The sequence below is a fragment of the Eleutherodactylus coqui genome, chromosome 4, assembly GCF_035609145.1.
Source record: "Eleutherodactylus coqui strain aEleCoq1 chromosome 4, aEleCoq1.hap1, whole genome shotgun sequence".
Lineage (NCBI taxonomy): Eukaryota > Metazoa > Chordata > Amphibia > Anura > Eleutherodactylidae > Eleutherodactylus > Eleutherodactylus coqui.
In genome coordinates, this window is record NC_089840.1 from 189,396,131 (window position 1) to 189,540,309 (window position 144,179).

The 144,179-nt window shown below is 44.2% G+C and overlaps 3 protein-coding genes across 4 annotated transcripts; 1 reads left to right on the top strand and 2 right to left on the bottom strand.

The window, feature by feature from the left end:
• Positions 1 to 9,509: 9,509 nt before the first annotated feature.
• LOC136624822 (protransforming growth factor alpha-like) lies at positions 9,510 to 25,860 on the bottom strand. Its single transcript, XM_066598748.1, has 5 exons — positions 25,808 to 25,860; positions 20,082 to 20,202; positions 13,704 to 13,841; positions 11,471 to 11,529; positions 9,510 to 9,568 (listed from the first exon to the last, which is right to left on the bottom strand). The coding sequence occupies exons 1-5, from the start codon at positions 25,845 to 25,847 to the stop codon at positions 9,561 to 9,563; spliced, it is 366 nt and encodes a 121-aa protein (XP_066454845.1). The 5' UTR covers positions 25,848 to 25,860; the 3' UTR covers positions 9,510 to 9,560.
• An 11,031-nt stretch (positions 25,861 to 36,891) lies between these two features.
• Positions 36,892 to 74,909, top strand: SGPL1 (sphingosine-1-phosphate lyase 1). Its single transcript, XM_066600474.1, has 14 exons — positions 36,892 to 37,031; positions 41,665 to 41,830; positions 46,435 to 46,502; positions 50,493 to 50,643; positions 53,222 to 53,301; positions 53,838 to 53,966; positions 57,510 to 57,598; positions 58,608 to 58,716; positions 61,964 to 62,062; positions 62,911 to 63,057; positions 63,545 to 63,783; positions 65,373 to 65,519; positions 68,698 to 68,818; positions 69,686 to 74,909. Exons 1-14 carry the CDS (start codon positions 37,020 to 37,022, stop codon positions 69,824 to 69,826), a joined length of 1,698 nt encoding a protein of 565 aa, XP_066456571.1. The 5' UTR covers positions 36,892 to 37,019; the 3' UTR covers positions 69,827 to 74,909.
• An 8,432-nt stretch (positions 74,910 to 83,341) lies between these two features.
• On the bottom strand, positions 83,342 to 101,873 carry PCBD1 (pterin-4 alpha-carbinolamine dehydratase 1). 2 transcript variants are annotated; one of them, XM_066600476.1, is made up of 5 exons: positions 101,724 to 101,807; positions 100,348 to 100,410; positions 87,242 to 87,373; positions 86,924 to 87,004; positions 83,342 to 83,767 (listed from the first exon to the last, which is right to left on the bottom strand). In XM_066600476.1, the coding sequence occupies exons 1-5, from the start codon at positions 101,724 to 101,726 to the stop codon at positions 83,669 to 83,671; spliced, it is 378 nt and encodes a 125-aa protein (XP_066456573.1). In that variant the 5' UTR covers positions 101,727 to 101,807; the 3' UTR covers positions 83,342 to 83,668. The 2 variants fall into 2 exon arrangements, with proteins under 2 accessions (XP_066456573.1, XP_066456574.1); XM_066600477.1 differs by lacking the exon at positions 100,348 to 100,410 and having other exon boundaries at positions 101,724 to 101,873.
• Between the last annotated feature and the right edge of the window lie 42,306 nt (positions 101,874 to 144,179).

The window sequence follows — 144,179 nt, forward strand, 5'->3', positions numbered from 1 at the left end:
TCAGACATATTTGTGTTGCATTTGTTTTATAAAGTGGTGTGACATCTACATTGTATAGTGTTGTGTCAATTGTTTTCCATCTATTTATTGGCAGTCCCCATTTCCCCCTAGGGACAGTGTAAGTGGACCGGGTTCAGGACATGGGACCATCCATACTGGGACAATTGCACCACTTTAGTTTTTCCCATCTTAGTATTGTAGGGTTAGATCTCCCTTTCTCCCTTGTTGTGTTTGCTTGGTGATTATTGTGTTCTACCCGTTAGTTATTGGTGTATTTTCATCCCGTGTGGACACAGCTTTATGTCTGATTTGAGAAGGATGCTTGGTCGCTCGGATTGGACATAACAGGACATATGGAAATGCTGTTTCGGTAGACCAATGACTGGTTAAATAAGTCAACACAGGAATGCATGGAGATAAGGAGGATACCCAGGAAGGTATCTATCATGAGACAAGGGTTTCTGACAGCACCCTAAAGCTTCACAGAGGGGGCAGCAATATATCTAAGAGCTACTGGCTGAAGGAATCTAGTACCTATTGTGCAAGACAAGCTTCTACCTTCACAACAAACATGTGCTTCTCTAACTCCTTAAAGCGTACCTCAGTTTTCAAAAAATTTCAAAAGTAGTCCAGGTAGTATTTGGCTTCTGCTTTGTTGCAGTTTACAACCAGTTTAAGTTCCATCCATGTAGATTTTCCTATTTTTCTACTGCTCTGCTCTTTGGAATCCACTTACAAGTGGAGGAGGTTCCTAAGCCAGCCGTTCTGCCAGTACGTCCTCTCCCACACTTCCCATGCTGCCTTGCATAGCAGTGCTGCAATCAGCTGCACAATAACATCTGAATGTCCGCCCTTTTGTTGCATGCAGTAACTAGCAGTGTCCTCATGATCCTATTACTAAAGAAGCCAAATACGTAATGACAGACAGTGAATTGCACAGGTGCTGGGAGACCCCTGATGGCAGATATTTCAAGCTTATTTTTCAGTGGTAAAACAAAAATATTTTTAATGCAAGTATATTACAAGATTGATGATACATACATAGGCTGTTGGATGGGCATAGCTTGCCTGAAAAGTTATTGTTTTTTTAAATACTAGACAATTTTCAGCTTTCCTTTTTTTATCCTTGCCTTTCAAGAGCTCCAACATTTTTATTTTTCCAGTGACACAGATGAATAAGGGCTTGTTTCTTTATGTGACGTGTTGATTTTTTAATGATATCATCTAATGTAGTATATTATGTATTGGAAAACCTTTAAACATTTTAACCCCCTGAGTGGCATGCCCGGAAATTTACCGTGACGAGCTCCACTGCCCATAGCGATATAGCCCGGAAGATTTCCGGGCTATGTTTCACTATGGGACCTGCAGAGCACAATGCCATAAGCTGTGGCAGTGTGCTCTGCCTGCACAGACCCACACAGAGCAGTGCAGGAGTTTGAAAAAAGAAGCAGGAATATGTTACTGATCTGCCAACAACTTCCCGCTTCTATTATCAAACTCCTGCACTGTTTACAGGTTGCTATGGAGACCATCAGCTTGATGGTCTCTGTAGCAGGGAGAGCTGGTGCTTGGCTGTCAGAGCATAGCCAGGCACCACCTCTTACACAGTAGAGAATGGAGAAAACCTCTGATCTCTGCTGTGTTAACCCTTTACATGCCGCGGTCTATGCGACCACAGTATGTAAAGGGCTGAAAGAGGGAGGGGGTTCCCTCTGTCAGAGGATAGCTGGGCACCAGGTCTTACACAGCAGAGAATGAAGAAAACCTCAGATCTCTGCTGTGTTAACCCTTTACATGCCGCGGTCTATGCGACTGCAGCATGTAAAGGGCTGTCACCATCGGACCCCCGGAATGTGATCAGGGGATCCTGATGTGTCTCTGTGTAAGTCCCCTAAAGGGACAAAAAAATTTAAAACGTTTTTTAAAAAAAGTAAAAAAAAATTCTAAAAAAAATAAAACTAAAAACCATTTTTTCCCTTTACTCCGTAAAAAATTAAAAACAAAATTACACATGAGGTATCTCTGCGTCGCAATGACCCAGAGAAGGAAGATAGTACATTATCTAACCCCTTAATGACGCAGTCCCTTTTTTTCTTTTTTCCCTTTTTCTTTTTTTCCTCCCCTCGTTTAAAAAATCATAACTCCTTTATTTATTCATCGACGTCGCTGTACGAGGGCTTGTTTTTTGCGGAACGAATTGTATTTTTCAATTGCGCTATTTAAAGTATCATATAATGTACTAAAAAACTTTACAAAATTCTAAGTGGAGTGAAATGAAAAAAAAAATGACATTCCGTCAGCTTTCAGTGCGTTTGGTTTCTACAGCACACAAACTGCACCAAAAATGACATGATAACTTTATTCTATGAGTCAGTACGATTACTACGATAACAAACGTAGTTTTTTTTTTTTGCACTTTTAAAAATTATTTTCTTCTGCATCTTCTGCGCGCAATAACTTTTTTATTTTTCCATTGACATAGCTGTGGGAGGGCTCATTATGTGCGGAATGTCCTGTAGTTTACGTTAGTACCAGTTCGCAATACATCTGACTTTTTGATTGCTTTTTATTGCATTTTTTCTGGGAGACAGGGTGACTGAAAAAGTGCATTTCTGGCGTTCTTAATTTTTCTTTCTGACTACGTTCCCCGTGTTAGGTAAATTATGCACTACTTTGATGGATCAGACTTTTTACAGACGTGGTGATACCAAATATGTATTTTTCTTTTATGATTTAGATTTTTTTATTATAGATATGGCAAAAGAAGGGTGATTTAAACTTGTATTCTTTTTTTAAACTGTGAAAAAGTTGCGAAAAAGAAAAAACTATTACAATTTGGTTTTGGCATAATCATACTGGCCTGTAGAATTACGTTTATACATTATTTATACTCCTCAGAGAATCCAGTGATTCATGCCAGAATTTTCTTAATCTTGCCACTAGAAAAAATGGAATAAAAAGCGATCAAAATTTTACGAGTTCCAAAAAATTAGATAAATGAAGACTGGAGTTCATCCCGCAAATAAAAAGGCCTTCTAGAGCGCCAGCAATGGAAAAAGAAATTAATACGGCTCTTGGAATGTGGCGACACAAAAGCACACCTATAAGAAAAAAAAATGTTTTAAATGTACAAAAATAGCAAAACATTAAAAAAACTGTATAAACTTGGTATCTCTGGAATCGTGACTTCTCTTGACTCAGAGAATAATGATATCACATTCATTATTCTGCATGCTGAACGCGTAAAAATTAAATTGAAAAAACAAATCGCAGAATTTTTTTTTTTTCCCCCCAATCTCCCTACAAATTTTTTTACAAAAGTTATGCAATATATTATATATACTGTAGCGGTGCATTACACAGAATGACCTGCAGAGTGTGCTAGTGAGGCATTCTAATACCTGCAAGAGGGAAAGAAAGGGCTAATACCCTAGTTGTAGCAAGAGTTAGCTACAAAAGAGGCAGCTGTGCTGGAAGCAGGAGAGAGAGGACCAGTGCAGCAGAGCTGAGGTGCTGCAGGCTGCAGGCCAGAGTCCGACAGGGACGACAACCCTGGACTCACACCCAAGGTGGAGTGCATATGAACTGTGTTTTTATTGCATGCTGTGTGCTGTGAAAATAAAGTCTGGCAGGAGCCAGAGATAAAGAAATCCACGTCTCTGGAGTTTCTACATGTGTGGTGTGCCATTTCCATATAAGAGAGGTCAGCGATCCCGAGGCGAGTGCACCCTGCTTGCTACAATACCCAAAAATACAATCAAAAAGTACAACTTGTCCTGCAAAAAACAAGCCCTCATATGGCTGTGTCAATGGAAATATGAAAGAGTTATGGCTCTTGGAATGCGACTGGAAAATTAGTTGAAATTAAATGATTGGCCCATTTAAAAAACCTGCCCTGGTGGGTACGACAGGGTGGTAAGAAACCCACCACTCAAGGGGTTAAGTGGGATGACATAGGAAATAAAAACCACAAGTCTGTCTTTTTTTGGGAGGGATTTCCTTTTAGGCCTTAGTCAGACGGGCATTTTTAGCCGCAATTTGCGCATGCGCATGCGTCTGGCGATTTTATAAAACCATTGCTTTGCAATGGTATCGGACACATGAGCGCTTTTTATGCGCTCGTCCGATAAATTATAGAACAGAAATTACAGATCGCACCTATGTGCGATCTGCGATTCCTGTTCTCTTTTCTATATGCGCTCAATGGGGCCGGCGGCAGCAGCGCCGACCCCATTGAGAACATAAAGAAGACAAATCATTCTTCTCTGCCACAGCTGTAACAGCTGTGACAGAGAAGAACGATGTTTGCCCATTGAATTCAATGGAGCCGGCAATACAGCAGGTTTCACTGAAAGCAATCGGCTGCCGGCGTGCGCGGGATGAATTGTCGGGAAGGGCTTAAATATATAAGCCCTTCCCTGCAATTCATCCTAAAATGTGTTAAAATAAAAAAAAATTGTATACTCACCTTTCCGCTGCAGCCGGAGTCCAGCCGCGGCCGCTGTCAGTTCTCCTGAACTGCTTCTCGGCACTATTCAGCCGGCGGGGGTTTAAAATCCCCGCCTGCTGAATGATCTGCCTCTGATTGGTCACAGCCCTGACCAATCAGAGGCAGGTTTCACTCACACACCCATTCATGAATTCATGAATGGGTGAGTGACTGCTGCCTCTCAGCGCTGAGCCAATCAGGGGCAGGTCTGACTCACATCCATTCATGAATTCAGCGCCGACCCCATTGAGAACATAAAGAAGACAAATCATTCTTCTCTGCCACAGCTGTAACAGCTGTGACAGAGAAGAACGATGTTTGCCCATTGAATTCAATGGAGCCGGCAATACAGCAGATTTCACTGAAAGCAATCGGCTGCCGGCGTGCGCGGGATGAATTGTCGGGAAGGGCTTAAATATATAAGCCCTTCCCTGCAATTCATCCTAAAATGTGTTAAAATAAAAAAAAATTGTATACTCACCTTTCCGCTGCAGCCGGAGTCCAGCCGCGGCCGCTGTCAGTTCTCCTGAACTGCTTCTCGGCACTATTCAGCCGGCGGGGGTTTAAAATCCCCGCCTGCTGAATGATCTGCCTCTGATTGGTCACAGCCCTGACCAATCAGAGGCAGGTTTCACTCACACACCCATTCATGAATTCATGAATGGGTGAGTGACTGCTGCCTCTCAGCGCTGAGCCAATCAGGGGCAGGTCTGACTCACATCCATTCATGAATTCATGAATGGGTGTGAGTGAGACATGCCTCTGATTGGCTCAGCGCTGAGCCAATCAGGGGGCAGGTCTGACTCACACCCCCTTCACACCCACTGCAGGACGGCCGCGCGGAGCTCCGGCTGCCGGGAGAAGGTAAGTATATATATATTTTTTATTTTTACACATTTTAGGATGAATTGCAGGGAAGGGCTTATATATTTAAGCCCTTCCCGACAATTCATCCCGGGCTCGCCCGCAGCGCATTGCTTTAAATGGAGCCGGCTCTATTGCCGTCTCCATTGAATGCAATGCGCTGGACAGCTCCGGCCCGTTTCTAATGAAACGCGGCTAGGAGCAGATTTTCGGGCGATTTGCGGGCGACTTGCGCGCATCGGTCACGCGATTTGCGGATGCGCATCCGTCATGCGATCCGCAAATCGCGTGAAAAAACGCCTGTGTGACTAAGGCCTTACAGTGCAGTAGATAAGACACATTACTTTTATTCTATGAGTCAATACGATAATTTTTTAAATACATTTAACTTTTTGTCTTTTAACCAAAACCCTTTTATTAAAAAAATACATAAATGTTGCTTTCTATCGCCAGATTATGACCCCCCATAACTTTTTATTTTTTCATTGATGTTTTAGATCGGACTCCCTTGGATGTAGCAATGCCAATTATGTACCGTATATACCGGCGTATAAGACGACCCCCCAACTTTCACCTTATACGCCAGGAAAACAGCGGAGCAAAAAAAAAAATCAGTACTCACCTCCCCCGGCGTTCTGCGGCGCTGCTGCAGGATGTCGCTCCCTCCTGGTCCCCGGCAGAGCATTGCTTTCTGGACGCAGGGCTTGAAATCCCCGCCTCCAGAAAACACACGTGCCTTCAGCCAATCACAGCCATTCAATGATGTCATTGAATGGCTGTGATTGGCTGACGGCATGTGTTAGCTAATCACAGTATTAGCTTTCTGGAGGCGGGGATTTCAAGCCCTGCGTCCAGAAAGCAATGCTCTGCCGGGGACCAGGAGGGAGCGACAGCCTGCAGCAGCGCTGCAGAACGCCGGGGAAGGTGAGCAATGATTTTTTTTTTGACACTTTCTTTTTTTGTATTACTGGCGTATAAGACGACCCCCGACGTCAGAGCAGATTTTTCGGGGTTCAAAAGTCGTCTTATACGCCAGTATATACGGTACATTTTTTATTGTTTAGATTTTGTGATTGAAAAATTGGAAAAGAGGGGTTGAATTTGTAATATTTTTCTTAGATTTAAACATTTAACTTAATTTTACAGTTTTTAAAGTCCCCCTAGGGACTCGCTTGGTTACTTCTATAATATGCTACAATAATTATTTTCTTCCCACAAGGTGGCGCTGCCTGAAGTGAGTGACTCAACCCGCCTCATGGCAGATGTGCCCCTGGATGGAGATAGGACGCCTTTCAACAGTTTGCCTCAGGCAGCAGAGAGGCTAGGGCCACCCCTGAAGAGTCCATGTATGAATTGTTCTGTGGTCACTTTAACAACTAAGGAAAAAGAGAACACTAGATAAGAAATCCCTCTACTAATCATAGCAGTATTTCTTGCTTCATGGATCACCTGGATGAGTTTACTAGCTGGTGAATACGATGCTCTTTGTAACACATAGAGCATACAGTTATAACATTAAAACCAATGACAGATGAAGCAAATAGAATCATAGAATGGTAGAGTTGGAAGGGACCTCCAGGGTCTTTGGGTCCAACCCCCTGCTGGATTTACTAAATCATCCCAGATAGATATTTGTCCAGCCTTTATTTGAACACTTCCATTGAAGGAGAACTCACCACCTCCTGTGGTAACCTGTTAAATATCATTGATTAATAACTTATATAATGGCACATGTCAAGGGATGGGATATATTAGGCACCAGTGAACAGTAAGTTGTAGGAATGCATGTACTAGTTGTAGAAAAATGGTAAAGCATAAGGATATGAATGACAAGGGTCAAATTGGGATGGCTAGACGGTGGGGTCAGAGCATCTCCGAAATGTCAAGTCTTGTGGGGTGTTTCTGGTATTTAGTGGGTAGTATCTGTCAAAAGTGGTCCAGGGAAGAACAGGACAATTAATGAAATAATGCTTGAGTCATCAGCATCAAAGGTTCATCGGTGTACTTGGGGAGCAAAGCCTAACCTGTCTGATCCAATTGTACAAACATGTTCCGCAGCACAAATTGCTAATAAAAACTAAGGCTGGCAATAAAAAGGTGTAAAAACACACAGTGCATCACAGATGTTATATATGGGATTTTATAACTGTAGAACAATTAGAATGCCAATGCTGACCCTTGTCCACTGCCGAAAGTACCTACAATTAGCATCAGAACTGGACCATGGAGCAAGAAGATAGACTGGCCTTATGAATCATGTTCTCTTTTATATCATGTGGACACCCGGGTGCGTGTACGCCTCAGCACCAGAAAGCACCATGGGAAGAAGGCAAGCATGTAGAGGCAATGTTCTCATGAGAAAACCTTGAGTCCTGGCATTCATGTGGATGCTACTTTGATACATACTATACCTCCTATTAAAATATTTTTGCAGACCAAGTACATTCCTTCATGGCAGCAGTATTTCCTAATAGCAGTGGCCTCTTTATGCAGGATAATTCACTCTGCTACATTGCAAAAATTCTACCACAATTGTTTGAGGAACATGACAAAGAGTTTAAAGTGTTGATTTGGCATCAGAATTCCTCACATTTCACTCTGATCGAGCATCTCTGGGATGTGGAAGAAAATCAAGTTTGATCCACAGAGACCCCAACTCACGACTTTCAGTACTTAAAGGCTATGCTGCTAACATTTTACGCTACATACCACAAGACACCTTTAGAGGAGTCTATACCTCAAGAGCCTAGAGCTGTTTTGGCAGCACCAGAAGATATACACAATATAATATGGTTTTTTCTGTTATGGCTAAAAAAAAAAAACATTTGTGGCATACTACATTGGACTCCATATTAAAAAGACATTCTCCCCTAAAGCATTGTGGTAAAGTATTTTCACTAACTATTATTATAAAATGTACATTAATTTTAAGGCTAGTCATGGTAGGAGGTTTAAAAAAGCACTGATTTGTTTTTTTTTCTAAATTGAATTAATCTTATATTTTTACTAATATTTTACTGATTTCAGATTGAAGGGTTTTTCCTTTGAGGTCAAGTTATCACTTATCCACAGGATGTTGATCGGTGTGGGTCAGACTGCTGGGACGCCCATGTCATGGAATATAAAGTGTTAAGTTTCAGAATGCAATAAGTGTATGTTTCTTACCTTGTATTGGACGATTGACCCTTAAATAGAAGACTAAAACCTATGCTTTGTAGTGCCGGTAACTGGGATTTTAAGATAAGAAGTCAACAGACAAATTAAATAAGGCTAAGCTACGTTAACAGAGAAGACACACAACTATTGCAGAACTATTGTCTAATGCAACAGCAATATCCTGACTTAGGTAATTTCTATGTCCGAGACGGGCCTTAAGAGCTTTGAGACTATTTGGTAGATGTCAATAAGTCTTGTGATCAATAAGTATTTTCACCTTTGTAACAGTAAACTATGTAACACTAATCTTTGTACCAAGCAACATTTGGATACGCCCTCATCTTTCTGTATAAGAGTTGGCAATGTTCATAATAAAGTAGAATTTCCCTGAAATTCTTACTGGAGAAGTGTCTTGACATAACATGGAGTGATTTCATGCTATTGATAGATAATTGCTAGCAAATCTCCTCATCACGGGCTTCCATATCTACCAAATTGGCAGCTGGCAACGAGGTCATCAGATCGGTACCGGTGTGGTCCGATAACAGCCATGAATCCAGAGATCAGGGTTCTGGAGTGTCCCACAATGGATTTCGCACAAGCATATTGCAGCTCTATTCATTTCAGTGGGACCACCAGGGATAGCTAAGTTCAAGTGCTTCCCATCTCCTGTCTATGGGACCATACTGAGGCATAAAAGTTGCATCATGTTTTATCGGATACCATACTATAGACGTCTTCTCTGTAATATGGTGCTGTACAATGATACTACTCCATGAACGAGGCTCATGCAGAAGGCTACAGCTCTACAATCTCAATGAATCTGAAGTTACTACAAGCATGATGTTGGCCTTCCAAGACTTTTAATACATACTATCTGTGTCTTGGTGACACAGTAATGACGTACAATGCTTTACTTTATCAGCGCTGTTTTATATATGCATGTGAATATAAAATGTTAAGTATACACATCAAATGTAACAAAACTATATTCTTCTGCCTCCAATTTGTACATTCTCATATTTAGCGGAGATCTTCTCTCTCACAGTTAGACATCTAAAAAAAAAAACTATATTAAACAGAGCTTCCCATGCGATAAGTGCACATTCTTATATCATCTTTAAAGAGTTTTGTCATTAGAAACAATTCCAGTCCCCGAGCTGGGCCCTGCCTAAAATAACGAACAAGGGTATACCATGTCACCATCGGCACTCCTGGCTCATATGATGCCAGGAGTTTGGGGCCATGATGCTGCATCGTCTGATTGGCCACAGCGGTCATATGCTTCTACCTGGCCCATCTACCTGGAAGTCCCTGCCGATGCCAGCGTCGGCTGTCAATTGCGTCCTGAGGCCCCATGAGAGGTGAGTATGTTCTTGTTTATTATTTTAGGCAGGGGACGGGGTTTTGTTTTATTGAAGAAACGCCTTTAAACCGCATGAGGATAGTTTTACACAGCAGTCCTTATTTTAACCCCTTAAGGACCAAGCTGTTTTGGTAATAAAGGACCAATCAGTTTTTAGGGATCTTACCCATGTGTTTTTTTTTTCATGGAATATATTTTTCTTTATAATTTTTTTACAGTTTTTTAGTGGAGTAAAAAGCTAAAAAAATTTTTTTTTTTAAATGTATTTATTTTTTAAATTAGTATATTTACCCTAAAATATAGCATGGGAATAGGCTCCTCATTTTGTTTCTGTCATTTGATATATAATATGTATAGTTTAGGATTATAGACCACATATGACGACGGTTTTGGTTGACGTCGCGGTCAATTATTTTCTTTTTTATGTATATATTTTTATTTTATTCTGTAATTTTTTTAAAATTATTTTTGTCATCATTTTTTTACCATCTCTGTCCCCATGACATCATATAAGACCTCTGGGGGTCATTCATATATATTTTTTTTATTTGACACTTTTCTCCTGTAGCTGGGGCATCCATAACAGCAGTATCCATAGGAGCCTCAATTACAGGGAAAAACATCCCCCTGTAGTGACAATAGTCACTAACAGAGCTGATCAGGATCTGCTGGGACCCAGCAGCTCTGCTGTAACAGGGGGGACCTGGCAGTGATGTGATCGCCAGGTTACATATTGGAAGTAAGACTTTCCCTTTTTAGTACATGGTGCTTATTTAGCGCTATGTAGCTTAGAAAGGAGAAGGTAGAAGCGGATAAGAACCGCTTCTCCCCCAGGTCTCCGACTGTGTCTGACAGCTGAGGACCCTACCTGCTCCTGCTTTATTGCAGGAACAGAGGCTTTAATCCCGCACCATACATCTGCTATCAGCGGGATTAAATCTCAGGACCAAGCGATGTATATTTAAAAAACTACAACCACATCGAAAACTGCAACAGAAATGTCTGTGGTTTTGCAAATATGGTTTTTGATGTAGGTTTTACTGCACTCCAACTGCCCCATGTGAATACAGCCACAGTAAAAATAAATAACTGAGGGAGAATATCCTCCAAGTCCTCCCGTGGGCCACCACGTAATCTCTGATATTCTGTATACCAGCAATGTCATGCACACGGCTATAGATTTGCTGCATGCAGAAAGCCTCAATCTAATGAGAGGACATCCGATGGAGTTATTAAAGCTTAGAGTACTCATACTGTACAAGTGACAGATTTTCTAACTGTCCCATGTGGAATCTATCTTAGATGTTCTTTTCAAAGCACAGCATGCTCTAGGTATAACATTTTCTCTCAGGCTTTCTTCTAATAGGATTCCCTATAGGACTAAAAAAAGAGATGTTTGAAATGTAAGAAAAAAAATACCACCGAAACTCTTGTAAAAAGACAAAAAATGTTTGGTATTTTTTCCAAGCATTTAAAAATAGGGGGAAAAGTACGTTTAAAGAAGCCCTAAAAAAGGAAGAAAGCCCTAAAGAAAGTTTTATGTAGAATTAGCTAGGTACACACAATAATTTAATTTCTATGCAAAAACGTACCAGCAACACCAATACTCCTCAGAAGTGCCAACTTCCTCTGTTCCTTCCTCCTACATAAACTGTAAAAGACATTGCAGAATCATTTGCATGAATTAAGCAGTGTTGTCATACAAAGGTTAGTGCTCATGCACTTTACTGTATTTAGGCTCTGTACAACCTGCAAGTTATAGATCTGAAATATGGTGCCCATAAAAGTGCATAGGGATCTACAGTCTTGTTGTATGCCTTTGATCCCAATTTTGTGAATTCCATAGTATTGAGTTGTGGGACTTGTGTGCCTTCATACCACTTCCACGCACACATCTCTACTGTTTCATCAGGACTTAAAGGGGTTGTCCCGCGCCGAAACGGGTTTTTTTTAAAATTCAATAGGCCCCCCATTCGGCGCGAGACAAACCCGATGCATGTGTTAAAAAAAAAAACGTTTAGTACTTACCCGAATCCCCGCGCTGCGGCGACTTCTTACTTACCTTACTAAGATGGCTGCCGGGATCTTCACCCACGATGCACCGCGGGTCTTCTCCCATGGTGCACCGTGGGCTCTGTGCGGTCCATTGCCGATTCCAGCCTCCTGATTGGCTGGAATCGGCACACGTGACGGGGCGGAGCTACGAGGACCAGCTCTCCGGCACGAGCGGCCCCATTCACCAGGGAGAAGACCAGACTGCGCAAGCGCGTCTAATCGGGCGATTAGACGCTGAAATTAGACGGCACCATGGAGACGAGGACTCTAGCAACGGAACAGGTAAGTGAACAACTTCTGTATGGCTCATAATTAATGCACAATGTACATTACAAAGTGCATTAATATGGCCATACAGAAGTGTATAACCCCACTTGCTTTCGCGGGACAACCCCTTTAAGGTAAGTTCAGGCACAGAATTAATATGCAAATTACATTTGCAAGAAAAGGTAAGTGAACCCACCATTGTGATTTTGCCACCCTGAACAGAAAAGCCTGGTGCTTACCCTCTTTTTCACCAATCTTTTCTAAAACTCCCTTGTTTGCTTAAGAAAACTAGTTGTTCTGGAAAGGAGGTCCTATAAGGGTTCCCAAATCCCGGTAGCAAAGAGGATGGAAAACCGGGGCTGAGCCCGATAACAGACAAGTGGTCTGCCTCTATGGTGGGTTCACCCTTGTTGTCAAAGGTGCCTTTCTGAAAATGTATAAAAAAGTATTTGAATTACTAACCAAAGTCCGCAGAGAAGATGGAGAAGAGGACGCATGTTAAGAAAATGGTTTGTTTAAACATGCTTTAGGGCTATAATGATATTTGAGGTTTTTTTTGTTAGTGGGGTGGTCATTTTTGGATAACAATAAAAAACCTAAAAAAAAACTGTCCCATACTCGCCTTTCAAAGCCTTCGCCATGTCCATATTGATGGTTCCATGATCTACTGTTGGCCTTGTTTTGATCTGCAAGTGCTAAAACCCCCAGTGATCACTGACACAAAGAGACAGAAGCGCTCAGATGAGACCTGTGCCCCTTTCCCTCTGAAAGGCAAAAATAGCTGCTTACAAACTAATAGAAAGTCTATGAACATATTCACCTCTACTCTCCCTGGGGAGACCTAAGAGGAACCAATCACAGACAAGAAGGCACAGTGCTCAGCCACTCACATAAGCAATCAGTGGAGGTCTCTACTTGGACAGCCAAGATCAAAACTCTCAACAAGTCAAAAGTTTTCTGAAATGACAGTTGAACTTTATGCAGGGAACCACAAGCCCTGCTGGTCTGGGCACACGAGGAGGCAACCGTAAAGGCAATGTAGCAAAGTGGATTTAACTTTTTGCATTAGAAATGTATGCCAGTTACTTAAAATAATACAAGTTTAATTATAAACAAAGCATTAGGAGTAATCTCACTGTTGGCTGCACATAAGACTAATTAGAGGTGCATCCTGTTACAGTCTGACTGTGGATCCATGTAAATTACTTAGGTTTAAGTTAATTTCCTTCAGACAGTCTGAATTTCTATTATATTGCTAAATCTTCAGATAGTGACATGCTATTATACAGACAACTCTGGTAGCTTATAGAATATTAAAGGGATTGTCCAGGTTAGAAAACCATGGCTGCTTTCTTCCAAACACAGCATCACCCTTGTCTGTGAGTTGTATCTGGTATCGTAGCTCAGCTCCCATTCACTTTAAGGGTGGTCCTGTGCTTGGAAGAAAGCAGCCATTTTTTCCTAACCTTGGACAACCCCTTTAAGATGTGAGAATATACTTACTAAATACTAAAGCATGTGCTGCCAATCAATGTTAGAGCAACCACAAGCGTCACCACCAGAATAGAGCGAGGGTCACCAGCCATCATCTGCAACAAGTCCATTTTCTGGCATCTATTGCCAATGTAGCCCTTGAAACATCTAAGAAAGAACATACAGAACAGTACCCTAAAATTAGTGTACATTCATCTAAAGTTCTACAAGAGTTCTGCTTAATTGACACTTAAGAGGGTTTTCTGATTAAATCAGTTGTAAGTACCATACATTTCTGATCTATGAGTGATGACTGTCAACTTTTGGCATCCTTATACATGCTGTCAAAAAGGGGAACAGATCACAGCAAAGGAAGGGAGTTAAAACAAATAATTGTGGATTTTTATCTCATTCTGTATAGAAAAATGTTCACTTTTTCAGCAAATAGTTTAGAGTTTCCTGATTAGAGAATTAGTAATTAGAAAGTCAACAACTGCAGATGTAGTATTGCCATTTAAATGCTCATACACAGCACTTCTCTCCATTACTTCTTGTAATAGATAGTGGGGACCCTGACTTGGCACAGAATCCTGGATGTCAGGCAGCATTATGTCACCATCTTTTTGCAGTCCTCACTGAGAGCACCATAAGGTAGTAACAGTCACACTGATTGCAGTGATATCTCTGCTGTATAGATCTGCGTAGTAGTTTGGGAGAAACTTGCATTTAATTTGTAGCAGCAGGTGCAAAAGTAGTCCTACATACTCATGAGCTGCGGCTAGGCACAACCCCCCCACACTCCAGCCAATGATTGACAGCTCTCTCTCTGTGCACAGTAACAGGAAGACAGCAGTCAATCATTTGCTGGAGGGCAGGGTGTAGATAGCCTGCAGCTCACAAACATAGAGGACTACTTTAAGTAGTCCCCAATGTGCTGCTACTAATAAAATGCAAGTTTCTCCAGAACTACTGCACGATACTTACAGCAGACATATCACTGTAATCAGTGTGACTGTAACTACATTGTGCTATCCTCAAATAGGGGTGCACAAATAGGTGTATATTCGGTCAATGTGTTGTTTATGTATTCCCTGGAGAGTAAACGGACCCATTTATAAGCTATTAGGCTATGGTGAAGCTGGACATGGTGTCTAATAAATTCAAGGGGTTGGGTCGTACAGAGATGACATCACTGTACACATTGGTTTTATTTGCTAATACTGTCTAATAGTTAGACTGTTCAAACTTAAGGCCCTTTTACACACAATGATTATCGCTCAAAATTCGTGCAAACAAGCAGAAGTGAGCGATAGTCGTTCCGTGTAAACGCACGGCCGTCATGCACTATTCGTTCTCTAGTTGCTTATCGTTGAGTTTCAGCCTGCATAAAAATAGTCAGTAGTTCGCTTGCTTTTCGCTGTGTTTGAATGGCATCCGTTAAGTCTTTGAAAGACTTGAGGGGAGGGGTGATTGCTTGCCATGCTAAAACACAATGACTATTTATTTACTCATGTGGCAGAAGACAATGGCTTATCTTCACACTAATTAACCCCTTCCCGCCCCATGACATAAGGGTACATCATGGGAGGCGGGTACTTCCCGCAAAATGACGTACCCTTACGTCATGGGGATAGCGCGAGATCATAGCAGATCTCGTGCTATGCCGCAGCGGGAGCCGGCTGTCACTAGTAGCCGTCGTCCCGCTGCAACAGCGGGGAGCAACGGAGATGCGCTCCCCCCTGTTAACCCCTTCCCTGCCCCTCCCTCTGTGTCTCCAGCTGGCTCTCGCAATGTTATCGCGAGAGCCCGGCTGGTTGCTATGGCAACAGGACGCCGGATACCGGCGTCCTGTACTGCCATAGCCTATGATCGCTATAGTAAGCGATAAGGCATGGCAGGGAAGAAGCCCTGCCATGCATTATCGCAGCGATCTAAAGTACTACAGTAAAAGTCCCTCAGAGGGACACAAGTGTGGTAAAAAAAAAGAGAAAAATAAAGTTCAAAAAATAAAAATGTAAAAAAAAAAATGTTAAACCCTTTTCTCATGCTTTTTCTCATATTAGCATAAAAAAATTCAAAACCCCACATATTTGGTATCGACTAGAGATGAGCGAACGTACTCGGTAAGGGCGATTTCGCAATCGAGCACCGCGATTTTCGAGTACTTCACTACTCGGGTGAAAAGTACTCGGGTGCACTGTGGGTGAGCGGGGGGTTGCAGAGGGGAGTGGGGGGGAGAGGGAGAGAGAGAGGGCTCCCCCCTGTTCCCCGCTGCAATCCCCCGCCCCACAGCGCCCCCGAGTACTTTTCACCCGAGTAGTGAAGTACTCGAAAATCGCGGTGCTCGATTGCGAAATCGCCCTTACCGAGTACGTTCGCTCATCTCTAGACTATCGACGCGTCCGTAAAGATGCATACAATACATTGAACACGCTTTTTATCCTGCACGGCAAAAAGCGTAAAAAAATGCTAAAAAACTGAGGCAAAATGCTAATTTTTAGCATTTTGCCTCCCATAAAACGCAATAAAAGTGATAAAAAATGTATGTACCCCCAAATAGTTCCAATAAAAACTACAGCTTGTCTCGCAAAAAATAAGCCCTCACAGAGCTCCGTACATAGAAAAATAAAAAAGTTACAGGGACTTTGAATGCAGCGAGTTTAGAAAAAAAAAAAATTCCAAAAAAAGGGTTTTTATTGTGGAAAAGTGGAAAAACCTAAAAAAAATCTAAGAATTTGGGTATCGTTGTAACCGTACCGGCCCGCAGAAAAAGGTGTGTTGTATCATTTATGCTGCATAATTAACGCTTTAAAAAAAATCTATGGCAGAATTGATGCGTTTTCTCTCCCTACGATCATAAAAAAAATAATAAAAGTTTTACAATATAGTCTATGTACCCAAAAATGGTACAAAAAAAAACTACAGTTCGCCACGCAAAAAACAAGTCCTTATAAGGCCGCGTCGACGGAAAATGAAAAATGGAGATGGAAAAATACCAAAAATTGCTTGGTCCTAAACGCCAAAATAGGCCATGTCATTAAGGGGTTAAAAGTCTTCCAGCCAGAGATTTCTCCCATAAACACACGCCCACCTGAGCAAACAACATATACAGAGGTTACTTTAGCTAATGAGGGAAATGGAGAGGATTTCAAACGATAATCTGTATCTTTAAATGTTCAGCATTTTATTAAAAAAAGTGGTTAATTCGTTCAGTCGTTCGTTCAAATATTGGTGAACATAAAGGGGGTGCGGTCGCACCTGGACCCAGGAGCTCTAAGGGGCCCATAAAGTCTCTCTTCCCCATACTGCAAAGCAATACTATTCATCAAGCTTTATAGATGTGGGCCCAGTTCAAGATTTTGCACTGGGGCCCAGAAGCTTCAAAAGATAATCGTTGTGTGTAAATGGGGCTTTAGACAGTTTTAAAATGCACCAGATTTATCACAATAGCCAGGGAAGTAACTAGAGTGGGGCATATGCCCCGGGTTGAACAAGGAGAGGAGGTTCGGGATTGGGAGGTGGCTGGACAATGCTCATTCCTAACATTCCTTGACCTACAGCACAGCAGAATTGGCATTATCATGACAGAGAAGAGCGGCTGCCTCCATCTTTTGACACACACTGATGATGGTGCTCAGCACTCCTGGCAGATGACAAGCACCAGCCTCCTCGAACCCCACACAGAGCCTCAATACAGAGATAGGTGCTGTGCTCAGGGCAGCTGCTGCTTGTCACCAGCTAGGAGTGCTGAACACCATCAGCAGTTTAGTCTCTGTGTGTATAGAATGACGGAGCCAGCACATAGTCGCTTATGTGTGTGATTAGCTGCAGGTCAAGAGGAGGATATAACAGCTGCTGCTGATTGCGACAGGCTGGGGAAAGCTTTGCAAAACTGCTGGCTGCATTACTACTTGTTTACTACAAATGTTTGTTTACTTTAAAGGCCAGTACAGGTCATTCATAGAATCACAGAATGGTAGAGTTGGAGGGGGACCTCCAGGGTCGTCTGGTCCAACCCCCTGCTCAATGCAGGATCACTAAATCATTCAAGACAGATGTCTGTCCAGCCTTTGAAAACTTCCATTGAAGGAGAACTCACCACCTCCTGTGGTAACCTGTTCCACTCATTGATCACCCTCACTGTCAGAAAGTTTTTTCTAATATCTAATCTGTGTCTCCTCCCGTTCAGTTTCATCCCATTGCTTCTAGTCTTTCCTTGTGCAAATGAGAATGCGTCTGATCCCTCTGTGGTGTGACAACCCTCCAGATATTTGTGGACAGCTATTAAGTCTCCTCTCAGCCTTCTTTTTTTGCAAGCTAAACATTCCCAGATCCTTTAACCATTTCTTATAGGACATGATTTGCAGACCGCTCACAATCCTGGTAGCTCTTCTCTGAACTTACTCCAGTTTGTCTATGTTTTTTTTTTAAAGTGGGGTGCCCAGAACCGGACACAGTATTCCAGATGAGGTCTGACTAAGGAAAAGTAAAGGAAGATAACTACCTCTAGACTCTATGCTTCTCTAAGGCCCCCTGCACACGGGCGGAAATTCTATGGCGGGATTTCCCGCAGTATTCTCGCCCCTGCCCACCTGCATAGGATTGCATTACAAAACGCAATCCTATGAAGACGGCCGCGATTTGTGCGCGTGAAAATACACGCGGAAAACAAATCGCAGCATGCTCTATGTCTGTGCGGGTCTCGCAGAGGCACGCACAGAAATGTTACTCCTGGCACCCTGGCTCTGCTCTGTGCATGCGCCGGCTGGCCGGCAGCCGGCACATCAAAGAGCCTGAGCCGTGAGAGAAGGTGAGACCAGCACTGGTCCCTGCAGGGCCGCAGGTCAGGTCCCGCTGCAAGATTTCTCGCAGGGGATCCGACCCGGCCGTATGCAGGCAGCCTTATTACATCCCAGAATTGTGCTTGCCTTTTTTGCTGTTGTATCACATTGTTGACCCATGTTCAGTCTGTGATCTATTAGTGTAGCCTCACTTTCCAGCTATCCAATGACTATTGTGTTTCCAGTGCCTTAATTTTAAATAATACTAATAAAAGTTAAATTTTAGGGAATTTATTTTTTTAGTTTTGGTCCAATTCTGTGATTTGGTCTAATAATTGATATTGGACTGTCAGGCATTCTGTGATAGTGATCTATTAGTATACCCAAGCCTTTTTCACATGCTGCTGCTGCTTAGCCAAATTCCTCCCATTCTATATGTGCTTTTTTCATTTTTTTTGCCCAGATATAGGACTTTGCATTTCTCCTTGTTAAATACTATTCTGTTAGTTGCTGTCCACTGTTCAAGCATTTCTAGATCTTTTTGCATTCTTTCTCTGGCCCAACTGGGTACTAGAGCCTCTATGTCTGCCTGTATCACATATTGTATTCAAGCTAGAGGCAGTACAACAGAGTACTAGAGCCTCCATGCCCGCCTGTATCAAATCTTTTCTCCAAGTTAAGGTGGCCCAATAGGGTACTAGACCCTCCATGCCCGCCTGGTATCACATCTTGCATCCAAGTTAGAGGTGGCCTAACAGGGTACTAGAGCCTCCATGCGCGCCTGTATCACATCTTGTATCTAAGCTAGAGGTGGTACAACAGGGTACTAGAGCCTCCATGTACCCCTGTATCACATCTTGTATCCAAGCTAGAGTTGGTACAACAGGGTACTAGAGCCTCCATGCCCACCCATATTACATTGTGTATCCAAGCTTGCGGTGATAAAACAGGGTACTAGAGCCACCATGCCCCCTCATATCACATCTTGTATTCAAGCTAGAAATGGTACAGCAGGGTACTAGAGCCTCCATGTCCACCAGTATCACATCTTCCATCCAAGCTAGAAGTGGCCTAACAGGGGTACTAGAACCTCTATACCTGCTGTATCACATCTTGTATCCAAACTAGAGGTGGTACAGCAGGGTACTAGAACCTCCTTGCCTGTCCATAGCACATCTTGTATCCAAGCTAGAGGCGGTACAACAGGGTACTATAGCCTCCATTTGTACCGGTATCACATCTTCTCTCCAAGCTAGAGGCGACCTAACAGAGTACTAGAGTCTCTATGCCCACTGTATCACATCTTGTATCCAAGCTAGAGGTGGTACAACAGGATACTAGAGCCTCCATGCCTGTCCATATCACATCTTGCATTCAAGCTAGAGGCGGTACAACAGCGTACTAGAGCCTCCCTTCAAGGGGATCAGTTTTCCGCAATAAATTCTCCTTTTGCTCTGATATTGTAATCGATTACTTATATCAGCATTATAATTGCCCAAAGAAAGTTTCATTGCAGTCTGACAACTTCTAGGGGAGAGATTGATTGACAATGAGTGTATATTAGATGCATGTAAGTTGAGGTTACAAACTTAGATTCCATACTATGTAACCATTTGTTTATACTTACATACAAGTGGCTGTCCATTCTGATATCATGAACCGGCATGTACCGTGGAAACAAAAATGAGTATATGCATCTGGACATTCGGCAAATAAAACTTCAGGTGATGCAGTTGCCACAAAGTAAGCTGTAAAATTTAGAAACAGCTTTAGAAATGTGAATACAATTTAATAGTCTAGAAACATAAAACTAATGTGTAGGTAACAAGGATGGGTGGAACATTTGGCCGGGTTATATTTCTCCATTGCTTACCTTGTAATGTAAGCTGCTGGTTATAATTGTGATAGAATCTAAACCTGTCATTTGTAATAAGAGCGTACACCTCTAAATAGTGAATATACGAGATTAGAGCATTAAAACCATACAATCCCTTTGTAGCATTTCAGAACTATGGTAGATTGCAGAGCCAATATTCCCTCATCCGCATTCCATCAAGGCTACTTGCAGTTTATTGTTCCAGCTAAACTACTGAGATGTCTCATTAGAAAAGGATAGCTTCAATTAAAGGGATGTTATAAGCTTGAAAACATGGTTGCTTTCTGAGAAACCGAGTGACCCACATCCATTGGAAGGAAAGGAAAGGGAATGGAGGAAAGGATGGGAAGTAAAAAAGAAAAGGTAAAGAAGAGAAGGAAAAGAAAGGGAAGGAAGGAAAGGGAATTAAGGAAGAAAAGGAAAGGGAAGAGAAGGCAGGAAGGAAGGGAAAGGGAAGGAAAGAAAGAAAGATAAGCAAGGACAGGAAAGGGAAGAAAGGACATGAGGAAAGGAAGGAAAGGAAAGCAAAGGGAAGGAAAGGCAAGCAAAGGAAGAAGGAAGCAAAGAAAGGAAAAAAGGAAGGAAAGAAAAAGAAGGAAAGGAAGTATGTTTTTTTCTAATAACTACATTAATAGAGGGCGCAGGAAAATTTAAAATCTCCTTGCTCCCGTCTACCAATGGTAGCCGAGAGCCAGGAGCAGTAGCCGGTGGCCTCGTTGAGCGGTCCCCAGTCACGTGATAAAAAGGTAGCCATCTACCTTAGGCGGGTCTCACTCGTGTGCATAAGAATTCCAGATTCCTCATGCGTTTGATCCATCAGAATTGCCGATCTGCTAAAGCAGCGGGCACCATTGTTGAATTCAGACAGCTAAATACGGAATTTCAAAGAAAAGTCAGACGAGACAAGCAGTGCTACTGGAACGACCAATGCGCGAAACTGGAAGAAGCAAACCAGCAAGGCCACGCCCGAGCTATCTTCACCCAGGTGAAGCAGACCCAGGTACCGTTTGCACCACGCAAAGCAGCAATCATCAAAGACCAGGATGGCAAATTATTGTAAGAAGAAAATCAAGCGTAGGTGACAGAATATACAGCAGAGCTGTATGCAGGCGATCAAACAGACAACTTGTTGGATCACGTAATACAAGAATTTAGCTTACCTCATTTTTTACTCTTGCACTCGTCCTGTGTCGGCAAGGTTTCACCTGCTCCAGCCACACCGCTGAGTCCCAGCGGTACTTTAATATATAAAATTCAGACCAAAGGAGCTGGTAGCTTTGTGAAAAAAGTTCCTCGTTCATTATTAACTCCGTGCCATACAATACAGGATAAAACTAGAAAGAATGCGTGTGTAGGATCTGTGTAGGATCAAAATGCGTTCTTCCTACTTTTATCCTGTATTGTATGGCACGAAGTTAATAAAGACAAGGAATGTTTTTTTTACAAAGCTATTAGCTCCTTTGGTCTGAATTTCATACGTCGGATCACATACATCAGGTAGAACAAGAACCGGGCATTCTGGAAGTCATATGGGCCCTGAAACAACTACTAAACAGGAAAGCTCCGGGCATTGATCACTTACCAGCCGAACTGTTCAAACCAATGTCAGTCAAGATCCCAACCGACCAATATCAAAAGATCTGGAGCTCCAAATCGTGGCCCAAAGACTGGACAAGATGTGTCTTTGTCACACTTCCAAAAAAAGGATGATGCTCAAGAATGCTCCAATTACCGCCCCATCGCTCTCATACCCCACGCAAGCAAAATTCTTTTAAAGATCATACAAAAACGCATCGCGGCAATTATTGAATGGGTACTGCTGGACGGTCAAGCTGGCTTCCGCAAAGGACATGGTACCAGAGACCAAATTGTGAACCTGCGCTGGATCATGGAGAAGGCCCAGGAGTATCAAAAGAAAATATACATGTATTGTATTTTCCGATGTATAAGACGACCCCCAACTGTCAACTTATACACCGGGAATACGCTGTAGAAAAAAAAATTAATACTCACATCCCGCGGCGCTGCTGCAGGCTGCTGCTCCCTCCTCCACGCCGACAGAGCACTGCTTTCTGGAAGCGGGGCTTGAACGCCCTGCCTCCAGAAAGCTAATACTCTAACTGGCTAACTCAGCATGGCGTTAGCCAATGAAAGCCGGCACTGTGTTAACCAATCACAGCCATTCAATAATGTCATTGAATGGCTGTGATTGGTTAACCCAGCGCCGGCTTTCATTGGCTGATGCCACACTGAGATAGCCAATGAGAGCATTAGCTTTCTGTAGGCGGGGCATTCAGTGCTCTGTCGGCGTGAAGGAGGAAGCGGCAGCCTGCAGCAGCGCCGCGGGATGTGAGTTATGATTTTTTTTCCTACAGCATATTCCTGGCGTATAAGACGACCCCCGACTTTGGAGAAGATTTTCCCGGGTTAAAAAGTCATCTTATACGCCGGAAAATATGGTATTTCATTTACTACAGCAAAGCTTTTGACTGTGTCGAAATGACAAGCTTTGGAAGTGTCTGAAGTAAATGGGCGTCCAGAACATATCGAACAGCTTATAAGGTCACTTTACAACAACCAAGAAGCAACAGTCAGGACATCTTATGGAAACACGGATTGCTTCGGAATCGAGAAAGGCGTACGGTAAGGCTGTATTCTATCACCAGTCCTTTTCAATCTTTAGGCAGAAATGATCATAAAGTGATGTCATTTGGACGACTTAGAATCGGTGGCAGAAATGTCAACAACCTCCGATATGCAGATGACACCACCCTGCTTGTGGAAAGTGAAAGAAACCTGGAATACCTTATCCAACGAGTGCAAAAGGAAAGTGAACACATAGAACTGTACTTCAACAGCAAGAAAACAAAAGTCATGACCAAAGTAGGCAACGGACAGTGAACAAAAAAATTAACAACGAAGAAGTCGAGACGGTCCAAGATTTCATCTTCCTTAGACCCAAAATTTATTGCAACAGGCAATCTGGACCTGAGATCAAGAGACAGATTACACTTGATGGGATCGCAATGCAAGGAATGGAAAAGATGTGGAAAAGCAAGGATATTAGCATTACAACAAAAACCAGACTGGTCAATGCAATCGTCTTTCCCATAACGGCGTATGGTTGCAAAAGTTGGACGCTCAGGAAAATAGACAGATGAAAATTGATGCGCTTGAACTATGGTGCTGGAGGAGAATGCTACGGATACCTTGGACTGACATGACAACGAACAAGGTAGTGTTAGATCGCGTCAAACCGAAAATATCACTAGAGGGCAAAATCATCAAACTGCGGCTCTTTTTTTGGACATGTGATGTGCGCTAACTCACTGGAAACAGTATTGATGCTTGGCAAAGTCAGTGAAAAGAGATCAGGACGACAAAGAACAAGATGGCTAGATACAATCAAGGCCACCCCCAACATTTCAATTGCTAAACTGAAAGAAGCCGTGAAAGACAGAAATGCGTGCTGAACATTGATCCATGAAGTTACCGAGGGTCAGTTGCGATACGTGGATCAATCAAATGCATTGGATTATACAATTCCGCTCACATTAGTGGGGTCGAAATTACGTAATCCACTTGCAGAAAATGGAACACAGCATGTTCTATTTTACCGCGGATATCCGTGACATAGAGGGTCGCAGATATACCCGCAGCTCATATGCAACTAAATTGTGTACGGGCTGCGGGTATCTGCATAATCGCTAAGCGACTGCGCAGGAAATATAAACAAAAAAAGGTGTACTGCACATGACCGCCTGTGTGAGTACGCAGTTATGCCCAGTACATTACATGGCCGAATGCAGGGCCACAGCCGGGCTCACAGCTGGGATCCGCTGTGGGCCTTCGCAAGCGGATTCCACATATGGCCGTGTGAGCCCGGCGTTATTCAGACTACTACCTGTGATGCCTACGTAATTTACATGAAGTCCCTGAGAATACTCACTCACCTTCCTGCTGCGTCAGGAGCAGCTTGTTGAGCGCTTTCTGCGTGAGACCGCTGTACCTCAGCTAGCTTACAAAGCCTCACAAAGCACCACTTTTTAAACCCCATCCCTGCCACTGAGGTCAAGAAATACCCCCCAAAAAAGCATGGGAGGTGGAGGGATACCCGCTTTTATTGCCCCATGTGCCCATCCCAACCAGGTCCACGTAATTACCCCTGTTTTCAGACATTCCACACAGTTTTACATTATTACTTTTATCTAAGATTTGGGGAATGCCAAAAAGGGGGGAGGTGGGGGATTTTTTTTACAGAGTCAATTTTGTTTCTTCACAATGGAGCAATGGGGCCTGGAATTTATTTAGCCATCGGCTGCTCCTTTTGGGTTCAGGCCCCATTGTGCATACAAACATAAGATTAAGGCCACAATGGGTATGTTTCTGAACACAGGAGAAACAGGGGGATCCATTTTGGGGTGCAAATAAAAAACTGTCTTTAAAATGACATATTTGCAAAAATATAAAAAAATTTATGTTCTCTAAATTGCATTAACTCCTGAAAAGAAACGGTGGGATCAAAATACTCATGACCCCCCTCAGTGAATACATTAAGATGTGTATTTATTAAAATGGGGTCATTTGTTGGGGTATCTATCATTCTGACACTTATGAGCCTTTGCAATTTTGGCTTGGTGTAGGAGAACAGAATGTTCCTCAAAATGTCAATAATTAATGTTAAATTTGTACGTCTCCTAAATGGCTAAAAAAAAGAACTAAAGTTGTTTCCAGTGTGCTTCCAGAATAAAGTACACAGAAGGAAATATATCTTATCAAAAATTTGTACAGTATATTTGCACATATTTGACATATTATGGTTGAAAATGTGAAAAAAAATGACCATGTTTTTCAAAATGTTCCCAATTTAGGTGCTTTTAATAAATATACATAAGTTCTATCGGTCTATTTTTACCACCTAAATGAAGTACAATATGTAGCGAAAAAACAATGTCAGAATCACTTGGATATGCAAAATCTTTATGGAGTTATTCTATGTTAAAGTGACACGTCAGATTTCCAAAATTTGATCTGGTCATTAAGGCGCAAACAGACTTGGTCTGGACTGTCAATGTGTACAGAGCAGGAAGCAGATAGCTCTGTACACATTGCACTAGTCCGGGTTGGTAATGCAGGCACTCTTCCCACTGAAATCAATCCAGAGGATAGGTCATCAGTGTATAGAGGTGGGCTATACCATTAAGTTTATCCTGTTAATTACCATCATCTATGGCAATGGTAATTTTTCACTAAATTAATTATTATTCTGAAAACTGACAATTTATTGATTCATTTTAGTGAGTGGCGAGCATGAAGGCCAAAATTCCCTGCTTCCAGATTAGAAATCCTAACAAAACTATAGACATCAAGATTAGTGATCAGGGCTTGCAGTACGATCATTCGTTCTACAGTTATGGCATGGTTATGCCTTTTAACGTACTAGATTGTATTTATTTGAAGCTAAATAGATACTCTACCTGCAATAGCAAAAATGACTCTTCCAAGCATCTTTGACATGCAGTCCTATTCTCTGTATAACCTAAGTGATAAGCAGATGGTGTTCAGGTTTTAGCAAATGCAGCTTATTTCATAACAAACAGTTGTGTACTTTTATAATCTACCTTATATTGATGCCTTGTAGGTGCTCTGCTTGTTGTCGTTGAATGGGAACCCATAGTTTACTTCTAGAGGGTGACAATCTGTGCTGGTCATGTGGTGATTACATGGGTGAATATCTTGTTAAAGGGAATCTGTCACTCTGTTTCACTCTTCTAAACCCTTTGTGTTTACTGGCCATGAAAATTCCTTTACCATATACTGATTCAGTCTGAAGTGGCCAGTGGACATAACCGAGCCATTCTAGTTGCCTAGTGTCTCCTTTATAACCTATTCCCTTTCCCTTTGATCGATGTGGATGGTGTTCCCTACCTTATCCACAAGCCTGTGAATACGCTAATGTCCCGGAAGTCAGAGCGTGATCGGACCTTCCCTTTTGAGGACAAACTTAGGCTACTCTGTGAATTTGCCAATACTGCACTGGCTTTCAGAATATTGGTATCTTCAGAGGCCTGTAATAGAAACATATATCAATGAAAAAGATATACCAAAGCCAAAAGTAGAACAACTGTCACAGAACTGGATCGAATGGAAAAATAAAACATAACCTTTAATACAGATTTTTAAAAAGGCACATGACCACCATCAACACAGTTGAATCAACTAAGAACCAGAGTCCAAAACAATGGGGCAGCTAATAACACTGAGCTCACCCTATCATTACCCTATTCTGTACATCCCTAGTAAGGGAGTAATCGCCCTGAAAAGGACAACCCTGTGCTCCAACCATCTAAAGAGCCATAATAAAGCCTCACTAATAAGCCACCAACAATTGTTTTCATGGCAGCTATAAGCCTTTCTAAAATGTTATGATTTATTTTTCCATTCCCCGTCCAATCCTGTGATAGCTGTAACAGAACCATGTTTAGAATGCTTTCATAATGACTGATATAGTGCTGCAAAAGGATGAAACCCGGTGACAAGATCGCTGTAAGGTACGAACACCTTCAATAGCTGTCAGACGAGTCTTGAGCTGCAGGCTATTTATCACGACTCTCCCAAACACACAAACATACGGATCAGATGAGCGTTCCTGTGGTTTACTTGGGAAGAGTGGAAAAGCAGCAGCCAGACTTGTCTCTAGGGGAGCTAAAGGAATTGGACATTTAAATTCCTCATGCGTTCTCCCTTTCTTTGATATCATCTGTTGTTGGTGAAGCCGATAACCTCCCATACACAGACAAGAGTAATTTGGTCCTGCAGAACACGTGGGTCTCGGACGGCTGCGGTCTAATGTGTAGGAGGACCTCTACTCTAGAGCCATCAGGGCTCTCTCTTTTCTTGAACAGTACACCGCTGTAATCATCACACAACCACAACAGATAAGTAAAACGGAGGGTTCCTGTAATAAGAACTAGCACAGACTTTGCAAAGCTTGAGCTCACTTGCTGAAAGTACCAACCCCCGTTAGGAGGCCCTCTAATGTGGATTTGTTTGAATATTTCATGATACGCTCTTTTCTTTATTCATACATAACGTATTAATATTTCACAGTGTTTCGACAGAGGTTATTGGAGCTGCTCATTTCCCAAATACAAAGACTGTAGTTATCTAATAGGCATTAAGCTGCAATACTCTGCAGCTTCCCGACAAAATGTCTTTATACAAGAACATCCAAACTGAGTGGGTCATCGGCAGAAAAAACCCTTTGTTCTTCAACTTGGCATCCCAAATAATAAAGAAGTACGTAGAGCAAAAATAAATAGGAAATGCGCAGATAAAAAGCCATATACCTTACTGAAACCACAACGAATGTAAAATCGTGTACACAGCAAGCCCACGTAGTGATCCCTAACAAGACCAACTATAAGGCTGCCTTCACACGGGCGAGAAACTTACACAAGATTTGTGCATTGTGAGATGCACAAGTCTCGCACAGGTAGAAACCCCATTCTTCTGAATGGGGTCATACATATGCGTAATGTTTTCCTGCATGGGACCGCGATGCGATGCAGGAAACTAATCGCGACATGTTCTATCTTCCTGCGTGCTCTCGCATCGCAGCGCCCGTTGTTCTCAAAGGGTGCAGCGGCAACATCACACGATGTGCTAGGTGCACACGATTCGAGTCCTCCCATTGAAAACAATGGGAGAAACTCTGCGATCTTCTGCCGTGGCTGTCAAGGTAATTGTCAAGCTAAACAAGGTGATTGTAATGGCCTCTGCTTGCAGCTTCCTTCACCTCTACCTCCAGCCAGTCGTGGCCAATGATGTCCCGTGTTGTTTGTATGGCAGATGGCGTGATGCTCCTGCTACTGTCAGTGCCCCTGCAGGGTGGGCAGGTGCGGTGCGGCCAACTCTCCTCTTACAAGACCATCGAGTACACTTACATCCCCGGACTCAGTCCATAAGCTTAGCTCATAGGGGTAAAAGAGGATGATAGATTCCCTTTAATATACATAAGTGTAAAAATGGGAAACCGCACTCATACGCAAATACTTTGGGGCTCACTTTAGAGTACAGGAAACTACAGAATACAGATGGGGGTGAATAATGTGGTTTCGCCCCCTCACATCACCTGACGCTACCCATCAATCATCCTAATTATTTTACTATCATTATATTATGTTCCAATTTCCTAATTATTACTTTTATGTGTTTGGGTGACATTATTCTATTATGTGCCACAACTAATATTACCTGACTTGTGTCAATAGCACGGTACTTTCCATCTTTTTTCATTTAGCTGATATATTAAGGCTGCCTGCACACGGGTGGGTCGGACGCCGCAGCGGAGTTCGGCCCAGTGCCCCCAGCTTACCTCTCCACCGTCTTCTCCTCTGCTGCTGATGTGCTGGCCGATGCACATGTGCAGTACAGAGGACGTCGCTGTCGTGATTATCCGACTGCTGTGACCATTCTGCAATGATGATTGAAGAATGGCTGCAGCACGGACAACTTCCATTGACTTCAAGGGAAGCCAGCTATGCCTAGCCAGCACAAAATCGCAACCTGCTATGATTTGTCACCCGCGACCAGAAAATCGCAAACGAAAGGAAATCACGATTTGCCATAGCATGCTATGGGCTGGATTTGCTGCAGAATCCAGAGGCGGAATCCCGCTCCAGATTTCACAAATCCGCCCGTGTGCGGGAGGCATTAATATAGAAATATTTTGGGGAATAGGCTTCACACCTTCCTGCATATTATACAGAATGGACCTTATGGTGACACCATGTTAGTATGATGTCCATGTTGTATTGTTTTTAGTCATTTAATATTTGAGATCTTGCACGTATACTAATACAAAATATATTTTGAAGCCTTGTTATGTTATATTGGTGTATGACTTGTTTTCCTCTCTCTTTTTCAATTTATTAGTCTGGCAATAGTCAGATCACCTCCTCATTTTTTAGAGGTCCATTGGGCAGAGCTATCAGTGATTGACAGCTGTGTATGACTGTACATACAGGAGTAGCTGCCAGTCACTGATAGCGCCACCCACCGGACTGTTCAGCTCAGGATAAGCAGAGATATAAACGAATACAAGACAAGTTCTACTGAATCTTTGCCCATGAAACTACAGCATTTCCTTGAAAATAAGACATGGGATGTCTTATACTCCCCTAGCAGGTGCCGTCTGGGTTCCTACCGCTGGTTACTGCAGTTTTGGCAGGCTTGGTTGCAGTTTTCAGTGCCAATAGAATATCGTTTGCTGATAACAGGGTTTGTAAACCCCGCCTCCAGCAAGCAATTGCTCTGATTGGTTCTTGAGCACCATGGCTCAGCCAATCACTCCAGCGCTCAATGAACCAATCACAGCCATTCATTGAATGCCTTCATTCACAGTAAGAACAGTTCATCATTTAGTTTTCTGCGTGCAGAAACTGAATGACTGAACAACTCTTGTTCGGTTGCTGCATGCATTTATACCGGGCAATATCGTTCAGAATCCCGTGGGAGCACTGAAATTTGGATGATTTAGGGCGCCCACCCACTGGCGATTTTTTTTTCTTTGCGTTTTGCGTTTTTTCTCAAGAGCAATTAGAATTGAATGTACTCCTGTCCACTGGCGTTTTTTTTTGCGTTGCGTTGCGATTTTTAACATAGGAACTGTCAGTTGCATATGTGTCCTTATTTTTCTCCTAATGCACCCATGAAAGTCAATGGAAATTAATGGAAAAGCCGCGAAAACGCCGCGAAAACGTGGCAAAAAACGCCGCGGAAAACGCGGGAAAAACGCCGCGAAAACGCTGCGTTTTTCACGCACGAAAATCGCAAACGCCAGTGGGTGGGCGCCCTTAGAACGATAATCATCCACTGTAAATGGCTCTTAAGTACTTATCAATCCACAAATTACTTGTTAAGGTTGTGCATCTGGGACCTGTGGTTCTACAGGCTTCCTTGTGCACACCTTCACAGGTAGGGGTTAATTGAGCTGGCTGGATGTGATATTCTCCACCAGCCAATCCCCCTTGTCTGCTGCAGATAAATACCAGTAAACTGTGATGAGAGATTGCTGGTCATTTTAGTTCTTCACTGTTAATCCCACTCAGAGCTGGTGTTTGCATGCTTGTCTGTAGGGTCCCTCTCTATTCCCCTGAAGACGATCTGGGCAGCTGCTGTCCCTCTTCTCCTTGCGTTCTGGGCTGCGTGCATTGTGTAGTGTGTGGTACGGTGACCACAAAGGTGCAGGCGGCCTGCAGGCTTCTCCCTACCACTAGGCAGGTGCGGCCTCCGGATGTCTTATGTGTGCGTGTCAGATGGGTGATGGATGACACTGTTCCATATGTCAGCATGGCGGCTGACTCTCTATTCTCCTGGTGTGAGGACACTTGCACTACTGTGTTTCCCCGAAAATAAGACACTGTCTCACATTATTTTTTGCCCCAAAAAGGGCACAGTGTCTTATTTTCGGGGGGGGGGGGGGGGGAGGGTTATACTTACTTGGTCCGCGGCGTGCCGATGGTCTCCGGCAGCTGAGCAGGCAGACAGGGAGGACTCAGCTGCTTGCCTCAGCGCCGCCGGAGACCATCAGGACGCCGCAGACCAGGTGAGTATTGATTTTTTTTAGTTGTGGGGCACCTCAGCTAGGTCCTATTTTTAGTGGGGGCTTTATATTTCAAGCCTCCCCCGAAAACCTGATAGGTCCTACTATCGGGGTAGGACCTATTTTGGGGAAAACACGGTAGCTATGGTTGTCCATCCGTATGCATGTGAGCTCTGGGTGGGGTTCCCGTTATATGTTGTATGCACAACCTGGTATGTTGATGTGGCAGTGATATGTAGTGTGTCTGTGCAGGTAGCCCAACATGTGCTTTATGTGCAGTCCTGTTCTGTGTTCTATGTGTAACCTGGTATATTGGTGTGAACAGTGACATGTGTGGTATGTCTGTGCAGGGGGTCAGACATGAGGTGTGAACTGTCCTGCTTTATGTGGTATGTGTTACACTGTTTGTTGGTGTGAACAGTGACGTGTGTTATGTCTGTGCAGGGTCTCCAGACATGTGCTCCATGTGCAGTCCTGTTCTGTGTTCAGTTTGTGTGAACAGTGTTGTGTCGTTCCTGATCAGGGATAGCCGCATCCCAGATGAAGACAATGGGGCCAACCTTATCAGGACTACCCTGCTTTTAGGCAGGGGTTCCCCACTTTCCCTGATTAGTAAGGGGCAAGGGTCCTTCCATCTATGCCTGGAGAGGTGCAATTGGTCTATACCACACTGTGTGAGTGATTGCGGTTTTAAATGGACACGCTTGTGTCCGTTCTGAGGAGTGGCACTTTAGTGCGCCCAGTGGACGTAACATTACTTTACTTCACCCTGCACATTTATGTGTGTCAGACATTTCTTGCACCTTGATCTACAAGTGGGAGTGTCTAAGAAAGGGGTGTGGCATGGTAGGGAGAGGAGTAGCCTGAGATGTGACATAATATTGGTGCAAAGGAAGTTAAGCCAGTAGTGGTGTAAATTTAAGGCAGGATTAGTAAGTCTGTCCCGTTTTCCTAATGATGGGTTTGCCTTGAGCACCCAACGGGAGGGGCTCAGCACACGGCTGGAAGAACCTGCTCAGTAGACTGCAGTAACCACACAAGACGTCTCACCACATTACTGCTCAGGAAAACAATGCAGCATTGTTCTCATATACACGCTGACATCTGGCTTCATGGACTCACAGCAGCATTTCTATGGGAAAAAACCACAAACTCCTTCTCACTCCGTGTAAATTAAGTTTAGGATTAGGCTTTATTTTGGTCTTTAAATGGATTATCTTTAGGATGGACCACACGTGTCAATCCGGCCCGCCACCGCATTTTACGTGGCTGTTGGACATGCAGCCCAGCCTGTTGCTCCAGTCCGGTGGTGCAGACTCTGTAGCCACTGCTCTCTTCCCACCGGTGTCTGCTTGTGCCGTCCTGTACGCAATGTGGACAATGAGGGGAGAGGTCAGCGGTCACAGACTTAGGCCGGCTGCACACGGACGTGACGGGCTCCGCCGCGGAATATTCCGTGGCGAAGCCCGCCACGGCGCCCCCCCAGAGACCCCATACTTACCAGCGGATCCGGCGTCCTGGGTCCCGCATGACACTTCGGCGTGACGCGCCGCAGTGTTGTGTGACACGCCAGCCACGTCACAAAACACGCCCACAGCGTCACATGACCCGACCGGCCGTGTCATATGACGCGCTGGCGGTGGGCGGAGAGGCGATTTCACGCTATCTTCCGCTGTGCTGCAGCGGAAGATAGCGTGAGCGGACGGCTTCCATTGACTGCAATGGAAGCCGGCCGCGCGTACACCCACGGCAAATAGAGCATGCCGCGGGTGAGGACGGGAGATTCCGCGGTGCGGAATTCCGCGATGGAATTCCGCACCGTGAGCATTGAGCTATTAGGTTCAATAGAACCTAATAGCTGCGGGCAACGCGGCGGATTTTCGCTGCATATTACGCAGCGGAAATCCGTCCGTGGGAAGGAGGCCTTAGCGGCGGCTGCAAGTTAGGTGATTGGAATGCCTGTAGGGATGCTGCCCGGCCAGAGGCCAGTAGGGGGTTCACAATTACTACTGCGACTACTATGGGGGTCCTTTATTACTACTGGGGCCAATATAGGGGACATTATTACTACTAGGGCCACCAATATAGGGGACACTTGATACTGGTGCCACTATTAGGGGGTCACTACTACTACTGGGGCTACTATTATTACTTGGGTAACTATGTGGGTCACTATGATTACTGGGGAAGTGAAAGAAAAATAGCTCAAGGCACAACAACTCCAAAAAATGGGGATGATGGTACGATAAGAAGATTTCATTATATGAGGAGTATAGCCAACAGAAAAAATATTTTTTGAGGAAAAGCCTCTTCTCCAGTAAATTCTGGGACATAACATGCTGGGTGGCTACGGTGAGCATTTAAATTGCCATGCCAGCATGGCTGACAGGAACGTTGTAGCTCCTGGTTTCTGAAATGTAGGTATGGAGGTCACCTATTACTGCAGCCATGAATTTGAATTCAATGAATTGTCAAGCGCTGCCTGTGATTGGCTGAGCGCTCAGCCAATCAGATACAGCTCTTTCAGCAGACAGAGATTTAAAATCCCCACCTGATTAAAGAACTTCAGAGCAGTGCAGGGAGAACAAGCGGCTACACGCGGCTGAGCCCTGGCAGCGGCGGAGAGGTGAGTATATATATTTTTTATATTTTTACTACTATATAGGTCTACTTACTACTATACAGGTCTACTTACTACTATATAGGTCTACTTACTACTATACAGGTCTACTTACTACTATATAGGTCTACTTACTACTATATACGTCTACTTACTACTATATATGTCTACTTACTACTGTATAGGTCTACTTACTACTATATATGTCTACTCACAACTATATAGGTCTACTTACTACTATATAGGTCTACTTACTACTATATAGGTCTACTTACTACTGTATAGGTCTACTTACTACTATATATGTCTACTTACTACTATATATGTCTACTCAAAACTATATAGGTCTACTTACTACTATATATGTCTACTCACAACTATATAGGTCTACTTACTACTATATAGGTCTACTTACTACTATATATGTCTACTCACAACTATATAGGTCTACTTACTACTATATAGGTCTACTTACTACTATATACGTCTACTTACTACTATATATGTCTACTTACTACTGTATAGGTCTACTTACTACTATATATGTCTACTCACAACTATATAGGTCTACTTACTACTATATAGGTCTACTTACTACTATATAGGTCTACTTACTACTGTATAGGTCTACTTACTACTATATAGGTCTACTTACTACTATATATGTCTACTCACAACTATATAGGTCTACTTACTACTATATAGGTCTACTTACTACTGTATAGGTCTACTTACTACTATATATGTCTACTCACAACTATATAGGTCTACTTACTACTATATAGGTCTACTTACTACTATATAGGTCTACTCACAACTATATAGGTCTACTTACTACTGTATAGGTCTACTCACAACTATATAGGTCTACTTACTACTATATAGGTCTACTTACTACTATATAGGTCTACTTACTACTGTATAGGTCTACTTACTACTATATATGTCTACTTACTACTATATAGGTCTACTCACTACTATATAGGTCCACTTACTACTATATAGATCTACTTACTACTATGTAGGTCTACTCAAATAATTACTTGATTTTACCTTTATTTAAACACTGGATCTCTCTCTACAACATATGTATTGCAATTGAATTGCCACATCCTGTTCCTACTCATTCAGTTGTCATCTCCTCCTGTGTATGTTTTTAATTGTCTTTTTATATTTTCATATTTATTAATAAAGTTTGATACTTTTTATTCAGCTCTGTGTGCTGACCTATTTATTGGATTGTGCATATTGCTATAGAGCACTTCTGTTAATACAGTTATGCCATTTTGACAAATCACTACTGTATAGGTCTACTTACTACTATGTAGGTCTACTTAAAGGCAACCTGTCATCAATTTTTCACAATGCAATCTACGATTAACCAGCGCTGCTAATGAGATGTCCTTATGGCTAATTAGTTCTGTACTCCGTGCCCGCTATCTTTACAATCTGCTTTGAAGTTTTTCTGCGCTATATTAAAATGAGTTGAAGGTCGGGCTCACACGGGCGGACCGAATTCTGCAAGTGGGAGGCCCGCAGTAGATTCCGGCTGTGAACCTGGCCAGCAACCCTGTGTACCTGCTGGAATTGTAATGCATATGCCTGCGGCGGTTTGTAGGCGGTCTTGCGCAGTACAGTTTTTTTTAAATTACCCACACCGTCGCTAAGTGATGACGCGGATAACCTGCAGCCAATACACCATGTTAATTGCGTATGGGATGCGGGTTGGACACCTTCATTGACTTCAATGGACGCCATCCACGTGGAGTCCGCAGCAAAATAAAGCATCCTGCTATTTTTCTTCCTCTGGAGGAATACACACATTCGTATCCCTGAGTGTGAAGGAAACATCGCAAGTTCATGCCTTTCAATGCCTGTGTTTTGCTGCGGATCCTCCATGAGGACGGCGATTTTGGATTCCGCAATTAGAACCCGTACTTTTGGCAATGTCTCTACCTGGAACTGCACTGCAGTAAGCTGCAATACCAGGCACAGTCACTATATAAAGTATGGACTTGTGTCTGGAAGCAACCAAGGGAGGTCAGACCCCCACCGCTCTGACATTGATGGTTACTATCAATGTTGTAGTCCCAGAAAACCCTTTAACTATTGCTTCAGCCCCTCTAGGCTATTGAGATGGCCGATTCTGCCATCCGAGTGCGGTCTGTGTATTTCACGGACAGCGCAGGGACCCATTATAACCCATTAGGCTATACACACAGGCGGTTTTTCACATGATCTGTTCTATCCCAGTCCGATTCACAGCTCTGCAATGGACATGCAATGTCCACTGCCCGCAGGTATCTGGCGGCACATGGAAGTCTGTCTGTGTGCTGCCCAGGGTCAGTGGCTCCCGAGACTCTTGGGCGCCACTCGCACTCGGCCTTATGGTGGGGACTGCAGCAGTCGCACCCCCACTGCTAATCACCTTACCCCTTTAAGAACTTGGCATAGAAATGAATATATAATGATAGAAGTGCGCCTCGTGTCCCGGGGGGACTTGTCTGATGCGGAGGACTCTTCTCACATTTACATAATCCCATGTCTGGATGGAACGGGCGATCTCCCATCACAGCTGGGTACTTTTTAATTAAATACGCTTTTTGATTGAGTAGATAATTATACGATTATGAAGTATCCGCACTTTGCTTCCTTTTGATCTAACGAGCAGTAAAAAGAAAGGAATAGAATTCCGGTGGAGTCCATCGTACCGGATGTTTTTACCCATCAGTTTACGGCTATTAATGATATCTTTCGGATCTTATCCCACTTTTGCGCAAGAAATACTGATATCAACCGCGCTGAATGTCACCCAGCTTTTCCACGGACACCCAGCTTTCCCTTCTATCCTATGCTGCAGTTTTCTCTACCCGTAGTGTGGGTCTCCTTGGTTATGTAGTGATGATGTAGCACGGATTACGGACCATCACGTAGGACAGAATTCTGCACAGCGCAAATGCGAATATTGTCAATCCGTGCAGATTTTGTTGCGTTTTTAACTGCGAACTGTAACATTGTGGCGCAACCTACACAGTGGGACCCACAGATCAGCCTACTACTAGAATGACACAACTGCTGACACTTCGTCCATAGCTGACGACTAGTGATAAATCAGTTACTTGTTCCCGGCTGAGCGGTGAGGTATCGCCAGTGCTATACAGCAGCCTGCACTTCCGTCCTGCAGCGCTAGATGTCGCTACAACAGGCGGTCGTTTTTAACCCCTGGCGCCGCGGGGTTTTACGCCGTTGCTATGGGGCATGGCGTCGTTTCTAAGCGAGAGAGACTGGCAGGAGAAAGAGTAGGCGGCACCATACGTCACTTCCGGCCGCTGGGAAGGAGGAGGGAGGCGGCAGGAGGAGCTGGAAGAGCCGGTCGGCAATGAACAGCAGAGCTTTAAATCAGAGGAGAAGAGCGGGCTGCTGCCGGAGCTAGGAGACGCTGTCAGAGCTCGCCGGCCGCACCATGGACTTACAGGTGAGAGGCCTCCTGCTGTTGTGAATGGCGTGGGGCATGCTGGGAGTTGTAGTTTCACGGGGTTTTGTGCTTGTAGCATACAGATACTAAGAATGTCCGCGGATTGGGGAAACTTCATGGAAGTTACATAGTCACGTGACGGGCTTGCTGGTCGTTGTAGTACTGCAGGCAGCATTGTGGGGGGCGCTGTTACTAACTGGATAGTAATTATTGGGCTCTGACTATTATGTTGGGCTTAGTATTCTCTATAGAAGCGTCGGAACGAAGGCTTCCATTCTGTCTGGTTTACCTTTAGGGGTTGTTTTTTTTTGTTTGTTCGTTTTTTTCGGGGGGGGGGGGGGGGGAATAATTCTTCAGATTTAATATGTATGTAAAACCCAAAAAACTAATGGAAACCTTTTGTTCTGTTTTTGAACTCAATGAGGGGGGGGACTGATACTTTTTTTGTTGTTGTGGTGTGTCGCTTTTTTTTTTTGTTTGTTTGTTTCCGTTTTCTCCACCAAAAACGGAGCAGAGAGATGGAAACCCTGAATCCACCCTAACGCTGGAGTGACAGCAGTCGCGGTTTGAGTAGCTAACCCACCACACCGTATATATCGTGCAGGGAGGTCGCGGTCGTACCGTACCTGCCAAGGACTGAGATGGGTGACTACGTAGTGGCAGTGGTGACTCTTCTAGGACTTGTAACCCATTTAGGTCGGAGGCACACGTCCAGGTTGGAATCCGACCCTGTGCCCAGCCGGTAACCCCTCGCTTACCTGCCCGCAGTCTTCATAATGTGTGCTGCGGATGTCGCACCGGCACATGTGCGCAGTACAGAATATGTTGTGCCGTCGCTAGGCAATGACACGGATTCCGCAACCTTTCCACAATGATGAATGCGGAAGGATCACGGGGCGGACAGCTTCCATTGTCTTCAATGGAATCCGCACAGATTTGCAGCATGCTGCGGTTTCTCCTCTGCGAGTAGAAAATCACAATAGTTTTTCGCTCGTGTAGAGGAAATCCCGTTTTGCCATAGCATGCTATGGGCGGCACCTGCTGCGGCATTTGTGGGCGGACGCCCGCTCTGGATTCCGCAATGCTATCCTCCTGTCTGCAGGCGGGCATATTTGGAAACCTAGGTATGAACCAATTCCATGGGGCCGTGTGTGGTTTTTTTTTTTTTTTCTTTTTCTCAACATATCTGTCCTAATGCATTATGTATCCTTAGGGTTAACTAACCTCGCCCCCGCTGTCCGCACAGTAACCGGACAGGTTTTTCTGCCGTGATGAGTTGTGACCTTACGTGTTTGTGTTTGGCACTAATTGTATCATCACGGTATCCAATCAACATTCTGCCCCAACGGGTCACATCCATGAAGAGCGGACGGTGACGGCCTCACTGCGGACGGACGTGTCACACTAAGATGCATCCTGATTATGTGTTCTGCACTCAAGAACTGGTCCTGCCGGTGACTAATGAGTATAATGGTCCAGCAGCATTTAGTCACCGGCCTCGTATATCAGGACGCTGCTAAGAATGTCGCCTATAGCTTCCACCTCCCAGTGCAGTTTTGGATGTGAGATGATAGTTCTGCTCAGCAGCTCCCTAGACAGAAATGTGACCATGTCATCCCCAGTGAAGTGGGGGTGGCGCTTATCTGTGGACCCTCCTATCGAGTCAGCTTAGTTTGCAGACTTGCCCTCTGCTGTCTATAGAATTGTTCACTATGGAAGAACCTTCACTATCACTTGGGCATCTGTCACAAAGCGATGGTGACTTCCACAGGGCGTGTCTAAAGTTGTCATATATTAAGTATGTATGACCGGTTTAGAATTCCAGTGTAAGGTAGATAAATGCAGGCTATGCCGCTGAGATGTCTGATAACGAGTTTAACCCTTTCAGGACTTCAAGATGTTTCAAGCAAATTTAAGGGTAGTTTAAATGTATGTGACATTATCACTTGGTTAAAAAGGGGTTAAGTGGGTTATCCAAAAGATAGATGTTTATCACCTATGCATAAGATGAGTGACAGAAGTCTAATCAGTAGGGGTCTCACCACTGACAACCCCACCAGTCCTGAGAATGACGGTACTGTGGGCTCCCTGCACCCACTTGCAGCAGTGTCAGATTGAAGAGGTGGCCAAGCATGTGCAGGCGCAAATCCATTCATTTCAATGGAGCTGATGGAAATAGCAGAATTCAAGTGCTTGACTATCTGTCTCCCCCCATTGAAGATCAGTGGAGCGGCACTGCAAATATGCAACTGTTGCATCATTTAATTTCCTTACAGGGGGGGTGCAGTGAGTAGAGGAGTGGAGGACAAGGTAACCACCCCTTCTTCGGATCAGTAGGGGCCTCCCTGATAAGAGCAGCATTGGTCAGACTTCTGTCACCTATTTTATAGATACTTTTATCACCTATTTTGGGAATACCCCTTTAAGCCCAATGCACTTCTGATTTGGGGATTCAGTGGACATCCTCAGTCATTCATGTCATAAATGGCTCATGCCTTCCTCTGAACAGTATGGAGGCAGACCATCTGAGATGACTGATGTCTTGGCAGTCAGAGATGCCATGTAAGTACATGGTGGGCATGTTTTACAGAAACAAGGGGGAGAGAGCCCAGATGTAGATGCCAGTCGAACTGCCTATTTGATGACTTACTGGTAATTTACATACCTCGTGGGAAGCGCTGAAAAGATAATATTTAAGCATTGGAGGACCTGTTACAAAACAAAGGTACACTTATTTTCCACACGCTGTCACACATCTTATGATACAATTTGTCAACAGTGAACATGAGTCAACAATGTGGTGCAGCAGCAAAAAAGGCAAAAACAATTTTGGGATGTATTAAGAGTAGCATAGAGTCTAGATCACATAAGGTAATATTCTCCCTCTACGCTTCAGCACCAAGGCATCTGATAGGTTTACGGAACCTCACCAAACCTGCTGGCCAGGTTACATCACCTATCATGTGGGCTTCTAATCTAGAAGCCCAGGGGCTTATGGAATGTTGCTGATGAGGTCCTAGCTGGCCCCCTCATTGGCTGAAGCTGTCACGTGAGTAAACAACCTACATCACAACCGCAGCTTATGTAAATGGAAGACTGGAGCAGCGATGAATAGCATCAAGGGAGTAACACATCAGGAGGTGAGTATTTCTTAATACTCCTTGTGTCCCACCAATGTTTGGGGACTCAGAAAACCCCTTAAAGTTATATAGATATCCTGTTATATCTAATATAATCTCTCTGTGCATGAGTCTGCGTACTAATGGGTACACCGTAGCAACGAGCGATGGATGAGTCTGGGGTCCTCCATGCACTGATCACCATCCATCCCCGTCTGTTGTGCTCAGAGAAGGTTCTGGTATGCTGCAATAAGCTTTCAGGCTGCGCTCCATCAGATAAGACCTCTCAAAGTTGTTTCTTCTGAAGCACCTGTGGTATAAAAGTTCTCATAAAGTTTGGCTATCACTTCCACATCTGGACTTTATACCTTTTGGAAGTTCTTCCTGGACCTTTGTGCTACTAATCAGCATTGAGTACCGCATATCAGTTGTAAAACATTTGTAACTAGTTAATCGATATGTCATCTCCCATGGACAGCAAGGAGCTTCTCTCCGGATTGACTCCTGTATTTGTCTCTTAGGACCCTCTTACATGGAACGATTATGGTTCGTCATTCAGTCATCAGCAGGGTATACACTGCACCGTGAACTGAACTAGAGGTCATTCACTTACAACTCGTCGCTCATGTGAATAAATCCATCCAAAAGAATGGATTTTATATTTGTGTGTAAAAAGAAAAAAAAAATGTATTCCATTACCATCCACAGCATGACATCCTGCTAAAACTGCTCAGAGAAAGAAGAAAAGTAGACAAGCGGGAGTGGTAGAGAGAAGGAGACCCTTCCAGTGGCACCACCACCCCAGGGGGCACAACAATCACTTCTCAGCCTTTGAAGGCTGCAGCTAGTTTGGAGGGGTTTGCTGGAATAACCATGGTAGAGGCCAGAATGCAGAACTCATAGAGCTGGAGGGGACCACGTCTAACACCCCAATTGTGGCTGGTAGTGGTCGGGATTACAGAAATGGCTGCATGGGCTTTGCTTAGTTGTTTCCTTAACCCCCATAGAAGTCAATGGGAGTTCAGCTGCACTCAACTGTTTTCGTAATCCCAGACACTTCGTACAGAGCGGTGTCTCTGTCTCGCTTATACTTGGCTGAGATGATAACACCTCTTTACGCATCTTTCGTCCAACAGAATCAAGTATAGGTAGAGTCTCCATAACGCACAAGGGCCTTCGCCCTGACATAAACTTCTTTTTGACATCTAGAAATGGCTGAACGGCAATGTTTTTCATATAATGTTCATGGCAGGTGGACACTTATTACATTACACATCCCACTCTGTTCTCTAACGTCTTGGAATTTTTTTTTTTTTTTTGTCGAAAAAGCACCTAATAGACCAGAAGTCTTTAGCAGTTCTTAATATTATCGCCCATACTGTTGGAACAAGCTGACCAGACCAAACCTCTGCAAATGATGCCGTTATTGATTTCGGCCTACTACGTAATGACTTATGTTAGTTGATGTGTGGAGAATATCATGTTTTAATCACTTTTTTTTTTTTTCATTCCAGGAAGTCTTAATGGTTTATAAGGATATTGCTCTACAATCTGTGCTGGACATTCGGAACGGAATCAATGATGCCTTCAAAGAACTTGAGCCCTGCCATCTCATCGCGCTGACGTTCGCCTCCACTCTGCTGATCGTATGGCTCTATAACTTTGTGTTTCAGCGGGAGAGTAAGTGTTTCTTCACATTACAGTGGGTTCAAAATCCCAGCAGACTCTGAAAAGCTGAACACACCTCCTTACACGGCCGGAGGACCGTCCTGCACGGAACAATGATCGTTCCAAATAATCGCTTTGATCGTGCAAATTTAAACTAGAATTGTTCAGTGTAAACACAGCCCACAATTAACAGACGAATGAAAATTTATTTGCTTGTCCATTTTAACGCAGCCATAAAAATCGTTTGCACGTCATTGTGTGAACAGCGATTGTTTAGTCCCTCATTCGCAGTGTGAACGACTGAACAATTAGCGAATGCAATTCCGAACAAAAGTGCAAACGATTTATCTGCCTGCGTAGATGGGCTGCACAAACCAGAACTGTCATTGTTTTGCTCATGCGAATGATTTATTACTCCGTGTAAAAGGACTCTTATCATAAATTTTCTATTTACAGCAATAGATAAGATCTGTGAAGCGCTGTAAGTGAGTACAGCCTCGGTGTACAGTATGTAGTTCTGTACAGTCCAGAAGACTTGCATGAGTTACCGGGTGGAATATTATAGGTTTTATAATAAAATGAAATTCAGCTCCACAGCATGTCAATTTTTTTCGCCATCTCTGCTGCGGAATTCACATCCTAAATGAGAGCTCTTTGACACAAGCGTATATCAGACACCGTTTTCACCTCCGGCCGATATACGCTACGATGTGAGATGTAAAAACCTGTGAACTGGCGCGCACAAATCTAACGTTTGTGTGCCCATTCAGACGGCATGGGCCCTGGCATATATACGCAGAGTCCCCCATGCCGTTACCCCTTCCCCCCGCGGACTCACCATTTCTCTGCTCCCCTCTGGCTGATTGCAAAGGGAGGAGGTGGGAAATGCTGTCCTGCCTCTGCCCATTGCTGGCTGTGGACAAGGGGAGGTGGCAGGAGATTAGCTCCGCCCCATCCCACCTCTTGTCCACAGCCAGCAATGGGAGGAGGTGGGGTGGCCAGCGCTTGGCTCCACCCCTGTCCTGCCCCCTCCCATTGCAGTTAGCCGAAGGAGAGAAGAGGGATGGAGGAGTTTAGCAGTCAAGCTTCTAAACTCCCTTCCACCTGCGGCCGCTGCCATGGGCTCCCAAAAGATAGTTCCTGGACTATCTTCTGGGCACGATGTAAAAACGCCCAGAGCTATATTGGCTGGGAGCTTCTATGTCACGGGAATATGGCCGTGTGATCTGATGCATTGGAATCAAATACATCAGATCACAGCGTATATTGTCAGACTGTGAAAATGGCCGTCCGATATATGTTTGTGGGATAGAGCCCTGAGGGAGAGAATTCTGTACAGAAATGTGCGATTAAACCTGCCACAAATGATGAAGCAGGCTTTCCATGGCTGATCTGCAGCACAGGGCCCGCTCCGGACCTTTCGCTGGAAGTAAGCCCCTGTGTGGACCCAGCCTACAGGTATTTCCCAGGTATTTATGATTTCCCATCTTCATACTATATTCCTCCAAAGGGATCATCCATCCTAACCCATCTCTAAATGCTGTTGATTGATGGTTTAAAAAACATGGAACAAGTAGTTGTCTGGTGCACGATGGTCACGCTAACATACACGTTTTAAGGTGCATTTAGACATAGCGATTAATATTCAAAAAATCGTTAAAATGAGCAAAAGTGAACGATAAACATTAGGTTTAAACGCCTGCAAACGACAGAAGAAGAATAGTCCACTTCTCGTTCTGTTTCAGCAGGACTGAAAAGCATTAATTTCTCGTTGTTTAAACTCTCCCCGCTCAGTGTTTCACCTGTGCAAATGAGGAAGATGGAACAATGCCTCGGCAGCACCACCTATTGGATGGCAGCATTCCTGCAAGACAATGGTAGACTCTTTATACAAGCCTTATAACAATGATTGATTGAGGTTTGAGAATGAAGCCAAAATCCATACACAGACAGCTGTTTCAGGGTGTTTCCCCTTCCACCAGTGTGCGGTAGGATCCTGTTTTGGCTAGTGAGAGGCTTGTGACATGGGTCTAACGTTGACTTGCAGGAATGCTGCCTTCTAATAGGTGGCGCTGCAGAGGTATTGCTCCATCTTCCTTATTTGCATATTTCCCAGGGGAGCATGGATGGCCTTATAAGTCTCCTCAGTCACCACCTAGGTGCTCTCCTTAGAGAGAAACGATACCCTTCCCAATCCACATAGGAATGTGAAACCCTGAACCAGAAATGGGAGGCTGACTATTATCGGCCTGTCTAAATAGTTCACACAAGTGCAAATGAGTTAGTGTGACGTCACTATTGTTCAAACGAGAGTCGGCTCATCTAAAAGGGGCATTAGTCTGTATTGGCTGTTAGTCGTTCATACTAGTTATACGTGTTCAGTGACACCAGGCGAGGACAAATAGATGTTACGCAAACCTTCCTAGGTGGAAACTGCTGCCTACGTGTGTATACACTACTGCACTAGCGACTGAGATGGAAAGTTTAGCGCAACCAATTTAATTTTTTTTTCTTCTACCCACCAAAATGATCGCTTGTTAAAGTTCGTTCAACAAACAATAGTTTTGGTTGAAATTATTCATTTTTGATCCACATCAGCCAAGTGTTTCTGGGCACCTTTTTAACCAAGTTCAGAGCTGCAATCTGCTGTGGATCTCCACATCTGTGGCAATCGTGGAAGCTGATGTGCTAGTACGAAGAGGGAGACACTGGGCAGAATTAGTTGGTTTTATACAGAATTAATGCGTGCGACTATTATGAAATGTAAGACGTAGCTGCATCAAGCACCAGATCCACCATTTATGTAGTCCTTGCGATCTCCTGTGGACTCATTGTTCATAACCTTTGTGTTTAGCGAAGAGGAAACGACTGCCTCTTCCTGACTTCTGAGACCTCGCAGTGAGCCACCTGTCAGATCTGCATGATCCGGCTGAGAACTAAAATATGACCAAGAATGCCAAGTTGTGCTCACTCTTGTGGCTCCGTGCAGGATGTTCATTATTCACCACAGAACCTACACTTGCTCTTAGCTTTGTAGAGTTTCCTGTAAAATCCCCTTTTATTAGTCATTTTGAAAATAACTTCGTCCATGGCTAAAACACAGGTTGATGAGTGCGATATCGCGCTCGCCCATGGGTAGGTTGCCTGAGCGCTGCGGAATAAGGTGGCACTATACAAATAAAGATTCGTTTTATTTAACCTTTTTGAAAGTTTTTTTGTTTTTTTTTTTTGCCTTCTTGAAGGTGTAGCAGACATAGTTGTAAGTTAACCCTCCGGACACCATGCTGTGTAACCTCTACCTAGGCCATGTACCTGTAGATGGGTATCACATGTACTGATATGGAAACACGGTCAAATGTCCAAGAATCCCAATTCACACCTCGTTCAATGTAGGAACTAATACCGCCACGTCCGTGCAGGTGGAAGAAGCCATGTGTATTGGCAGATCCCACTGCCGGTTGGATCAGCAATTTGTAGTTAGTGGTAATAAAACCAGCAGTTTTCCGCTTGCACAGCTACGGCTAATGTAACCGGTCTCTGCTAAAGACAGAGCCGCCTAGAAGCAGATTGACCGTTTTTTCTTTTTATGGTCGTTAGTTGAACATTGTGTGGGAGTCGTTTTCTTCGACTGCTTAAATCCTCATTTGATAGTTTACTTTCAGAAGCAAATTGTATTGGTGACTATGACATGTAACGCACGCCAGATAACTTTTCAGTATGATTTGCCGTATATACATGAGGAATTTCACCATTATGACTTGTACTGTATCCTGCATTTTTCACAAGTTTTCCCCTCTACAGGTTGTATTTTTGATTTTTCACTTCACTCTAGTAGCACATCTGTGGGAGTCATTGCCTCTTTCTCCCTTCTCTGCACTCCCCTCTGCTCTTTATAGACCTCCATGGGCAGCATGAATCGGCACCATGCCGTACTTCCTGTGTTCTGTCTTGTTAATTCTGTTAAAGGCATTGTCCCACTTCTAGCTGTTTTGTTACAGGAAGCACACCGCTTTGTGCATTGGCCAAGATTGGTACTGCACAATGAGTCCCTTTTCACTTCAATAGTACTCCCCCTGTAGTACCAACCTGGGCCACTGCACAGTGCACGGAGCAGTCTGCTTCCTGCAGCAGAACTGCTAGAAATGATGCAACCCCTTAAAGACAGATTTGACTTGACAACAGGAGTGCACACAAATGAGAAGGAAGGGATTCCCATAAAGTGCTGGCCACTGACTTGCACTTTTGGCTCTCGTGTAAGCACAGGTTATTAGTTCTGTGACCATTTAAAGAGAACCTCTTAATTATAAGCACCATAAACTTAGTTTTGGTGCTATCAGGTTAGATTATGTGGAGTCCCGGAGCCTCTTCTCACACTCGCCCGTTCCAGTGGTGTTCCCTGGCAAAATCAGTGGGTGTACAGCAAGTGTGACTCTTCTGAGGCGCGTAGAGAGGAATGGGTATGTGCGCTCACAGCTTTCTGAGAGGGTCCCCGGACTCAATCACCTAAACTATAAGCACCAAAGCTTAGTTTATCGCTGATGATGGGTCCATTTTAAAGCCCACGACCCCCCCCCCCCCCCTACATGGATTCTAATTTGGAGAACTTGTGATTACAGGTATAAAGTCCAGATGCAAGAAGCAGTTTTTCCGTGTCGTCAGAAGACTGCCGTATATAGGCTCAAAAGTAAGTAAAAGTAAGCTTAACTTTACCCTCTGGCCTTAATAAGTTACTGTACAAATAAATGAAGCGGAGTCTGCAGCACTTGTGACAATAGGAAGCGGTTGTGTCACTTTCCTGAAGCGCTTTACATTCAGCGGTGACTTCATCATCACGGGACTCTTGTCTTCCACATCCCCCAGCTGTCTCCGGGTTTACTTGAGGTCGTTCTTCTGAAAACAACCAGAAAGGTTAATAAAGCGCTGATTATTACATTTATCAGATCTTCCACTTGTTCCTGAATACAAATAGGAGATGGCTGTATTATCCATCCGCGTTGGTTACGGCGTGCGCTGTTCTTGTGTGGTCATTATTCTCCACCCTTCTTAATAAGCGCTGCTGATACTTGATAGTCCTTTATAAAACAGTTGGTTTTGCTGAAATGGTGCAACTGTTAAAATACTTCACTAAATGGTTAAAATCATACACTCATATTAAAAAAAGATACTAATGGTATCCACTTCGGACTTTGCATCAGGCCGTATGGGGTAACTCCCCCTCCCCCTAGAAAATTGAATCTTTGTAATTTTTACTTTGCATTTATTTTATTCGTATGTTGATTTTCTTTTTTTTTCACTTTATTTTTATCCCCATTTTCTTCTAATACTTTATCTGCCTGCATAAACTGTTAGTCATTCGGTCATAGGCTCGCATTTAGACCGAACGCTTCTCATTTACTTCTGTTCGTTTTAATGATATTTTAAAAAAGAGAAAAAATTAATTATTTATATATATATATATATATATATATATATATATATATATATATATATATATAAATAAATTTTTTTATCTTTTTTTTTGCTTATCATTCTGTATAAAAGGGCCTTAAGTTTGCACTTTCTAACTTTTAGGCCGGCTGCACACGAGCGTGACGGGCTCCGCTGCGGAATAGTCCGCGGCGAAGCCCGTCACGGGGCCCCCCCAGAGACCCCATACTTACCAGCAGATCCGGTGTCTTCGTTCCCGCATGATGCTTCCCCGCCCACCGCCGCCGTGTCACATGACACGCCCACCGCGGCGGCGGTAGGCGGGAAAGCGTTTTCACGCTATCTTCCGCTGTAACACAGCGGTAGATGGCGTGAACGGACGGCTTCCATTGACTGCAATGTAAGCCGTCAGCGCGTACACCCGCGGCAAATAGAGCATGCCGCGGGTGAGAACGGGAGATTTCACGGTGCAGAATTCCACCGTGGAATTCTGCACCGTGTGCCCTGAGCTATTAGGTTCAATAAAACCTAATAGCTGCGGGCAACGCAGCGGATTTTCGCCGCGAATTACGCGGCGGAAATCCGTTCGTGGGAAGGAGGCCTTAGACAGTAAATAAGCCCCCTTGTTCCCCACCGTTGTACATTGCTACAATTGATACTCTCCCCATGTATAGCCGCGCACGTAATATGATCTCTAGGTTGAACTATAAACCTTGTACCCAAAGCTGCTTATAAACCTGCATTTTGCCACCTCGGGTGATCTGTGCCCTAATATACAAGATAAGTGTAACAAAGTATCACTTTATCTACCCTACATTAATGACCCAATAAACACTTGTTATCATACAGTATATATGGACATTAGCATTTGGGGTCCATTCAGAGCCTCTGTTGCCAAATTCCGTTTGAAAACCTGAATGAAATGCCATGCTGCACTATTTCACCCAAGTAAATGTCAGTCAGAATGATGGCAACCAAATGCACCTCATAGTCAGTGGGCTCATTCAGTGCCATTCATCTTTATCATAAAGGTACTTTTTACACGCAGCAATAATTGCCCACTAAGCGAGAAATCACTCGCTTGTAAGTTACTTGGCTTTTAGCTCCCCTAAGAAATCAGCTTGTGTAAACGGAGGTGTATGCCTGCTGTTTGCCGGCATAAACATCTCCGGCCTGCTCTGCGCCATTTTTTTTTTCTTCTGTGGCATCTAAAGTGAAGCACTTTGCAAATGGCCATCATTTAAAAAAAATCAAAACCTGTTTTTGTGCTTCTCTTCCAAAGTTCGTGCCTCCATGGTAACTACAAACCGTGCGCCGTTGGATCCTGCAGTCACCTTCTCATCTGTCCTGTAACATACTTTTGGTAGCGTAGCAAGACTGATTGGACATGATGGATGGAGTATGATGGTTGGAGCAGCCTATGAACACGGCTTTTGTAGTCCATTACCAGAAAACGGGAGATTTGTAATGAAGTATTTGCAAAGTTGTCCTTTTACACCCTGGTTTTCAGATGGACTGGGACCATGGGTTGCAAAGATGAAAGGGTTTTCTTCTCTCTACACCTTTTTCAGAAGTTGTCCTTAGCAGATAAGAGTACTGACCTGGTATGGGTGTCCTGTCTGGAGTCCTAGGAGTATGCCCAAGTCCACACGGTGGAACAATCCACCGAAGTGAACGGATTGTAGATCCACAGCAGAAATGGCGTCATACTGCTGATTTCAAAATTTGCACCTCTGGTCAATTTCTATGCATGAAACTTTTGCAGTATGTGGATGAGATTTGTTAACCCCTTAACGTATTTTGTATCTTAAAGACCAGACTCTTCTTAGGAATTTTACCCATGTGGTGGCTTTACTGCTCTATTTATTTTATTTATTTCTTCAGCTACCGAAGTCGTTTTTTTTTTTCTTCATTTTTATACTTTTTCTACTAGGCATCCATAGAAGTGACTATCACCACAGTCATCCCTCTGTGGTCACTAAAGGCCCATTTACACGGAAGGAAGATCATTCAAAATTCGCAAAGTTTTGAGTGATCATTAGAGATGAGCGAACCTACTCGGCCACGCCCCTTTTTCACCCGAGTGCCGCGATTTTCGAGTACTTCCGTACTCGGGCGAAAAGATTCGGGGGGCGCCGTGGGTGAGTGGGGGGTTGCAGCGGGGAGAGGGAGAGAGAGGGGGCTCCCCCCTGTTCCCCGCTGCTACCCCCCGGCGACCCCCGACTCTTTTCACCCGAGTAGTGAAGTACTTGAAAATCGCGGTGCTCGATCGAGTAATTACTCGAAACGAGTACGTTCGCTCATCTCTAGTGATCATCTTTACATAACTCTAATTAGCTACTAAATGCAGGCAAAGCGGGTCGCCTCTGCAATTGCTCAGAGAACAATGCAGCTCTTTTGTATATGCAAACAGCTGCTTTTGTTCTCAGCACTTTCAGCTGGTGTCACGCTGAGAACTGCCAACAGAATACTGGCTGAAAGAATATTATCAGCGCTGCCCGCTGAGAGATCAGCGTGTGGTGCTGATGAGGCTCATTGCTTATTTCTAGCTGGCTAGAAATGAGCAATAAATGAATAGTGGGCCATAGCCACGCATTTACACGCAATGGTTATCGCTCAAAATATCGCTTTTGAACAAATTTTAAGCAATAATCGTTGTCGAAATGAGCATTAACAATTCTGATCTCGGGCACTTAGGTTACATGGTCGCCGGGTCACATAGCAGAGCTAACACTTCTCCTTTACTCTTTAGTACATAGCGGAGCGCTACGTGGCCTGGAAAGGAGAAAGCAGAAGCAGTTCTGTCACTTTTCCCATCTCTTCGTCCATGGGTGTGTCGGATATCAGCGGACCCAACCTGCTTCTGCTTGATTGCAGGAGCGGAAACTTTAATCCCGTGCTGTACTTCTACTATCAGCTGGGATTAAAGTCTAGGACCAAGCACCGTATATTGGTCCTTAAGAAATAAAAATCCATGTTGCTGTGGGTTTTCTGTATGCAAATCTGCGTGGAAAATGTGCATAATTTCTGGCACATGGTAACACGCCTTAAATTCCCATTTATCTGCCAGTGATGTTAAGCCTGTGTGTTGTGATGTTGCTTTTACAGCCCTTCCCTAAAACCCAAACGCATCAGTATTTCTCCCTTTATTAGCAGAAAGGTGAAGATGGAGCTTGTGTCTTCCATAGACAAAGCTGTGATGTGTTACATGGAGGGACACAAGTTTAATTGCATCTTATTTGTGCAGATCCAGAAGGAATTGGATAAAGCGTTGAATGAAATGGCTCATCGACTTCTAAGTGGAAAAGATGGAACCGCCATATTTGTGAAGACTCTTCCGAGCAGCGGACTGAAGCAAGAGCAAGTTCTGGAGAAACTGAAAGAATACTCTGCTCTAGGTACAGCCACACAAACGGTGGTCCGGAGTACTGCCTGTACTTCCATCTTGATGGGGTCACCATACTGGAGAGTTTTAAGTACCTGCAGTCTAAGTCCACCTTGGGGTGGGTTCACATCTGTGGCCGGGGATTCTAGTTTCCTGCTACAGCCAAACTGCTCTAGACAGAACCAAACAGCATTGGGCGGACTCCATTGGCTATGATGGGGTCCGATCGGTTTCTGTGCAGCTGCTTGGTTACGTGGAACAATACCTTGTTCAGTATTCTGCATACAGAAACTGAACAAGAAGCGAACAACTTCTCATTCGTCATTCTCTCGGGGAATGCATTTAGTGCATTAGTTCAGTGTATCAGGAACGCTATCTTTTCTCCTTAGGGAGAGCACCTAGAAGGTGAGCGAGGAGACTTATAAGGCCATAACTGCTCCTCTGGGTAATTTGCAAATCAAGGAGATGGAACAATATCTCTGCTGAGCCCCCTGTTGGAAGGCGGCATTCCTGCAAGTCAATGTTGGACTCTATATACAAGCCTTGTAACCAGCTTGTTCCAATATGCCTCCATTCACTGAGCAATGCTCGTTCCTATGTAAAATGATTAGCACTGGGACGACCCACTGGATATCTGAACCCAACAGCTTGTCCCCAGATGTAGGGTTTGTGAACTCGAAGTGTGGTGGTCTGGCATTGCTTGTATAAAACTGTTCTGATCAATATTTTTAACAAGGGGGAATTCTATTGTATATCCAGTATTGTAAAATCTAGAACTGCAGTCAATCCAATACAAGAAGGAACTCTAAATTTGTTTCTAGAAGGAACTATCATCAAAATTTGGCACAATGAAATAGGGGGGTCCATTTATGTATTCACTCAAATTTACCAGAGCTCTCCTCAAATGTCATATATCTTGAAGCCTCTACAACCACATATGTGAATGTGTCCATATGAGCAGGGTTGCTGGTTGTTTCCACCTTTCTCTCTAAAAAAAATACCAGCCAGGGTAAATGTTATGGTTTTGGGGATGTGGTTATGTCCTGTGCATCGGCCTATAGCCCCCTGTATAATCTATCCTATATCTGAGCAGATTAACTCTGCAGTATCTTCTCTATATAACTGCAGTTTTTACTGGCATCAGTCCCTCTCTCGGGGCAGGGGCTTAGTGTGACTTCTTTATCAAGCTTCTCAGTCACCCGTGTTAATGAATATGGCCCATACTGCATTGGGAAAGGGATCCAGTATTAATAAATCTTCCCCAATGTGCTTCATGACAGTTCATTTGGCCATATCAGGTAACAGTTGTAATGGGTTCCTTTTAGAGATGAGCAAACCTACTCGGCCATGCCCCTTTTTCGCCCGAGCGCCGCGATTTTCGAGTACTTCCATACTCGGGCGAAAAGATTTGGGGGGCACCGTGGGTGAGTGGGGGGTTGCAGTCCCCGGTGCCCCCCGAATCTTTTCACCCGAGTACAGAAGTACTTGAAAATCGCGGTGCTCGCTCGAGTAATTACTCGAAACGAGTATATTCGCTCATCTCTAGTTCCTTTGAATCTTCAAAGGGTATCTGTCGTTTGCCTAAAGCTCTGTAAACAAACTTTTGGTGCTGTTAGGGCAGATGACGGGGAGCCAGGGGGTGTATATTTCACAGAATGAGTAGGAAGGGACCTCCAGGGTCATCGACTTCAACCCCCTGTTCACTACAGGATTCACTAAATCATCCCAGACAGATGTCTGTCCAGCCTTTGTTTGAACACTTCCATTGAAGGAGAACTCGCCACCTCCGGTGGTAACCTGTTCCACTCATTGATCCCCCTCACTGTCTAATATCTCATCTGTGTCTCCTCTAAGTTTCATCCCATTGCTTCTAGTCTTTCCTTGTACAAATGAGAATAGGGCTGATCCCTCTGCACTGTGACAGCCCTTCACATATTTGTAGACAACTATTGTCTCCTCTCAGCCTTCTTTTTTTGCAAGCTAAACCATCCCAGATCCTTTAACCGTTCCTCACAGGACATGATTTGCAGACCGCTCATCATCTTGGTAACTCTTCTCTGAACTTGCTCCAGTTTGTCTCTGTCTTTTTTTTAAAGTGGGGTGTCCAGAACTGGACACAGTATTCCAGATGAGGTCTGACTAAGGAAAAGTAAAGGGGAATAATTACCTCGTGATCTAGACTCTCTGCTTTTCTTAATTCATCCCAGAATTGTGTTTGCCTTTCTTGCTACTGCATCACATTGTTGACTCATGTTCAGTCTGTAATGTGTTCTGCTTGTCAATGAGGTCCATGTGCTGGCCAAAAATCCAACTCTTCCGAGTCCTGTGCGGAGAGTTGCATTTTTGTCAGGTGCACAGACTTCAGCAGCAGGAACCATGGGAAAACATACAGCATATCCTTGTCACCTGCTCTAACGGCACTGTAAGTTAGTTTATGATGGCTCATACAGATGACAGATTGCCTTAAAATATGCTGTATGTTTCAAATTGCATTGTGATAATTGTGCACGTGTGACGAAAGGAAGTAGTAGTTATGGCTGCTTTATTGTCCACATTACATATAATCTGTAACCTTATTTTATCTGACACAGGTGAGGTGTCTTGGGAACAAGGAAAAGTGTCTGGAACGGTTTATAGTGGAGATGAACAACTTACCCATCTTCTTGTGAAGGTAAATCGGACCAGTGCTGTGTGTTTGGCTTTACACCTTGTTCAGCTGGTGTAACCCCCAGACAGCCACCTTTACAGCCGTTGCTGTTTGTAGAACTTTTCTGCTGCGACTAATAGAGGGGGTGTCAGAAGTACCTCTGATCATATGGACTGAGGCTGTACAGTAAAGGTGCTTTTAGACAGAACGATAATCGCTCAAACGAGTGAAAGTGAACGATAATTGTTTGGTCTAAACACAAGCCATCGACTAACTACAATCATTCATTTCATGCAGCATAAAAACCGTCATTGGCTCGTTCACTAACAGTGCATTTTGAATGCCGATGGTTCAGTCATTCTCCGTCACTTATACAGCGAATGTGAATGGTTCTGAAGATCCTTGTGTGAACGAGCCAACAATGTATCTGCCTGTCTAAACAGGCTGCACAAGAGCGAATGAGATTGAAAATCAGCTACAGCCCTACAATGTGATGTAGATTTTAGCAGTTTGGTTAAACTATTCATTTTTATAGTAACCATTCTGTTTGCTTTTTGCAGGTGTACGGAGAGTTTGCATGGAGCAATCCTCTGCATCCGGATGTTTTTCCTGGTGTACGTAAAATGGAAGCAGAAATCGTAAGAATGGCATGTAACCTTTTCCATGGTGGCCCCGAGACCTGTGGAGTAGTAAGTCGCGTCGTTTCTCTTAACACTGCTGCTATGGGACAACCGCTGTGGTTTGGGAGATGGAAATCTATATTTCTGTAATTCCCACAAGAGGCATGAGACTGATGAAAATGTTGCAGCACCACGATGCTGTTCCTGTAGCTTGGGATTAATGGCTAAGCATACAGTAAAAGACTATGCTGTTTCCCTGATGTGTATGGGCATTACGGAAACTGCTGAGTTTAGTGCACTGCTCAAGTTTTAGAACTTGCCATCAAATACCGCCGGGCTGGGGTCATTCAGCTCTAAAACGGAAGATGCATATAGGTCCATTCCCTGACCAGCACCTATCGTACTTGGCTGTAGCATGGACAAGGTGGGAATACCCCTTTAATTCTTTAACCGTCCTAGGAAATACAATGTAAGACTAATTAGAGGAGTTATCCAGCCCGGAATATGTGCAGATGGTGGATATAATGCAGATTTGCACATGGAAGACCCACAGCGGATTACCATACCAATCGTGTGGGTGAGATGTGAACAAATCTCACTCGCTGAGGAACATTTCTGTACAGAAACAGACCTGTGGGGCAGATATTTAACTCCTTAAGGACCAGGCTGTTTTGTACCTTAAAGGGGTTGTCTCGCGGCAAGCATCAAAATTTTACATTACCCCATTCCCCCTGCCACCCTCCCCCCCCCCCCCCCCCCCCGGCATAAAATAGCAAATTAAAGTGGTTTTTAAACCGCTTGTTACTCACCGATCTGACGAAATAAGGAGTTTAAAAAATATTCTCCCTAAGATGGCCGCCGGTCCTTTCCCAGGGATGCACTGCGGTTTTCTCCCATGGTGCACCGCGGGTCTTCTCCCATGGTGCACCATGGGCTCTGTGCGTTCCATTGCCGATTCCAGCCTCCTGATTGGCTGGAATCGGCACACGTGACGGGGCGGGGCTACGATGACGAAGCAGTGACCAGCTCTCCGGCACGAGCGGCACCATTCACCAGGCAGAAGACCGCACAGCGCAAGCGCATCTAAAAAAGCAAGAAGCCAGCGAAATTAGACGGATCCATGGAGACGGGGACGCCAGCAACGGAGCAGGTAAGTGAATAACTTCTGTATGGCTCATATTTAATGCACGATGTATATTACAAAGTGCATTAATATGGCCATACAGAAGTGTATAACCCCACTTGCTTTCGCGAGACAACCCCTTTAAGGACCAGACACTACTTGGGGATCTCACCCATGTGGTGGTTTTACTGTTCCATTATTATTACTTTTATTTTTATTTTCTCCTTCCCTTCTCAAAATTATTTTAGCTGTGTTCACTTTTGTTTTCCCTGTTACATATAGGACAATTTTTTTTTTAAATATCTTATTTATAAATATAATTATATATATAATATATACACACACACACCATCTTTTTTCTTGGGGGTAAAAGGCTTAAAAAAATGTTTGTTTTTCTTTTTATATTTATAGTTTGTTTTTAAACTAGTAATTTAACGCTAAAATAAAATATGGGAATGGGTTCCCCACTTTGTTTCAGACGTATTGACATATAATATGTATAGTTTTGGATGACAGAGCACATATGGCTACAGTTTTGGATGGCATTGGCTTTGGGTCATTTAAAAAAATTTTTTTTTTTTTATGCATAGATTTTTATTTTATTCTGTAACTTTTTTTTTTTCTTATTACACACTTTTCCACTGTAGCTGGGGCATCCCATTACAGGGAAAAACATCCCCCTGTAGAGTCAATAGTCACTAATAGAGCTGATCAGGGTCTGCTAGGACCCTGCAGCATTGCTGTAACAGGGAGCATCCTGCGGTCACTTAATCGCCGGCTCGCGTAGTGGAAGAAACCCTTTCACTTTTTTCGTACATAGCACTCATTGAGTGCTATATACCTGTGAAAGGAGAAGGCCGAAGCGGTTAAATGTTTCTCCTCTGGGTCATCAGCTGTTGGAAACAGCTGACAGCCTGCTCTGTTCTTGCTTGATTGCAGAAGCAGAGGCTTTAATCCAGCACCATATTTGTGTTATCGGCCAAGATTAAAGCCAGGACCAAACGCTGTATATTTACCGTGCCTGGTCCTAAAGGGATTAAATCCCCAGCATGTCTGTGCAGTTTGGTGCCATGCCAGAACTCCCAAGCCTGGAGAGACACTGCTGGGAAACCTGACACTAAGAGATCGTGTGTGTTTGTGTGTTTTTTCTTTGTCATGCGATTTAAGTTTTCTGGAGAGAAAAGGGGGGAGCAGGTGAATGTGAAGGAGAGAATCTCCGTCTCTTGTGTGGAAGGATAGATTTCCTAGTTTTCTGGGAATCTGGATGTCTGCACAAGGTCATGGATGTATTTTTGTCTTGTTCTGTCCTGAGCACTCGCAGGAAGCCAGACACAGCTGTGCTCCGTGACTTTACAGACGGTATGCGGTCTAAGTATTGCGCAACCAGCTCTCACACAGTGTATTTCATAATGTTATTACACCAGATTAGGCTACATTTACAAGCTTTTACATGTTTGTCGCTGGTCCGAGTCATCCTGTGGGACTTTTCTTACTTGAATAATACATTTTGTACGTATTAACCCTTTCCAATCCAGTTTCCTTATTTAGTTTGGGAAAGCACGTTGTGTATTCCTTGGAATTGTGCTGATTTTTTTAAACAGGTTAACATGTATATTACATATTGTAATAAAACTTGCCAAAGAGGAAATAAGTAATAAAAATACATACATTGCATTACAGTATGTAGGAAAGAGGTCCGACACTGGATTGGAAAGGGTTAATGAAACCATTTTAATGTAGGAACTTGACTTGACTGAAACATGCTTAAATTATACATTTATTAGAATTGTTTCGCTAACCCTTTCCAATCCAGTGTCGGACCTCTTTCCTACATACTCAAGTTTTATGGCAGATACATCTAATATCTGCTGCTCCCGGCAGGACTGTCAACCAGTTTAAGTCCTGTTCTCATCACTTTCTCCCTACCTTTTAGGCTGGGTCCACATGGGGGCAGATTTGCCATGGTTTCTGTGCGCACACTCTACTGCATTTACAGTAGCAGCAAAGTGGATGAGATCTTGAAAATCTTGCCCACTAGTTGTGGAAAAACTCCACAAAACCCGTGCAGAAATTGACATGAGGTGGGAAATTAAATTCTGCAGCATGTCAATTTTTATCACCGTTTCCGCTGCAGAATTGACCTCTTCCCAATGAGGGGCTCAATTCTGCATAGAAAGATGCGATAAAACCCCCGCTACATGGTGCAGATTTTCTGCTGCAGAATGTCCGCTGCGGACATTGTGGATCGGCCGTATACTTGACATTTAGCATTGATGTTTATAAAATACAAAAGGGACTTTCTGGACATCTACATAGCAATGAAGTGCTGTCACCACCTGCATGACCGGTCGTGGCAGCCAGTGTTCCCGAAGATGGAAATGATGTCATTTTTCTCCCAGCCTTTCTCCCTTCTGAAGGATCATTAGATGTAAGAGTCTTCTTGTCATCTTAATAAATTAACTCCTTAATGTGGTCTGTTCTGTTTGCAGGTGACGTCTGGAGGTAGTGAAAGCATCCTAATGGCCTGCAAAGCCTACAGAGATCTGGCCAACGAGAGGGGAATTAAGTACCCAGAAATGTACGTACTTTACAAATATTGCTTGTCTTCTGCCTAGACCTCCCAACGCATCCAGGACACAAGCGCTCGGCTCTCTTCACATCTCATTATGGAACACCATAAATATGGCTGCTGATTAGTCATAACTGATCTGGGCGCCACCTGAGAGATTTAGTCGACTATAATGGGGTTTTGTCATCTTACTGGAAAAATAGTACAGCATGCTGCACTATTCTGCCTAGTATTAGACTGAACCCCTGGATGTAATAGAGCAGCAGAATGCTGAACACAGCTTTCTCAGAAAATGTATAACTCTCAAGAAACAACTAAACAACTCCCCTCCTTATTCTTTGTTTTGTAATTGAATTAGAAGAAAAGGGAAGAAAACTAAAGGGGTTTTTCTGGCAGAAGAGGATGGGTCATCAACAGCTGTTTGGGTGCCACTGTCACCGGCAAAATACAGAGTACGGAGCGGATGCCGATCACTCTGACTTCTGTGTAGTGCCGGACGCTGTAATTGCAGGCGCAGCGCTCAGTAAAATCCTATTTTATTTAATATTTTTTTTTGTGGGGTTGGTCTTTTATTGTGAACTTTATTAAGACCTGCATTTTCATATGCTTGTCCGGCTTAGCACACAATGCGCCAAATATACCAAGAGGTGCATAGCGCTTCATGTATTAGACACATCTCAGCTCCTCCGTGTACCTATACAGAAATGTACGCCAGATCCAATCAACTGTTGACTTCTAGTATAACTTTACACTAGTTTTTGGCATAAATTATACATGTTTGGTCTTGGGCTGCCATGTCCTCCTTTTTAAGGAAAAAAAAAAAGTGTTGGTGCAAACAGCAAAAAGTCCCACATTTTTACACAAAACCCCACTTGTGCAAAGATTTGCAACTTTTTATGCCAGAAACTGTCATGAAATTGTTTTACGAATGGTCCCCTATGTATTTCTTCATGCAATTTTCCTGTAATGTGTGTGTCTAGGCATCCATCTGTAACACTATTGAATTGTGTCATTGTAGCATTGCTCCAGTCAGTGTCCATGCAGCATTTGACAAAGCAGCTCATTATTTTGGAATGAAGATGGTGCATATTCCCCTGGAGAAGAAAACCATGAGAGTGGATGTGAAGGTATTGCATTTAATAAACTCTATTTACCCTTGCAATTTTTTTAAAATCAAACTGAGCTTTACAACTCATACTCTCTCCCGCAACCGACCGCTCACCCCCACCGGCACCCAAATCTTTTCTGACGGGCAGGCTGGTACTCGACAAGGACTATACTCGCTCGAGTATGGTTGCTCATCTGTACCCTAGGCCCTTCAAGTGTTCATTACAATCACAAATAGACCTTTTTTATTTCATTCCCACAATGTGTAGCAAAAAGAAAACAAAATTAAAATTGAGAATTGTTTACAAACTGAAAACTAGATTTCATATTTAGGCCAAATCACCTAGCCCTATTTGCAGGTATTCCATCATGTGGGGCCTACACCTCTTCTCTAGTAGTATGTAACCCTGCTACAGACTTGGTGTATTCGAGGGCTGCAGTTCACCAAATATGTTACCCATAAGTAGGGGCGAGAGGGAAGCAAGTTTGACTGCGGGGTCAGATTACACGGTGTCTGTCTGCAGCAATGTAGATGCTGGTTTAAGGTACCATTTTACATGGTATGACTGTGGGGTACATACGCACCTGACAGTTCCAACTATTACTGTTTGCTTTCACACAAGAGCAATAGTTCAGAGAATGTAGGTCTGGCCCGCAGAGATCTCCAGCCTGCTGCATGTCTCCATTCACTGCAATTGGGCAGTCACTCAAGGATGGCGCGGCTCTTGTTTACACTGAGCGAGAAGTTGTTTTAGTCAGTCATTCTGTAGCAGTAAGCTGTAATAGAATAACGATGGAGCGACTTCTCACTCGGTGCCCTGATAGGGCCATGTGTACATGGGCTGACAGTCACCCATAACTACTTTTGGTAAATTAAAAAAAAAATTTATTTGGGCAGCTATTGACCTGTGTAAACTTACTTTTCCATAAGAGCTGCGGAGGGTAATAAGGGATTTTCAGTAGATTTGTAATAGAGGCAGCATCATTGGTGCAGGAGTCAAGAAAGTTTAAAAACCTTTCTTCCCCCATGGTACATCAGTAAACTGAAACGTTTCAACCCCATCCGGGATCTTTGTCAAGTTGGTTTCATACACAGAAGACACAACATATATACACACACTATGTGTAACATCCACCACCAGTTAAGATGACTCAACACATATTTGGGAAATCCACATACGGTACTAACCGGTAAGATGTCATGGTGATACAGCCGCAGCTCCACTTCAATCAGTAGGGGATTTTCAATCAAGACCGATTGTAAAGTTGCTTCATTTTCAGTTTTGGGTGCATTGAAGCAATCAAAATTAGATAGATACTGTTTAAATCCAACAACTGATGTCCCAGTAATTTAAAATGTACCTACAGTTTTGGTTGAACTCTAACATCAAGCACCAGTCTTCATGCCATAAGATGACCTCTGTCATATGTAGGCTTGTTAAGCTTTCATGCTGGTAGATAACGAGGTGTTTAAATATCATCAAGTAGTCATGACTCCCTGCGGTGCGGAGAATGATTGGCTTACAGGGATCTCTGCAGGCTCTGTGACCACCTGCATTCACCTCTTTGGCACGTGCCCTATATTACGCATACTATTTCCCTGGCACCACCCCTGGCTTGTGTTCCTCATGCCACGGACAAAGTTCAGAGCATTGCACTGGGAAATGTATTGCTCAAACTGGCTTTGTTCTTGATGATGCTTTTACTTTTTGGGAAACCTCAGAATTCTGCTTCATCGTTTGAGGCTTCTTCCAGGGTTTCCAGTAAACCAGTTGAACTCTAAGATGGCAATGGTGCACACTTGCGCCTCCCCCTCCACTGCCATGGGCAAACCTGATATCTGGCCAAGAGGAAGCTGTAGTGGGAGATGGGGGATACTACTTGACGTGAAGTCTGGATCAGCGGTGCCGTGTGGAGTACTGGCATACTGTTGATTGGCCAAATCTCAACCAATCAACCCTCTGCTTGTATACGGCACTGCCAGCTCACTAGTGCAGAGCTACTGAAGCAAAGTGCCAAAGGAGGATGTGCAGCTGTTGGAGAGGACACTAGGGGGCAGGGGGCACTACTATGGGGAGGAGGAGGAAGACAGCACTACGGGAGGGGTGATGGCAGCACTATGGGGGTGTAGGGTGGAAGCAGGGCTACTACAAGGGGGTGAGCAGCACTAATATGGGTGGGGCTGCAGAGGAGACTGGGAGGAGTTATGGAGAGGACAGCACAGGGGCTTTGATTACTGGGTGAGGGTAGAACCACATGCTTCATATGTATGTTACATTTAACCAGCTTTTATTCTACATACTGGGCAAGTAGCTTGCTGTAAGGGAGCATTCCAGCAGTGCTTTTTTACTATGGGATTCCCTATGGCTGTTTTGTCACAGATGTTGGAAAAAGCATTGCCAGAACCCCCAAGCGGAAACTAGGGGCTCATTCCCATAGCCATATGCATAAGACCGTAGCGTGGATCGCGCATCGTTTTACCGCCATGGGGGCAGGTGGTGAGCCGGCTATTGCTGTTGGGCTGCGTGCGTGCGTGCGTGTGTGATATATAATTAGAGCAATCTACTAAGTTATTCTATATTTCAAATATACTGGAAACCCTGTCAGATGCCCAAATCATATCAGTTCTACTAATGGGAGTGACTGGTTTCCTTAGCACAACATGGTGAACACCGCTGCGGGAATGCTTCTATATGGAGCTGGTCAGCGCCTGTGAGGCCAATAAACCCACAGCGTGCCCTCCTACAGCTGGCCAAACTTCATAAGGATGCCCCTCTTAACAATTAGCCGTCTTGGCATTATTTAGAAATGAGCGTTGTAACTTGAGCCTGGGACGACTCTAGGTTGACATGCACAGTGAAGCAGGATGTGTTGTCCTCCATATATACGTGTGCCCGATTGCCGTAGAGACCGATCCTACACATGTCCGGTACGTTATATAAGTCATGGGCATCTTTAGAGAGCTAAAGCCAGCTATATGACGGCAGGCTGGTGGCCTCACAGCTGCCCTTTAATATGTATGGTAATCAGGAGTGTCCCATACAATCCAGACAATCAGTGTATGTTGAGGAATTGCCGTGCATGCAGTTCTTTTATGTAAAAAATTTGTCTGGATTTTCTTTCAGTTTGTTTAGCAAATAAAGTTGAGATTAGAATTAATAAAATTTTGGGGAAAAAAAAAAATCAAGATTTTTAGTTTTGGGCTAAATCGCCCAGCTGTACTGCGAATTCTCTCTATTTTACAAAATATGTTAATTTTTGTTACAGGCCATGAGAAGAGCCATCTCCAAAAACACAGCAATGCTGGTTTGTTCTACCCCTCAGTTTCCCCACGGTATTATTGATCCTGTAGAAGAGGTAGCTGAGGTAAGTACTGCCACTGTACTCGGGACCAAATGTCTGCACAGCACATTATTACAAAATGCAGGCCTTTGAACACTACTTTTTATACTTTACATGAAGAATAATGCCGGGCTTACACGGCCGTAAAGGCATTCCAGCTATGACCATGCATACGGCTGTGCAATGCGATGTCTCTTAGCGTTACTCGCAACCCATACACAACGTAATTGTGTATTGGCTGCGGGTATATTTGACACCATAGAGACCAATTCGGCCCCATGTCACGGATATCTGTGTTGAAATAGAACATGTTGCATTCATTTTTTTTTTTTTTTTTTTTGTGAGTGGCGTACGCAATTCCCACACGTTTATGGGAGCAGAACTGCGTAGCTCAATACATTTCATTAATCGGTGTATTACCGCAGATCATACGCTCGTGGAATCCACAACTGAAATCGTTAGAGATCGGCCTTCAATTGTTTTGAAAAGCCACCATAAGTACCCCAAGTATCCTGCACTAGCTCTGTGTTTTATAGCCTGAAGCTGCATTTACAATTCTGCACTCTTTAGAACTAAAATCTACCAGCATTCCCTGATTTGCGTACAGCTTCGTAAGTCATGAATCTGATCTGCATTATAAGAACTGTTCCCCCCAACCACAATTGCATCCTACACGGTCCTGCTGTATTGGGAGCACAGCCAAGCTGGTATAGTTGTCAACTTGTGTTTTCTGACGGTTTACAGTGACAGCCAGCAGAGTTGTGTATTTGTAGGGAAACTGGTGTTCTAGTGGTGAACCTACTCATTCTGTTGTATCTTGAGTTGAAGTCAAATATAAATTTGTGGCTTGTGTTTGCTGATTCTTTCTTTAGTTGGCATTGAAATACAACATCCCATTCCACGTGGATGCTTGTTTGGGTGGATTCCTCATTGTGTTCATGGAGAAAGCTGGATTCCCTCTTCTGCCATTTGACTTTAGGGTCAAGGGAGTGACCAGTATATCAGCGGATACTCATAAGGTATGAAAATGCACATCATATTCTACTTTGGTAGACCTCTTAATGTTTCATAACTTTTTAAATGGAGGAATCCTAGAATGGTAGCGTTGGAAGGGACCTCCAGGGTCATCGGGTCCAACCCCCTGCTCAATTCAGGATTACTATATCATCCCAGACAGATGTCGGTCTAGCCTTTGTTTGAAGACTTCCTTTGAAGGAGAACTTGCCACCTCCCGTGGCAACCTGTTCCACTCATTGATCCCCCTTCACTGTAATATCCAACTTGTGTCTCCTCCCTTTCAGTTTCATCCCATTGCTTCTAGTCTTTCCTTGTATAAATGAGAATGGGGCTCTGATATCTGCTGATCACTAGTGGTCCACAGAAAGGTTCATTGGTTACCCTACAATATTGAATGTACTTTGCATCTTCAGAGACTGTAGCTTTACATGGTACAATAAGTAACCATGTATCTTATTTCATGATGGTTTTCTCTTGCTGTCTTCCCAGTATGGCTACGCTCCTAAAGGGTCTTCAGTGTTAATGTATAGACACAAGGACTATAGACAGCACCAATTCTTTGTTACTTCAGACTGGCCCGGTGGCCTGTATGCCTCTCCCTCTGTAGCCGGCTCTCGACCTGGTGGGATTATAGCTGCTTGTTGGGCGACAATGATGCACATGGGAGAAGATGGATACATTGAAGCCACAAAAAATGTTATTTCAACTGCACGGTTCATCATAAAAGAGTACGTAAATGTGTTTCATTTTTAGAGTCTGAGTAGAGTTGTTCGAGAAATGCATTCCGCTTTTGGGCTTCTGGCGCACATGTGTTTGGCCGTGCCAAATGGAAATGGTCCGACCACCTCCTCCGAGCTTCTTGGCTTGTGAATTCTGTTCTCTGCTTCAATAATAAGACACCAAATAGCCTGAAAATTAGGAAATGGAGTTAAAGCTCTCTACTTATCCCAAAATGTAAACTGCCTTTTATTTTCAGGAGACTGTAGGTAGTTGTCATGCTGGTAAATATTACAGTTCTATAGCTTAAAGGGGTTGTCTCGCGGCAGCAAGTGGGTCTATACACTTCTGTATGGCCATATTAATGCACTTTGTAATATACATCGTGCATTAAATATGAGCCATACAGAAGTTATTCACTTACCTGCTCCGTTGCTAGCGTCCCCGTCTCCATGGATCCGTCTAACTCTGCTGTCTTCTGGCGTTTTTAGACACGCTTGCGCAGAAGGGTCTTTTGGCTTCTTTTCGGTCTGGCACGAGCGGTGTTCTGGCTCCGCCCACTTCTACGCATCATCGCGTAGCTCCGCCCCGTCACGTGTGCCGATTCCAGCCAATCAGGAGGCTGGAATCAGCAATGGAACGCACAGAGCCCATGGTGCACCATGGGAGAAGACCCCTTTCTTAGGCAGAAGATTTTTTTAATTTCATATTTCGTCGGATCGGTGAGTAGCAGGCAGCTTAAAAACCGCTTTAAATTGCTATTTTATGCCAGGGGGGTGACGGGGAATGTAAAATTTTGATGTTTGCCGCGAGACAAACCCTTTAACTAGTGTGATCTATTTGAGGTTTAACCCCTAAGTGACAGCCCTAGAGTATTTTTATGTCCTGCAGATGCAGTACGTGTATGGAGGGAGATCGCAGGACGACCTCCCTTCATAATCCCCCGGTGCCAGCTGTTATAGCTGACACCCGGCGGCAACAACTCTGTTGAGCCATGTGGCTCATCGATGCTATTGACCTTTTAAATGCTACTGTCAGTTCTGACAGCAACATTTAAATCCACCCCCCCCCCCCACCCCCCAACATTGTTTCGGGGGTCCCGTACTGCCACCCACGGTGAGATCTCTCCCATCATCTATTTTATACCCAGGACTGTGAATGTAACAAGGGGCGCACTCTACGTCTAGGGGAAAGAAGGTTTTTGCACAACATAGGTTCTTTACTGTAAGAGCAGTGAGATTATGGAACTCTCTGCCTGAGGATGTGGTGATGGAGAACTCCCTAAAAGAGTACAAGAAGGGCCTGGATGCTCTTCTAGAGTGTGATAAAACTACATTATACCACTGATCACTCCAAAAGGGGCGGTGATCCAGGGATCATTCTGATTGCCGGATTGGAGCTGGGAAGGAAACCCCCCCCCAATGGGGAAAATTGGTTTCTACCTCACTGTATTTGCCTTTTTTCTGGATCAACCTTTTGGGGAAAAAATATCTGCCTGGTGTGACTAGAGCAAGATGAATTTACTGTGTGCTCAGAGTGCTGGCATATAATATAAATGTTGTTTTTCCCACAATGCGTGTTTTTTTTTCTTTTCATAAAGGTTGCAGCAAATGAAGGAAATCTTTATTTTTGGGAACCCTGAGGTTTCGGTGATAGCAATTGGTTCAGACGTCTTCGATATCTATCGCTTGTCCAATTCTCTGACAGCAAAAGGCTGGAATTTGAATACGCTCCAATTTCCACCGAGGTAAGTGAATTAGTAAGCGTGCGGTGCTGAGCAGTATCTGCAGTCTTCGTTTATGAACCAAAAATCTTCCCAAAATATTTGTAAAATCATTGATTTTATAGATAAACCTCTTTCCAAATGCCCTCTGATTGGCACTTTGGCTAAATTGTGCCCTCCATATTAGAATATCAGTAAGACTGGTAATGGGTATCCTAAGGGACCAACGTTACTTATAGGGGGTTGTCTCATGAAGACTGAGGAAAAAAAGACAACTAGGTATTCTAATGCATTCTCACTTTCCCTGTCAGAATCGCTTGTTTCCCCGAGTAAAGCACAAGGCGGATAAATTTTGGCAACTGCATTTTGGAAGCTAGTCCCTTTTAACTGTTCACTGCATGAACTTCCAAAAGCATGACAAATTATATTCCATATGATCTGCAACTGACCAACTATGCCATCTAGTGGCTGCTCAGAGAACCACGTAATGGCATGTTGTGTCTCCTTTTTGTTACACCATGCAGTAGTGAGGCAGAACCATTGCCTTAAGAAATATAAGGAAATGTGTACTGTATCATATATGATACAATATAAGTAAAGGGTTAACTTTCTGCAGACATCCTCCATCTAAGGCTGCGTTTAGACTGGACAATTTTCTGAACGCTAATAGTTCAAAAGAGCAAAACCGCACGCTAATTCTAATTCAGTTTAAACGAAGGCAACAACTGAAAGACTAACAGGAATTGCACGGTTCTCGCTTAGTTTCAGCCGGCATAAAGATCAGTTACCCGACAAGTGATCATTCACATAGGAATGTGAAACCCTGAACGAGTGGCGCACAAGAGCTGCGCGATTCTCGACGATCGGCCTGTAAAAGGGGCAAAAATAGTATAAATCTTGTCACAAAGGGTCTTTACTGTCTTTACATAGCCTTAAGCAGTCATACCTATTTAACACTTTAAGGCCAGAGGATGTGTGTTTACTTAATGCAATAGGATGTAAACTTGCACCATGCTGATGGCACAGGCTCAGAAGTGAACCCAACACCATCCTGCAGCAGGAGCCTCCCCCACTGCAACAGCAGGGATCCATAAGAACAGCGCTCTCTGCTGTTAACCCTGCTGCTCTCTGCTGCGATCAATGAACATCTCTACTTCTAAATGGTTCACAGAGAAAATGTGCTCGGTGACGTCATCGGTCAGTAGTTTGCCATGGAAAGCGAACGCCAAACACTGGTGTCCAGGCCTGCTATGACCTATGATTACAGTACTTCTGCATTACAGTGTCTTATCACTCAGAATAGCAGTGCATGATCATAGCTGTTATGGTTCAAGTCCCCTACAAGGACATTAATTTTTTTTTCTTGCAAAAAATTGTTTTACATTTTCTTCTTAGAATTAAGAAATTTTACAAAATCCCACACACTTGATATTGTCCTATCTATAACGACTTGTACAATAAATTGAACACTCCGATTTATCCTGCATGGCAAACAACGTAAGAAACGCCTATAAAAAGTCAAAAAAATGCTTTTGTTCATTTTGCCTCCCAAATAGCACAATAACAGTGATCAACGGAGCCGTATGTACCCCAAAATGGTAGCAAAGAAACCTACAGCTCGTCCTGCAAAAAAAAACTGCTTTGTCAGAGCACCGTAAAAAAAAGTGGTGTTTTTTTTTTAAATTTAATATTTAATTTTTATTTATTTACTGATCTGCAGAAAAAATGGATCATTTAATTTATAGGCCGAATCCTTAAGGCCTCATGTCCACGGGCAAAAGAAGAATTAAAATCCGCAGCGGATTTTAACTCTTCTCCCGCCCGCGGATCCGCACCCCATAGGAATGCATTGACCACCCGCGGGTAGATAAATACCCGCGGATGATCAATAAAAGGGAATAAAAAAAAAAAAATGGAGCATGAAAAAAGTGACATGCTCCATTTTCGTGCGGGTCTCCCGCGGGGACGGCTCCCGCAGGCTTCTATGGAAGCCGTCCGGATCCGCGGGAGACCTAAAATAAGAATAACTTACCCGCAGCGGACCGGGCACCTCTTCCTCACGGCCGGATCTTCTTGCTTCGGCCCGGCGAATGTGCCCGGCGTGCCGAGTACATCCGCCGGCCGAAGAAAGATGATCCGGCCGTGAAGAAGAGAAGAGGTGCCCGGTCCGCTACGGGTAAGTTAATTATTAATTCTCCTTTTCAGCCCTCATGTCCGCAGGGCAGGAGGGACCCGCTATGGATTCTTCATGAAGAATCTGTAGCGGGCCTGATTTTTCCCCGTGGACATGAGGCCTTAGAGCGGTTTCACATGGCCTGCGCATGCAAAACAGAGAATTCATTTCAATCGGTTGCTTTTCATTACTCCTTTCTTTCTGCATGCATAGAAAAAAAAACAGTATACATTTGTGCAGCAAAAGCCTCATGAAGGCACAAGGAAATGCTTGAAACACTGTGCAAAACGGAGGGCAAAAGAACAAATTTGGATTTCATTAGGCTAACTAGCCTTTTAACCTACGGAGGGGGTGCCTGTGAACTGGCCCTGCATGCCCAAAAAGTACAGTCCTATGTGCCGATGTGCGTGCAAATCTACCTTCACGGCGCAAATACGTTACGCTGCGGCAAGCATTTTTGCCCATCTGAAGGGGGCCTAAAGGGTAAAGGGACCTGCCTTAATGGACTGGATTTCTAACTTTAACTGGCCAAATCCGCAGCGCTCACTTTTGTGCATTGCAAGCTTTTACATGCAGCTGCAGCGCCAGGAATTCCTTGCAGACTTTTTATCACTTTATGTATGGCTTTGAAATGTCCAAAAATTAGTAATGCTAGTAAATAGTCTTGAGTAATATCCCTCCATGTTGTATGTATTCAGCATGCTGGTGTATCCTCTATCTTGTATGAAGCAGTCCGGTCTCACATCTGTATTGGACGTTTTGTCACAGATGCAGCTGAAAATACTGAAAGACCAAGCGCTGCATGCAGTACTTTTTCTTCCGTCAAGTCATCCAGCTGGGCCCGGCGCTGTTCAGTTCTGTTTAGAGACTGAGCTGTTTGGCCGCAGGGATTCCACTTTCCTGCTCCCCGAACGCAGCAGGGAAGTGGCACCCGGACGCAGATGGGGGAGCCACCTAAATTAGCAGATGTATAATGAGTTATATACGTGCTCTTCTCCTCTTGAGTCATTTGTTGTTTTTTCTCCTTAGTATTCATATCTGTCTCACGCTGCTACACACAAAGCCTGGAGTTGCGCAACTTTTTGTGAAGGACATCAAAGATTCTTTGTTGATTATCATGAAAGATCCCGGAGCAAAAACTACTGGAATGGTAACGTCATGTGATTTGTTGTAAGACATGTTAATAGGAATTCGTATTCCGTGGAGCATTGGGGTTTGTTCAGCATATTTGCTGTAGATTTTTATGTGGATTCGCAGCGTACCCGGCTCCCATGGACAGGACCTGTCACTACTGGATGCGGACTCCGTGTCGGGAACTTCACATGTGGATTTGCCCATTGAAAAGAGCTAAATCTGCATGCAGGTTCACGGTACACGGAGGCGAAAATCCAAAGTAGATATCTTCAGTTCTGCCATGGATTTTGAGGCAGAATTCACATAGAAAAATCTGACATGGATTTTGGAAGCTGAACATTCTCTTGTAGTGGGATTTCGCTCTAACCATATCTTATAGCTAGGGGTGGGGGTTCTGACCACTGGAACCCCCGATTGATCCTGTATGCCCAATGTGAATGAAGAACTAGTGTACATGCTTCACCACTGCTTCATTCACTTTTACGGGAAGGTATGTAGAATGCATCCATCTACCTTCGTTCAGTATGTGAATGGAGCAATGGCTATGCGTATGTTCCACCAGTCCATTCACATGGGGCAGTCATTAGGCAGATCTTGGAATTGCACGTTGTCCAGCAGTCAGACATGTACCCCCTGCGGGCGGTGGATAAGTGGTGTTGATGAGAAGACCCCGTTTATAAATTCTCTAGTACCATGCTACAGACTGCCACAACCGATTCCCCTCAAACATTTGCAAGTTTGTAACCTCTCATGATGGATGAATGTATAATATAAAATATATAATGTATATGAATGTCGTTCTTTTACATAAAAATTCGCATTTAAACATTACATTTTACTCATATTAATGTTGCTTTTTTTTTTTTATTTCCCTTCTCTAAAGGGTGCAATATATGGGATGGCACAGACGATTCCTGATAGGACCTTGGTCACCGAAATCTCTAAAGCCTTCCTGGACTGCTTGTATCTCACAGAATTGCCACCGAGGGCCAAACAGATAAATGGCTCGCCTGGTCACCACTAGGCATAACTAGTCTCCTTTAGGCGGTACTACTCAATGGTTCCACAGGGCAGCAGAATCTCAGACTGCTTTTTATTACTTTTTTAATTTTTGTTGACTTTTAAGGGACGTGTATTTTATTTACCCAGTCAGTAAGGTACTTGTTACTGGGGAAACCTTTTTTTCCCTTTCCTACAAAATGCAAAATGTGAGGAATTTTATGTGCTTGGTAAAATCTGAGAATTGTCAGAAATGTGCTGATGTCTGGAAACTATCTGTCCCTCTGATAGTTATCCCTGGCTACTTCACACAAACCTGATATCTGGACCCCACAACACACGCTGCTCCCTTTCCGTACTAGGAAAGTACCTGGAAAGCACAGAAGGGACTAGTTCTTTCTTTTTTAAGCAATGGGATTGTTTTAGGATGGTCCGTTATTGTGTTCAGCTGGAATTTGACCACTGTGACTATAAAGTGGCAACGGTACTAGGAAAGCCAAGAACTCGCATGGTAAAAGAACCCGTTCATTTGAATACATTCATTCATACAAGCAATCTTTCATCGGGACAAAGTCTAAGTTTAAAAGTCGCTGCATGTCCTAATATCTGATTTTCGTGCGAAATTAGGACCTATAACTCAGATGTCAAGATGGCATAATTCTGTTTTTTGTAAAGATTTTTTTTTTCCTTATCAAAATCTATCTGTAACCTTTTATATTAATTTTCCTGTCGGAGTAGCCAGACACATCGGATGTAGAGCGGTCAACCCCCCCCCATTATCTAGTTTGTAGGGGCACCTACCGACTCTCACCCCAACTTCCCAATCCTTTTGTTCAGTAGATAGATTTCTGATGGAGATGTCTTGCAGCAGCTTTCTCTCTTCTACCACTTGGATGCTTGGGTGTGCATGGGCTCACGGCACACCAGTAGTCAGCCAAACAAGCGTGTGGCCAACCACTATCCAAAATATACAGGCAACCCAAAGAACAAGCTTACTATTAAGGAGACTTAATGCACTGAGATAATTGGCTCCACACATCTATATAATGACATCGCTTGGTTGAAATATCATATATAATTTTTTTTTTTAATTATTTTTTGGGGGGAATAGTATGTGAAATCTTGTCCAATATCCCATTAAGCGTTGCTTGTCCAGTCTGCACCTGACAGCATAAGATGGGGCTTAGTGAATGTTCCAAGCCGGATGAGCGCAGTTATAGGGATAGGAAAAGTAGTAGTAGCAGCTGGACATGGGCCCTGAGGGGCCGCAAAGCCCTTCCTTATCAAAATGCTTCAGCAGGAGTAGGTAGGGCAACAAGGGCTTGCAGAGGTGACAAGTTTCCTAGCAGTAGAAGCAAACCCCACCTTTTGGATCTCTGCTGCCTGAGACTGCTGACTCTTGCGTGATGTCTGACAGATTATGGCTCCCCCGATATGATCGGCATCACTGGTTTCTTCGACCAGATTTACGTGGGTGAGCGTGATGTCAATCTGAGAATCTCGTACCAGTATCGCACTTCAAAACTTAGAATTTTTTTCCTTGTGATTTTGCAAGAAAGCTCATCTCCTGTCTGCACATGCGATTCTCACGCACGCGAAAATCGCTTGTTTCAGTAGAGAAAATTAAAAATCGCACTTGCATGAAAATCATATTTTTAATGTATTTAAATTTTTTTATTGTTGCCATTAGAAAATAACTGATGTTGGCCATCGCTGCAAAAGAATCATTCATGCAAATGGGTAATTGCAATGTGTGAGTCTGTGCGTTGAGCTATCTTACAGAACTTGCGCCTTTTTCTCACCCATGTAAATACGGCCTGAGTTGCTAACTTTACACTTCCTCCGTAAGTAACATGCATATTGGTTAAGCCATTGGTGTAGCATTTCTATGGTATTGCTTCTCCTTCTACCAGGGCCTCACAAGCCAGTGCGTGGTGATTCTGGGTCTCCCCGCTGCTGACAGTACGCACCACAATATTTTAGAATGACCTTAATTTACCTTCCAGTTTCTCTCCTCCACCCAGTTGGGCATTAAAATAAGCACAAAAGGAGTCCGCTAGCCAGTATGACTCCCGTATACTGCATTCATAGGGATATAAGAGGCTTATAAGCGTATTTATGCACAGATTTGTGCGCACATGTGTTTTTACTGAATTTCATGTGCGCACAAAAAAATACACAACCATTACTTGGTTCAATGTGCTTTTTTTTTTTTTTTTTTGTGTGTGCAAATGCGCAGGAAAATAAAGCATTAAAACCTAATGTATGCCAAATATGCTCATGTGAGAAACCATTGATCGCAATCAATTTGTTATCTTCTGCATATTGTACACGCAAAACACTGGGAAAATCCGTTTGTGTAAATTTGGCCTTAGGCTGGTGTCACACGGATGTATTTGCACAGTGTTTTGCGCACAACATGCAGCGAATAGAACCCATTGATTTTCAATGGATTCGTTCACATAAGTGTATTTTGCGTGTGCATTTTGTTCGTACAAATAAAATGTTGTGGTCCATCTTCCTGCGCATTTGTGCAAGAAAATGGCACTTATTGAACTAAATGGCTCTATTTTCCATTTCAATGAATGGCAGCATGGTTCTTGCGTTTTTTTGTTTTGTCTTTAAAGTGCGCTAATGCCCGTGTAACACCAGCTTAATAGTGCTACAGTGCTAGGCTTGCATTGCCAGAGCTTTTGGAGGATTTCATGCTACTGCTAGCCATGGCGGCACATCACCTGCGCTGTGTACACCGGGCAGCTGGATAGTTTGTAGCGGACATCTCTGCCTTATGGTAATCGGTCAGCAGTCTGTCTCCAAGTTGAATACAGCAGAAAAAATTATGGTTACTTTAATAAGGCAACTTGTACTTTTAAATGTCCCTCCGTATGTAGAAGGTGTTAATCGGGGAATGGAAAGCAGTCTACCTGTAATACACCCCCGGCGCAATAAGGGGTTTCCAGGCAATGGTGAAGCCATTACTGGGTATAGACAAGTGCACTTAGTTTATTCTTCTATGTTCTGTTGATTTACTAGGATTTGTGTAAATGCCTCTTGGATTACTGTATGCTGAGCAGCTGTTTAACCCTTTCCAATCCACTGTCTGACGTCTTAAGACATTATGATTTAAAGCTGTACAGCTCCGATGTTGGAAGACGTCCGTCGGAGTTCTCTTACTGTATATTGCCAGCCTCATTGCTGTCAGAGCCTATCGAACGTGTCACCTCCTGCAGTACTGGTTTTTAGCCAGTACATAGTGCCGTTGTATAACAGCAGAAAAAGAGTAAGCCCCCTAGGAAAATCTGGATACAAATTGGATTGGAAAGGGTTAACATTTATTCCAATATGTATTTTTCTACACTTCGCACTGTGACTGGACGGACGGCTACATCAGGAATTGCATAGTCATGAAAAAGTAGTGGGAAAACACACTGGTGTTAAAGGGGAATTCTGGGACTTTTTTTTTTTTTTTCTATTGCTGATCGGTGGGGACCTGCTGCTCAGATCACTGACTGTCACCTGATTTGCAGAGCTGTGGTCAGCACAGGAAGCACTAACCGTAGTGCAGGCGCCTGGGTTGGCACTATAGTGCAGCTCCTGTTGAATTCAATGCAATACCAACCTGGACTGCTGCGCTGACCACTGTGACAGTGGCCCTGGGCTCCAAGGAACGGGTCATCAGTAGGAAAAATTAAAGTCCTGGAATACCCCTTCAACTTCTACCAATATGGTGGATTTGGTAAATGACACATAGAAAGCTTCTAATGGAAAAGCCGTACACTTGATCTGTTGTACAGGCTGCTGATCGGCTGGTCAACCTGCTATTTGAGGTGTCAAAATATGTGAATTTGTACTCCACTGTAATGGATCTACAGCAATGCACTGGTGGGTCTCCTTGTACGGTGGGATCACAGGTGGCATAAGAATGTCACAAAAAAATGTGCTTGCATTTTGATGCAGATTTGGATCTGGATTACATGTGGAAATGGTATAAAGTTGCTGAGGATTAGCCTGTCTGCAAACAGTGGGATGTGCAGTGTATCCGTGGAACACGCAACACAAATCCACATGATTTTGCAGTCTATTGGATTCACTTTTCGTGTGGTTCCGCTGCGGACATTCTGTTAGATTTCCATCCCCTGAGAACCCAGCCTAATGAATGAAAAGCCAACCGTGCAATAAGGCGCCAAACAAGCACAAACCTTATGGGAAAGGGGCAGTGAATGCTCAGCCTAGCCGGACATTGTTCCATGGCTGCGTATAGCCTATCGGGAATACATATTGTTGTAAGATACTGCAGATTCTCACATTACGCTTCCATTTAGGTACTTTTTTTACGTAGTGTCATATGTTGCAAAGAGAACTCAAAATTCCAGCCACATGATGTGGGGAGAATAAAAGTTATTCAGCTGATGTGAAGTTAGGAAAATATCACCCGTTACACTTAAAGTTAAATCCACTTCTAAATTGTATGCGAATCTGAAAAAAGAGTAATGAGTCCGTTCACTTTTAATTCTTGTATTTTAAGAAATCTCAATGTCAATACACAGCAGTACCTCTAATGAGCTGGGGGTACTGTCTGTATTCAAGGGCCCCCTGATGCAACGTTTCCATGGAGTATTAATATGATTACTGTTTGTCTTATTGTTCTAGAGACCACTGATCCATTTATAATGGTTATTGCTAATGCAAAATAAGCCATTTTACTGGTTGGCGGCTGCTCCAAGGGTTATCACTGTGTTTTGTTAACTGTAATGTTTCCCCTCTAACCGTTGTATACTGTCACCCCCTAAAATGCCATATTTTGTTTGCTGTAAAGTGTGTAGAAACTGTCCTAAGCTAAATGTTAAGTGCCTTTTATCACCTTGTAGGTGGCTGATTAATTTTAATGTAACACAATGGAATAAAATGATTAAATTTAGTACTAAACAATATAAATGTTATCAAATGAATGTTTCAAAAACTGAAGAATTGGTGTTACAGGACTGAAGTTGGGCCGGCTACTAACCCTTACAGTCCAACCAATTTATTTTACTATTTAATTGGGATCTTTTGCTTGTGTATAGAAAATGTGTCAAACTCAAGGACCGAATCCAGACTAGCACGGTTTTGTGGCTCACTAAGTCCAGATGCAGAGGGACTGGTTGTCCTTTTTTCCTGGAGGATGCTGTCAGCACACATATTAACATCCTCCTCCCCACTTCTGCATCAATCACCAATCGGGTTGCTGGAATTGCTGATTGTTGCAGAAGTGGGGAAGAGGATGTTAATATGCCTGCCCAGCTCTGACAGCTCTACCCGGGCACCTTGGCTACCCTCCAAGGTAGTACGTTTGGAGCTAAAGCGGTGGAAGGGGCTGGCTATTTAACCTTCTAGGCCTTTTACTGACCAAATTGCGCACCATAACTTGGCTGGTGCAACAATTTAAACTACTTCATCAGCAACCTAGAAAAAAAAGTTGCATAAAACATTTTTGTGTTTTGGTGCAATTTTCACAACATAAGTGGATGAGGATGGTGGGTGATCTGGGGTCTCTGGTTATTTTAAGAGTACCTGTGCTTTCACCTTCGCAGCGCTTCTGCTCTGTCGGCTCCATCCGCCAGCTGAAGATGGCTCTATTTAGCGCTGGATAAGGAAATACTCTGAAGCTGGAAGTACAGATACTCAGCAACACTGTTAAGGAGTAGTTATATTTATACAGCCTTGCAATTACAAACACCCCTTTTTGAAGGCAACTGTAATGCTGATATGGCTCTTAGTCAAAAGGAGTTTGGCACCTCTGGTGTAAAGCATTTACCGGTAAGTTTTTTTTTTTTTTTTTTTGTTTTTTTTTTTCAATATCTGTACTTACCTAGTACGTGTCTGCGCCTGAGTTAAGTACCCTGGGCTATGCTTAAGAAGTAGCATTAGGAGAATAAAGCAGCAGAGGTGACCTCCTACATGACGACTGCCGTGATGGCTTTATAGTAAGGCTAGCTCTCAAAGGAAGACTGAATAAGGATGGGATTAAGGGGTGCTGGTAAGAGAATGGCAAAGAAGGGATTATTTAAACAAAGTGTATTGGCTGGTTTCTACTGTGCAATCAGTTTAGGTAAGTGTAGAAAAAAAAAATACTGCACACACGCCCCAATGTCCATGGGTGTATTTGATTTGCGGAACCCACGCAGGAGGTCCACAAATCAAACAGCTGTCCATAGGGATGCATTAGCCTCCACAAAACACTTAAAAGAATACAGATGTTTTTTTTTTTCCCCGCTGCGCGGATCGCACATGTAAGGACAAAAATCGCAGCATGCTCCGTTTCCTGCAGATTCCCGTGAGGACTGCTTCCCTTGAAGTCAATAGAAGCCGTCCTATCTGTGTCATACCCACAACTGACACTGGACGTGCTGCAGAGCCGCAGGAACGCAAGAGCTTTTGAAAAGCATGCACGGGGTGCTCTGGCACGCATCCGCCGTGCAGAAGAAAGATCAGGCTTGGATGCAGGAGCCACACACTGCATCTGGACGCATATATTTTATATTCCACAACACTTCTGCTCGATTCAACCCAAACAACCAACCCCTCTGAATTGGCCACCCCAAACACCCACCCAACCAACCAACCAACCAATCAGGTTGTGAATCGAGCAGAAGTGTTGTGGAATATAGATCTAAACCATCTGGACAGGTAAGAAAACGGTGAATTCTGTGCGAGCCATGGACATTGGGCCTAAGAATGCTTTCAAAAATAGAAGGGTTTGTAGTTTTTGGTTAATTTAACAAAATGCAAAGTGAACGAATAAAAGAAAAATCTAAATTTATATCGAAATTTGGTGTCCTTTTGCTTTACAATAGCATAATTCTTCTGGGTACACCGTCACACTTATTTTCTTTAAAAAAAACAACCGTTGCGCCCCCCTCCTCCTCAAGAATCATTGAAAACTACTCATAGCTCTTCTGTCTTCATGTAATCTCAGCCACACTCAATGGTTATGAGATCAGGTCTCTATGGAAGCCATGTCATCACTTCCAAGACTCCTTAATGACATTGCCTGGATGTTTTGAGTGTGTCCTGCTGCAGAAAAAACTTGGAGCTAATCTGCTGCCTGCACAGCCTTCACTCCATTCACTTGAGGACTGACATGCCACCTGGTCTCAAGATCAATGCGGGTCCCAGAAGTTGGACCCCCACGAACGTTATCCCCTATCCTGTGGATAGGGATAACTTTATAATTTGGCACAACCTCTTTACATGGTTATGTGCCAGTTATCTGTTATACCGTGTTACGAGTGTAATATTTGACTAAGTGGTTTTTAACCACTCCATAGGCTTTCTGCAATAAGTGAATGGTTTTATTGTGGTTTTGCACATATTTATTTTCCTAGTATTGACTTCTTCCCTGTGAAACAAAGTCATCATACTGCCTTGTAACTACCAGTAGTAAAGCCAGCCTTCCACTTGAGCATGGTGTGACACTTGATCTTGTTTTATAGAGTACTCTAACACCTGTAATGGAGGAACAGGGTTAAATCTTTTCACTTTTCTAGTTTCTAAAGGCCACTTTCACATGATATTTTCCCTTCTCCCATGACCGTATCAATGTGAGAGGGCTCTGTTCTTGAGCTAGACCGCTAACCTAGGTCAAATTCTTCAGTGGTTTCTCTTTTGGTTAGGAGTCACTAGATGGTCAAGGCCATACAACGTCTGGGAAGACCAGCAAGCGCGCAGCCGATACTGTCAGTTGGGGAATCATTGATGGGCAATTCTGCACAAAGTCTGGCAACAGCACCTAGAGTCCAGTCAACATTCCTGGTAACAGTTCACTAGACGGGCAAGCCTGCACGGAGTCTGGCAAAACCAGCAAAAGCTCAGTTCATGGGAGCAGTAATATGGGGAATCCACAGGGGATCGGTGTTCTTCCTACTACTTAAGTTGGTGAATAGAATAAAGCCTCTTTTCTACTCCAGCAACTGAAAAATTTACGAGGCAAATAGAATTTTTAGTCAACATTTAAATAATTACAGAAAAAAAAAAATCTGTGTGCAGTACCCCCCCATCTGCCATGTGTCAGAATCCTCCTTGAAGGCTTCTTACAGATATTAGTTATAATGGATAAAGGGGCAGTAGTATAGTCTAACATATGTGCAATAGTAAGATCCAGAGCCCCACACCTAATTACGCAATCTAATCGAGGTCAGAGTTTTCCCCTTCCATCCACAGTAAAATCACATACAGAGGTCTGGCCCCACAAAATTTTCAGATGGAGAGACTTTTTTTTTTTCTCCCAACCCATTATAATCATACTAAGAGGCCCTCCTCTATAGTGGCAGCAGCCATTCATCTCTCACTGCAAGTAATCAGTGCTCAGCGTGGCTCACATTACATATCAGCACTGACAGGAACAGGCCAACGGAAGCACAGCAGTGTGATTGGTTCTGCATCTAGCCGACGTCTACATCTTTGTGTATTCTAGTGCCGTGGTAGTAGGACTAGTTGCAAATGGCAACAAGACTGAAAAACCTTGGTTGCATTGACAACCATTTTGCCGCCATCTGGAGCCTTTATCGGATACTTTCAGTGAAAGCTATTCCAGGTAGGGGCGGCTTTACATGTGACAACTATTATGTGAATAGTTTTTGGAAATAGTAGCTACAGAGAGTTAGTTGTTGAAAGACAAGTGATTACCTGTTTATACCAGACGATAACGCTTTCATAACAAAGGGTCACTGTTTCACTTACATCATCGTCCCATGTAGTTCTGAAATCCCTACTTTCAAAAGACCATAGCTTTAGGCCTCATGTCCACGGGGAAAATAAGAATTAAAATCTGCAGCATTTTTCCCACACGCGGATCCGCGCCCCATAGGAATGCATTGACCACCCGCGGGTAGATAAACACCCGCGGATGGTATTTAAAAGTGAATTAAAAAATTTCTGGAGCATGAAAAAAATGGACATGCTCCATTTTAGTGCGGATCATGTGTGCGGGAGCTCATAGAGCACATAGCTCAATTGATCTCCCGCATGAAAAATAAAATAATTACAGTGCATCCGCAGCCCAAATCCGCATTACAAATCCGCAGCGGATCTGATTTTCCCTGTGGACATGAGGCCTTAGAGTCTTCCTGTGAGTTCTTGCAGTTGTGAATGTCTGGTGCCTCGCTCATGGTGAATAAAGGACAATGCCATTATATTAGCAGAAAAAAATGTACATGCCTTCCCCTATGTAACTTCTGTGCCTGAGAGCGTGCTTCCCATATTGCTCTTAATTCTCTGAAATTTGAAGATTGCGAACTGTTAGCTCTCCAGAGGCCCTGAAAATTGTGGTCTGCTACTTGGGTTCCCTAGCCTGTTCAGCTTCTATCTGTAGTTACTAATACAAAGGGGGAAAGGAACCACTGCAACCCCTTATTGAGGTTAGAAGGCGAAATCCACCACGTAAGGGATCTCTTTACATAATGGGATAGCCTGATTTTCCCATTTAGCCAATGCTGACAGAATACATTTCTGTAAAAGGTCTAGAGCAGAACTGTGCCTGCCAGGGGTCCATTTGAATACATGTCATCTGCCCCAGGATCTTCATTGCTTCTCTTATGGACTGGATAATACATTTCTCCCTAGACTGAGGAAGGAAAGACCAACCTGACTTTGAATCAAGGTGGACACCAAAGAACACTCGTGCTATTCCTACAGCGAGGCTGGACTTCTGAGAGGTAATTATTCAGCCAAAACTAGAGAGGCAGCTTGTTGTCAGATTTAGGCGTTTATCCATGATGTCCAGAGTGTTAGCTATAACCAGAAAATCATTGATGTATGGGATTACCGTTATCCCCATCTCTCTGAGATGGGTCACCATTTCCACTATCACTTTGGTAAATAACCTAGGAGTGGTGGAAATGCCAAATGGTAAACAAATTGAATGTGGGAGATCTCGAAATCCAAATTAACAGTGATAAGCTTTTTCTCATATTTTGGGTCTGTGGGGATGTGATTAGTATGCATCCTTAAAGTCAATGGTGCACAGGACAGTGTTTTTATTGATTTAACGGAATTGTGGATATAATGGTGTCCATTTACATCTAACAATTGTAATAAAAAATTCATTCAAGCAAAAGTGTGATAATCGGTACATCTAAATAGAGTCATCCTCCACTATTTGTTTACCTTTAGACTTGTCGTAGAGTTTGAGCCTGCAAACTTGAATCACTGGTTCACTTACTTCTTGCTGTGTCTAAACGCTCCCCGCTCAGTGATTACTTCTTCTAACTGCTTTTCATTCTATGTGAATCAGAGTGAGAAGTAAGAAATGATCTGCTTGTCTAAACATTGTGCACAAGCACGAACGGGTGGCAACATCGCTCAGTCTTTTAAGCAACAGTTATCCCGTGTAAATAGGACAGGAGACCCAAGAGTTTCTAGTAACCAGTTACCAATAATTCAGGAAGCAAGATAGATAGTCTTCCCCTCCACAGGCTCCAAGTCAGTCTGGACTCTGACTTTAGATTGAGGAGAAAGTTCCTACCCCTTCCACAGTTTGGATGGGACCACCTCTCCAATTAACCTTTTCCTCTGTTCTCCAGGCTGAAATCTAGGTTTCTAAAAAGGAAGGATTGTAATTCATCTGTCTCTTATATCCACCTTTTCCTTGTCTGCCAGTTTCTTTAGAATCTTATCCAACTCTGGCCTGAACACAATCACATCAAAAGGGAATTAAGCAAAGTTTGTTTTTGGAAGCTATCTCTAGACCAAGACTTCAGCCATAATGCTTGCCTTGCCGAGTTCCCTAGTACAGCATTCTTTGCTCCAAAGCGAACAGTCTCAGCGAAGTGTCCACTAGAAACACTGTAGCCATTTTAAGTAACAGGAGGGATTCTATTATGTCCTCTCTAGGAAGTTTCTCCAGTTGGGTAGGCCAGATATAGATATATATCGAGCATTCAACCAAAGTTGCAGCAATATTTGCTTACAGGATGTTGGAAGTGGTCTCCCAGGATTTCCTTAGCAGTGCATCCATCTTTCTTTCCATTGGATCTTTTAGCTGAGAGGAGTTCTCAACTGCTAGAGTAGTCTTCTTCACCACCTGTATGTCAAATTTTGGGATCTTGACATACTCGTTTGAAAATAGGAGTCGGTCCTAAAATATACGTGGAATGGATTTCTTTACTTAATTCAATCAATTAATTGCTTTAGGGTTTCATTTATAGGAAACGCCATGTTGCATCGGGATCTTAGGCTCCTGAACATTTTGTCCTGAATAGAGCTCAGCTGTTGTATCTCATCAAACCTTGAGTCTCTCGGATTGCTTTGAGGAGTTCATCTAGATCGCTTGTGGCAAAGTAATACTTCTTATCCTTATCTATCACTAGAAGACCTTTATCTGCTAGTTCCTCATCTGATATTTTCTGAACAGCATCATCACAATCGGAGCTAGACATTTCCAAGACCTGGGGTCTTTTAGTAGGTTTTGAAGGACCCTGTTGTGGAGCAGGAGACAGGTTAGCAATAGAGGTTTGCACGTCCTCCTTAAATCATATTCCTAATGTCATTCAGGAGGGTAGCCTGTTCCCATTTTAGATGTGCATTTTTTAGCCTTCCTCTTGACAGCAGGCTTAGTCCTCCTGAGTTTACTTGTCATCCCATAAAATGACAAGAATCTCTCATTGCCATGTAACAATATAGAATAACACGTTTGCCCAGGAGGACCACTTACCTCATGGGAGGAGGATGGACTCCTTCTTGGTTCCATTTCGATGCCCTGATAGGGTAGGACAGCTATCAGGGATCCTTTGCTTGACAGAATTATGACTGTTGCACTAGCTTATATTTCAGGCCATTTTCCAGTAAGGTTGATGGTGCTTTTCTTCAAACTTTGGCTGTATTTTGGGCAGTTAGAGCTACAGCCTCTGTTGAAGAAAACAGAGCAACCACTTCATCTTCACCCTTGATATATATATTTTTTAAAGCACTACTGGTTGGTCTTAGGGTTTTACCAGGAGAGAGGAATCTAGTATAACTCATATACAGTAGCCCTTCACTCAATAGGCTCCTAAAGGCCCATTTAGACAAAATGATTATTGCTCAAAATTCACTCAAGCCATCTTTTGAGCGATAATCGTTGTGTCTAAACACACTGCCATCATGCACGGTTCATTCATCATTGATTTCTAGCAAGCTAGAAATCAAGGATGACTCTTATCAGCGCCACACTAATTTTCTCAGCAGGCGGTGCTGATACCTTTCTTGCAGCTGGTATCCTGTTGGAACTTCCATACCAGCTGAAAGCTCAAACAACAAAAGAGCTATCAGCTCAGCGTGACACTGCTGATAACTGGGAGAACAAAGCAGCTGTTTGCATATACAAAACAGCTGCTTTGTTCTGAGTTATCAGCGGTGTCCAGCTCTGCCTGCATTTAACTGTAAGTAGCTAATTAGCTACTTAAGAGTTATGCAAAGATGATCACTAAAAACGGTTGCCTACACTGTTTGAGCGATTCTTGAACGATCTTTCAGTCTAAATGCACCCTAAAAATTTAGTCGTTGAATATTAAAAATTATATACATTTTCCACCAATAATATGGTGCGGTAGAGAAATAGAGAAGTTGCACCCAAGTGAATAGACCAAACCATTGAAATGAGCTCTATTCCAGTTGGCTACCTGTTTTTTCTTTTGCATATTATAGGATTCAGGATCAGTTTAACTGAGCAGTGCAAAAACTATACTATGTTGGAGCGAGTGCTCACTGGAGTGCGCATCCTGACACTGAGCTCTATTCCAGTATATTAGGACTGATCATGGTGCTATGGGCTTGAACCTCTAGGATGGTGTTACGACAGAGGAAGTAGACACTTAGGAGTGGTTGCTTACTGAATTTCTCCCAAGGTGATCTATTAGTCAATGGTGATTGATGATTCAGATATTTTATTAAAAAGACTTAATTACAATTGTTATTTGGTCTATTTACTTTGGTGCAACGTCTCCATTTCTTTACCACTAGAAGGGAAGCTATACACATAGGCAAGACATACCTCAATCTGCCTTTTTGGTTTGGGCCATTCTGGATGGAAGATATTTTTCGGCACCATATTATCAGTGGAGAATCCAGATGTTTGTATATATATATATGTGTTTTGACTTTAGCCCTACATGTATATTTTAGTTTTTGAAGAAAAAGTTATATTTTAGAAGTCTATTCAGTGAAGGACTGGTTGGTCTTGGGTCCTTCCTCAGGCTTTATCTGTGGGAGGGGGGAGATTACAAGCTTTAGGCATCCCCAGCATCCATTCCTATGTGCTATTATGGGTGGTGGGAACATTTTTCCAGAACCCATAACTGCATCTGTCTATTCTCTACATCTCGCTTGTAGTTGGCTATGGAAACTCTCTGAAATAAAATCCATTTTTGGGGATATACTATTCTTTCAGCACTACTCAAATATGAAGGAACAAGTGTATGTTCCACTTTAATTTCCTCTGGGTGTCCTGAAGAGATGAAGGTCAATGTTCACATGACAAAACCTCTTTACAACATTTTTCCCCAAATAGTAATCCAATAATACTTCATTTATGCAGGACAGAAAAATAAGGCATTTATTAAAGTTCCTCTACACAATGTATTGAATACAAACAAACAATCTTAACTATAAAAGGTCTAGTAATACTGCTGTATATAGAGGTATTAGGACCAATTCAGGACATAAAATGATGGAACATACGGTTTCAATGCACAAAGGGTGAGTCAGTATCATTTAGTGATATTCCAACCATTAGCAATGCATCTTGGAAAATGCTACAAGAAATTAACGGGCATATTCCAAATCACAACATGCTGAGCCAATAACTGTGGCTTTCTTTGGACATCATGTTACATGGCAACAAGAAGCGGCAGCGTTACGACACAGTGGCTGCAACTTGTTCGATATAGCTGGCCAAGTTAATGTCTCTCTCAGAAAGGCCTCCACATTCATGAGTGCTCAAAGTGATATGAACCTGGAAAACACAGAATATTACAATTCCTTTTTAATAGCAACTTGCAAAATGTACATTTTTTTCAACAAATCTGCTGTACATTTATACGCTACAAGAATTATTGTCACTATTAAATCTGGATTATAGTGGAAATTAGTTTGCAATAATTTTGCTTTGCAGTACAAATTGGAATTGCAGTTGAAGGGGGAAAAAAAAAAGAACACAAGAGGAGAGAAACTGTACACAATCCCATAAATTAAATAAATACATGAATAATATGAAAGAGCTCCCCTTCCTTGGCCCAAACAAAAGCAACATACATACATCCATGCTATACAGTTCCACGCATTAGGCCTCATGTCCACGGGGAAAATCAGGCCCGCCGCGGATTCTTCATGCAGAATTCTGCAGCGGGTCCCTCCTTTCCCGAGGACATGAGGCCTAAAAAGAAGATTTGCTTACCTGTCCGTATGCTGTGGATCTGCCCTCCGTCACGGCCGGATCTTCTTTCTTCAGCCCGGCGGATGTGCTCGGCACGCCGGAAGCGTGCCACGCGCATGCGCTGTGCACTTTTTTTCCGAACTCCTACTCTCCCGCGCCGGCGAGCCGGAATTCAGCTGTGGGTGTGCTGCGGATCCGGACGGCTTCCATAGGCTTCAATAGAACCCTGTGGGAGCCGTTCCCGCAGGAGGCCCGCACTAAAATGGAGCATGCTGCGGGTGATTTCCTGCACACGCAATCCGCGCCTCAAGGGAAAATGACATCCGCAGGTATTTAACTACCTGCGGGTGTCCAATGCATCCCTATGGGGCGTGGATGACGCGTGCGGGTGACCCGCTGCGGATCTGTCCCTGTGGACATGAGGCCTTAAGGTCATTTTCTCACACGCCGCAGATCCATTACAAAATAACAGTCTGTTGCACTATTTTCTCAGGTGAAAAAAATGTCAAAGGCCATAGCAGAAGGTGGATGGATCCATTATAGTAAATGGGATCTGTTTGACTCCTAGGAAAGAGCTGAACAAAAACTGCTACATAAGAATCTAGTTGAATGGCACTTTTACAAGGGACGACAGTCACCTAAAACGACTGCACGAGAGCCGCCGTCACCGCTAAGGTCATTAACGCTCATGTAGAGCGTTTAGACTGACAGACTTTGCTGTTAGATCACAAGCTTCTCTCTCGGTGCTGAGCATTTATATAGAACGAGAAGCCAGGGATCGATTTTATGCTGACTGAAAGTCAGCGATAACGAACTCCGAATAAAGACTGAGCTTTTTTTTTTTTTTTGCATTTACACTGCAGGATTATCACTCAAATTTGTTTGAACGATAATAGTTATGTGTAAAGGGGTCATTAGAGGGATGGGTGTGTCACCATAATAGGAATGTAAAACTTGATCATATAATTTCTGAATTCTGTGTTCTCTTTCAAAAGGAACAGCCATCACCTCTGAAGCCCCCACACCGCCGTATTACTGTAGAGGAACTAAATGGGTTTGTAAAGATCTCATTCTAAAAAGTCACTTTAAAAAGGAAAAAAAAAAAGTTATGACGTAGTGCCAGCTAACACTCAATTTTGGGTCACACAACTAAAGATCCCACTGTAGCCCTGTGATGGGACAATGTAATAAAATTTGAAGAAAAAAAATGGTTAAAATGACAGTTTTATGTGGCAAGCAAATCCAAAAAGAACAAGACTGCAGGCTATAATAGAAATGCTGTAGAATACCTCACTCTCAAAAGACTTCTATAAAGTTTTTGCAATAATATTTTATTAAAAGGGATTGTACACAGACCTAAACATATCCCCACCGAAAACAGAGGTCTCAACTGTCCCCAAGTGGATGAGGCGGAGGCCACACGAAGCGCTCTACTGTAAACTTTTTTTTAACAATAGCGCCAGAAATTACCAATTATGAGCACTTGGCAGTTATTGAAATGAATGGAGCAAAGGTAAGCATGCGTGACCTCCACTCCCAAGGGGACAGTCGAGACTCCCGTTCTTGGGATTGGTAGGGGTACCAGTGGTAGAACCCTAAATGATCATGCACTTATCTTTTGGACAGGGGTTAACTTTTAGATCTGGGAACAATCCCTTTAACTTGTACCCTTTGGAGTGTGTGCCTTTTGCTGCGGTGTTGCTGTTTATTCAGCGAGTCTTTGTTTCTTTGGCTTACACATTGGAATAAACGTCAATGCAGTTGGATTACTACTCCCGTTGCTGCAGCCTGCAGATCGCAAGGAATTAAATCTTACTGGGTTTTCCATGATCTGCGGGTCAGGGTCGCAGCTACTTGTGAGTCACAATGCAACTCCATTGACTTCTATGAGATTGAAGGGTCACAGGGTTACACTGCAACCTGTATCTTAAAGTATAAATGGAGTGGGCAACAGCACAACCCAAGCACAATGCCACAAGGTGGGAGGATATATATGAGAGAGTGGTGCAAGATTTCAGAATAGGTCTGGACTTTCAGACTTGGTAGTATGTTCTTCAAATATTGATGGTACAAGTTTAAATTAACCTCACTGCCCTTCCAAATGAAAAAAAAAACCCATCATCAATATACCTTCACCACACCTGGACCGAAGTCCAGGCTGGGGAGGTATAGATGAATGTTTCTTCCATGTACGCCATAAATAGATTGGGCATAGGCTGATCGCTGATTGGCTGGTTGTGCGCAGGCTTCATGGAAGACCGGGGACGCTGCGGACTTTACATACAAGGTCTGTATACTGGGGGTTCACTTATTTACACAAAGTAATGCTAATAGGGAGGCGACACCTGCGATATGGTTGGCCACACCTGCTTGGATGGATATCTATGTGGTTCAGGTGTGTATATTCTATGGAGTCTGTAATTGGTGTAGGCTAATATATATTATATATTTTTTTTTTTATTTATTCTGTTTAAATGTGCTGCATGCTTGATAAAGACCTCTTCAAGGTCGAAACATCGCAGCTGCAGCTTTCCTATGGAGAAATAAAGTTCTGCTTTTTTTAAAAAAAACAAGTCCTGGAGTGCTGATTTTATCACAAATCAAGGGATTCGTAACTACACTGCAACCTGTGTCATGGCTAAAATTGCTATGTAACCCTAGCCTAAAGCAAAAGTAAGGATATAACTAAATATTTAATACATTTTCCTACATATTACCGTATGCAATTTCCATTACCTTGTTGTAGACGTTAAACCATTCAGGGTGGTGATCTAACTTTTCAGCTTGTAATGCAATTCTAGTCATGAATCCAAAAGCCTACAAATAGATGGATAATGGAAGTATTATGTTAAAGCTTTCATTACTTATATCCCACTAGTTTTATATGGTCAGCAAGAGCAACATCTAATCATCCTGATGACAAAAGTGGCACCACTTCATTTTAAGTCATACAGTATAGCCAATAGTTGACATGTGGAGAAAAATGGAGATACTAAAGTGCAATGATGGAAGCGTCAACATATCAGAACCAAAATTACTTTGTTTCATGCTTACCTTATTGAAGTCCTTGAAATGGAATTCTTTGTAAATAGCATCTCTGCCATCTATTTCATTCCATCCAACTGCCCTCAGGTTAGGTAGGAGCTGCTCTCGTTCCTCACCACTGAGTCTGTGAGCCTTTCCTGCCTTTAAACACAGAAGCAATATATTGAGGATATAAAATGTGCTACACATTTACAGTTCAGGCTCCATTCACATCTGCGTCGGAGACTTGTTCAGAGCTGCTGGTACAGAATTGTCATGAAATGCCGGGTGAAAAGAAAATTGTGCATGCAGCACTTTTTCGTCTAGTAAAAGTGCTGGACAGGTGCAGAAACCAACCGGACCCCATCATGGTCAACTGGTCCATTTGGTTTCATTAGCAGACTGATCGGTTTATCCAGGCGATTCAGTTTTCCTGCTCACAGCGCAGATGTGAATTTAGCCTGAATTGTGTAGGATTAAACTTCCAGTTATTTAGTTTTGTGCATTGGAAGGACGTGAACGGTTTGAGTTTGTCACAGAGGTATAACATGTAATGGAGGGAATACGATTGTGTGCTTTTGTCTAGTGGTAGAGGCCAAGGATTACAAGATGACACACCATTCTGTCCTGATATGTTTAGGATATATTTGGTGTGGATTTATAAGCATGCACAAAAAAATGGATGATTGCAGGACTGTTTGTACAGTTGTGAACAACAAGAATACCTTTACAGAGACACTAAAGAGGTTAGAAGATGTATTGCTTGACCCAACCATTTACTAGATTGCGTGAAACATTTCAAAGGTGCATACCTGTGATTTCATTTGACCTGCTTTTTGGACGCCTTTCTTGAGTGATACAATATTACATGTTATGTCATTGATTACTTCAGAAGGGTTGTTAATTTGATTGTCAGATTGGAATCAGGAAGGAATTCCCCCCCTTTAAATCCGCCTGTGTGCAGGAGGCGTTCGTTGCGGAGTCTTCAGACTCCGCTGCAAATACCGCCCCATAGCATGCGATGGTAAATTGCGATTTCATCTCCACGAGCGGAAATCGATTGCAATCTTTCACTAACGGAGAAGAAATTGCAACACGGTGCGATTCTGTGTGGGCTACGTACAGATGGCTTCCATGGAAGTCAATGGAAGCAGTCAGTCCCGCGTCATCGCCTAGCACCAGTGGCTACTGTGCATGCATGACGGAGCGCAGTCCAGCACATCCGCAGCGCTGACAGAAGACACCGGCCAGGTCCGCAGGGGTCACTGGCCAGGCACCAGGTCAAACCTCGCAGAGGGAAGCCCGCATACAGGGTCCGACCTGCCCCTGTGCAGGAGGCCTAATTGAGAAAAATTGTCTTCCTCTGGATCAACATTGGGTGGAGGAAGGGGGGGGGGGTTGTGTAATGGGTTTTACTCGGTAAACATGTGCCTCTTTTCATCCTAACATATAATATTACTATGTTAATACACAGTGACAATACACCCGTGAGAGTGAACCCTTAGCCTGGAAGCAGACATGCAGTTTTTGTGCCCGTTTAAGTCAAAGCCAGGAGTGCAACCAATGAGAAGGAAAAATAAAGGAAAAAGTCTGTTACTTGCGTGTCCACTTTTGTGTTTAGCTTTAAAAAAGTAAAAAAAGAACACCAATTGCTGTTCCAGCCTTAAAAAGGGGCCATCTAGCAGTGGTGGATCCCATGGGGTGAGTATTGCTTCTTCTAACCTCGTAAGCAGCTTTCAGAATTTTTCTTGAGGCTGAATAACCTGTTAAAGGGAATCTGTCACCAGGTTTATCCTGTCCTATCTAACGGAAGGGTAAAGTCAGGATGGTGTCTTTTTCTTGAGGAGTTTTGACAGACCACCACCGAGCGCCGGAGTCCATGAGCAGCCAGCTCCCCTATCCAACGACAGCCAATTGACAGTATTCTTCCTTTGCACAGTATGGGGAAATACTGCTAATCTGTTGTGGGGAACTCTGCTAGCGCTTCATCTTAGGGTGGTTTCACAGATGGGCTCAGGAAGCAGGAAAGGGACCCCCCTTCCCCCGCGGCCGAACGGCTCCATCTCAAGACAGAACCATACAGGGCCAAACGGAACCCATCGACTAATGGGGTCTGTTCAGTTTCCGCCTAACTGCCCGGCTTTTGGACGAAAGAAAAAGCAATGCATGCAGTGCTTTTTCTTCCAGTATTTTGAGCCAAATGTATGACAGGACCGCCGGCTGTAGGTTCCAATACCGGTGCGAAATAGACCATAGACCAGCTTCACACAGGCGAGAAAACCGTACGAGATTTGTGCTTTAGGAAACCATTTCCTTCAGGTTCAATCTAAGACAAATTATGTGCTTTCTTCATCTCCTGCCTGTCATTTCTTACCCCCCACCCCCTCCCATCTATCCCTTTTTTGGTCCCTTCTCGGTTTAAGTTCTGCTGCTCTTCAGTAACTGCACACACTTCTTATATTCTTAAACCGACTTCACATAGGCGAATTTGCATGCAATACACAGAGAATAGAACCTAATCAGGTCAATGTGTTCACTAACAGTTCCGTAGTTTGGCGCATGCAAAAAAAAAAGTCTTTCCAAGTATTTGCGCAAAAAGTCCCCATTGAAGACAATAGGGGTTGCGCAAACACAATGAATTGCGTGAAGCACTGCGTAATTATGGTGGAAAAATAACATATGGAACTTATTTGACAAAATTAACCATTTCAATTGTTACTTTTTTTGTCCCATGTGCAAAAAAAACCATGCCCTGTGGGCAGAAAAAGTGCAGTGAGATACGCTGCCATGCATGCATTAAACCCTTTCATAGAGGGGGAGGGAAAAAAAAAGCAAAGAAAAGTTGGCCAAGGTGTGCAGTTGTGCCTATGCTCTCATGAAGCCGGCCTTCCTGTACTTATGAGATAGTGAATCACTTCATAGGGGATTTTTTGCATGCAGTCTCCATTTATATGTCATGTTTGTGCCAAGCAAAAGGTTACGCACAAGTACATTGTTCATTCTACGGTGAAGCTCAATGGAAGAGACGTTTCTGTATCTTAGCAACCAGATGAGAAAATAGATACTGCTCAGTCATCGCAGTACAGGCTGGACGAAAGGACAGAGAACCGAGGATTGAAGCAAGAATAACTGACCACCTTTATGAGAGCCCAGGACTATTAAAGGGGCTGTCTTACGAAAAGCTTTAGTTGACTGCCATCTTCCCAAGTCAATGAAGCGGTGGTGTGTATGCATGGCCACCTGCTGCCATTCGTTTCAGTCAAAAAAAGTTTGTTTGCTGTTGCAGAATTCCTTTTAAGTGCGAACCAATCACATCCATATCTGTGCCTTGTCATAAGTATGTATGTTATAAGTGTGTATAAATATGCATGCCTCTTCAGATCCAATCCATTTAAGCCTGAAGAAGAACCCTGCGTCGGTTCGGAAGCTCGCTATTATTACATCATGTATTTTTGTTAGCCATTAAAAGGTATCATATCTACAAGATTACGTCGTTTCTCTTGCTGAGAACAATCACATTTCAGATCTGAGTCACGGTTGGGGTGCTGCATCATGGGATAACCCTTTTAAGCCTTCACAGTACAATTAAGGTTTTAGCTCCTCACTTTTCTGAGTATCACTTATTCACATACAGTATGGAAAAAAGCATGAGAAATGGGGCATAACTAAAACCAAATATTTGGGTCCTTATATTTCCTCTAAGAAGTGAAACGGATTAACCCCTTGAAGACAACCACTTTTTTCCCCCCTTTTTCTCCTCACCAATTTCAAAAACCATAACTTTATTCTGTAATTGTTCTCCGACACAGTCATATAAGGGCTTGATTTTTGTGAAAGGAGTTGTATTTTTCAATTTGTGGAGACACAGGATACCAGTTGCAGTCAACACATAGGAACGTATTTACTTACCCTGGCAGTTCATGCGCTGGGCAAAGTAAACTATGCTCCAGCATTCCTGCTAGAAATGTATAAAGAGACTTGCGAAACTTAATATATTTGTTGCAATTTTGCAGTTTGTGCCAAAATTGCAACTTTTGTACAGCAGAAAAGTGATCTACCGGACATAATACATATGCGCCATAGGCTTCACTAAGCAGACAGTTACCAAGGCAAAGTAAAGCAGCCTAAGGGCCCATTCACACAGACGATTTATTTTGTTGCATCCGAGTTCTGTCCAAATTTGTAACTAAGCAAACTCAGAGCGAAGACCCATTAGAATTAACAGGGAATTTTAGACCAGCGATTTTCTTAAACTTTATCTGACTGATAATCTGTTCAGAAAAAAATAAAATAAAATATATATATATATATATATATATATATATATAAAAAGCATGTCATATACTGGTGTGATTTACAGTTGGGTATTGTATGGAACATGGATGTGCACTAGAGATGAGTGAATATACTCGTTTCGAGTAATTACTCGATCGAGCACCGCGATTTTCGAGTACCTCTGTACTTGGGTGAAAAGATTCGGGGGGCAGGGGGAGGCGTGGCAGAGCAGGGAGTAGCAGCGGGGAACAGGGGGAAGCCCTCTCTCTCTCTCTCCCCCCGCTGCAACCCCTCACTCACCCACAGCACCCCCCTGAATCTTTTCACCCGAGTACGGAAGTACTCGAAAATCGCGGCGCTCAGGCGAAAAAGGGGCGTGGCCGAGTAGGTTTGCTCATCTCTAATGTGCACCTGTGTGCCCATCTGAATAATATGTAATGGGATTAAGAAAACATTTGTGTTGAAATTTCAGACCCGGCTCCATAAACTCTCCTCATCAGCTGGAGTAGCTACGTCACAAGTCCTGGGTACGAGGCACTCAATTGCTCAGCTGTTTGGTCAGGTCCACTGATTAAGAGACCCTAGAATTGTGGGAGGATCCCCAGAGTCTTCCAAGCGCAGTTTACTCACGCCATCAGCACCCCTGCTTATGTGTCACCCCACATCTTTTATCCCTCTAAAGACACTTCCCTAAAGGAGGGAGGGGGCAAAGTGTTCTTAATTGTTGAATGGGACCCTCATCTCTGCTAGTATTGTGACCACTTGTTTCAACTCTTATCATATTCTCTGTGTAGACCACTCAAAGGAACCACACCAAGACCTCTATAAGTGAGCAATGACTAAATAAGCTAAGCGTACAGTTTTGACTAAGCCCCCCACCCGATCCATATCAACAGGAAGAGGGCCCTTGCCTTCAATCCCTACATACGTGTATATATCAAAGATAAGGAGAATGGGCTGTCAGCTACACTGGAACCCTGGGAAGTGATGACAATCTTTGTACATACAGTTAGGGCCAGAAATATTTGGACAGTAACACAATTTTCGCGAGTTGGGCTCTGCATGCCACCGCATTGGATTTGAAATGAAACCTCTACAACAGAATTCAAGTGCAGATTGTAACGTTTAATTTAAAGGGTTGAGCAAAAATATTTGATAGAAAATGTAGGAATTGTACACATTTCTTTACAAGTACTCCACATTTAACCCCTTAATGACGCGGCCATTGTTCTGTTTCCATTTTCGTTTTTTCCTCCCCCCTTTAAAAAAATCGTAACTCCTTTATTTATCCATCGACGTCGCTGTATGAGGGCTTGTTTTTTGCGGGACGAGTTGTATTTTTCAATAGTGCTATTTAAAGTACCATATAATGCACTGAAAAACTTTTAAAAAAGTCTAAGTGGAGTAAAATGGGAAAAAAAAAACAACATTTCGCCATCTTTTAGTGCGTCTTGTTTTTACGGCGCACAAACGGCAACAAAAACGACATGATAACTTTATTCTATGGGTCGGTACGATTACTAGGATACCAAACTTGTATAGTTTTTTTTTCACTATACTCTTTTTTTTTTTCAAAGACATTAAATTTTTTTCAATTATTTTCTGCGGTCATTTTGTGCGCACAATAACTTTTTTATTTTTGCGTCGACGCAGTTGAGCAAGGTCTCATTTTTTGCGGGATGTCCTGTAGTTTACGTTGGTACCATTTTAGAATACATACGACTTTTTGATCGCTTTTTGTTGCATTTTTTCTGGGAGACAGGGTAACTAAAAAAGTGCATTTCTGGCGTTCTTTATTTTTTTTTTCGGACGACGTTCACCGTGCGGGAAAAATAATGCACTACTTTGATAGTTCGGACGTTTACGGACGCAGCGATACCAAATACATATTTTTAATTTATTATTTAGATTTTTTTAATAATAGATATGACAAAAGGGGGGTGATTTAAACTTTTACAACTTTTTTTTTTTTCAATTAAAAAAAACTTTATTGATTGCTTTGAAGTTCCCCTGGGGGACTTTAAGATGCGATGCTTTGATCGCTCCTGCAGTATGACGTAATGCTATAGCATTACGTCATACTGCTTTTTGACAGGCAGTCTTATCAAGCCACCCTGTGTGGATGGCTTCATAGGCAGTCTGTTAAGGCAGCCCTGGGGCCTTTCATTAGGCCCCCGGCTGCCATGACACCTGCACGGCTCCCCCGATCTCACCGCGGGGGGGGGGGGGGGGGCGTGCGGGACCCCCGAACATCGTTCGGGGGATTTAAATGCCGCTGTCAGAATTGACAGCGGCATTTAAATGGTTAATAGCCGCGATCGGCCGCGCGGCCACTCGCGGCTATTGCCCACGGGTGTCAGCTGTTATAAACAGCTGACGCCCACACTGTATGAAGAGAGGTTGCATCGCAACCTCTTTTCATACATACCCCGTGGCCACAGGACGTACGGGAACGTCCTTGGTCGTTAAGGGGTTAAGGAGCTCAAAAGTAATTGGACAAATAAACATAACCCAAACAAAATATTTTTTGGTTCGATATTTTGTTGCGAATCCTTTGGAGGCAATCACTGCCTTAAGTCTGGAACCCATGGACATCACCAAACGCTGGGTTTCCTCCTTCTTAATGCTTTGCCAGGCCTTTACAGCCGCAGCCTTCAGGTCTTGCTTGTTTGTGGGTCTTTCCGTCTGAAGTCTGGATTTGAGCAAGTGAAATGCATGCTCAATTGGGTTAAGATCTGGTGATTGACTTGGCCATTGCAGAATGTTCCACTTTTTTGCACTCATGAACTCCTGGGTAGCTTTGGCTGTATGCTTGGGGTCATTGTCCATCTGTACTGTGAAGCGCCGTTCGATCAACTTTGCAGCATTTGGCTGAATCTGGGCTGAAAGCATATCCCGGTACACTTCAGAATTCATCCGGCTACTCTTGCCTGCTGTTATGTCATCAATAAACACAAGTGACCCAGTGCCATTGAAAGCCATGCATGCCCATGCCATCACCTTGCCTCCACCATGTTTTACAGAGGATGTGGTGTGCCTTGGATCATGTGCCGTTCCCTTTCTTCTCCAAACTTTTTTCTTCCCATCATTCTGGTACAGGTTGATCTTTGTCTCATCTGTCCATAGAATACTTTTCCAGAACTGGGCTGGCTTCTTGAGGTGTTTTTCGGCAAATTTAACTCTGGCCTGTCTATTTTTGGAATTGATGAATGGTTTGCATCTAGATGTGAACCCTTTGTATTTACTTTCATGGAGTCTTCTCTTTACTGTTGACTTAGAGACAGATACACCTACTTCCCTGAGAGTGTTCTGGACTTCAGTTGATGTTGTGAACGGGTTCTTCTTCACCAAAGAAAGTATGCGGCGATCATCCACCACCGCTGTCTTCCGTGGACGCCCAGGCCTTTTTGAGTTCCCAAGCTCACCAGTGAATTCCTTTTTTCTCAGAATGTACCCGACTGTTGATTTTGCTACTCCAAGCATGTCTGCTATCTCTGATGGATTTTTTCTTTTTTTTCAGCCTCAGGATGTTCTGCTTCACCTCAATTGAGAGTTCCTTTGACCGCATGTTGTCTGGTCACAGCAACAGCTTCCAAATGCAAACCCACACACCTGGAATCAACCCCAGACCTTTTAACTACTTAATTGATTACAGGTTAACGAGGGAGACGCCTTCTGAGTTAATTGCAGCCCTTAGATTCCATTGTCCAATTACTTTTGGTCCCTTGAAAAAGAGGAGGCTATGCATTACAGAGGTATGATTCCTAAACCCTTTCTCCGATTTGGATGTGGAAACTCTCATATTGCAGCTGGGAGTGTGCACTTTCAGCCCATATTATATATAAAATTGTATTTCTGAACATGTTTTTGTAAACAGCTAAAATAACAAAACTTGTGTCACTGTCCAAATATTTCTGGCCCTAACTGTACCTCTGGAACATATGGACACTATATAAGCAATACATAAGTACCTAATGTTCAACATTCCACAGTTTAAGGACTCCTGCATCACAATGCCATACAATTTCCAGCGCTGTAATAGGAGTTTATGGGCTCTTACAGATGTGTAGCAGGTTTCCAGTTTAATAAGGTGGTAAAGGGAGAGTTCACATGCGTCAGAAATGTTGCAGATTTCCAGCAGCCACATTGGCTTCAAAAAGCCTTCAGCATTCGCAGAAGAAGAATTTTGAATGGAATGTTTTAGTAACTCTGTCCATGTGCTGCAGAGAAAATATGCAGCATAAGCTGACCAGCGCTGTGGATATCAAATCTGCAGATTTCACCCTTTCAAATAAAGAAAGTGTGTATGGAGAGCAGCATCAAATGGAAGCTATTTCAAAAAGACATCCTGGAATCTTCAGGGAATCCAAATCCAATTTTCATCTTTATTGGGTTAAAAACTCCATCAGCATAGGCAACAAAACTTGCGACGTTTCGTCCTGTAGAGGACTTTGTCAAGCATGACATTTGTTTTCTCTGCACCCTTTCAAATAAATGTTAAAAGGATTTGCACTGAAAGCACTGGACCTTAAACAAATAATGCAGGATAATCTATAGATGGGGGTCAGGGACGCAAATGTATTAAAAATACGGTTAAGAGCTGACCAAATAACTATGTATAAATACATTAGGGGACAATACAAGGATCTCTCCCATGATCTGTTTATACCCAGAACTGTGACAGTAACAAGGGGGCATCCTCTATGTCTAGAAGAAAGAAGGCTCCATCACCAACACAGAAGGGAGTTCTTTACTGTAAGAGCAGTGAGACTGTGGAACTCTCTGCTTGAGGACGTGGTGATAGGAAAAAAAAAATATATATATATATATCAACGGAGGCATTTAAAAGGGGACTAGACATCTTTTTGGAGGGCTACTGCAGCATTCAAGGAGTGGGCTCAGAGCCAAGAAGATGGTGGGGTAGATAAAGGTTTCTGTCACGGTGACTCTAACATCTCCTCCCCTGAGGGTAGCTCAGGACCAGTCCAAGTTACTGCTGGCGGAGGTCACAGGGATAGGGTAACTAGTGGTTACCTTAAAGTCAGTTGTCACTCGTGACGCGACCATTTCATCTTTTGCAGTGAATCTTGAAGTGAGAATAAAGTAGTCTACGTGCAAGGATAACTTTCTGGACAAACTGAGAATTGTGGGTAATATCCGTTCACTGAACTCCAATAAAGTTGCAATACAACAATAACAGTTTGGCACAATTTACACTCTCAAAAGGTGGTGTGACAGGGAAGACGTCTTAGAGTGATCGAGACAATCCACAGTTCTAGTTATCTGTGCGATCCTGCTCCCGGCCACTTTTTCTCCAACTCTCTACTGGTCAACACTCGCTCTTTTGGTGTCCTTCTCACTCACTTTCAGTGCTGATAACAGCACTGGCACATCCTGGGTGAAGCAGTCCCGGCCAAGCTGAGGGATACCTTTCAGCCTCTTCCATTCTGGACCACACAGACAGTCTATATGGCTCGCTCACGTACAAACTTAGACTAGATGACTGCCTCACTCTCTAACCAACTGACTCTGCATCTTACCAACATATGTATAAAACACAGTCACAGAACATACAATATGAAACATTTTCCAGACATAACCCAGATCTTAACTTATTCAGTGGAATACATATCAAATTACATACAACATAGAAGACACTGACAATACCATTGCACAAGACAAACGTTAACTCTGGGCCACTACACTACGACTTGGCAGGATATAGTCATTAGGTGACCAGCGGGGTTGTGGATCCGCATCTTGGAGTCAGGTAGAAACTTCAAATGTTGATCCATGCATTATTCTGACTGCCATTATGGAGTTGGCAAAGGGATTTTTTCCAACAAAAGAGGTAAAGTGGCGTCTGCCCCATTTTTTTTTTTTTTTTTTTGCCTTCCTCTGGATCAACAAGGAAGGGTGTGGAAACAGGCTGAACTAGATGGACGTTGTCTTTTTTCAGCCTTGCATACTATGTAAATCATGGAGTGAGATCCGCACCATTAAACGCAGAATGTTTGCTGCACAAAAATCTGCAGACAAAACTAAATGTATGAACATAACCAAAAGGAGTTTATGGTTAGTGTTACTTGTCTTGATCAGCCGGGCAATTTAAAGGGGGAAAAAAAAAAAACACAAACACGCACACACAGATTTTTTTTTTGTTGAAAAATCATGGCAAGATTGAATTTACCATAATGCCTGCCGTAGAGGTCAGCGTGCAGCCAATTAGCAGCCAGGACACCTTGCTTAGGTCACCAAATGTGGCCTTCATCTTATATATGGGCAGCAGTTTCTTTGGACACCTGCATCACATCACCTACCCATATATAATATAGGCACAATTTACAGTTGAGCACAGGACAAAGAAAAGCCGCATCACATTGATATGCCTATAAGGCAGCTTTCACAGGCAATAAAATTGTGCCATGCAACAGTGCTACAAATCAAATTTATGTGAAGCCTGTGCTTTTGCTTCACATAAGTGATTTTTTGTAGCCCACTTTTTCCTATGGAGCAACTTTTACAGTAAGAAATCCTACCGTTTCCCCTGAAATAACACCTAGCTGCATTAAAACCCAAAACATTACCTAAGAGCCGCTGTCTGCTCCAGCCACACATCTCCTCTAGGAAGCGCTGGCTCCGATTGGTTCTGGAGCAACACGGGGCAGCCAATCAGAGCCAGCGCTTCCTAGGAGGTGGGATTTTTGAATTCCCTGACCAGGAAGTGCTGACTGAAGACTGCAGACAAGTGTGACGGAGCTTCGGAGGAGAAGTGCGACAGAGCAGACAGCGCCTGGTAGGTAATGTATTGGTTTTTTTTGCTGTTCTTAATGCAGAAAGGGCCTCTTTTTGGGGTAGGACTTATATTTCAATCCTGGCACATAGTGGTCAGTCTGCACCAGTTGTTCATAAGCATTCTCACTCTACTTCAACCCATGCCATTCCCCCACACCCTCCGAAGCAGTCCACATGGATCAGTCGGAGGAGCTGTTTGATCATTCAGTGTCATGGATGTTAACCAGGCAGTTCAAATAACCAGAGAAAGAAGATCAAGACATTGAATGCACTGATGCCCAACCACTTTTCCTCTGAAGATGAGGTTGGGTCAGTGCGTGCGGTCAGCCCTCCACAGGCAATGTGGACTTGGGGATGCCGAAACTGAGGTGCCAGCTCCTGATGTTCACAATAACAAGAGTCCATACAGGACGAGAAGGACAATGAAAGGGAAGAGAAGGTGGATGGTGATGAGGTGCTTGATCCAACATGAACAAAAATGAAGACATGATAGCAGCTTGCAGAGGGAGGAGGAAGAGCTTGCAGGGTGCTGCTCACCAACTTCCAACACAGGGAGTGGGGTCTTGCAGACAAACAAAAAGTTCATACCGTCACCATCAGCTACTACTAGTCACAGCAGCACCAACATCAGGCCCCCAGCAAGGACTTGTGCAGCCTAGGTATTCTTTGAAACCGCACAGGATGAGAGTAAAGCTCTCTGCGGTAAGCGCTTAAAATACGGCAAGCATGTTAACAACCTCAATGCTTATGAACGGTCACATGAACTCCCACCCACTCCCTTGGAGAGTCCACCTGGGCCAGACGGCAAAGAGTCACCTTCATCATCTCCCTCTCTGCTCATCTATTAGCCTCTGAACATAGAGGGGGAGTTGTGTAGGGGCAGTAGTACACCTATTTCAGTCCTCTCCTCCAGAAGTGATGATCAGGCTGCAGGCTTCAGAGCCAGGACTCAGACATGGAGAACAGAAGTTGAGCCGCCACCATGACCACCACCTTATATCCCATATTGCAGTGTGTACCTAGTCAGCAGCCCTCCAACCCCTAACTGTGGGAACATGAAAAAAACAAAACACACCACCGCAGCCACCCAAAAAACTGCATGTCAAAGGCTAATGCCACACGGCCGTAAGTGCATTTAATTGCATTTGCGCAATGGGCATTGCATATATTAATGTACTTTTTGTGCACTCATGCAACTATAATTACTCATTTCAATGAATGGGAGTAAGTTAATTAGTTCAATATGTGCCATTTTCTTTTGCACACGGGCAGGAAAATAGGAGAGAGTGCTATGTATTTTTTTGCCAAACTAAATGCACGTGCAAAATACGCCTATGTGAACAAACCCACTGCGCTTGCAAAACGCTGTTCAAGTACACCCGTGTGACACGAGCCTAAGGCTGCATTCCCACGAACGTATATCGGCTCGGTTTTCACGCCGAGCCGATATACGTCGTCCTCATCTGCAGGAAGGGGGGGGGGGTTACGGGAAGAGGATGGAAGGGCCAGGAGCAGGAACTGAGCTCCCGCCCCCTCTCTGCCTCCTTTGCACCCCTCTCTGCACTATTTGCAATAAAGGAGGCGGGATGGGGGCAGGGCTAAGTTCTGAGAATTAGCCCTGTTCCGCCTCTCCCCATTGCAAATAGTGCAGAGGGGCGGAGAGGAGGCAGAGAGGGGGCGGGAGCTCAGTTCCTGCTCCTGGCTCTTCCATCCCCCCCCCCCCCCCCCCTGCAGATGAGGACGACGTATATCGGCTCGGCGTGAAAACCAAGCTGATATACGTTCGTGGGAATGCACCATAAATCTGGATTTTGATGCGGATTTGCTGAAAGAATTAAACCCTTTTCACTTCCTCATCATAATCCATACAGAGAAGATCTTGGTGTGGAAATATTCGTGAGTTGCAGCCAAGTTCCGCCTTAGGAAAGATGCAAAAACTGCGTGTGACCAAATAAGTTCTGTTCACTGCATATTGCACACACAAGTGTTGCGCGCGTGATAAGCAGCAAGAATGTGTTCATGTGAATAAGCCCCAATAGTATATGCAGTGCATAATAGAAGAATACCGGGATATTCATTCTTGTTTGGAAAGAAGGACCAGGATCCTGCCACGATCTCTTCCTGCTGGCCTAGAGAATATAATCTGCAGCTGTAAACGCGGCTGCTACAAAGTCAGAAAACATGTGATGCTCATCGCCATTTCCATCGCGGCATCTCTACAATAACTTCCAGACGTCCCCCTCATGTTTCAAATTACATTTAGTATTGAGCAATGTTCATTAAAACATGCAGAGCAAACTGGTTCTCAACTCATCTACCCTGAAACACTGTATTAACCCTCTCATGCCCACAGCTTTATGCAGTTGGTAGAACATGAAAGACATTTGACTTGGTACGATTGCAAGTTAAAAAATGTAATCTGCTGGCGGTAAGCAATAATTTACTTAACATTCAGCAACTTTTCCAACTTTTCTGTGAAAATGTGAGTGTGTGTGATGAACGGCTGTCAGGTCATCGTTTTACCATTTTCTGAAACTTAATTGTGTATCATAAGATTGTTAATAGAGATGAGCGAGCATACTCGCTAAGAACAATTGCTCAATCGAGCATTGTCCTTAGCGAGTATCTCCCCGCTCGGGAGAAAAGGTTCGGCTGCCGGCGCGGGTGACAGGTGCATTGCGGCAGTCAGTAGGGGTGGAGAGAGATCTCCCCTCCGTTCCCCCGCAGCTCCCTGCGCGCTGAAAGCCGAATCTTTGCTCCCGAGTGGGCAGGTACTCGCTAAGGGCAATGCTCGATCGAGCAATTGCCCTTAGCGAGTATGCTCGCTCATCTAATTGTTATCTATACTTTTTTAGACAATTAGGTAGTAAGAGCAAGGCTGCTTTCACACCTGTAATAGGGTCAGTTAAGGGTCTCCGTCTCTATGCTCCATTTTTGAAGGAGAGGGACTGAAATAAAAAATATCAATTTTTTTTTCGCCATTGATCTCAATGGGGTTTTAAAAAAAGGAAAGGCTTCTGTTTGCTTCCATTCGGTGGAACAGAAGCCTTCCCGTACTTTCGAAGCCCCATTGAAATCAGTGGGGGACGGACACACACACACACACACACTTATTTATTTTCCATTTGACATTAGTTTCTCTCCTCCAAAAATGAAGCAGTAAGACAGAAACCCTGAAATGAACCTAACACAAGTATGAAAGTAGCCTAAAACAACATTATTTCCAGTTCCTGCCTTGGCAACATAGGAAGAAAAGTCAGGTGAAGTTTATATCTCCAGCCTTATTATGCAGCAATCCTTGGCTGTTCATTAACTAATGTACTTTGACTTGTGTCTTCTATCTCTTCCAGGTATCTACAACAACTGCCCAAGAATCTACATCTTTCCACCTAGTAAAGTACAACATGGCAATGAAAGCAAATAGTCTATGAAAGCATCTTACCATGTCTACACAAGGGATTATCAACTGGTGGCTCAGCTGCGGCTTCTGTCACTTGCAGGAGCTCAGCTTCTGCTTCTCAGGCTGGTTGTTAAGAGGAGGAGGAGGAGGGCTGCGAATCCGCCCAGTGCAAACAATCAGGGCTGAGCTTCATTGGAAGCACAGAGGAGTAGAAGGTGATTCAGCTTCAGAGCTTTCAGTAGATGGAGTTGGTGGCCATATTATTTGTGCGCCTGCAGGACTTCATGTCTAAAAATGCTTATCAGTAATCAGGTTAATGATTGCTGAACTAGATGAATTCACAATGTACTCGTATACCGGATATCCACAGTGCACAGAAGTAGACTTCTTCCTATACAGCTTTGTACATAAGAAACAATCATTATTACAATGTAACATATGATGTTATTGTAAACACATGATGTTATGTTTATTGATCCTTATGTTACTGTAAATACATGATCTTATCCACATGTGTCAAACTCGAGGCCCGCAGGCTGAATCTGGGCCACCATATAAATTTGTGTGGCCCCCAACAAGGTTCGGATGCAGAAGTGACAGCTCTCCACTTTCCCTAGAGGGCGCAGTCAGCACAGGGAGAGGGTGCCACCTTGAATTTCGAATTGCAGCGCATGTCCACACCACTCTGTTCAGCAGTTGTGGCACAGCTCCGACCCCCTACCTGGGCATCCCAGCCACCCTTCAAAGTAGGAAGCTCGTGGCTAAAAAGGTGGAAGGTGAGAAAGCTAATCATCATAGTGCATATAGCGCCATAGCTGTGGTAAGGAGTAGTTACACTTAGGGCTCATTCACACGGGCGGATGCAGTTTTGGTCCATGAAGTACATAGGATTTTTACAGACCAAACTGTGTAATCACTGCATTTTTCAACCTTCTTGTGCTTTTTTTTTGCACACATATTCACTGCGTTTTTCACATGCGCAAAGAAAAAACACAAGAAGGTCCCATAGATATCTTCTGCCTTCCGTCATAAATATGTAGTGAATATGCATGTATTATGCATTTTCACTGCGTATTTATGCAATCCCGTGAGCAATTTCGGGCCATAATGTAAACCAAAACAGGACGCGCTGCAATTTTTTTCATGCACATATAATACATGTGAAAAACGTATATTTGAAAACCCCAATACAAATCAATAGGGATAAAGCTGTCTGTATTACGCAAGTAAAAAGTACACATGCACTGTGGAGCACAAATATGCCTGTGTGAATGAGCCCTTATAAACAGTCCTTTGAAGGCAATCAGAATGCTGATGTGGCCCTCGGTGAAGGCGAGTTTGCCACCCCTGATCTTTCCTATTAAAAGTTCAATAAATAAGGTCTCAGATGAGAGAATTCTGTACACACAGGGGGAAGGCAGACCAGCGTTTTATACTCTAGTCTTGAGGCTGGATTCAGACGAACGTATATCGGCTCGGTTTTCACGCCGAGCCGATATACGTTGTCTCTCTCTGCAGGGGGAGGAGGCTGGAAGAGCCATGAGCAGTGCTCTGAGCTCCCGCCCCCTCTCTGCCTCCTTTCCGCCCCTCTGTACTATTTGCAATGAGGAGAGGCGGGATGGGGGTGGGGCTAATTCTCCCCACTTAGCCCCGTCCCGCCTCCTTTCATTGCAAATAGTACAGAGGGGCGGAGAGGGGGTGGAGAGAGGCAGAGAGGGGGCGGGAGCTCAATTCCTGCTCCTGGCTCTTTCATCCTCTCCCCCCTGCAGATGAGGACACCGTATATCGGCTCGGCGTGAAAACCAAGCCAATATACGGTCATCTGAATCCACCCTAAGGATGCATTCAGACGACCGTATATCGGCCGGGTATTCACGCCGGCCGATATATGACGTCTCTCTCTGCAGAGGAAGGAGGCTGGAAGAGCCGGGAGCAGTGCTCTGAGCTCCCGCCCCCTCTCTGCCTCCTCTCCACCCCCTCTCCGCCCCTCTGCACTACTTGCAATGAAAGGGGGTGGGACAGGGGCGGGGCTAAATTTCGGGAATTAGCCCCGCCCCCACCTCGCCTCTCCTCATTGAAAATAGTGCAGGGGGGTGGAGAGGGGGCGGGAGGTCAGTGCACTGCTCCTTGCTCTTCCAGCCTCCTCTCCCTGCAGAGAGAGACTCATATATCAGCCGGCATAAGTACCCGGCCATTATACGGTTGTCTGAATGCACCCTAAGGCTGATTTAGACATGACGATTATCGCTCGAAATTTGCTTAAAAGCCATAGTTTAACCGATAATCGTTGTCTATCTTGTGGCCGGCATGCAGTTTTCATTAAAGATTCGCTCATCGTTGTCTTTCAGTCTGCTTAAGGCCTCATGTCCACGGGGAAAATCAGATCCGCTGCAGATTCTCCATGGAGAATCTGCAGCGGGTCCCTCCTGCCCCGCGGACATGAGCGCCGAAAATAGCAATTTAAAAGAATTTACCTATCCGGCGCGGGCGACGAAGCTCTGCTCTTCCTCACGGCCGGATCTTCATTTTCGGCCGGCGGATGAATTCCTGACGCCGGCGGCACGTCGCCGGCACGTCGTCGACGTGCCGCGCGCATGCGCCGGGCACATCCGCCGAGCCGAAGCAAGGGAGATGCGGCCGTGAGGAAGAGAAGAGCTTCGCGGTCCGCTGCGGGTGAGTAAATGCTTTAAATTCCTATTTTAGGTCTCCCGCGGATCCGGACGGCTTCCATAGGCTTCAATAGAAGCCCGCGGGAGCCGTCCCCGCGGGAGACCCGCATGAAAATGGAGCATGGTCCAGATTTTTTCATGCTCCATTTTTTTTTAAATCACTTTTATTGACGATCCGCGGGTATTTATCTACCCGCGGGTGGTCAATGCATCCCTATGGGGTGCGGATCCGCATGCAGGAAATCCGCTGCGGATCCTAAATCCTATTTTCCCCGTGGACATGAGCCCTAAAATCCATCGTTTGTCTGTTTGCTTTTCGTTTGGTCAAAGTGACATCCTTCAGTCGTTCAGTGATTTTAGTGGAGTTTTCAATGCAAACACTACAAAACGATAATACAACGACCTAAAAGTCCGAATTTTCCAATGATTGTCGTTAGGAAAAAAATGTCTGTCTTTAAAAGCAAAACCATCGCTCACTTTTAGCGTTAGGATGAATTGCAAGTGATAATCTATGTGTCTAAATGGGGCTTTAGGGCTCCTTCACATGAACATACGCACATTTTCATGTGCCTCAGTGCTGTGCTTTTGCAGATCGAACTATTCTTTTTTACGTGCATATCAGTGTATTTAACAGTGTATTGTACTTTTACCGGGCACGGGGCTTGTTCATTTATGGACTGCATACAAGACACACTGCTTGAAATGGCTAATTAGTTCCAGATGTGTTCTTTTTCCAGAGCAATTACGCTGCATATTATGCATCCCCTTTCATGTTACACATGCTGCGTTTTTTTTTTGGTGCAGCCAAAATCCATATGTAAAATTCACCCATGTGAACAAACCCATTGGAATCAATAGGTTCTATTCTCCCCCCCCCCCCTCCCATCCTCCTATTTCAAGTATTAAGGCTGCAAGGGTGAATTCACACACTGGAATTGTTGCTGCAGAATATGCACCAAAATTTCATAACAATGTAATAACAATCTTTATATAGCACCAACATATTCTGCAGTGCTTTAGGAATTGGGGGAAACATACACAAAATGAATAGTATACAGCAATAAACGGATGCGGAGCTTCAACAATAGGGATGGGTGGTTACGGGAAGAAAATATACACATAGGGTGCTATACATACACCTGTATGAGCAAACAGCTGTATTTGTGCATAAACGGATAAAAGGTGCAATGGGGTGTGTGGGGGATGCAGTGGGAAGAAGGGGCTCAAGTTTCCAAGGTAGAGTGTAGAAGTGGGGTAAGTGAAGAAGAGTTAGATATATTATAGACCTCCCTAAAAGGATGTGTTTGAAAGATTATATAAAACAAAGTAATTAGCCCAAGAGAGGACAGAATCCAGTTGCAAATGGATCTGAATAAGGGTGAAGTCACACGAACGTATATCGGCTCGGTTTTCACGCCGAGCCGATATACGTTGTCCTCGTGTGCAGGGGGGGGAGGATGGAAGAGCCAAGTGCAAAAACTGAGCTCCCGCCCCCCCCCCTCTCTGCCTCCTCTCCGCCTCTCTGCACTATTTGCAATGGGGAGAGGTGGGACGGGGGCGGGGCTAATTCTCGGAACTTAGCCACGCCCCACCCCGCCTCTTCCCATTACAAATAATGCAGAGGGGCGGAGAGGAGGCAGAGAGGGGGGCGGGAGCTCAGTTTCTGCACTTGGCTCTTCCATCCTCCCCCCCCCCCCCCTGCACACGAGGACAACGTATATCGGCTCGGCGTGAAAACCGAGCCGATATACGTTCGTGTGACTTCACCCTAAGGCTGGTTTCACACGAGCGATAAAATCGTGTGAGATTCGCGTGTTGCGAGACGTAAAAATATGAACCCCATTCATTTGAATGGGGTCATACACATGAGCAATGTTTTCCCGCATGGCACCGTGATGCAGTTATGTAAGAAACACATCGCAGCATGTTCTATCATTCTGTGTTATTGCCCATTGAAAGCAATGGGAGAACTCCACGATCCTGTTACAGCAGTAGCAGGGGATTCCTTCATTCCTGTGGGGAATCCCTTCAGATGCAGTGGGGAAATCCCTTCAGTCTCTTCAGTCTCCTGCATCTTGCACTCGGTGCGCTCAGCTGTATAACAGCTTTATGCTGGAAGATTATGTAACAGATTTATGCTGGAAGCTCCTATAGACTCCTATTGAACTCCATGTGAACTGCAGAAAATATGTTCATTCATGTGATTTTTCTGTGCGTACGACCAAATGTAAAAAATCATATGATCCTGTGAAAAAGGCCTGAGTGGGAAACTACTGGGGAACACTGACATGGAAAAAGACTTGGGGATTTTACTTAACTGTAAGATTAACTGGAGCAACCAGTGTCAGGCAGCTGCTGCCAAGGAAAATAGGATCATGTGGTGCATCAAAAGAGGTCTAGGGGCACATGACGAAAACATTGTTCTTCCTCTTTACAAGTCACTGGTCAGACCACGCATGGAATATTATGGACAGTTTTGGGCACCAGGACTCAAGAAGGACATATCAGAGCTTGAGTGCGTACAAAGACGGCAACTAAAGTAATAAACCGAATAGGCGGACTACAATATTATTAGATTATCAAAATTGGGGTTATTTAGTTTAGAAAAAATACGGTGGAGGGGCAACCTAATAACTATGTATAGGTATATCAGGGGACAATACAGAGATCTCTCCCTTGATCTATTTGAAGCGGCTTTTCAACCTGTATTCCACTGTGGAAATCTCTCCCCATAGAGAGAAGAGAGTCCACAGCGTAGATGGTGATACAATTGAGAAGTCGCGGATTTGAATTCTGCGCCATGTGTCAGTTTCCATTTGGGTTGTCCACAACGGACTGTCAGCAGCGTGTGAACGAGATTTTTGCAAATCTCATCCATTTTACTGCTTAGTCTCAGGTTTTAAAATGCATGTGAAATTTCCACATGGAAATTCTGCAGCAATTCCCCTCCGTGTGAACCCAGCCTTAGTCTAAAATGATTAGCGGAGTGGAGAGCATGAGTAGGGCGGTAGACAGAGATTAAGGAGGAAATATAGGGTGTTGCAGCACTGTGGTGAGCTTTATGCTGCTTTCACACTGGTGACAAAATTGCGCAATTTTCTTACAATGCTGCAACGCTACAAATCGCATGTATGTGAAGCCCATGCTTTCTTATGAGTTCCTGCACATTAGCAATGTTTTGTAGGTTACTACATTGCGGAAAAAAAATCACAACACGCTCTATACAGCTGTGATTTGCATTGTTTTGTAGCCCATGTTACCCTATGGAGCCTTCCTCTGTGTTGCATCACATTGCATGAAATCGCGGTTTTAATGTGGTGTGTTGCAACTTTTACAGTAGGTAAAGTCCTGCTATTTGTCCCTAAAATAAGCCCTAGCTGCATTTAAAAAAAAAACACAATACATCACCTAATAGGCGCTGTCCAGTTCGCCGCACTTCTCCCCAGCAGTTCTGCCACACCTGTTTGTAGTCTTTAGCCAGCGCTACCTGGTCAGGGGGTTCAAAAATCCCGCCTCCACGAAGAGCTGGTTCTGATTGGTTCTCAAGCGCCGCAGCTCAGCCAATCACTGCAGCGTTCGAGAATCAATCAGAGCCAATGATTCTTGGAGGCAGGATTTTTAAACCCCCTGACCAGGAAGCGCTGGCTGAAGACTACAAGCAAGTGCTGCGGAGCGGACAGCGGCTGTTAGGTAATGTATTGTTTCTTTTTAAAGCAGCCCCTTGAACTATAACATCAAAAGAGCACTACAAAGTTACGCGACTTTGTAGCACCACAAAATCACCATATCGCCGCGAGAAAACACAACGATATAGCACAAAACACAGCTGCAATATCGCTGTGATTTTCTTGCTGTAATACTACTGTCGCCCATGTGTAAGAGGCCAGGGTGGAGGCAACAGTGCAGGGCCGGGCACAGGGTGGAGGCAACAGTGCAGGGTCGGGCACGGGGTGGAGGCAACAGTGGGGGGCCGGGCACGGGGTGGAGGCACCAGTGCGGGGCCGGACACGGGGTGGAGGCAACAGTGCGGGGCCGGGCACGGGGTGGAGGCAACAGTGCGGGGCCGGGCACGGGGTGGAGGCAACAGTGCGGGGCCGGGCACGGGGTGGAGGCAACAGTGCGGGGCAGGGCACGGGGATGGAGGCAATAGTGCGGGGCAGGGCACGGGGATGGAGGCAACAGTGCGGGGCCGGGCACGGGGATGGAGGCAACAGTGCGGGGCCGGGCACGGATATGGAGGCAACAGTGCGGGGTTTCTTATGTTACAGTACAAAATACCACATTGTCTATACAGGGATATAATTAAAGGTGTCTACACACATTAAAGTTGAACAAAATGGATCATTTCAATCAGAAGGATCATTTATCAGGTGAAATATAATAATGAACAATTGTTTTCGACAACCAAGGAATGGCTGTCATCATCTGAAAAGAAGTCTGCCACATTTGAAATTTAAGCTCTCACAAATTATCATTAATTTCTGAAAGATCTTTCTTTGAATGAATGTACCTAGACATTGTTTGTCCTTTGCCCATTGAACATGTATGGCGGGTTTGAGCAACTGCAATAGGCAATATGGACTAAAACATGTTTTGGCTGTGTGTGTGAAATGAGCATTCACCTGACAATAGCTGACCGACAGTTGTTCTAACATCAACGTTTGGCTGCTTGCACACAGCAGAGCCAGAATCCCGCAACAGAATCTGAACCCGACTGCAGTCAGCGACCATGTGTATCTGTCAGTCGTCCTCTTTTTCTACACTGCAGAAGGTCTGGATGGCTCGTGGTCGGACATGCACAGTGCAGATTTTCCCACGCCATCGCTAGCCGATGACGCAGAATCTGCAACCTTTCTGCAATTTTAATTGCGGAAGGGCTGCGTGTCGGTTGGCTTCCATTGACTTCAATGGAAACCGTCCGCACTGGAATCCAAAGAAAAATGGAGCATACTGTGATTCTTCCTTTGCAAGCGGAAACCACAATTGATTTCCACTTGTGTGCAGTAAGAATCACTTTTCCATAGCATGCTATGGACAGTATTTGCTGTGGAACCCGGGAGTGGACGCCCACCCAGGATTCCGCAAGGCAAATCTGCCCATGTGCAGGTGGCCTTAATCTATTAAATGTGTATGACCACTTGAAGAGTCAAGTAGCCAGGAATATTGATCTTATTACTGTGAGGACCTGTGGAGAACAAAGGCTCTGTTCAATAGAGCTCTAATTGACTGGCCTCAAAACTTTTATCCACCCATGCAAAGTTTCCACACAATAGACGAAAACTTCCTTCAAGCAGCATTCATTGTTGTGTCCAGAAGAGTTATAGGTTCAGCTTGTCTTGAGCCCACAGGACCTCTCTGACCAAGTGAACTTTTTACAGTGCAGAGGTTTTGATGATTTTCTTTATTTGCTGACAAACTGAAAAAACATTGCTTTTCAAATATTGTCTTTCCTTATCTTTACTGTTATCTACAGCACTTTTCTTTCAAACATATTAACCCCTTAACTACCATTATTCAGGATTTGTTTGTTTCATCCATGCCTTTCAAGAGCCATATTTTTTTTGTTTTTCCATCGATTTAGTAATATATAATATACTGGAAACCTTTTTCAAAAAATGAAGTGTGGTTAAATGTTCTACTACTACAAAAAAAAATGTAAACCCCCTTTAAAAGATTTAAAAAAATGCTTTTTGTCATCATATTCTTACATTGATGGATCTGTGTGAGGGCTTGTTTTTGCAGGGGGCGCCATTTTTGAATACATATGAATGTTTGCTCACTTTTTTTTCAATTTTTATTGGGAGATGATGTGACCAAAAAACACAATGCTGGCATTAATAGTGTTACTTAAATACTTCAAACTTTTTTGGACGCAGTGATGCCAATTATATTCTTTTTTTTGTATTGTTTTGAGTGTTTTGTGGGAAAATGGAAAACATTTTTTTGCATTTTTTATAGTTATATTTTTTTGCTTAAATTTTTTATATTGGGCTTATCCCCTTAGTGACCAAGCCTGTTTGCGCCTTAATGACCAAGCCAATTTTTGGAAATCTGACATGTGTCACTTTGAGGCCTTAGTCAGACGGGCGTTTTTTCGCGCGATTTGCGGATCGCATGACGGATGCGCATCCGCAAATCGCGTGACCGGGGCCCGAAAATCACCCGAAAATCTGCTCCTAGCCGCGTCTCATTGGAAACGAGCCGGAACTGTCCAGCGCATTGCATTCAATGGAGCCGGCAATACAGCCAGGTCCATTGAAAGCGATGCGCTGCGGGCGAGTGTGGGATGAATTGTCGGGAAGGGCTTAAATATATAAGCCCTTCCCTGCAATTCATTCAGAAATGTGTTAAAATAAAAAAAAAATATATATTCACCTTGTCCCGGCAGCCGGAGTTCAGCGCGGCCGGCCTGCAGTGGGTGTGAAGGGGGTGTGAGTCAGGCCTGCCCCTGATTGGCCCATATTTCCATCTGTTTACTTTATTCTGGACGCACATTTGAAAAACGTTATTTTTTTTTAACCATTTAGGAGACGTACAAATTTAACATTATTTATCAGCATTTTGAGGAACACTTTGTTTTCCTACACCAAGCCAAGATTGCAAAGGCTAATAGGTGTCAGAATGATAGATACCCTCACTGATTTTAAAAACTACACCCTTTAATGTATTCACTGAGGGGGGGCGGGGTGGGAGGTCAGGAGTATTTTGACCCCAGAGTTTTTTCAGGAGTTTATGCAACTTATAGGAGAAAAATATAATTTCATATTTTTGCAAATATGTCATTTTAAAGGCAGTTTTTTTCTATAGTGCACATGAAAATAAGGATTTACATCCCAAAATGGATACCCCTGTTTGTCATGTGTTCAGAAACATACCCAATGGGGCCCTAATATTATGTCTGTATGCACAACGGGGCCAAAAATGAAAGGAGCAGCCAGTGACTTTCAGAACAGAAATTTTGCTTGAAGGTGTTTTAGACCCCATTGCACACTAGTAGAGCCCTTGAGTGGCCAAAACGATAGAGAACACCCACAATTGACTCCATTTTGAAAACTAGACCCCTTAATGAATTCATCTAGGGGTGTACTGCATATTTTGACCCTACAGTTTTTGAATGAATCTAAGCAAAGCAGAAGGAAAAAATTACAATTTTAATTTTGTTATCAATTGTGTCATTTTAAAAAGAGCTTTTTTTGTACAGCACACATATGAATGAAGACTTGCACCCCAAAATGGATACCCCAGTTTGTTCTGTGTTCAGAAATATACCCATTGTGGTCCCAATCTACTTATAGGATACATGGATAGGCCTATAATGGAGGGAACACACATTGGATTTCAGGGCACAACTGAATTAATTCCAGGCCCCATTGCTCGCTTATGCAGAAAAAAAATTGACCCCCTAAAAATAATCCGTCTCCCCCCCCCTCCTTTTGGCAGTCCCTAAATCTTAGATAAAAGTAATAATGTCAACTGTGTGGTATGTCTGAAAACAGGGGTAATTACGGAGGCCCCGTTGGGATGGGCACATGGGGCAATAAAACTGGGTATCCCTCCTCCTCAGTAGCACCTTTTTGGGGGTATTTCTGGACCTCAGTGGCAGGGATGGGGTGTAAAGAGTGGAGCTCTGTGAGGCTTCTTAAGCTTACTGAGGTCCGGTGGTCTCACACAGAAGGCGCTCAACAAGCTGCTTCTGGACTTGCAGGAAGGCGAGCGTTCCCGGTGGCTTAATAACGCTGGACTCACACGGCCATATGTGGAATCCACTTGCAGAGTCCTGCAGCGGATCCCAGCTGTGAGCCCGTATGGACGCGTAATGTACTGCACATAACTGTGTACTCACACAGGCGGTCATGCACAGTACACCTTTTTTTTTGTTGTATTTCCCGCACCATCGCTTAGCAATGACACAGGTACTTGCAGCACGTAAACAATGTAGTTGTGTATGGGCTGCGGGTATATCCGTGACCATAGAGCACAATGGGCTCTATGTTGCACATATCTGCGGTAAAATTGAACATGCTGCATACTGTTTTCTGTGAGTGGATTACGTAATTCCAACCCGCTAATGTGAGCGGAATTGTGAAATCTAATGCATTTGATTGATCTGCATATTACCGCTGATCAAACGCATGCGAAATCCGTAATTCCTATCCGCTCATGTGAGACCAGCTTAATGGTAGATCACTACCTTTTTATCACATGACCGGGTACCCTTCAGCGAGGCCACCAGTCACTGCTCCAGGCTCTTGAAAACTTTTGGTTGCCAGAAGTAAGGAAATTTTCAATTTTCCGGGCCCTCCCCGACTCCTGCGTGTGTATCTGGCAGATTGCAGTCGGGTGCATGCACAGAAGCCCGGGGAAGATCCGTGGAGTAAGATTGCTTTGGGTTTCAAATGCGGAGGCATCCAGTAAGGAGTATCATCTCCTCTCACCTCTCGCATTGGTGATGGGAGATGAAACTTCAACTTTTAAAATTTTTTACATGATCGCCATTATCCATTGGATAATGGCAATCACAGGACAGGGGACCGCTCAACGCGGCCACCTGTAAAATCTCCATGCTCTTGGCTACCTTTGATAGCCAGGAGCAGGGAGATTTAAAATTTCCTGGGCAATGCTTGACTTTTGCGCATGCATTCGCCATTTTGCTGACGGACGCATGCTCAGAGGCCAGGAAAAGATCTATGGATAAAGATCCCATCGTGGGACAAATCCGAGGACCTTAGGTATGTAATTTCTTCTCCCCTCATGGATACGATCTGTAAGGGGCGCTGAAACTTTAACTTTTTAAACTTTTTTTTAAACTTTATATGATCGCTGTTATCTGATGTATATCAGTGTTCATGTGATGAGGAACTGCATACAACAGTCACCAATCACATCTCCCTGCACTTGGCTATCTTTGACAGCCGGGTGAAGGGAGATTTTAAATTTGCCGGGCCCCCCGGCCTTCTGCACATGCGCGTCAAAGAAAGCAGAAAGCAGCAGAAGGTCCACATCACCGTGGGACATCACGAAGGATGGAGATGAATATTTTGCATGATCCGATTAATGAGGGGAGCTGAAACTTTACCTTTTTTCACTTTTTTGCGATCACGGTCACGGGGACCAGTCACCACGGTGACATCTCCTGCCTACCTTCAGTACCTACCTTTCAAATCTCTTGGCCTTCTGTGCGTGCGCCTATCACCATATAAACTGGTGCGCAGAAAACAGAGTCAGGTCCTTTCTGGACCAGATCACTATGGGATATCGCGGAGGACGGTAGTGGGTAAGCTGATTTGATCCATGAGGGTAGCTGAAACTTTAACTTTTTTCACTTAATGTTTACTTTTATGTGATTGGTGTTATCCATTAGATAATGCCAATCGCATTTCCAGGGGATGGGGGGACTCCGGTATCAGACAGCATGGAGCTGTCATGTCCACAGCCTGCAGGGCTTTAACTTTACGGCCCTGGGGATTAAAGCCCAGCAAAGAAGAACGTAAAAAGTCTATGGGGTAGTCACTAAGGGGAGATTGACTTAATTTCACATGTTTTAGTCCCCAAGGAAACTTGAACTTGCAATTGTTTGATTGCTTTTACAATACACTGTAATACTTAAATATTGCGATATACAATATTATATTTTTAATGTTCACCTATTAAGTCTTCCCACAATGCATGTCATCCGTGAAAGCCTTCACTAACCCAGGGCTACCATGGCTATCATTGGAACCTTTAGAATCTCATTACAGAAGGAGCTGACAGTGAGTCGGAGAGAGGATTCCCCTTTAGCTGACAGTTTTTACATGCAGTAGTCAGGATTCCTCTGACAATGCTGCAATAGCATCAATATGTGTGGGATTTATACTCCAGGATGAAAACACATTTTGCATCCCCCTCACCTGATTCTCTGTTACACTATGCAGGTTTCCTCTGTGAATTGCAGCCACTTCCCTGCAGTGAAGCCTCCTGTCTGATGCTTATCAGGCACTATCTTGATAGTGCCTTTTTTTCACTTTACCTCAATCACATGATGCATCAGCACAGCATTAGCTAGGGGCTATATCATTTCTGCCTACTGAGGGTAAAGTTTAATATCATTTCCTTTTTTATTCACCTAAATACGCTACTTACAATAAATACAAAGTCAGGAGTATGAGCTGTGATCTCCTCTTTTATAACTGTGTGACAGAAGCTGTGTGATCATCATCATTGTCACGTGCCAGATCCCGCCTCTGTCCCCGATTACTCACAGATCGACTATTCTGAGCGCACTTGCCACTACCAACCATCACGGCAGAGCCTTGATTGATCACTTTAGAGAGAATACAGGCCAATTTGTATCTAGCTTTCCCGGGTACATGTCACGCAGACCGAAAGCACAAATCACAACCTGATCTGTTTTAACGCACTCCAGAGCTTTGCAATGCACACACTAATACATGCTGCCACCACCAGCTGTTAAAGGAAGCTGGGACCCAGAATTATGAATTATGAGCACAATTTTCGGAGTTATGATTCGTTTTAAAACAGACAAGGCTTAACGTATAATTAAGTTAATTATAATTATTCTAAAAAAAGACTAGCAGTGCAGATATATATGTACAAAAGATATATAAAACAGTTGCTACACAGGAGTATAAGGAAATACAGGTATATACACAAGACAAAATGTTAAAAATAAACAGGGGGAAATAAAAGAAAGATACCAGATTTGGATATCGGTCCAATCGGTCTTCTGCTTTAAGCAATGAGCTCATCCCTGATGTCAGCTGGTTCCTAATTGGCTGACAGTCAGGTTTAATCTTACTGGTGCAGAGTCCAAGGGCAAGGAAGCTGCTCTATTAGTCCCTATGCAGGAGTTGAGAAAGTGTGGGAAGGAAAGAGAGAGGTGATAAATAGAAGAAGAGAGGGCAGTTAGTCAGTTGTCGTCAGAGTCAGGAAGGAGGTGGACGTCCGATAGTGAGAGCGAGGAGTGCAGCACTTTTTACCCCAAAGTCGAATGTGGCAAACACCCGTTCCCTTGGCATCCCACAGCAGAAGAAGAGAAGCATCTTTCTGATGCTTCACTTCTACAAAAATAGTCATAGCTCAAAAAGAGTCATAACTTTCTGGTGAAGTCAAACCCGTGATCATTCTTGTAGTTACTTATCCATCTGCTTCAGTCATTCTTCAGTTTAACTAAATCAATTCTTCAGTCAAATCTACTAGTGGGGACATTGTCTAGTTTCATCAATCTACAGTAAATATAATAGAGAGAGCATTGAAGTCCAAGTGTCATCATTACAACTGTACTTTGCCTGCTTGCTGTACCTGTATTCGTGTTCAACTGCATTTTCACCAAGCACTCTAATCCACTGTGTTCATTGCAAATAGCTCCAGTTAGTAAATCTGCTCACTCTCGGATTACTAAATTACTGGACTTGTCTCCATTATTTCTCTGGCATATCATTCGGAGAATCTAATTAGAGTGTGACGTCACCGTGACAAGGACTAGGCCTCCGGCCATGCGCACAGTAAGTGTACTGAGGTATTACACAAACAACCGAAAATTAACAATAGTTGTTACATGTAAATGTGGATATCATGCACTTTTTGCTTGAACGATGATTTCATGGGGAACTTAAAATCCATCATTCAGCTAGTGAGAGATTAAGTATCTCTCAATAGACCGCACGCTGTTATTTCCACGGAAGTTGGCAGATAATATTGTAACCTGCAGGCAGCTGCAAAAAGAACAGTACAGCTGGGTGTGTGAATAGTCACATGCTGGGCTCTGCAAACAGCTCCTGGAGGCCCATTTACATGCACATTAGGATGATAAAGTGTTAATAGACCTTAATGGCCATTAACACTTTATGCAAATAGATCACAAAATCTTTCAGTTGTTGAAAAGATTATCTTTGTATGTAAATGGGGCTTTACGCTTAGGGCATATCACTGTAGTCTGACACTGGATCTTTCTGAGACCCTTAGTTTTAACAGTTTCCAGAACACACCTCTCCCTGCCTCCTCTGAGGTCATTTGGAGAGAGGTGGGTAGGATTCTTACTAGCTCTGGAAAATCATAATTCCCCGTTTTCAGTCATATCTCTGCATGAAGTCCTCGGGAAGATATGCATGCCATATTTCTAGTCATGATTTTATCTATTTATTGATATCAAGTATGATGCGTAGATTGCAACCAGGTATGGGGATATGTAATTTGAGGGGGTTACTGAGTTTGCAACGCAACATGTGTAGATGCATTTTGTTCAGCTGGCCTGCCTGATTCTGAAAATATACGTATAAGCTGAGTCAGTAAGTGTTACCACAAAAAAATGTTAAAACTTATTGACTCGAGTATAAGCCTAGCTATACTCAAGCATATACTAGGTTTAAAAAAACCTGCAATACTCACCTGCCAGCCAGCGTCTGTGTCCCCGGCGCGATGCTCTCCCCAGCGGTGCGGCAAGCTGCTCCAGTCTTCTCCCCCCTCTATTATCTCCCTGGCTTGGTTTTGAAATCCCCCGCCGTCAGCACTGTGTGAGGAAGCGTTGTGATTGGATCGAGCGCCGGCTATGCAGTGACGTCACAGACGCCAACTGAGAGGTGAGTATTGCGTTTTTTTTTTTACCTCACTTGAGTATAAGCCAAGGGGGGCTTTTTCAGCACACTTTTTTGTACTTGCCTATATTCGAGTATATATGGTAATTCATATCAGGGTAGGACCTTCGTATGTGTAATAATCTTATTAAAGGTTTTTCGTAATTTGAATTTTTCGGCTCCAGAGTGGCTGCCAGAGCCCTTTACTAGTTGAATGGTTTTTCTAAAGGCCCTTTTAGACGGGACGACGGTCAGGCAAACGATGCCCGACACTTGTCCCTCGCACATACTAGCTCCCGTGCACATGCACGGGAGCTAGTATTGTTAACTCTCAGTGGGGAGGCTGGAGGAGATTTCTCTCCTCTCTCTCCCCTGCCCCTCTGCATTGACATAACACAGCTGTCGTTCAATACTAAATGGCCGCTATTTACACTGAATAATGAGTGATCAGCTCATCGTCCATCGTTTATGCAGCATAAATAGTGTAACTGAACGGCAGCTGTGTTATGTCAATGGAAAGGGGCAGGGGAGTGAAAGATCTCCTGCAGCTGACCCGCCCCCCTGCTGGCGGCTCTGTGAGCGAGCCAGCACATCTAGCTCCCGTGCAGGAGCACAGGAGAGAGGACACACAGGGACGAGTGTCAGGCATCGTTTGCCCGACATTCATCCCATGTAAACCCAGCTTTAGACTTCATTAACAAATGCATGGTCAATACAACTAATTATCTTCATGCTAATACTACTCAACAAATACAGGTGGGAGAGAAGAAGGGTGTGGGGGGTAATTTACATTACAGCACAGCTCTTGTACAGGGTATGTGAGACAACAATGCCTTTCTACATGCAAGTATCACCAGGCCGGGATAAGCTGAGAAACGTCTATAACATTCCAACTATTCCAGGGATTAAACAGTGGATAAAAAAAACAGTGGGTGCTGAATATAGGTCTAAGGCCAGAAACACAGAACAAATGGCTGACGACTAGAGATGAGCGAGCACCAAAATGCTCGGGTGCTCGTTACTCGGGACAAAAATTTTCGCGATGCTCGAGGGTTCGTTTCGAGTAACGAACCCCATTGAAGTCAATGGGTGACCCGAGCATTTTTGTATATCGCCGATGCTCGCTAAGGTTTCCATTTGTGAAAATCTGGGCAATTCAAGAAAGTGATGGGAACGACACAGCAACGGATAGGGCAGGCGAGAGGCTAAATGTTAGGCTGCATCTCAAGTTCCCAGGTCCCACTATTAAGCCACAATAGCGGCAAGAGTGGCCCCCCCCTCCTAACAATTCTTACTTCTGAAAAGCCCTCATTAGCAATGCATACCTTAGCTAAGCACCACACTACCTCCAACAAAGCACAATCACTTCCTGCATGACACTCCGCTGCCACTTCTCCTGGGTTACATGCTGCCCAACCACCCACCCCGCACGACCCAGTGTCCACAGCACACACCAAAGTGTCCCTGCACAGCTTTCGGCTGCCCTCATGCCACGCCACCCTCATGTCTATTTATAAGTGCGTCTGCCATGAGGAGGAACCGCAGGCACACACTGCAGAGGGTTGGCACAGCTAGGCAGCGACCCTCTTTAAAAGGGGCAGGACGATAGCCCACAATGCTGTACAGAAGCAATGAGAAATATAATCCTGTGCCACCACCATCAGGAGCTGCACACGTGGGCATAGCAATGGGGAACCTATGTGCCACACACTATTCATTCTGTCAAGGTGTCTGCATGCCCCAGTCAGACCGGGGTTTTTTTATAAATAGTCACAGGCAGGTACAACTCCGCAATGGGAATTCACCCACAGCATGGGTGGCTCCCTGGAACCCAACGGCTGTACATAAATGTATCCCATTGCAGTGCCCTGGACAGCAGAGCTAACGTCAGATTAAATGCAGGTGGGCTTCGGCCCACACTGCATGCCCCAGTCAGACTGGGGTTTTTTATAAGTAGACACAGGCAGGTACAACTCCCTATTGTGAAGTCCGTGTGGACGAACAGCATGGGTGGCTCCCTGGAACCCACCGGCGGTACATAAATATATCCCATTGCATTGCCCATCACAGCTGAGGTAATGTCATGTTTAATGCAGGTGAGCTTGGGCCCACACTGCATGCCCCAGTCAGACTGGGGTTCTTTAGAAGTGGACACATGCAGTTACAACTCCCTGTGCACCCACAGCATGGGTGGGTGCCAGGAAGCCACCGGCGGTACATAAATATATCCCATTGCAGTGCCCAGCACAGCTGAGGTAATGTCCTGTTTAATGCAGGTGGTCTTCGGCCCACACTGCATGCCCCAGTCAGACTGGGGTTCTTTAGAAGTGGACACATGCAGTTACAACTCCGTGTGGACCGACAGCATGGGTGGGTCCCAGGAAGCCACCGGCGGCACATAAATATATCCCATTGCATTGCCCATCACAGCTGAGGTAATGTCATGTTTAATGCAGGTGGGCTTTGGCCCACACTGCATGCCCCAGTCAGACTGGGGTTCTTTAGAAGTGGACACATGCAGTTACAACTCCGTGTGGACCGACAGCATGGGTGGGTGCCAGGAAGCCACCGGCGGCACATAAATATATCCCATTGCATTGCCCATCACAGCTGAGGTAATGTCATGTTTAATGCAGGTGGGCTTGGGCCCACAGTACATGCCCCAGTCAGACTGGGGTTCTTTAGAAGTGGACACATGCAGTTACAACTCCGTGTGGACCAACAGCATGGGTGGCTCCCTGGAACTCACCGGCGGTACATAAATATATCCCATTGCAGTGCCCAGCACAGCTGATGTAATGTCAGCTTTAATGCAGGTGGGCAAAAAATTAATTGGATTACACTGTAGGCGAGCGCCCAAAAAAATTGGTGTACCAACAGTACTAATGTACCAAAGAAAAATTGCCCCTGCCCAACCAAGAGGGCAGGTGAAACCCATTAATCGCTTTGGTTAATGTGGCTTAATTTGTAACTAGGCCTGGAGGCAGCCCAGTTAAAATAAAAATTGGTTCAGGTGCAAGTTTCAACACTTTAATGAGCATTGAAACGTATAAAAATTGTTTACAAAAATTATATGAATGAGCCTTGTGGGCCTAAGAAAAATTGCGCGTTCGGCATGATTACGTCAGGTTTCAGGAGGAGGAGCAGGAGGAGGAGGATGAATAGAATACACAGATTGATGAAGCTAAAGGGTCCCCGTTTTTGATGGTGATAGAGAACGATGCTTCCATCCGCGGGTGCAGCCTACGTATTGCTTAGGTATCGCTGCTGTCCGCTGGTGGAGAAGAGAAGTCTGGGGAAATCCAGGCTTTGTTCATCTTGATGAGTGTAAGCCTGTCGGCACTGTCGGTTGACAGGCGGGTACGCTTATCCGTGATGATTCCCCCAGCCGCACTAAACACCCTCTCTGACAAGACGCTAAGCACCTCCAGGGCATACAGCGCGAGTTCAGGCCACGTGTCCAGCTTCGACACCCAGTAGTTGTAGGGGGCAGAGGCGTCACGGAGGACGGTCGTGCAATCGGCTACGTACTCCCTCACCATCCTTTTACAGTGCTCCCGCCAACTCAGCCTTGACTGGGGAGCGGTGACACAGTCTTGCTGGGGAGCCATAAAGCTGTCCAGGCCCTTAAAGACTGTTGCACTGCCTGGGCTGTACATGCTGCTCGATCTCCGCACCTCCCCTGCTACCTGGCCCTCGGAACTGCGCCTTCGGCCACTAGCACTGTCGGATGGGAATTTTACCATCAGCGTGTCCGCCAGGGTCCTGTGGTATAGCAACACTCTCGAACCCCTTTCCTCTTCGGGAATGAGAGTGGGAAGGTTCTCCTTATAGCGTGGGTCGAGCAGTGTGTACACCCAGTAATCCGTAGTGGCCAGAATGCGTGTAACGCGAGGGTCACGAGAAAGGCATCCTAACATGAAGTCAGCCATGTGTGCCAGGGTACCTGTACGCAACACATGGCTGTCCGCACTAGGAAGATCACTTTCAGGATCCTCCTCCTCCTCAGGCCATACACGCTGAAAGGATGACAGGCAAGCAGCATGGGTACCCTCAGCAGTGGGCCAAACTGTCTCTTCCCCCTCCTCCTCATGCTCCTCCACCTCCTCCTCCTCAACGCGCTGAGATAAAGACAGGAGGGTGCTCTGACTATCCAGCGACATACTGTCTTCCCCCGCCTCCGTTTCCGAGCGCAAAGCGTCTGCCTTTATGCTTTGCAGGGAACATCTGAAGAGGCATAGCAGAGAAATGGTGACGCTAATGATTGCAGCATCCCCGCTCACAATCTGGGTAGACTCCTCAAAGTTTCCAAGGACCTGGCAGATGTCTGCCAACCAGGCCCACTCTTCTGTAAAGAATTGAGGAGGCTGACTCCCACTACGCCGCCCATGTTGGAGTTGGTATTCCACTATAGCTCTACGCTGCTCATAGAACCTGGCCAACATGTGGAGCGTAGAGTTCCACCGTGTGGGCACGTCGCACAGCAGTCGGTGCACTGTCAGATTAAACCGATGCTGCAGGGTGCGCAGGGTGGCAGCGTCCGTGTGGGACTTGCGGAAATGTGCGCAGAGCCAGCGCACCTTTCCGAGCAGGTCTGACAAGCGTGGGTAGCTTTTTAGAAAGCGCTGAACCACCAAATTAAAGACGTGGGCCAGGCATGGCACGTGCGTGAGGCTGCCGAGCTGCAGAGCCGCTACCAGGTTACGGCCGTTGTCACACACGACCATGCCTGGTTGGAGGCTCAGCGGCGCAAGCCAGCGGTCGGTCTGCTCTGTCAGACCCTGCAGCAGTTCGTGGGCCGTGTGCCTCTTCTCTCCTAAGCTGAGTAGTTTCAGCACGGCCTGCTGACGCTTGCCCACCGCTGTGCTGCCACGCCGCGCGTCACCGACTGCTGGCGACGTGCTGCTGACACATCTTGATTGCGAGACAGAGGTTGCGTAGGAGGAGGAGGAGGAGGGTGATTTAGTGGAGGAAGCATACACCGCCGCAGACACCACCACCGACCTGGGGCCCGCAATTCTGGGGGTGGGTAGGACGTGAGCAGTTCCAGGCTCTGACTCTGTCCCAGCCTCCACTAAATTCACCCAATGTGCCGTCAGGGAGGTATAGTGGCCCTGTCCACCTGTGCTTGTCCACGTGTCCGTTGTTAAGTGGACCTTGGTAGTAAGCACGTTGGTGAGGGCGCGTACAATGTTGCGGGAGACGTGGTCGTGCAGGGCTGGGACGGCACATCGGGAAAAGTAGTGGCGACTGGGAACTGAGTAGCGCGGGGCCGCCGCCGCCATCATACCTTTGAAAGCCTCCGTTTCCACAACCCTATACGGCAGCATCTCCAGGCTGATAAATTTGGCTATGTGCACGTTTAACGCTTGAGCGTGCGGGTGCGTGGCGGCGTACTTGCGCTCCAACACTTGCGCTAGCAACGGCTGGATGGTGCGCTGAGAGACATTGGTGGATGGGGCCGAGGACAGCGGAGGTGAGGGTGTGGGTGCAGGCCAGGAGACGGTAGTGCCTGTGTCCTGAGAGGGGGGTTGGATCTCAGTGGCAGGTTGGGGCACAGGGGGAGAGGCAGCGGTGCAAACCGGAGGCGGTGAACGGCCTTCGTCCCACCTTGTGGGGTGCTTGGCCATCATGTACCACTGTTCATCAGTCGTCTGCACTCTCAGTGAAAAACTGCCAGACCTTTGAGCACCTCGGCCTCTGCAAGGTGGCATGGCGCGAGGGGACAATTTGGGAAACAGTTGGTGAATTATTCGGTCTGGCCCTGCCTCTACCCCTCGCCACCGCACTGCCTCTTCCAACCTGCCCTGCTGCTGCACTTGCCTCCCCCTCTGAAGACCTGTCCTCAGTAGGCATATCAAACCAGGTGGGGTCAGTCACCTTATCGTCCTGCTGCTCTTCCTCCGAATCCTCTTTGCGCTCCTCCCTTGGACTTACTCCAATTACTACTACCTGAGTGATAGACAACTGTGTCTCATCGTCATCGTCCTCCTCACCCACTGAAAGGTCTTGAGACAGTTGCCGGAAGTCCCCAGCCTCATCCCCCGGACCCCGGGAACTTTCCAAAGGTTGGGCATCGGTCACGACAAACTCCTCCAGTGGGAGAGGATTTGGAACCATTGCTGCCCATTCTGGGCAGGGGCCCGAGAACAGTTCCTGGGAGTCTGCCTGCTCTTCAGAATGTGTCATTGTAATGGAGTGAGGAGGCTGGGAGGAAGGAGGAGCAGCAGCCAGAGGATTCAGAGTTGCAGCAGTGGATGGCGCAGAATTCTGGGTGATCGATAGATTGCTGGATCCACTTTCTGCCATCCACGACAGGACCTGCTCACACTGCTCATTTTCTAATAAAGGTCTACCGCGTGGACCCATTAATTGTGAGATGAATGTGGGGACGCCAGAAACGTGCCTCTCTCCTAATCCCGCAGCAGTCGGCTGCGATACACCTGGATCAGGAGCTCGGCCTGTGCCCACACCCTGACTTGGGCCTCCGCGTCCTCGCCTGCGTCCACTTCCACGTCCTCTAGGCCTACCCCTACCCCTCAGCATGGTGTATTGCCAGTAGTGCAGAAACAGAACGCTGTAATTAAATGTGCCGCTTATTGGCCTGTGGTTGGAGGCTGACTTTGCTAACGGAACGCACAGCAGAGCCAGGAAAGAATTTTGCGCAAGCCTGCTGTAACACTTAGCTGGCTGCGTATTAATTAGAACTACTACCCCCAGCAGAGATGCAGTACACTCAGGACGGTCACAGGCAGCCCAACTAGAATGTTTTTTCCCAAATTTTTTTGGAAAAGCCCACTGCCTATATACACAGTATATCTCTTTCACTGTCCCTGGCTCACCACTACTGGCCCTGGACTACGTAAAATTACTGCAGACTGTTTCCCTCTGGACAGGATGACAGCGGTGATGTGTAACGCACAGCAGAGCCAGGAAAGAATTTTGCGCAAGCCTGCTGTAACACTTAGCTGGCTGCGTATTAATTAGGACTACTACCCCCAGCAGAGACGCAGTACACTCAGGACGGTCACAGGCAGCCCAACTAGAATGTTTTTTCCCAATTTTTTTGGGAAAAGCCCACTGCCTATATACACAGTATATCTCTTTCACTGTCCCTGGCTCACCACTACTGGCCCTGGACTATGTAAAATTACTGCAGACTGTTTCCCTCTGGACAGGATGACAGCGGTGATGTGTAACGCACAGCAGAGCCAGGAAAGAATTTTGCGCAAGCCTGCTGTAACACTTAGCTGGCTGCGTATTAATTAGGACTACTACCCCCAGCAGAGATGCAGTACACTAAGGACGGTCACAGGCAGCCCAATTAGAATGTTTTTTCACAAATTTTTTTGGAAAAGCCCACTGCCTATATACACAGTATATCTCTTTCACTGTCCCTGCCTCACCACTACTGGCCCTGGACTATGTAAAATTACTGCAGACTGAGGACGCAATGCTCTGCACGGCCGATATACAAAAAAAAAAAAAGTGCAACACTGCAAAAAGCAGCCTCAACAATACTGCACACAGTCAGATGTGGCCCTAAGAAGGACCGTTGGGGTTCTTGAAGCCTAAAATCACTCCTAACACTCTCCCTATAGCAGCTCCACCATCAGCAGCACTTTCCCTGAGCTATGTCAGAATGCATCTGTGGCGAGCCGCGGGAGGGGCCGATTTATATACTCGGGTGACACCTGATCTCGCCAGCTACTCACTGCAGGGGGGTGGTATAGGGCTTGAACGTCACAGGGGGAAGTTGTAATGCCTTCCCTGTCTTTCTATTGGCCAGAAAAGCGCGCTAACGTCTCAGAGATGAAAGTGAAAGTAACTCGAACATCGCGTGGTGCTCGCCTCTAGTAACGAGCATCTCGAACATGCTAATACTCGAACGAGTATCAAGCTCGGACGAGTACGTTCGCTCATCTCTGCTGACGACCTAACAGCCCCTATATCACAACCAGTAACTGTGATAGCAGTGTCTCTGTCCGCCTTTAGACAGTTTCTGTGGGTCCATGTAACAGCATCAGACAGACTGAGAAATTGATTAGTTTCAGACAGCATAACCCCAAGTAAATATGAGCTTGTCAGAACTGAGAACACATGACCATCTGAAGAGAAGCAGTCCAGGCATTTCAGATAGAAATAACTAACTAACAAGGTAACACTAGCTGACGTATATATACTGGGAGGGAGAACCACATAATGAATTTTAAAAAACAATCACAGGAGTGGCCCTTTAACGTTTCCTATTTTAGCCTGAACTCATATGTTTCTCTTTTGGCGCAACCTTTGACATTCTTATTTGCACTTTATTACCACATCATTGAGGTTTATTTGTATATTCTGTACACATACTTCTTTTTGTACTGCTATTTATATGCATTTGTACTTTATTTGAACCATATGTAAATGGACCTTTGGACACCTGCCAGCCCATCGCAGTATTATTGGTCATAATATTGTTGCTTTTCTCTTAGGTGCACCTGCAGTGGCCAACTATTTTATCTTGATTTCCAGACTGGTCTCATTGTCATGATTTTTATTGGTTTTATCCTGTGTTTAGTCTTTTCTTGTCTGCTGGATTTAAAGGGGTTCTGTCATTAAAAAAATAAAAAAAATTCTATACTTACCTATTCCTCCCCCGTTAGTCTTCTTACCAAATCTTCTCCTCACTGATCTTCTCCTGGCTCCTCCAGTCCTCTGGGTCACCTTACCGCAAGCCGTCCAGATCTTCTTCTTCCTGTGACAAAGTGTACATTGCCGACATTCTACTTTGTGCAGTGTACCCGGTCACTAGTGAGGTAGCGTTCACTGCCTAGCAGGGAATGCCGAATCCCTGGCAGCCTGCTTTAGTGCGACTGTGCATGTGCAATGTCTCGCCGCTAGCGTTTCATGACATTGATCACATTTAGTAGGAGGGGCAGCGAAACAGATGTTCATTGTGTATGATCTTGGTCACATGTGATGCTGCACTTGGTGTCCCAAATAGATGCCAGTCTTTCTCATTCTATTTAAACAACTCCATCTGTGAAGTTGGATTTCTACTGGACCCATCTCATGCCATCTTAAGGGCTTATGAGTGAGTGGTCCTATATCATCCGTTTTGGTGGGATGTAGGATGATAATTGCAGTATTTTTCTGCCTCCTATATCTATAAATGATTTATAAATATTAGATCTAGTTTTATCACTGATGTGCTCTCATGAATCTACCTTACATGGGAAAATGTGTTAGCTTGATAATAGCAGGGAATTCTCAAGTGTGCTATAGGGTCAGATATTTGGACAAGGTTCCCTTTCTCAGGGTGGGTTTTCTATGCTTACACAAGTTGTCTGAAAATGTGGTGAGCATTTAATTTAAAAGTTGACTGCTTTGCTATGCTGCATAATGGCTTCTGTGACATTTTAGCATATATTTTAAGGTTTAGTAATCACCACAGATGCTGTAGCAGCATTGCTATGCACAGGCTATCTTTGGAGCCCTCAGTTTGGAGGATTTTTTTCTGTAGACTCGCAAGTGGCTCATGACAGCTAAGATAGTTTTGTTAGGGCTTGAAAAGGCATCAGCTGCACTATAGAAAAAGACAGCTGAAACTTTAATGGTATTATAGAGATCAATAACTTGAATCATGCGGTACAAGGAGAGACTACACAAGGATAAGGATATTTAACATGTTTATAAACCTCCTAGCTGTAGATTACCAGATAATAGAAGTCATCAATATCCAATATTTTCTGAGGGATTTGCTATGTGAAAAAGTAATGTTGCCACGCAATCAATATCCTATAACACTTTGGCCTACAGCTTAAGATGACCAAAAGTTTTATGCATTCTTGTTATTACTTTTTATTGACCGTTTTATTCCATGTTGCAGTTTTAAATTTTCCACAAGACATCCAATGATTATTTCAAATAAGTCCACTGGGGGGCAGCATAAGCTCATGTTTATTGCAAGTTTACTGTAGCCTAACATCCGTTGAGTGTCCATTATTTCCTTATATATATATATATATATATATATATATATATATATATATATATATATATATATATATATATATATATATATATATATATATGTATATATATATATATATATATATATATATATATATAATATCTTGCAGATTTCTCCTAAAATATTCTGCATTTTGTTTTTTATGTGGATGGCAGGTTGCAAACACTGATTATGCCCAATATTAAAAAACCTTTATCAACACAGTGAAAAGATAATCTTTGGTTATTAATCAATTGCAACAAGCAACGCTGTCATCAGGATTCTGTCCCTGGCATAGAATAATTCCCAGTGAAGCCAGCCCTCTAAGGCTAGGGCTACACAGTGCACAGCCAAAGATCACAGTGGCATTGCATGTAATGTATGTGAATGTTGTGACATGACCCGATAGTCTCAAGAAATCCAAACCTGCTGGACTTCTTCTGACTGTCATGTCACAGTTGTGGCAACTTGTGAGTCTCAATGCAACCACATTCAGTTACATTACGTGATGCAGGCAGGGCAAGACTGCAGTTTTTGGCCATGCGATGCGTGTCACATCCAAAGTTATTGTGTAGCCTAAGTATAACAATTTTAGTTTTTGTGCACACTACACATGTATACCTCTAATGGAGGCTTCCACAGATGTTACTATATAGGCTTACAGTGGCATACTTTACCCGTTTACCCTAATAGTAGGGCATACCATCTCAACCAGGGCCTAAAGAACACTCTTTTGTCCTCCATCAAGTGAATGGAGTCCTATGAATATGTTTGATGTATATGACAAGAGGGTAAACATAGGGCTCAGATGCAGAGAATACTTTGTGCTGAGAGCACTGACCCTATAACAAATAATGCAGAAGAAATCATAGAAGATGATGGGGGTAAGACAAATCAATTAAATAGTTTTTTCTCAAGTGTATTCATGAAGGGAAAAAGAAATGTCACATGAGATGCAGAGGGTTAAAATGAATCCCTCACTAAATATCACCTGCCTAACTCAGGAGGAAGGGCAGAATCAGGGCAAAAAGATTAAATTGTCAAATCATCAGGCCCAGATAGAATACACGCAAGGGTTATAAGGGTACTAAGTGACTTGATAGACAGACTGCTATTTCTTATATTTAGGCACACTATTGAGACTGGGGTTGTACCAGTGGATTGGTGTATTGCCAAGAAGGGGCCAAGATGGAAGCCTGGTAACTACAGGCTGGTAAGTCTCACTTCAATAATTGGAAAAATATTTGAGAGTTTTCTGAGAGATGCCATGCAAAAATACCTCAAGGAAAACAACGGCATAACTCATCAGCATGGGTTCATGAGGGGTCGATCATGTCAGATCAATTTGATCAGCTTCTATAACAAAGCAAGTTCTAGGCTAGATCTGGGAGAGACTATTGATCTCGTATATCTAGACTTCTCTAAAGCATTTGACACCGTGTTGCATAATAGGCTGGTATATAAAATGAGACAGCTCGGTCTGGACAAAAACGTGTGTAGTTGGGTTAAGAAGTGGCTCGGAAATAGAAAGCAGAGGGTGGTAATGAATGGTTCGTACTCTCATTGGGTTATGGTCACTAGTGGGGTACCACAGGGTTCAGTACTAGGCCCCATTCTGTTCAATATATTTATCAATGATCTGATAGAGGGATTGCTCATTAGTCTGCACATGAACACTTTTGCTTCTCTATATTGCAATCTGGTTTGCTGCATGCTATTAGGGTAAATAGTGATTAAGCATTCCCTAAAGTATATATCTTGTATCTGGCTTCTTTTTCTGTGAGTTGTCTTTGTACATTTTTCATGTTGGAAAGGAGAATACCAACATGCTTTGACACAATTGACATAAGAGTGTTGAGGTAGTTTATATTTGGAGGTCCTGTTCTTACTCTCGTTGTTGGATCATAGTAAGTTAAGAAGTTGAAGAAGGTTACTGAGATAGTCCAGTGAAAGGGTTATGCAGTGGAGTGTAGCAGTAGTCTGTGGGCTAGGTTTTGGGTTTCAGCTCTGTAAAGATGATGCACAGGAGATCTACAGAGAGGTGAGATTCTGTATACATAAGTGATTGCAGTAGCCAATCACTGGCCTCAGTGGTCTTTAGCTGACTGTCCCCTCATAGGTTGAAAGCTGCAAGAGCAGCAACAGAAGGTTCGTCGGGCACCGACTCACAGATGTCCCGCAGCACAGAGAATGAGAACAGCCGTGGGCTAGCAGGAAGGGGCACATACACGCACTGCTGGCTGTGATTCTACTTTACAGTGCTTTGCAGTGCTATATTCAAGCATTATACTAATGGGGACAGAGCAGAGGCAAACAAAGGCAGATGACAACAGTGCCACTTGCCATTTGAAGTTCATAGCAATGGGCGCAATGGCCCTGATAGCTCAAAACATTTGCTGAGGGACCGGTCCGGGGGGCCCATAACACCCTGTCCCCATGGCTCAGCCCGCGCCCGCTACCCTTTTTAACTGGCTAGGAAGTCATGAGCAGTTCATACCCAAGGTCCAAACATACAGGGTCAGCCAGCGGCCATGTGCTGAATAAGCCGGCTGCTCAGGCTGCACCAGAGGTGTGGGAATATGTCCCAAAACCGGGAGGCACAGTGTTTGTGAGGATCTAATGGACGCTTTATGTTCTTAAACAGAAACCAATAACTCTATTTCCATTCTGCAGGAAAGGGAATAGAGGAGTATAGTCACTCACTGTATTTATTATCTGAAAGTCTGGTTTCACTGGGTTTTTCCATTTTCATGGATTGCTCTCCCTTTTCTTCACAGGGAGTCTCTGATCCATAGAAATAATCATCACACAAGCACTCGTCGCTGTACTGACTCCTTCCAGCCACACCTGTCTCTCTCCCTGAACTACTTCCTTTCTAATTCCTGCTTAAACTTGCTCTTCCATCCCCACCCCCCTTAAAAGTACAGTAACTCAGTAGGCTCCTACAGAAACCAACTCGTTATAATATATCATAGACCTTCCTCCTTTACACATATTTTAACTCTGTGAGTCCTGTAAGGCCTAGTTAGTAGGCTTCTATCTCATCTATGAAGCACCACTCAGTGGATTACTAGAGGCTTTTCCTATTTGCTCAACACTGTTTATTTGGTATCTACAATGATCTTCATTATACTATATATTCTTTCCTACATAAGGGCTCCCACACACTTGCGATTGCGTTTTTTGTTAACGTGATTTTCAATTGGACTTTCTAATGTTAAAAATACAAAGCAACGCAATACACCAAAAACGCAGTTGCATTGCGTTGCGTTTTTTACATTAGAAAGTCCCATTGACAATCGCGTTAACAAAAAACGCAATCGCAAGTGTGTGGGAGCCCTTAGCTTGATAAACGGCATTCTAGTCCGAAACTATGCTTATTTTTTTGCATACGTGGAACTCTTGTTGCTGAATGAAATAAAGCAATTTTTACTTGTGGTTGTTCTTGTTAGAATTATCTGTAGTTAGTGAGTAAAGTCATATGGTGCTAGTTGGTCTCAAATGTGCAAACAAGATTGCGATAGAAAGAATCCATAAGGCAGTGAGACCCAAACCAGATACAAGAGCTGTAATCTGTGGTCCATTGAGTTATGTCGATACAGCAGCATTATTGTAGATAGCACAGAAAACACCAAATATTTTATATGAAGGCTCTAAGATCCTGTATTTTCAATGTCGCAGCAAGTCCTTTGGTTAAAACTGTTGGCAGATGCTTTTAGGGAGAAAAAAATCCATTCTGTTGGTTTTACCCATTTGGTTTCTTGGTTCCGGAGAATGACAAATAGAGATGAGCGAGCACCAAAATGCTCGAGTGCTCGTTACTCGAGTCGAACTTTCAGTGATGCTCGAGAGTTCGTTTCGAGTAACGAACCCCATTGAAGTCAATGGGCGACTCGAGCATTTTTGTATATGACTGGTGCTCCGCTAAGATTTTCATTTGTGAAAATCTTAGCAAATCACCAAAGTCATGTAAAAAACACAGAAATGGATAGGGCAGGTGAGGAGCAACATGCAGGGCTGCATTCCGGGCTCCGAGGTCTCACTATTAAGCCACAATAGTGGCAAGAGTGAGACCCCCCCCCCCACTGTCAGCATAACGATCATTCTCCTCTGCCACAGCTGTAACAGCTGTGGCAGAGAAGAACGATGTTAGCCCATTGAATTAAATAGAGCCGGCAATACAGCCGGCTCCATTGAAAGCAATGGGCTGCCGGCGAGCGCGGGATGAATTTTCGCGAAGGGCTTAAAAATATAAGCCCTTACCTGAAAAAGAAAGATTTTAGTGTAAAAAAGAATAAAAATGCAGGCATTCTCTTCAATAGAGCCGCTGCTGCTGCCGGCGACTCCATTGAAGACAATGGTCCGCTGGCACACCTGAATTCTTTTTCAGGGAAGGGCTTTATATATAAGCCATTCCCTGGAAATGAATTAAAAGTGATTTAAAAAACAAAAAAAATAGATACTTACCTCCCTTCAGCTGCCGGGGCACAGCCGCGTCTTCTCCTGCTGTCCCCTGCACTGTGGTGCTGAACTGCTGTCATTCAGCTGAGAGCTGCGCTGAGCCAATCAGAGGCAGCATTCACTCACCCATTCATGAATTCATGAATGGGTGTGAGTGAGATCTGCCTCTGATTGGTCAGGCTGTGACCAATTAGAGGCAGCTCATTCAGCAAGCGGGGATTTAAAATCCCCGCTGAATACTACAGAGAGCAGTTCAGGAGAACTGCCAGCTGGCCGCAGCTGAACTCTGTCTGCCGGGACCAGGTGAGTATATATATATTTTTTTATTTTTACACATTTCTGGATGAATTGCTGGGAAGGGCTTATATATTTAAGCCCTTCCCGAAAATTCATTGTGCGATCGCCGGCAGCCCATTGCTTTCAATGGAGCCAGCTGTATTGCCGGCTCCATTGAATTCAATGGGCTAACATCGTTCTGCCGGGACAAGGTGAGTATATTTTTTTTTTACTTTTTACACATTTTAGGATGATTTTCAGGTAAGGGCTTATATTTTTAAGCCCTTCCCGAAAATTCATCCCGCGCTAGCCGGCAGGCCATTGCTTTCAATGGAGCCGGCTGTATTGCCGGCTCCATTGAATTCAATGGTCGGTGCTCATTTAATCGAGATGAGCACCGTGTGGTGCTCGTCTCGAGTAACGAGCATCTCGAGCACCCTAATATTCGAACGAGCATCAAGCTCGGACGAGTATGCTCGCTCATCTCTAATGACAAACAAAGTATAATAAAACATTCCTGGCCAAATCCTGGAAAAGACTGAGAATCCAACCAATAGATTCTCCCTCTTGCCTACCCATCCAAATGCAAACTTCATTGTATCTCTGCCTCCACAACAAAAGTGGACCGACTGTATGAATATAAAGTCATCTAAATAAAAGGTATTGGATGAAGTTCATTCAATACCTTAACTGCTGCTCCATTAGGTTTCGGTTCTCACCAAGGAGCAATAGGAATGCAGATAGCTCCACTTTTACATTCCTCTATGGGACTGTTCTTATTGTTGGCAATCAGTACAGTTTTCCTTTTTTCCCACTGTATGTCTACTGCGTATATGCTTGGACTTACTCAGTGACTAGACACTTCTGTAATTAATATAGTTAAAGATAAAGTTGTACTTGTGTTGGTGACTCTCTCCATACCCTCAATTCCCCAAAAGACTTGGTCAAGGTCTATCAATGAAATCTTGGTTATATTTATCTATTGCAAAATAAACAGTACTTTGGCTTCAATGTCATTTTGGAGATCCCAAGACCCATCACCTGGGAAGTGCATAAAAATGAAGAAAAGTTAATCACGTTAGTTAAAAATCTTGTTCAGGATAAAAACTCTCTCCTCAGTCATATCTCCCTACTAGAAAACCTAAAGGGGTTTTCCCACTACCCAAATTGCTTCCCAATCACTCTGTAATTACTGGTTGCTGCTGACCAGGACATTTGACTGCTGCAGCCAGTCCCTGGCCACAGCAATAACCTTCTATGGGCAATGATTGGTTGCAGCAGTCACATGCCTTGGTCAGCAGCAACCAAAAAGTACAAAGTGGCTGTGAAGAAATTTTAGGTAATGGGAAAACCCCTTTAAGCAGAAATCTAAGGCTAAAAATGTGCAACCTGACCTTCTAAAACTTAGAAATGAACTTAAAGCTCTCTTGAATGTCAAGACGGCAAAGGGTCTCAGAAAAAGTAAAATGTAAATGTTATGCACATAGAGATAAAGGGTTGAAAATAATGTCATGTCTTGTCAAAAAGTAGAAAAAAAATCATTTATTTTTAAAATCATAACAGAAAAAGGCGAGTCAGTTACTGACAGAGAGTGTATACCATCAGAGAGTCACGAGTTTTACACTGCATTATATAACCTTGACACTAATTAATCCAAGCGGTCACCAAACACAAAAGCTGCTCTTATAGAGAAGTTTTTAAACTTTGTATTGTTTCCCCAATTTAAACCCTATTGACAAAACAGTCTTGTTAACCCCCTTCACATAAATAGAACTTAGAGTTGTATTGCTCTTCATCTCTAATGCAAAAAGTCCAGGACCAGATGGGCTACCCATAATTTACTGTATTATAAGTCATGGTCTGAGATCCTATGTTCCTGCTTCTTAGCAGTTTGCAATTCAATACAACTTGGAAAATACCTCCTGAAACAAATGTGTGAAGCTTACCGTATATACCGGCGTATAAGGCGACGGGGCGTATAAGACGACCCCCCAACTTTCACCTTATACGCCGGTATTCAGTGGAGAAAAAAAAAAAAATTTTATTACTCACCTCCCCCGGCGTCCTGTCGCGCTCCGGCAGGATGTCGCTCGCTCCGGCAGGCTGTCGCTCGCTCCTCGTCCCCGCCGCAGCATAGCTTTCTGAATGTGGGGCTTGAAATCCCCGCTTCCAGAAAGCTAATACACACGCCGGCAGCCATGACATCATTGAATGGCTGTGATTGGCTAAAGCACACGTGGCTTCAGCCAATCACACTATTCAATGACATCATTGAATGGGTGTGATTGCTAACACGTGCGCCTTCAGCCAATCACAGCCATTCAATGATGTCATTGAATAGTGTGATTGGCTGAAGCCACGTGTGCTTTAGCCAATCACAGCCATTCAATGCTGTCATGGCTGCCGGCGTGTGTATTAGCTTTCTGGAAGCGGGGATTTCAAGCCCCGCATTCAGAAAGCTATGCTGCGGCGGGGACGAGGAGCGAGCGACAGCCTGCCGGAGCGAGCGACATCCTGCCGGAGCGCGACAGGACGCCGTGGGAGGTGAGTAATAAAATTTTTTTTTTTTACACTTTTTTTTTTTTGTATTACCGGCGCATAAGACGACCCCCGACTGCAGAGCAGATTTTTCGGGGTTCAAAAGTCGTCTTATACGCCGGTATATACGGTATGTCACCAATCTCTCTAAAGAGGGTAAAGCCTTCTGTCTCTGCTCCAATGTGAAGGGATCTCTTGTGTTGCAAGTTGGCTCCTTCTGAAGTTGCTGCAACTCCTCTGGTATCAGTGTCACGGGTCGAGGTATGGTGGTGCAAGGCCTAGGATACATTGCAGCAGATGAAGTAACCAGAGTAGGCAATATTTATTCTGGGATGCAAAAATAAAAGTTACCGATTGGATGATGATGAGTAATCAATTAATTCCTCCTGACTTTACAGACTCTGTCCACGGTTAGCTATAATGCAGTAACACTTTTTTTTTTTGCAACAGCAACAATATGTAGTGATGACCAATACAATCCAACAGAAATCTAGGTTAGACAGTTTAACACACGGTTCCTTTTTTTTCCATGGCTCAAACGGCTCTAGAAATGACTTCCTATTTCCACTCCCCTATCTGTAAATGGGGCTCAAGTGACAAAACAGTGTCTATTACAGTCCTATCTCCCTAATACAAAGGTCGTTGCAGAAGGCCTGCTGATTATACACTAATTCTCACCCTGCTGCTGTGTGCACACTTGTAGTCTGTAATGGAGGCTGGCCTCACTTACGGTTCGCTGCGTGGGAGTCACAGATTCTACTGACCCGATCTCTTCCGTGGCATGTTCTGGGGTCAGAAGTGCTGCTCTACGCTCCTCTCATCGTCTCGTTAAAGTTACTGATTGGCCCTCCCAAACACAGGGCAGTTGCAATCCTTTGCTGTCTGGGGCAATTTCTGGAACATCTCTGTCATTACATCTCAAAGGCAATACTACACAATGGGGTGGGTCCTTACAGTGGAAGAAATGCTGAGCAAGTGATGGTGATTCCTGAGGCAATGATACTGCAATTTCAATTTCTCAGCATCATCTCTGACAAGCAGAGAAGACACTAGAGCTTCATAAGCAGCCATTAATGATGCTTTCACACGGGATGACCTGTCAGGCACAGAGGAGCAGAGAGAGAAACAAGACAGAGTATCTGACTACCTTGAAGTGGACTGGACACAGAAAAGCTCTTCAATTAAAGCAGCAGGTGGTGCTATTCTAAAATTAGCCCTGAAAGTACTTTTACACTATCTACAAAAATAGCATGAAATGTTTTTCAGTACATCATATGGTACATTAAATGGTACTATTGAGAATACATCTCAAACCACAGAAAACAAGCTGTAGTATGGCTGTCGATAAAAAAACAAAAATTATTTTTTTTTTTAAAGTGGTCAGGAAAAAATGAAAAAGTAAAAACAAAACATGGCTATGTCACCAAGGGGTTAAAGAACTAGAGCCTAAAATGCATGTGACACCAAATCGTGCTTGATAATGTTGACAAGCTAGTTAGACATAAGAGTTCACTTAATTGCTAATTAATTCATATGGACTCTGTAAAAATATAGCAGGGGTGTAAAGTCCCCCCTCTATGTCTGTCACATCTTCATTTGTCCTCACTTACAGATAATTGGCGGCTCTCTCTTATACAAGTGCTAGTGGCGTGCAATACTGCTAAACTATTCTGACATAATGGACTAGACAATTAAGAGACATAAAGTTAGTGCAGGATGATAAGCATATAGGATAACACATTAGTGCAGACACTGATATCCATGGTAAGAATGCTTGTGACAAGTGCAAGGATCTGCTTCTCAAAAGGTATTTGCTAACCTACAGTAGCAGACATGAGTTGGTCATCTGTAAATAAAAAACAGCTCTACCATCAATTTACTGCCTCCTCATTAGAGGTAGAATATATGCTGTGCTCACGATCCAAAAAGATATGCTCAAAGAGCAGGTGCAATATACTGGAAAGTGATATAAGCAGCCGGGAGCTCAGGGGGAGAATTAAGAAATATATTCTTATTAATCTTATAATCAAAAATGACATATAGCTAGAGGGATAGATCCTGCCAAGGTGCGTTCATGTAGACTGAGAGCATTCAAATGTAATACTGGTGAATAATATAAACATATGAAATAATAAAGCAGAGAGTATAACATACACTCATTGTCAAAAACAATATCCCCCCAGAAGTTATTGGACTTTCTCTGTGTGATTGTAACAATGATTTAAGTGATTACAATATCAGACCAAAGGGATCATTAATTGTGGAAAACTGACCCCTTGTAGGGAGGCTCTAGTACCCTGTCGTACCGCCTTTAGCTTGGATACAAGATGTGATAGAGGCAGGCATGGAGGCTCTAGTACCCTGTTGTACCGCCTCTAGCTTGGATACAAGATGTGATACAGGTGGGCATGGAGGCTCTAGTACCCTGTTGTACCGCCTCTAGCTTGGATACAAGATGTGATATGGGTGGGCATGGAGGCTGTAGTACCCTGTTGTACCGCCTGTAGCTTGGATACAAGATGTGATGTGGGCGGGCGTGGAGGCTCTAGTATCTTGTTGTACCGCCTCTAGCTTGGATGCAAAATATGGTACAGACGGACATGGAGGCTCTAGTACTCTGCTGCACCGCCTTTAGCTTGGATACAAGATGTGATATGGGCAGGTATGGAGGCTCTCGTACCCTGTTGTACCACCTCTAGCTTGGATACAAGATGTGATATGGGCAGGCATGGAGGTTCTAGTACCCCTTTGTACCACTTCTAGCTTGGGTGCAAGATTTGATATCGGTGGGCATGGAAGCTCTAGTACCCTGTTGTACACCTTCTAGCTTGGATACAAGATGTGATACGGGTGGGCATGGAGGCATACAAGTTCTGTATGGTGTCCTGCATTATAAAAAAAAATTTCCTAAGTGAAAGTTTTTGAGATGCTGTTTGTATTGATATCAAATTTCTATATCTGAGTGTCTTTAACCCCTTAACACCACAGGACACAAGTTTATGTCATGGCAGGGTGGTACTTAATGCAGCAGGACATAAACATATGTCCTGGGCATGACACAGTCTCAGAAATGAGACCATACCACCCCGCAGTGGGAGCCGGTTGTAACTGATAGCCGGCCTCCCGCAGCAATGGGAGGGTGGGGGAGGGATTGATAAGAACAGTGATCCCTGCTGATAACCCCATACATGCCATGATCGATATAGATGTAATCTCGGAGGGCTGATGGGTTGCCATGGCCTATGATCACTAATGTAAGTCATAAGGCATTGTAGTAAAGAAGTCCTTTTTATTATAGTGATCATAGCTGTTATGGGTCAAGTGTACTACAGAGAAAAAAAATAAAAAAATTAAAATTATGTAAAAAAAAAAACAAAACCTTTTTTTGCGCACCTTCCCACTTGTATAAAAAAAATATATTTTTTTAATTCCACATGTTTGGTATCATCATGTCTGTAGCAACCTGTAGAATAAATTGAACACACAAAAAACTGAGGCAAAATGTTTATTTTGTTCATTTTGCGTCCCAAAAAAAGCATGAAAGTGATAAAAAAGACATATGTACCCCAAAATGGGAGCAATAAAAACTCCATCTCTTCAAGCAACAAACAAGCCCTCACATAGCTTTGACCATAGAAAAATAAAAAGCTATGGAACCTTGAATGCAGTGATGTAAAAAAATTAAAGGGGTGGTCTCGCGAAACCAAGTGGGGTTATACACTTCCGTATGGCCATATTAATGCACTTTGTAATATACATCGTGCATTAAATATGAGCCATACAGAAGTTATTCCACTTACCTGCTCCGTTGCTAGCGTCCTCGTCTCCATGGTTCCGTCTAAATTCGCTGGCAGCTTGCTTTTTTAGACGCGCTTGCGCAGTCCGGTCTTCTCCTTTCAGCACGAGCTGCTTCAGTGTGCTCCCCGCTACAGCTCTTCTGCGCATGCGCAGACGAGCTGTCACTGCTCGGGAGCGCGCTGGAGCGGCCATTCTGTACCTTCCTCTGTTAGAGGAAGGTGCAGAAACTGGAGCTGCCGTCCGGAGAAGCCGCCCAGCTGTCCTGCCGTCCAGCTGTCCTGCCGTCCAGCTGTCCTGCCGTCCAGGTAAGTGATGGGCCGGGGGGGCTGCCGCTGCGCCGGGGGGGGGGGGCTGTCGCCGCTGCGCCGGGGGGGGGGGCTGTCGTCGCTGTGATGCGCCGGGGGGGGGCTGCCGCTGCAATGGGGGGTCTGCCGCTGCGATGGGGGGTCTGTCGCTAGGCCGGGGGGGGCTGCCGCTGCGATGGGGGGTCTGTCGCTAGGCCGGGGGGGCTGTCGCTGCGATGGGGGGTCTGTCGCTAGGCCGGGGGGGGGGGCTGTCGCTGCGATGGGGGGGCTGTCGCTAGGCCGGGGGGGCTGTCGCTAGGCCGGGCGGGTCTGTCGCTAGGCCGGGGGGGGCTGTCGCTGCGATGGGGGGGCTGTCGCTAGGCTGGGGGGAACTAGCGCTGGGCCAGGGGGGTAAGTGATGGGTCGGGGGTGATGTTCACTGACAGGTGAAGGCCCCGGAGCCCAGCGCTGGGCTCCGGGGCCTTCACCTGGGCTGAGGGTCTAGCGCTGGGGAGCCGGGAGCGTAGCGCTGGGGAGCCGGGAGCGTAGCGCTGGGGAGCCGGGGGCTAGCGCCGGTTACCTGCTGCCTGGCGGTGGGTGACTGGTCGGCGGCTGCGGGGCGTCTGGTCGGCGGCTGCGGGGCGTCTGGTCGGCGGCTGCGCGGCGTCCGGTTGCCATGGAGACACAGCTGGCAGCGTCTCGGGAGCGCACACGTCGGGCTGCAGCGAGCGACGGGGAAAGAGCCGGCGGCCATCTTGGGGAAACTTTTATAAGTTGCTGAAACGCTGGAACGGTAAGTACAAACCAGCTAGGAAAGTCATTTACAGGGGTAATTAGTAATGTATGTTTAATTAGGGGGATTGGGCAAAAAAAAAAAATCACTGCTTCCTCGAGACATCTCCTTTAATGATTAAGGGCTCAGTCAGAGGAGCAAAGTTTTCACACATGTACAAAGGGGTGGTAATTAGAGATGAGCGAACCTACTCAGACACGCCCCTTTTTCACCCGAGCGCCGCGATTTTCGAGTACTTCCGTACTGGGGTGAAAAGATTTGGGGGTGCCGTGGGTGAGTGGGGGGTTGCAGCGGGGAATGGGGGGGAGAGGGAGAGAGAGCTCCCCCCTGTTCCCCGCTGCTACCCCCCGCTCCGCCACGCCTCCCCCTGCCCCCAGGCGCCCCCCGAATCTTTTCACCCGAGTACGGAAGTACTCGAAAACCGATCAAGTAATTACTCGAAACGAGTATATTCGCTCATCTCTAGTGGTAATAAATCTTTGGCTTTGTGTTCTTTTTTTGTTTCTATGGTAACTAATGTTACATCACATGAAAGCCTTATGTGTCTAATATGTTTTCAAAATGCTGTGTTTGTAGCTTATGGCAACAGTGATCTAGGCACGCGGGAAAACAAAATGGCGGAGTCTAAGGCGATAATCAGAGCAAATGAGAGCAGAGGAGTGATAAAATTCTTGTTTCTGCAAGGAAAGTCCGCAAAGGATATTCATGGTGATATGTCGCAGACATTGGGGGATCAATGCCCTTCATAGTCTACAGTTAAGAACTGGGTTGCCAAATTTAAAAGGGGCCACTTCAGCACCAATGCTAAGGAACATCCTGGACGACAGAGACAGGTTGTTGTTCTGGAGATCGTCGATGCTGTGCACAACCTCATACTGGAGAATCGGCCAATTTCAGCTAAAGGAATAGCAGACATCATGGGGATTTCTCGTGAATGTGTTTGTGTCATTATCCATGAACATTGAACATGAAGAAGCTATCTGCAAAGTGGGTCCCCAAATGTTTGACAACAGATCAGAAAAGCATGAGAGTGAAAACTTCCTGGACCCTGGTCCATTTGTCAGCTTTTCTGGACTGATAAAAACTTCCTGGATCGACTGGTCACTATGGATGAGACTGGATTTATTTGTATGACCCTGAAACCAAGGAGCAGTCAAAAGAGTGGAGACACAGTGGTTCTCCTCGCCCAAAGAAGTTCAGGGTGCAAAAATCAGCCACTAAGCTGATGGTGTCTGTGTTCTGGGATGAGGAGGGCGTGCTCCTAGTGGACTACCTTCAAAATGGTTCTACCATCAATGCAAAGTATTGAACTTTTGGACCAATTGAAGGCAGCTCTGAACGCTAAAAGGCGCGGCAAGCTGTCCAAAGGAATCTTGTTCACACTGCACAAGCGACCATGGCAAAACTGGTGGAGCTAGGCTTCCAGCTGGTTGACCACCCACCTTATTCACCAGATCTAGCTCCCTCCAACTATTTCACACCATTTCTGATGCCATGGCTGCTATGAATGACTGGTTTGAGGCACAAACGAAATTCTTCTTTTTGCAAGGCTTACAGAACTTGGAATACCGATGTAAGAAGTGTGTTGACATCAGTGGAGAGTATGTAACCTGTGTATCTCCTGTGTATATATATATATATATATATATATAAAATATATATATATATATATATATATATATATATATATCTGGTATAACTTATACTAGCTATACATCTATACATATATAATTACAATTCCTCCTCTACTCACCTCTGCAGCAGTGTCTGGGAAGCCTGTAAATGAAAGTCCGGAGCTTTTGATCACATGACCGGCTCATGTGATCTGCAGCCACAGGTCCTCCCGCACTTTCATGTACCGGTTCTGCATGGATTGCTCCGGAGGTAAGTAGAGCCGCACCAGCCCCTCCCCCTGGTAATCACTGGCTGGCAGTGATTGATATACTGCAGCGGTGACCACTCACAGCTGCAGTCTATCAGTGGGAGGGCCGCACACCATGGGAGTCTGCAGCCTGTAATTGGCTGCCGACTCCACGTGTAACAGCCCTCCCTTCTGCTCTTGCCGACCTGGCGCGCTGCCTCCCACCTCTATCCTCTTCTCTCCCTCCGCCTCCCACTACAAACACACTGTCGGCCGGAGCGATCATGCCTCAGGCTATTAGCTGCATTCAGTGAAGGCTTCATTTGCACATCTAATTGGTATTTCAGTAGCTGAGCAGCTACTTAAATACCAATTACCATATATACTCAAGTATTAGCCGTCCCGAGTATAAGCCGAGGCAATACGTTTTACAACAAAAAACTGAGAAAACTTATTGACTCGAGTATAAGCCTAGCTATACTCAAGTATATACTAGGTAAAAAAAACTCCCCAGACTCACCTTCCAGCTGGCATCTGTGTCTGTGCGACAAGCTGCTTGAATTCTCCCCGCTGTCATTCCCTGCTGTCCTCTCTGCTTGGCTCTGTCAGTACTGTGTAAGTAAGCACTGTGATTGGATTGAGCATCAGCCAATCACAGCTGGCGCTCGATCCAATCACAGCGCTTACTTACACAGCACTGATGGCAAGGGATTTGAAAACCGAGCAGGGAGATGACAGCGATGAGAATTCTAAAGCAGCTTGATTGGCTGTAAATGATCGAGCGCCGGTTATGATTGGCTGGCGCTCGCTCCAATCACGCTCTTACTTACATAGCACTGACAGCGGGGGATGACAGAGCGGAGCAAAGAGGATGATGGGGGATAACAGCGGAGATAATTCAAGCAGCCTGCCGGTGGAGGGTTTTTTTTTTTAAGCCTTTCCTGACTCGAATATAAGCTGAGGGGGAGCTTTTTCAGCAAAAAAAATGTGCTGAAAAACTAGGCTTATACTCGAGTATATACAGTGATTTTTATGCAAAATGATCGCTCAAAGCTGTTGCTGAAACTGTCCTTTGAGCGATCTTTGAGCAATCATCGGTCCTTTGAGCGAAATCAGCCTTTATGAACAACTTCCTGCTTACTGTGTTTGGAGGCAGGCGGGCCAGAATGATCCCCAACCCGCTCCACCTTCATTCACTGAGCACAAGTCTTGCGCTCAACAGGACATCCTGTGTAAAAGGACCCAAAGGTCTTATGTCCGCCTCTGGTTGGCAGGCCGACTTACACCTTATTCAATTAATTAACCTTTCAATGAATTAACCTTTGAAGGCAAAACTCCATTTCTTTGAATGTACTATAATTATTTATCAAATGATAACGCAATTAATCATACAATTCTACTTGAATATTAATATTTGCTTATATGTATTAGAATTGGAATAATATACTTAAAATCTACTGCTAATGTTCCAAGGACACATCTTTAAAATTAAAATAAAGCAGCTACCCTATACCCTGAGACATTTATGCATTTCATCTTTTGTATCCATACATATCACACTTCCGGAATAAGAGCATTTACATAGTAATAGTCAAAACTACATTAACCTACGGCCCTTTTTTCATCTTTTTCTGTCAGCGTGTAATTCGTGTAATCATTACTGTCATATTATTTATCTTTTATTCCAACACTAGGTTAGCCTTCAGTAAAAGCTCATTGAGGACAATGGGTATAAAGGAGTATAAAGTGATGGTACGTTTTCCATTCTCTTTCCCCACACAACCACATACACGGTCCATCTCATATAATAGCAATAGTTTTATTTCACTTACTTTTTTAGGATGAATTGTATCTCCTTGTGGATTTGAATATAATGTATCGAGTGAAAAAATTACTGCATGTTTCATTTTAATGAAAAAAGTTGAAAAATAGCGCAATCTAGGAATGCCCCCCCTTCATGTCTACAAGGAAGATGAAAGAATCGATATCTATTATTGTCCACTACTTAGTGCCTGCCAATATGCTTCTTACTGACCTCATTAATGGACTTTAAACCTGCATATCTAATACATCTTTTTAAGGCAGTGGTCAGCTGATTACTGACAGCCAGACTCATGCTCGAACAGCCAAAGGCCTCTTTCACACGAGCGTATATCGGCCACCGTTTTCAAGGTCGGCTGATATACCCTATGATCTGATGCATTGGATTCCAATGCATCAAATCACATGGCTGTATTCCCACAATGTAAAAATGCCCAGCCTGGCCAATATAGCGCCGGGCGCTTTTACGTTGAGCCCAAAAGATAGTCCTGGAACTATTAGGACTATCTTTTGGGCTCAACGTACATCAGTGTACAGTAGAAGTCTGGCTTTGCTAATGAGAGTCCTGGCACGGGGGGTCAGAAACGCTATCTCTTCTCCTGTACACTGATGAAGGGCAAAAACCCTAAAACAGCTGTATGTACATGGAGTCTAGCTTTGCTTTTAATTCCCAGTCATTGTTACAAGGCTTGTATAAAAAGTCTGACTTTGGCTTGAAGGAATGCTGCCTTCCAATAAGTGGCACTGTAGAGGTTTTATTCCATCTTTCCCCCTTATTTACATATTACCCAGAGGAGCGTGCATGGCCATTTGAGTCTCCTCACTCACCATCTAGGTGCTCTCCCTAAGGAGAAAAGATAGCGTTTCTTTTCACCAGTGGTGATGGGGCCAGTGTGACCCCACCAAGAAGAGCTGCCCCCTCAACAGAGAAAATGCAGGGCTAAGCCTTGCCTCCAGCCCAAGCTCTCAAGAGCTTTCTGGATATAAATGGTCTGTGCTGCGCTCAAGTGGGGATCCAGCAGAGAGGAGAAACAGCATCATCGGAGACAGCAGAGAGCCCCTTAAAGTGGCAGAGGCCGCTATGTAGGAGAGTGGTGGGAGCGGCCAGGCAGCTGCCTGGAAAGATTGAAAGCAGTGCAAGCTAAAGGCTCAGAGCAATCCTGACCTGGGGGCCAAAGATGTTAATCATGATTAGGCACCTTGTGGTAGGAGAGGGAGGCTGCTGTCCCACACAGGACTCACTCCCAGAAGTTGCTGACAGCACAAAAAACTAGGATGAAGGAACAAAGCTGCAGGACAGGTAAGACCGGTCTCCTATATGTTAGTGTGCACACACTATAAGGACAATGAGGGACTCCAGTAGATCCAGAGACCACCTTTGTATAAGGTACTGTAGTAACATGGATCTTATGTTTTTAAACTTCTTCC

What these genes read in the sequence shown, in the direction of transcription:
- LOC136624822 (XM_066598748.1), bottom strand. Translation starts at nt 25,847, where the DNA reads ATGTCAAAGATGCTTGGAAGAGTCATTTTTGCTATTGCAG. An exon ending in AGTCATTTTTGCTATTGCAG is followed by an intron (nt 20,203 to 25,807) that starts GTAGAGTATCTA and finishes TAAATTTTACAG; the next exon opens with CTTACTTTGTGGCAACTGCA. An exon ending in AGCACATGCTTTAGTATTTA is followed by an intron (nt 11,530 to 13,703) that starts GTAAGTATATTC and finishes TGTCTTTTACAG; the next exon opens with TTTATGTAGGAGGAAGGAAC.
- SGPL1 (XM_066600474.1), top strand. An exon ending in GAAAGAATACTCTGCTCTAG is followed by an intron (nt 50,644 to 53,221) that starts GTACAGCCACAC and finishes TATCTGACACAG; the next exon opens with GTGAGGTGTCTTGGGAACAA. An exon ending in ACGCTCCAATTTCCACCGAG is followed by an intron (nt 65,520 to 68,697) that starts GTAAGTGAATTA and finishes TTTTCTCCTTAG; the next exon opens with TATTCATATCTGTCTCACGC.
- PCBD1 (XM_066600476.1), bottom strand. An exon ending in ATTTCAAGGACTTCAATAAG is followed by an intron (nt 87,005 to 87,241) that starts GTAAGCATGAAA and finishes ATCTATTTGTAG; the next exon opens with GCTTTTGGATTCATGACTAG. An exon ending in GGTTTAACGTCTACAACAAG is followed by an intron (nt 83,768 to 86,923) that starts GTAATGGAAATT and finishes TGTGTTTTCCAG; the next exon opens with GTTCATATCACTTTGAGCAC.